Source organism: Cottoperca gobio, chromosome 24 (assembly GCF_900634415.1).
Source record: "Cottoperca gobio chromosome 24, fCotGob3.1, whole genome shotgun sequence".
In the NCBI taxonomy this organism is placed as follows: Eukaryota; Metazoa; Chordata; class Actinopteri; order Perciformes; family Bovichtidae; genus Cottoperca; species Cottoperca gobio.
Window position 1 is genome coordinate 21,424,032 of NC_041378.1, and position 121,896 is coordinate 21,545,927.

A 121,896-nucleotide genomic window follows, 5' to 3' on the forward strand; every position below is an offset into this window, starting at 1 on the left:
GACGATCATGATGGTTCTCAAGGAAACATAAATGTAACATACCATTTCTGTGTCCACTACTCATATATACTTAAATGACTGACATTACCGTATCCTACAGTTCCTGCACTATCAAACAGTTGGTCTGAAATAAGGTCTGACTGGGCTGATAGCCAATCAGAGTTTAGGATAATGGGATGGCCATTCAGAAATCAGACCCCCCAGGCCACTCCCTGGACACGCCCCTGCATTACATGGTCCCTGAGGTTCCTTCAGCTGTTTATAGGACTGTTCCAATCCTTATCATAATCTAATGCTGCTGTCAGGGAAGCTGGATTAATTTTATGAAAGATATTGTAGATCCTCTCAAGAGAAACAAACTAACTCTACAGATGAAATACGATATTTTGACAAAATTGTTAAAGTAAAAAATACATTTGAAAGTATACAATATTAGAGAGCAGTGAGTAAAGTGCATGATGTAATAAATAACATCTTCAAGCAGATCACACTGTGTATGTGACTCGTGGTAAGAATTATGAGGAGAGAAAAGATTTGCAGGTGAGGTGGATGGTGGAGTGAATGATTTCTATTCCGCTGACGCTGTCCCGGCCTATTCACAGGAGGTTGCTGTGCGGCAACTCAATGCACTCTTCGTATGTTTTATGGATTGCCATAACTCTGACATTGATACTGACTATTTTGACAGTGTATTTTGTTTCTCGCTCTGCAGCAGGAACACAGCCATCTTTATTTCAGCTCTGCATGCCTCCACAGCAGTGTGCAGTGTGGGAGGGCACCTGCAGGGCTACAGATGAGATCGCTGATACGGGGTTCCGGTTGTCCCCAACCTTGATACGCCCAGGCACCACCCTATGATCCAGCACAGGCCCCCTGTCCTCTTCACTCACCCATCTCATACATTTTGAGCAAAGGATTATGGGTTCATTTGGTGGGCCGTTTAGCCCTGCAAAGCTGCTGTTGGCCTTTGACTGAAGGGACCTCCACAACGAATGAGCAATGCTGCATGGGGTCTGCATGCTAAAACTAAGCTAAAGATTCAGGGGGCACCCCCCTTCTCCATGACAATCCCTGCCCCGGCGCTTGACGTGGTGTCAAGTCCAGGTGCCGCGGTGGCTCAGATCCTCTCAGCGCTTCAGACAGGCCAGATCCAGGCTCTGACAGGCTCGGTCAGTGGGGAGAGGCTGAGTCCAGACGCTACTCTGACCCCGCTGCCCTCCTGTATGTTGTTTACCTTCAGGTGTTGGCACCTGTTCAAAGAGAGAAAGGAGGGAAAAAACAGGGATGTCTGCTTTCCCAGACAGGAATCATAAATTGACAATGCTGGCGCTCAAAATACCTCAGCCAGACCTTGTGGGCCCTGTGGGACTGCCTAGAACTGACTGGAGCTTGACCATGGCTTAAGCAGGTTCTCCAGGCCAAATGGACCCAAATTCATCTTTTACCTTGACAAGAAAAATGATAGTTTAACCACAAGTTTTGCTGTTGCTTTAAGGGGTAAAACACTCGCTTTTAAACTTTTAAAGTTTGTAATGAATGGCTCTCAGGTCATATGGCATTTGAATTCACTAAACCTTCAATTACTGCAAGAATAAAAAGAAAACAGAAACCTGGCATGTTGGCTACCCCTATGTGAGCTCATGCTGAATAAACTGCCACCTTTTTCCCCTCGCCTCGGTGTGAAAGGGTTATTTTTCATTAGCCTGATTTGATATCATTTCCTGCATTTTTTCCAACAATGTGATGTCCAAATGAGAATTTGAAAATACAATGCAGATTTGAATACATTTGGCCTCCCAAATTGGAGGTTAAAAAGACTGGACGGCAATTACAGCAAATATACTTTCTCACTGCTGGTTTATTGCACACTGCTCTATTCTTGGGGAGCATTAGTGTGTGAGTAATTATGGAGAATTATTCAACAGAAGCATAATTATGCAAAGTCTTTTAAATGACGGACAAATCTGTCGCATTATATTCATTGTTTAGCAAATGCGGTTGATGGTTGTGTTATCTGTCTCTTGCTCTGTAACACCTGTTTTGTATAATTAAAACAAACTTTGACATAGCATTTTGACTATGGAAATTAATATAATCATAAATGCAATTCAACTTACAGAAAATAGCCAGTTAATGGCATTCCAGGTAGTTTATTTTTATATGGACACTCTCTCTTTTAGCTGTATGGGCAGCACATGCCAAAGTAGCCTTGTCTATTTAGAATCCTTACAAAAGAGGGTTTTACTTATATTATATACATATTATATTTAGAATAACATGCCACGTTTTATTTTTAGCTGAAAGACATATTTGATATGCAGTCAAAACACCTCTGAACGTGCTGTATAGATCCTGTGTTTACCTTCATTTTTATTCTCAACTATTTTATGTAGGTATATCTTTTATTTAAAGCTCACACTCATTTAGTTTCATTCTCATATATAGAGCTGTAGCTACCAATGAGCATACACCGAGGGAATGTCCTCAGTATTGTTTATGGGAAAATGGGGATCTGAAGTATGTAAGGACAAACTACATTCCATTTACAAAAAAAATTACACAAGGTAGGAACAATTTACAGGAAATATACAAGATGAATATACAAACTAAATTAATGCTTTATAACACATTATAATGTAGTTGTAAGCAAATAAAAGGACATTTCATTGTTTAAGCAGGTTTAAAACTTATATATCACTACATATGAATACAACTATTTATTTATTTATGATTATGTATTACCAGACCAGCTATGGTTGAGTTATATGAGGATTTACATATACATTAATAAACAATTTAAAACTAAAACATATATCTGCTCATAACTACATTATAGCGTACTATTGCATAGCATAAACATGATGGAAAAAGGAAACGTTTAGACTCTACTGGGTCTTCATCAGGCCAACATGACGAAGAACAAGGTATGTATCGACACCAGACGGTCTCATGCTAATGTCATTGTATCTACAATTCCTGATAGGACTCAATATATAATCAATATAAAATTCATTATCAGTGCCTGGAAAATCACAAGAAACAGATAGTAATCCCTCAGAATATATCCCAAAATGATCAAAATACTCATTTTTAAATCATCTGTCGTATTGATGATACAATCAAAATGAAACAGTTGCAATCTGGCCAATTCCTACATAAAAAAAGTAAATAAGTAAGTAAGATTAAAAGTAATCTGGGCAGCATTATAGTAAACATAATCTTTAGGAGAAAGGGTTTCAAAGAACATGTTTGTTTAAGTGCGTTCGGCCCGTTCTGAACAGACAAGTTCTGAGCCGGCACTGCACTCGTGTGAGTGGAAGCAGACTGAATGTGAGAGGCCCAGGATGAATTACGGCTTGTTCGGCCCCTCGCAGTTTATTGTAAAATACTCTCAACACTTATTCCAACACTTAGCAAGGGGTAGAGGCAGTAGTGGTGGTAGGTTGTATTTCTACTGTTTAATGGGTTCAAACTGTCGTGGAATTCAGCCGATACAAACTAAACTAAAGGGTGGTGAGAAATACATCTATTATACTGAAATAAAGACACTTGGTTAAAGAAGTGAGCTCTTTATTCCTGCAGGAATGGAACAACAAAACAGAGTGTCAAACAGTCTGTCGTGACAGTCCACAATGAAGTTCAACAGTCTGTCCTGAAGTCCAAAGAACAGAGAATACAATTAGACTATATAGTCACCAAGTGGGTGGCTATGTTTACAGACAATCAGCTGTGCAACTACGCACATCCAGCTGATACAAGAGATACAAGAATGTCAAGGGGACATGACCAGAGTGTACTCTGGTCCCAATCGCTGTAAGTAGGACAAACATAAGATGAGCATATGAATAATAAGACAGTATGAGACAAGATCAAAAATTACCATTACAAAAGATAATGCGGACATTTTTTTGTCCTCTCCAAAAAATGGCTTCCCTGCACTTGTGTCAGAATCCTAAATGAAGTCTACCATTGAGAAAACAAAGGTGAAGATCCAATTGGATTGTTCTATTGCTTGAACTGTAATGTAAGAAGAAAAGTGTCATCCTCTTATTGCAAATATATTCCCCCTGGGTTCAACATCAATAACCTATTACATGGATTAAAAGAGCCTCTTCTGTCCCTCACTGTTCACGTCTGGACAGCAAATAGCTTCTGATTTTTATTCATTGGTTTCTATCACAAAGAAATAGTTGGTAAAGTATGTGTCAAAGCAATTTACTCCCTAACATATACTCCCACACAGAACAAGAAAACTCATGCTGTTCGCCTAAGCATTGGACTTTCTGACTCACAATGAAAAAAATCCCATCCTGAAGGAAATCTTAAGCAGATGAATAGAAGCAAGAAAATCCCCCTGGATAAGCTGTTATAGTGTGAAAACCTCTCTCTGGTTCTGAGCTGACAACACACTGCCTTTATTAAACACAGGTTTCATCTGTGACAGATTTAGAAAGGTATTTCAGAGATGCACCGCAGGTTGCGTCTAACACATGCACCTCCATCCATCTGCGCTGCTCTGTTTTGAGTCATGCTCACCAATTGGCTATAAGATTAGCAATGTGGGTCAGTCAATGATCCAAGCTGAAATGTCTCAACTATCGAATGGATTGCCTTACAATCTGTTTCAGACATTCATGGTTTCCAGAAGATTAACCCTACTGACGTTAGTGATCTCATGACTTTTCATCTAGCATCACCAGCAGCATTTTTACTTTAAGATCAAATGTGTTCTATTACAAAATACCTGCAAGACTAATGCAACAATGCTCAGCTGTACTTTGGTTTACTGCTAACTATCAAAAGCAATGACAACATGCCAACGTAAAGGATGAATATGGTAACTATCAGAGCATTATGCTTAAGCATGTTAGCAGAATAATAATGAGCATATAGTTTAAGTGTCTAAGTATAGCTTCACAGAACTGTGATAGTGATACTGAGTAATTAATATTACTCTGGATTAAAGCACAACATGACCTAATCCTTGGTTATAGCTGTTGTTTAACATTATTATACAATTTAAGGTCGGTGGCTGATAGAATAGTTTTAAAACGGTGTTTTGATGCACTTGATTTGAGAGGTCGCTACACGGGGATAACCCCAGTTTACAACGTCACTTGCCCTGAAGGGAGGAAAATAACAATATTCAAGCCCGCAGCCTTTGCCAATAGAAGCGGTTGGCACAAATGTGATGCCAAGTGATTGGCTGATTGCCTGTTACCCCGCTGCAATTTGATTGGCTAATTGCCAGGTACTGTTGTTGTCATATGCTCATTGTTGACAGAAGGTAGTATTTAATTTCACTGTGGTGGTCACGATGAAAGATGTGGATTTTGTTCAACATGGACGTCCACCAGTTGCGGGACTTGTTCTAAATCAAACCACTGCTAAAACATGGTTGCAGATTTAATTGTAGGGATTGTAGCTTGTAAAGAACATGCTTTCCAGTTACTAAAACATTTTCTGAGAGGATTACCAAACATGAAAGCAGTTTGAGGAGATCAAGTAGTGGCCAGTTATCACCTGTGTTGAACTATGAGGGAAATGGAAAATAATATTTTGTCAAATGGTCAAATTGTGTAATTTTCTGGTTTTGCATCTATGCGGAGTAGTTGTTGCCATTGCTACTGCATCTACTGTTTTGTGTATTCTTTAACAACATACGAGCACTGTATCTGAGTGAAGTGAACTCTCCACTACCTCAGCATGCCCTGAGTTGACCTATTACAAGCTGAACAGTGGCTTGGGACTTAGGAATCATTGCTAGATGGAACTATAGACAAAACTACAGTATCCTAACTCAGCTAACCCCGCTGTTTCTCCATTATGTCCAGATGACCTCAGGAGTCAATATCCCTATTTGCTTATTTAGCTTGAGACATGCTTCCCACACCAAAGTTGTTATGACAAAGCAGTGATTTATTTAGCCAATTAAACTTGGGGATAATTAGGTGGTGACAACGAGGGAGCCGGGTGGGGAATGTGTCCAGTATGCAGAGGTTAATGATAATCCTCTTTGAGATAAGTGCCATGTGACCAATGGGAGTTCATACCGGAGTGGCTGATCCAGCAGACATCACTGAGGCCTCTGAAGTGCATAAATTAGGATAATGCAAGCCCCTGGCTGATTTACTGTAACTCCCTCGTGTCACGCTCATTATTGTAATGTCTTCTCCACACACCCTTCCACTTATTTGATCATGTGTATTTCAACCTGATTAGTGCTGTTGTCTTTTCTTTCTGCACAGAATTTAGAATTATGGAACATGAAAACACAATGATTTTCTCTGTGCACTTGTGGATTAATTTAATGAAGAGTGTGGGCTAACAAACACCATAGGGCTTATTCTGCTGATTCCAACATTATTGACAGCAGTGTGTATAATGAAATAATCATTGCCGAATCAGAGAGATTATTGCTATTCTTCTTATCAATTTAAAGGAAATATTGAGCTGTAACATTTCAATTTAAATGGATGTGCTGCCTATTCCTTTAATTTGGGGTAATTCAAATCAGTGAGATAATAGCGACACAATTGGTAAAATGCTAAATCAGCACCAGACATACAGTCATCATATTCAGTAATAAGGTTATAGTTTAAAGTAATCTTTTATAATTAATTTAAAAGCCACTTATAGCATTTGAAATAATAGAGGGTCATTTAATTCATTAGTTTGACACTAATCATGTGTCTCAGTTGTATGTTACCAATGCAGCAGTCAGATGGAAACCTGTTATCTGCATAATAACGCATGTGTTTTTATAAAATAAGATAAAAATCCCTATTTCAGTCGGATGATACACTTTTTATTGACATTATCCACAGATGAAAGTGTTTTCAACTAATACACATTTCAACTTTGAATGAAAATGTGTATGTTTGTTGGATTACACATAAGGAACCTTGTCTACCGGCTGCAACAGGGTCATGCCAGGTCAATGGATTATTTGGCAAATCTGATCAGACTCATACAATGATGTTTACTTTAAAATGTAGGACCCTTCTCTATATTGGACCATAGTGTACTTGTGCAAGATACAGAACCCCAGATTGCTCCCAATAGCCTGGTCGACAGTGTGTGAGTGACAAGCTGATGTGCGCCTTTCATGAACGTGTGTAAATGGGTGAATGTGTTGTAAAGCACTTTGAGTGTTCGAAAGGATTGGCAAAGCACTATATACAGGACTGTCTCAGAAAATTAGAATATTGTGATAAAGTTCTTTATTTTCTGTAATGCAATTAAAAAAACAAAAATGTCATACATTCTGGATTCATTACAAATCAACTGAAATATTGCAAGCCTTTTATTATTTTAATATTGCTGATTATGGCATACAGCTTAAGAAAACTCAAATATCCTATCTCTAAATATTAGAATATCATGAAAAAGCATACTAGTAGGGTGTTCAACGAATCACTTGAATCGTCTAATTAACTCGAAACACCTGCAAGGGTTTCCTGAGCCTTGAAAAACACTCAGCTTGGTTCAGTAAACTAAATCACAAGTATGGGGAAGACTGCTGATCTGACTGCTGTCCAGAGGACCATCATTGACACCCTCCATCAGGAGGGTAAGACACAAAAAGAAATGTCTCAAAGAGCAAGCTGTTCACAGAGTGCAGTTTCAAAGCACATCCACAAAAAGTCTGTTGGAAGGGGGAAATGTGGCAGGAAACGCTGTACAACCAAGAGAGATGACCGCAGCCTTAACAGCATTGTGAAGAAGAGTCGCTTCCAGAATTTGGGGGAGCTTCAAAGACAGTGGACTGAAGCTGGAGTCCAGGTATCAAAAGCCACTGTTCACAGACGTGTCCGGGAAATGGGCTACAATAGCCGTATTCCCATGGTCAAGCCACTTCTGAACTCAAGACAACGGAAGAAGCGTCTGACTTGGGCTATGGAAAAGAAGCACTGGACAGTTGCAGAGTGGTCCAAAGTCCTCTTTTCAGACGAAAGCAAGTTTTGTATTTCATTTGGAAGTCAAGGCGCCAGAGTCTGGAGAAAGGCTGGAGAGGAGCAAAATCCAAGTTGCTTGAAATCCAGTGTGAAGTTCCCACAGTCAGCGATGGTTTGGGGAGCCATGTCAGCTGCTGGTGTTGGTCCACTGTGTTTCATCAAGCCCAGAGTAAATGCAGCTGTGTACCAAGAGATTTTAGAGCACTACATGCTTCCGTCTGCTGAAAAGCTCTATGGAGATGAGGAATTCATTTTCCAGCATGATCTGGCACCTGCCCACAGTGCCAAAACCACCAGTAACTGGTGTACTGACCATGGCATTACTGTCCTCGATTGGCCTGCCAATTCCCCTGACCTGAACCCCATAGAGAATATGTGGGGTATTGTGAAGAAGAAGCTGAAAGACACCAGACCCAACAATGCTAATGAGCTAAAGGTTGAAGCATCCTGGGCATCCATAACACCTCAGCAATGCCACAGGCTGATTGCCTCCATGCCACGCCGCATTGATGCAGTAATCCGTGCAAAAGGATTCCCAACCAAGTACTGAGTGCATTAATGGACATTTTCAAATGTTTGATTTTGTTTTGCTGTTATAAATCTTTTTTTTTACTTGGTCTGAGGAACTATTCAAATTTTTTGAGATAGGATTTTTGAGTTTTCTTAAGCTGTAAGCCATAATCAGCAATATTAAAATAATAAAAGGCTTGCAATATTTCAGTTGATTTGTAATGAATCCAGAATGCATGACATTTTTGTTTTTTTAATTGCATTACAGAAAATAAAGAACTTTATCACAATATTCTAATTTTCTGAGACAGTCCTGTATAAATGCAGTCCATTTAATGATGCATCATATTGGCATGGCAACATGTTTTAATATAATTAAATTAGAATTAAAATATATATACAATTTAATAAAATCTACTGTTTAAATATGTAGCAGTGGCATATTGTTGCTATATTGTGACATATTTTGTCTCTTTTATTTTGGGCAGTATCGGATGCTATTTCCAGTGCTACACTTCATATTTCCGTTATGTTCCATGAATGTTGTTAATATACTAAGAATATATTTATATATAATGTAGTTTCATGTAAAGATTGGTCACTTTTCTACAAACGGGAGATGGTCTGGGTTGTAACAGGAAGTATCACCATGGTTGTATTTTGTAAAACTGTATCTGTTGAGCTCCAGTGAGTTTTACTTCCTCTTTTCACCAGCACCTTCTCCTGGGGAGGCATTTTATTAATGTTATATTGGTAATTCTTGATATGTATGGGATGTTAAGTTGCTCTCAACAAATGTAAAGTCATTGTAATGATTTAGTTACACTTGTGTTCATTTGTATGCATGCATCTGCTTATTAGGGAACAGTTGTGGAGATATGAGTAACAGAGCTGCTGTGTAGCCGCGATGCTAACATGTAGCTTGATTACTGTGTGGAACATGTGGGGACTTTGCTCACAATGTCACACAGGCGTGGGGAGCATTTATGCAGGGGAAACCCTGTAAATGTTTGCCTCTGCGTAATTACAGGTATGTGGATGAAATCATGAAAATTGGAGATACAATGTTTCCATAATAGACTTATGTTAATTACAGTGCCCTGCTGTAGCCACCTTGTGGCAGTGAAACACATGTCATGTCTTAATACCTCTGCAAACATGTAAATGCTTGTTTGTTGTCTATCCAGAAGGTGTGCCTGATCTCTGTTCAGGATCTACTGTACCAGCATCACAGTGACACAGCCAGTGAGTAACTTACTACAGCCACATAAAAAACACACCCTGCCTTTTCTGTTACATTCTGTACAGTCAGCCACAGATGGATTTGAGTCATAGCATAGTGAGTAAGGAAGGAAATTCACTGCAGAGACATAAATGTATCATCCACTGTGAAGGTCTAGACTGGAGTAAAATGCAAAGTCAGACTTCCTTCAGTTTCACACCTTAGGAAAGCTGATGTCATGTATTTAGGTTCTTACTCACATACAGGACATACACAGGGCACAGCAGTCTGCTCATGATGACATGTTGTACAATGCACTGCTGAGTACGGTTCTTTAAAACACACACAAGCAAGTACATGTAGAAACCTCCTCGCATGGAGTACAAATAAGAGCTGGATAATCCACAGGAGGACAGAGCTGTGGCTGTTAGTGTGTCCATTTCTACCTGCTGGGAGAACAGAGGAGGGAAGTCCTGCGAGTATTAAGCTCCCTACATGCAATGCAGCAGGCTTTTAGCAAATGTCCCATTAACAGCTCGAGTCCTTCAGGCAGCTTCCAGAGGTGGACCTGCAAACAAAGGAAGTGCTTTGGGAGGAGCCGCTGCTTATTCTCAGACACGTTGTGAGGGCTTTAAATACTCTACCAGATCCTATCACTATTAACAAAAAGGGGGGGGGGGGGTGCCCTTATTAATTCCAAACACATCTGCAAAATGATCCAACTGTGAGTAAAATTATGATTTGTTCCAGCAGTCTGCAATAAAATAAATGTTGTTATTAGTGTTATTAGTTATTCATTAATGTGTAATCATGGAATGCTTGTTGTTATTTCTAAAATAGATGCAATACATATCAATAGAGTTACATTTAATCTTGGATTCACTTTCTGTTTCCCAGTCATATATTGTCATATAATTAATTTCTTGGTTACTATAACATACTTAAAAGTATAACAAATATTAAGCACGATATAAAACGATATAACTTGAAGTGGAACACTTCCGAGTAAACCAATCATTCGTGTCAGAGCTGTGAGAGTAGAGCACACGTGTATGTGTCCCTGTTTTAGGTGGTAAACTGCAGCTTTAGAGTCCAACTGCAGATCCTGTCAGAGTGAACAGTGATCACATTTGTCACCGGACCAACTATGAGATAAAAAGACTCTCAAACCTTCTGACTGCATCGTCGCTGTACAGCCGGATGTTGGAAATGCCATGGCTCATTGAAGTGAAGGGGTGTATCCTACCGAGCTTCTGGGCTCATTCTCTGGAAACATGAATGTGCTCAGTAATGTCATTTTGATCTACTGATTAGACACTGAAATTTTAGCCTGATAATGATGCTGTAGAGAAGGTCATCGGGGGTCACCAACATCGTCAAGAATTGTGCTCTTGGGACCATTAACACCTTTATCACATTTCAGAGCAATCTGGCCTGTGGATGTTGAGATTGTAGCACATGAACAAAGTGTTGGATGGACACACCTACTGACCAAGTACCAACACCTTCCTTTTTTCATCTAATAATCATTCTACTTTCTTCCTAGGGAAGCATCATATCTCCATAACTTCTGGAGTTGAGCTCTTTTAAAGATAATTTTAAGAACATTTGGGCATTATTAGACGTTTAAAAGTGCATAGAGATATAAAGGAAATTGGGAAATAGAGCTGTAAATGACCGACAATTTGTTGTGGAGACGTAACAATTACAGTCCAGAAACTGAGCCACCAGGGTTCCACCACTGCTCTTTATGGAGATGTTGGTGCCTACCCCTCTTAGAATCCATGGCTTGCAAATAAGGACCCCTGTTTACATTGAAGCACTACCTCAGCAGTTGACTACATATTTGGTATTTGCCAGGAAAACATGAACTCGAATGAAATCCAAAGGGAAAGTAGGAAAGCTACAGCATATATAGCCGAGCATGTGCTCTGATTCTTGCGATGACAAACTGCCTGTAAATATAGAGTTGACAGGAATCTGATGGGATGTCTGAACTGCTTAGTATTGCGAGACATTAACAAGATGAATAATTATATGTGACAGATGAAGGAACGGGATGTGTGCTGTTCTAAACAATTGATTATGAGTTGCGATGAAAGACAAGAGAGAGGATGAAAACTCACATATGTGTATACATTCTGTGGGTGGGACACAAAACGGTGTCGTGCCCACTTTCACAGCACTTTCATGCTTGAGTGCCAGTGACAGGTCGTGAAAGGAAAGAATGCTGAAAGAGATATTTATCAGGATCTGAAAGACGAGAAACAATGAGAACAATAAGGACGGGAAGAGGAGAGAACAACAGGTTTAAGGGGAGTTCTGCCGAAAGTGTTCAAGACACCAGGATTTAATGAAATGAGAGGTTTCCGTGAAGAAGAAAAACACTATTGATATGATCTAACACATAGAATTGAAGCATTATACAGGATAATATTCTAAAATTGAACATGGCTTATTTCCTTTATGGTCAGTGTATTGCTCAGCAGGCCAGTACATTTTATATCAATCAGGTGTGTTGTTACACAAGCTGTCTGAAGGACTTTAATAAAACATTGACCTGTTACAAAGCTATCTTTTATTAAACACATCATGTGAGTGTATTTGTGCTGAAACAACTTGTCAAGTAATATCATAATAATCGACTTAAAATATGAGTGATGCTTAGCAAACTGGACATATTGTATTTTGTGTTTTCTCAATTGGCCTTATGAGGCCTTACTATTAAAGATAATATGTAATTTTGTCATGTGTTTTAATAACACCAAGATGCATTTGATGTAAAGACAATGTTGTCGACAGAAATCTACAGAAAATGCATCTGAGTTGTGTTTTACAAAGTCAAATGTTCTCTCCAGCGGTGGTCAGTTCTGACACGTGCTGCAGTATTAATGCACCACATCGGAGCATCCACTTGTACCTCACTTAGTTGCATATTTGTGAAGGCAACACAATTTCTCTGCCATCAACTGTACAGCAAGGAAACCTTTTTTACCGTATATATGAGGCACAGCGGGCAGCTCTGTTCGGCCAGTGGAAGCCATGTTGGATGGATGTGACCAGCATACATATCATTTAAAAACATGTCTTCACCACAGAGGGAGGAGCAGGAGCAGCACTCTGATCAGCATGCCTGTGCAGGACTTGGATTCAAGCTCCCAAACTCGCTTCACTGTTGCCTGAAGTCATCAGAAAAAAAAGCTGTACATCTAGAAAGTTCACCAAGCTCTGACAAGAAACCGAAGAGGTAATCAACACATTTAAAACCACTGTACCCATTGTATCACATTCTGCATACAAGGTTTGGACTGTGACACACTGCAGCGGAGAGACTAATGGGATTATCATGAATGTCATGTGGTGATGTGGCAGCTACACTGATGACTAGCCCAAGGGTGTGCAAAAAACAATTATTGTGCAAAACCACCAAGGGGAAAGAGGGAGCATTTTAAAAAAGCAATGCTTTTTCTCCCCCCTCATCTTCATAAACCTGCGTGGAGAGAGATGCTTAGGAGCCGATGTGTCACAGGATGTCATCCACGTTTCAGCAGCTTTGACAGGCCGAACATTATCCCTCAAGCCACGGAAATGTCAAGCAGCGTGGACGCCAACTGCTACTGTAAAGTTGATGAGCTGTTAAAATGACTTATTATGATTTCAGATACCTTATCTAGTATGTCAAGGGAACAGGATTTCAATTTAACGGCAAATATAACTTTACAACAGCTCCAACCTATAAAGTGCATTTATCACACTTCTTTTGTTATATGAAGGCAAAGCGCTTGAGATGAGGAATTAGTGCATCTCTTGTTCTTTATAATCCTCTGATGTTGTGATACGTCTGGAAATAAAGTGTCTGCGTCTTGTCCTGGGGGAGGAGTGGCAGTTTCAATTTCACATGTTGATTCCGACATGTAAGAAGATGGGAAGCAAAATAGTTTGGAGATTTAATTATCTGATAGAATTGTATGAAGTTCGGCCTTTCCAATTATTGTAGATTCTTGTGTAGTGCCCTGTCTTGTTCATCCTGACTCTGGTCAAGCTTTGTCTGCCTTTTCTGAGCATGTTTTGGATCATAAACTGATCGGTATCTGTATCTCATCCTGTGTCTTGCATCTACATCCTCTTAGTCACAAATCACACTGTCACTTTTTTATTGCTTCTATCTTTTGATTCCACAAAAGTCTGCTCCCCTCAGGTCCTTCCTTGGAATAAGACAAAACTATGTATGTCTGACTTCAGTCAAACAGACCTACTAACTAACACAAGTTCTGGAAGCTACTGCTCTTGCAAGCTTTTAAAAAAGGCTGAAAGGCTGAAACGAGGCCAGATGTCATTCTGGGGCCCTCAGCTAGTCGCCCCCCACGACTGACACTTATTACCTGTTTGACAAACAGCAATTGTCCAATCATAGCTTAGTAACTTAGTAAAAGGGTGGTGATGGCCTAGTGGTCTAGTGGTATGCCTTCTAAACAAAACACTAGAAGGTCGGGAGCTGCCACCATTGTACCCCTGAGCAAGGTACTTAACCCAGAGTTGCTCCAGGGAGACTGTCCCTGTACATAGTTCAATGTAAGTCGCTCTGGATAAGAGCGTCTGCTAAATTACCTGTAATGTAATGTAACTGCAACTGCAGAAGGCTCTGCTGGTCTGTCTATCTTTGGATTTCTCAACATACTAAAGGATTGTGTGAACTGAGTATTACTCAACAGTCCAGAAGTTTTTGCTTTTGCTTTTCCAAAATTCTAAACATGAGAGCAAAAGTGTATGGAATGGATTAATCAGTGTTTTTGTATTCAAATATTAGCATGGCTTGCTTACTAGCTTAAACTAGGAGAACTCCGGCTGACTACATTTCAGGTAGTGGCCCGTAAAACAGGCAAAAGATGACTTTTTAGTTTAGTTAGTGTGAAAATGTGTTAAAGATGTCTACTCAGTAACTAACCGGTATTATTTTCAGTTTAAGGGTTCATCAATGAATGTTAGCCCTGCTGCCAGCTGGGTAACTCTATTTTAGTTTAGGTTTGCATATCCATACTGGCTTAATCAAAGTGATTTGATGTTTAAGAAACACATTTCATAAAGCATTTACTCATTTTGTAATAACAGCCCCCAGTAGAATATTTGACCTTGTTGCATTGGTGTCTGAAACGGACTCCCATAACAGCCTTTAATAAACTTATCACTTGTGTCTCTTTGAAATGCTTAGTGGCAAAATGGGGGGATTTATGCAAGAAACATGGAAGATTATGGGCTTCACACTATTTCACACTGGATATGTTTGGTAACAGTGAGCTGTAATGGATTGAAAGGTGTGAATCCATATGGATTTACTATAAGGAAGTAATAAAACATGCTGCTGTGCTTTTCATGGGGAATGAGCGACCTAGCTGCAGACCCTAGGAACGCAGACAGATTTCATAAATGCGTGGTTTCAATCCCCATATTCTCTCAAACATATTCAAATTCTCCTGCCTCCTTTTTTTCTACTTCTATGTAGTTCATTTAGGTTTTCAATTTAATTTTTACTAATTATATATGTTAATTTCTTTGTCCCTATTTACCTGTATCTGCTTAATCTCTCTCTTTAATCCTTCATGTGTGTTTGATTGCTTTTTAAACTTTCCACTTGTTTTAGTTTTCCCTTGTCTCTTTCTTCTTTAGAGTTGAATTGTGATTCTCAGAAGACCAAATAGGTTTCTGTCTCTCTCCCACTCAGTGTTCATTTCTTCACTCAGCAATCTGTTGCTATCAGCTGCATTCATATACAGTCTACATGTAAAGCTGTGTGTTCCAGCGATGCTCCAGCATATGTGACTAGACAGTTGTGAATATATTTAGAAAAAAAGGAGTGGCTAAATCTTCTGGGTTTGTATAAAAGACATTCATCATCACCTCTAAAAGAAAAGTCAGGATCTCCAGTTCTTTAAACAATATCTATCAAATCTGAATAATCTTAAACTGTTATGTCAGCCAAGGATATACATTGTGTGCCTTTCAGTTGAGTCTGAATTCTTGTTTTTTAAACAGCATCTCAAACTTTTTGAAACCAAACAGACAAACCTGATCACAAATACATTCAACAACACCATGAAGACTACATTCATAGTGCACTATACTGCATTCATAGTGCACCATACTGTATTCATAGTGCACCATACTGCATTCATAGTGCATTATACTGCATTCATAGTGCACTATACTGCATTCATAGTGCACCATACTGCATTCATAGTGCCCTATACTGCATTAATAGTGCACCATACTGCATTCATAGTGCCCTATACTGCATTCATAGTGCACCATACTGCATTCATAGTGCACCATACTGCATTCATAGTGCACTATACTGCATTCATAGTGCCCTATACTGCATTAATAGTGCACCATACTGCATTAATAGTGCACCATACTGCATTCATAGTGTACTATACTGCATTCATAGTGCCCTATACTGCATTCATAGTGTCATATACTGCATTAATAGTGCACCATACTGCATTCATAGTGCACTATACTGCATTCATAGTGCACCATACTGCATTCATAGTGCACCATACTGCATTCATAGTGCACTATACTGCATTCATAGTGCCCTATACTGCATTAATAGTGCACTATACTGCATTCATAGTGCACTATACTGCATTCATAGTGCACCATACTGCATTCATAGTGCACTATACTGCATTCATAGTGCACCATACTGCATTAATAGTGCACCATACTGCATTCATAGTGCACTATACTGCATTCATAGTGCACCATACTGCATTGATAGTGCACCATACTGCATTCATAGTGCACTATACTGCATTCATAGTGCACTATACTGCATTAATAGTGCACCATACTGCATTCATAGTGCACTATACTGCATTCATAGTGCCCTATACTGCATTAATAGTGCACCATACTGCATTAATAGTGCACCATACTGCATTCATAGTGCACTATACTGCATTCATAGTGCACTATACTGCATTCATAGTGCACCATACTGCATTCATAGTGCACCATACTGCATTCATAGTGCACCATACTGCATTCATAGTGCACTATACTGCATTCATAGTGCACCATACTGCATTCATAGTGCACTATACTGCATTCATAGTGCACTATACTGCATTAATAGTGCACCATACTTCATCCATAGTGCACTATACTGCATTCATAGTGCCCTATACTGCATTAATAGTGCACCATACTGCATTCATAGTGCACTATACTGCATTCATAGTGCACTATACTGCATTCATAGTGCACCATACTGCATTCATAGTGCACCATACTGCATTCATGGTGCACTATACTGCATTCATAGTGCACTATACTGCATTCATAGTGCCCTATACTGCATTAATAGTGCACCATACTGCATTCATAGTGCACTATACTGCATTCATAGTGCACCATACTGCATTCATAGTACACCATGCTGCATCCATAGTGCACTATACTGCATTCATAATGCTTCATGACTACACTCATCTACACTAATGCTTTCTGATACCAGTCAATATTATAGCTGTGATTTATAAGTGTGTTATGTTGCTCTTGACTAGTTATGCAGTATCATAAATTATCATTGTATTTGTTAAGTAAACATATGGATGCATCTGTAGTAATCCATGCTTCATCATAATGCTCCATTGTATTTTCATGTATTCAAAATGCTAAGTGTTTCATAATAATTGAAACACTTATGATGCTATGCTGCATCATAAGTGTTTCAATTATTATGCATGAAAATGAATTACATTACTTAATACCAAGAATAAAACATTATGATGAAGCATGCATAATCTTATATGCATGAATATGAACTTTACTGAACACACAGAATGATAACTTATGATACTGCATGTTACAGAGTTCTATGAGTCTTTGCTACAGCTGATTGTTGCGTACAGGTGAGTCAGGCAGTCATAATATATTACAAACCTTTTATAACGGTCAACATTGTGCATCAGAAAGCATTATGAGTGCAGTCATGAAGCATCATAAACACATTGTAATTCACTGTGTATGCCCTTTAGATGCACTAACGATGTGCTCTTCATACAAAGTGTAACTATAAACTCTCTAATGTGTTTGTATTTGATCTTTTTAGACTGTGTGAACATCTCCCCCCCCCCCCCTTCTTTATTTACATCACAGAACAACAAACAAAAGTCTTGCTTCCGTGGTTCTGACAGCCACGCGAAGCCCAAAGTCACAGAAGTTAACAAGTGGCATATTTCCACATGCTAATTCAGTCGCTCTGGGAAGTGGGCACGCAACAGTGACCTCTCTCTGAGTCAAGGTATGCCACTGGCATATTAATGCCAATGTAAACATAGTCAAGGGCTACATTACAACGCTACAACTGTATCCTCTACATTTTAATGAAGATGATGTACTTTTAGTATTTGATATTTGTTTTTGGGGGAGCGTCTCAAAGGTCACTGTGGTCAATCCAAGTTATAATTGTGAAAGGAGCTTAAGGGCACATCGTACATATCTGCCATACAGAGTGTATGCAGAATGGGCGCTGTATCTGTCATGTCCCGTCAGATTATTTAATGTTATGTCATGTATTTATATTATAGTTTAGTTCATGTTCAGTGTTTAATATCTCTCAGGTCACGTTATGTTAAGTTACAGTCACACTTATCTAGTGGTGTCTTGCACTTCCTGTTTTGTTTTGAAACTTTCCTTTCCCTCTCGTTCCAGGTCACTTAACTTCCTGCCTTTGTGTGATTTCCCGCTTCTGTGATCGTCTGCCTCGCCCCTGATTGTTGTCACCTGTGTCCCCTTACCTCATGTATAAATAGTCCTGTCTCCCCTTGTCTTGTGCCAGTTTGTCTGGTTAAATCTAGTCAAGTGTATGGTTATTGTTAATGGTAAACTTTGTATTGAAAGATATTTTGTTTGTACGTCAGACACTTTGTGGAGTATTTTGGATCCAATATCCGTAACAGTATCAGAAAGTTATCAGCACTCTTAAAAAGTATTTGCTAAAAGTAATAGTAGTTTTTCCCTCTTATACTACTGAAGAACAATAAATGTTATTATAGTATACCAAAAATTGAAAAGTATAATAATAAAAAAACACAATAAAAATAGTTAAGTATTACCAAGTTTGAACTTTCAAGCTTTTATTTGGCAATTTCATTAGAGAATGCATCAGATTGTATAAGCTGATTATATGTTTGTTGTACTAAATCTTGATTTGCAAAGTAAGCAGTATAGTTGTCAGATAAAGGTAGTGTGCTAAACATTTGAAAACATTATTGTTTTTCCATTTTCTATCTCTCTAAAATGTAGTGAAGTAGGCAAATACAAAAATGATGAAGATAGAATGAGATATAACTTGATTCATTTAAGTGAAGGATACCAGTTATCATGCTGTAAATGAGAGAAGTTTTAAGGTTTGGTACCATCGTGTCTGTGCAGAGACCAAAACAAGAACCTGTGCCCCTGACCATATCTGGCAACCTGCGCATTAACTGGAGATAGTGCACAGATGCTGGGCAGATGAATACACTATTTCATCCAGCTAAACCATGTGACTCCCTCAAATCACTAATGTCATGTTTCTGTTTCTGTCTGTGTACGAATCTATGAAACAAGACACACAATGCTATTCAGTGAGATTTAGAGACGTTAGCAGTTCATTGTTTTACTTTGGACAGAGCTGATTCCAGTCTTTATGCTTAGTTAGGCTGACCACGTCCTGACTCCAGCTTTGTACACAACACACAAGCATGAGATTGATATCAATCGTCTCATCTCACTCCCAGACAGCAAGCGAATAAGCATATTTCTAATCATCTCAAACTATTTCTTTAGAGTGAAGATACTATTTGAATGTTAACTAGGTTAAACAGAATGGGTGAAAAATGCAAAAGACCAATCGTGTAAGATAGACCTCTGGTAAACAGACCGAAACAGTGATATGCTCTCCATTCCCCGTTCAGGCAGACCTGTGGGTGAGTGCTGTCCATCTTCTTCTTCAAAGACATGATCCAACCACTATATGTCCCAGCTCCCTCATCTGAACAATAATTATCTGAATCGGAAGATAAAAAGAGGCTGGGGCTAGATGTTGGCCGATCCCTATGAATCTTAGATAATCCCTTTTTGTTTCCCTGAAGGGCAAAAAGGACAGAATCTGGAGTCAAAAGTGCACATGGGGTGTTTTAATGACAGAGACGAGCCGAAAAGTTTGGAGCTAGCCAGTGGCGCCTCATTAATATATACGCACAGGCTGGAGCCGGTGTTAAAGGATGACTACCTGCTCCCATATTCCACCTCAGTCAGTGCTGATGTACTGCAGCTGAAACGAGTGGTGATGAGAAAGTAGTTTAGGAGTGGCGAGTGGCGATTGATGTTATAATGATAGCAAGTTTCTCCCAAGGCTGCTGCCTCGCTGCTGGAAAGCTGTGGGCCTGACTGAGACCTGCTGAGGATTCTACACGTTTTCTCTGACTCGTCAGGGAATGAAGATCTTTTTTCTTTAAGGCTAAACGTATGAGAAACGATTGCAGGGCTGTAATCCATAAGCCTTGTCTCAAGCACAAAACTATGCTATTTTTCACTACACCAAGTAGTCATTTTATGTGGTGTGTTTTACCAGGTATCCAAAGGGTGGAAAGGAATAACATTCGCTGTGTTTTATTTTGTTATTTTTCTATTTGATGGCTAAATGTGATTAAGATTTAGAGGTGGGACGAAATCATAGGGCAGTATGCAAGAACATCTACATATTTACATATATCTCGTATGAGCGTTCCAAGTCGGATTCACCACACTCTACAGTAAACACTTAAAGAAATAATCAATAGTTTATAATGTCCCATCCACAAAAGCAAATTGACAGATAAAATGTTGCTGAAGTTCTGGAGGCAGTGGTGCATTGCATAGCCATTACTTCTCATCCTCATTTAGTAAAATGTCGTGAAAACAATCAATATTTGCTCAGCATACTCATTTACTGAGACACCAGTTCTGTCAAAGGTGAAACAAAGAGCAAACCAATGCATTAACTCAGTGAGGCGGCTTGCTATAGTTTGCCGTGTAACAGGCAACCTGACACCAGGCTCACGCTGCTCACGCTGCTCACCTCACGTTGCTCACTGCATTGGGAGGAAGACCGTCAGAATTTGCTAGAGCTACATTATCAAATTTGACTTCACTGTATGCTCACTACAGTACCTCAGGATAAACTACACCACTGTTCGTGTGCTGTCATTCACAAATCTATGACAATGACACCTTATATATGCTTCCTTTGGGCAATATTATAAGGAACCACTCTATAAACTTTCATTGTTATGCGGATGATACCCAATTATATCTATCAATTAAACCAGACGAAACCAATCAATTGGCTAAACTTCAAGCATGCCTTAAGGACATAAAAACTTGGATGTCTAGCAACTTTTTGATGTTAAACACAGACAAAACTGAAGTTATTATACTTGGCCCTAAACGCCTCCGAAACGCATTTTCTAATCACATAGAAGCTCTGGATGGCATTAACTTGGCCTCCAGCACCACTGTAAGGAATCTTGGCGTCATCTTTGATCAAGATCTGTCGTTTAACGCCCACATAAAACAAATCTCAAGGACTGCCTTCTTTCATCTACGTAACATTGCAAAAATAAGACACATCCTGTCTCAAAATGATGCAGAAAAACTAGTCCATGCATTTGTTACTTCAAGGCTGGATTACTGCAACTCATTGTTATCAGGTTGTCCCAAAAGTCGCTTAAGACTCTTCAGTTGATCCAAAATGCAGCGGCACGTGTATTGACTAGAACAAGGAAACGGGATCATATTACTCCTGTCTTAGCTGCTCTGCACTGGCTCCCGGTAAAATACAGAATAGAATTCAAAATCCTTCTCCTGACTTACAAATCAATTAAAGGTCAGGCTCCAGCATATCTTAAAGATCTCATAGTACCTTATAAACCAACTAGAGCATTACGCTCCCAGACTGCAGGGTTACTTGTGGTTCCTAGAGTCTCTAAGAGTACAATGGGAGCCAGAGCCTTCAGCTATCAAGCTCCTCTCCAGTGGAACCAGCTTCCAGTTTGTGTTCGGGAGGCAGACACACTCTCCATATTTAAGAGTAGGCTAAAGACTTTCCTTTTTGATAAAGCTTATAGTTAGGGCTGGCTCAGGTTTGCCCTGGATCAGCCCCTAGTTATGCTGCTATAGGCTTAGACTGCCGGGGGACACCTCCCTGCTCTCTTCCTTCTCTCCCTCTCTCTTCTTCTCCCTCTCTATCTGTATGCATTTATGTAAATGTATGTTACTAACTCACCATCCGGGGTATCATCCCCGGAGTGTCTGTCTCTCATGTGGCAGGTTGCCACTGATAAAGTTTACATCAGGATCATGAATCGTGACAGCGCCTGCTGACCTGGTCCTGCTGGACACCGGGAAGCCTTATTGACATTTTCCTGGATTCATCCAAACTTTCTATTTCTTTTTTTTCCAACACAACATAATTTCTGTCAAATGTTGTATTTGTACTATGTTGTTTATCCTGTACACACGACATCTATTGCACGTCTGTCCGTCCTGGGAGGGGGATCCCTCCTCAGTTGCTCTCCCTGAGGTTTCTTCCATTTTTTCCCCTTTAATTTTGGGGTTTCTTTTAGGAAGTATTTCCTTGTGCGATGCGAGGGTCTAAGGACAGAGGATGTCGTAACCTGTACAGTCTGTAAAGCACACTGAGACAAATGTATAATTTGTGATATTGGGCTATACAAATAAATTTGATTTGATTTGATTTGATTTGACAACGTTTTTTAGATCCAATGTCAACATTTTTTAATCTTTCTAAAATGTCTGCAAGTGGCAATTTGCTACGTATTACTGTTCCCACAAAGGAAGCTCCATGCTTATGCTACTGTTTGTATACCATCTGGATTTGGAGATCATAATTTGCTACATTTTACCCAATTCAGTTTACTGTTCTGCCCCAGATTAAACAACAAACGACTTCTGTTGATTTGGTGTATCACATGTTTAAATATATTGGATTGTCAGCTAGAAATAATATAGCTAGTAACAGAAATACAATATTGACTATTGAATCTTAGTACCAGCTTGTTTTGTGAGATGACTCAAATGTATAGCACTTATTTACTGAATTTAGTTCAAAGCTCAGAGCTGTTCTTTAGTAAGGGATTTCAAAATGCATTTCCAATGGAAATCAGTTACTTTTACATTGATTGCACATGTATGTTTTAAAGTAAAGCTCAATAACACTGTCACTGCTCCTGCATCTTCCCGAAGAAGGAAATAAAGAATAATGTCCTGCTCAGCACAATATCCAGATGATAAGCACAGAAAAATGCTTTTGAGTTCAAGGTCATATTCTGACTTGTGTGCGCCTCCAAGCAATGTTTGTTAATGTCTCTGAGTCAAGAGAACACAGGGCATGAACTTTACTGCATATTTTTGGATTTTTCCAGGGACATTAATATACTTGCATGCCGTTAGATATGCTAATATGTGTGCGTACAATGAAGTCATTTCAAAATGGCCTTTGCCTGCTGGATGTTGTTACAAAACAGAGATAAGCACTAAAATTAACATTTTCTCAACTGAAAAATGCATCAACGTCAGATGTTGGGTAGCACAGCTGGACACAAAATGTTATATTTCCCATACCTACAACAGCTTCAGCCCATTGTGCGGGCAGCTGATTAAAGAGCAATTGTAAAAAAGGAGGACATCTATTTCTCAGGGGTCTTGAGTGCCAGACAGGCAGCAGGGCTGAAGGCTGTGTCTGGGCGGCAGACAGCCGTTGGACAGACTGCCCGGGGGAGACGCAAGCCAAACATGGCCTAAACTGAATGCTGTCAGCATTGCAGCAGAGGCAGCTGGAGAAACAGTGAAATAAAACACCTTTATGCTGAGCATTCTTCAGATTCAAGGGGCTACCTTCTTCTCTTACAAGCCATGGAAACCCTAACTGACAGTTTCACCTCGTACCCCGAATGCTGAGCTCTCAGTGAGGAAGTTCATTTATAGGAGACACTTGAGTAAGGAGACACTGTTGCTACATTTGGATCAGGGTGATATACAGTATACCTAACAGTCCGATGTGTTCAGTACCTGAGCAGGGCAATATGAGCCCCGTGGAGCCTTGTTAATCCTATATCACTTCATAAAAAGAGATTTATAGCTAAACATGCAGCTGTACAATCCCGTCACTAAACTGTTTTCCAGTTGTGCCATGACAAAATGGAATACTGAATCAATACATAAGACGTAATAAATAACCATAGGACTAAATAGCGAAAAATATATAAATTAACTACAACATGTTAGCAGCAGGAATTGAGGCATAGATGTGTACGCGTGAGTCGAAAGTTTCTCTACTTTAACTCCAGGTGTTTAATAACTGCACCTCATGAATACAGAGACAAGCCAAACAGGAGATGGGTGGAGGCAAATAGACTCCCACTGATCTTGGAACTAACCAGGAACTGAGAATGAGCTGAACATACATTTACATGGAGACACATTTGTCACATAAAGCCAGGCTCAGTCTACAGGAGTTCTATAGTCCTAACCGATTTTGAAATGGCGTTCACAGAAACTTCACAGATAATAATAATAATAATACATTTTATTTATAAGCGCACTTTTCATTTGCGTAAACAAACCTCAAAGTGCTACAGAGTAAAAACGATGAGCAAAATATACATTTAAAAAATAAAATAAAAACATTTGATAGACAAACAAGACAACACTTTAAAATGGTTAAAGTCTAGCAAAATGCTCTGTTAAAAAGATGCGTTTTTAGGCCTGTTTTAAAAGCAACCACAGTCTGTGGCGTCCTCAGATGTTTAGGGAGAGCATTCCACAGTCTGGGAGCGGCAGAGCAGAAGGCGCGATCTCCCATGGTTTTGAGCTTGGTCCTGGGTGGAAGGAGGAGGTTAGCCTTTACAGAACGGAGGTTTCTTGTGGAGGTTTGTGGGGTGAGCAGTTCTCTGAGGTAGGATGGAGCATTTCCGTGAATGCACTGATGGGTGTAAAGGGATATTCTATAATCAATCCTGAGTGAGACCGGGAGCCAGTGCAGTGATTTGAGGATGGGTGTGATGTGTTCGTACTTTCGCACTCTCATCAGGATCCTAGCAGCGCTGTTCTGTTCTGTTGAGATGGTCTCAACCATGCACACACTACAGATTTGAAAACAATGGCGCATCACACACTACAGGATATTATTTACATTATTGTGCCAGAGGACCAGTGCACCGCCTCATGTGATGTAAACAAAATGAAGACTGGCGTGCTGGAACAACTTGCTGTAGTAATGCTTTGCAGAGAGAAAAAACAAAAGCGACTGGAGGAGAAAATGTTTGGGGAGACACGGTCAACACAGGTTGTCTATTCTTCAGTTTGAATCTGTTAACAGCAGTAGAGGAAGAATGGCTCCTTTTGGAGGAGCAAAATGGGTTTCATAAGTCGAGATCATGTCTTGGTCATATATTCGTACTGTCTACATTTAAAACAAATTGAATTAGTGAAAATAAGCCTACAAATACATGCTTTATCGACTTTTAGAATAACTTTTGATACAATCAATAGGGATCCTTTAGCCTATAAACTCTTTGAGTATGGTGTGTGGCAAATTTTACAGAGCTCTAAAAGCCTTTTTACGACAAGCGTGTGTAAGACTGAATGACCATCACACAAACTGGTTCCCAACCCCATCAGGAGTGAAGCATGGTGATGTTTTGTCCCCCACACTGTTTGCAATGATCAATACATTCCGTCTTTAAACTGTGGGCCAACATGTGACAGGGGAAATGATAAGTATTCTTCTGTACGCAGACGACATACCTTTACTATCACCGTCTAAAGACCAAATGCAGTGTGGTGTAATAAATGGAGATTGTTTATTAAAAGAAAGAAAACAGCAGTAATTCACTTAAGAAAACCCTCATCTACCCGCAGTACCATATCAATATCTTGGTTTCTATATTGTTGAGCATATGAATTTCATAAAAGATTCTTGCTGAATCAGCAGTTAGAACTCTGGGAGGAATGATTGGTAAAAGTAACAATTTGAAAGATATGAATTTCTAAACATATATTTTAAATAGTTTAAAACTTGTGTGTGTCCTGTACATGATTATGTTGCTGGGATTAGAGGCCTTAAAAATATCTCAATGTGTGAATTAGTGCGAAACAGATAATATATTTTCTGGGTGTGCTCAAATATGCACAAAAATTGCTTATGGTGGCAAACGTGGGATGGGAATTAAGTGAGTCTTGTTGGAAGATATGTATATCTCAGTTATGGAAGCAGTTACTCAATATGGATAAAAGTAGGTTGACAAGGAAAATATTTATCTGGCATGAACAACATGAACACTATTGTTTCTTGGTCTAAATGTATATATATATATACACATTGTTTTGCTGCTCTAGGTTTACTTAGGCTTTTTTTATATAACGAAAAGCATAATGTTTTTTTATTTAGAGAATCTGTGTTTGACAAGGACAAAAGGCAGTGGGGTGACCTTATATGGTATACAGCACAATTGCAGATTTTTACGATGATTAAAAACTGAATATGGCACGGAGTATTATGTTGTATATAATTTTTCTAAAAAGCAAATCTCTCTCTGTGCTCAGTTGAGATCTGGTATTTGACCTTTGACTGTTGAAACTGATCGGTATGTTAATCTAAGAGAAGAAAAGCAGATCAGTCCAATGTGTTCTCTAAACAATATATAAAATCAGTTTCACTTTGTTTTAAATTGTACTTATTATTGTGACATCAGAATGCTTTGTTTAGTAGAATAAAAATAGATATGTATTTTCTAATTATGGATGATACACAAAGTCTTATGTGGCTGTTCACATGTGAAACAAACATGAGCCAGCTAACCCCTGGAGACAGCTTGGGAGAAGAGAAAAAGCTCTTTACGCAGATAATCTTTTGATATTTAATTTGTTTTTATGTGTTTGTTTTACTTCTTTTCAACATGCTTTGCAAGACCAGTAAATGTATGTTCAAATCAAATACAAATGTATTTATAGAGCCCAATATCACAAATTATACATTTGTCTCAGTGTGCTTTACAGACTGTACAGGATACGACACCCTCTGTCCTTAGACCATCACACCGCACAAGGAAAAACTTCCTAAAGGAAACCCCACAATTAAAGGGGAAAAAATGGAAGAAACCTCAGGGAGAGCAACTGAGGAGGGATCCCCCTCCCAGGACGGACAGACGTGCAATAGATGTCGTGTGTACAGGATTAACTACATAGTACAAATACAACATTTGACAGAAATTATGTTGTATTCTTCCGTATATTAAAAAGATGGATCCAGGAGGATGTCAAAATAAGCTTCCCAGTGCCTCTAAAGTGTTTTGTTATAATAATAATAATAATAATAATAATAATAATAATAATAATGATAATAATAATAATAATAATAATAATTGTAATTATAATTATAATAATAATAATAACCTCTCTGGGAACCATCACCTTATCGTGGTGGAGAGGTTTGTGTGTCCCTATGAACCTGAGAGCTGTGTTGTCTGGAGCCTAGTGCTCCTGGTAGGGTCTCCCAAGGCAAATTGGTCTCAGAGGGGCCAGACTAAGAATGGTTCAAAAACGACTTCATGAAAGAAAGGGAAAGGAAAGGAGAGACCCTGCCTCCCATCCATCCATCCTGTGGGCCACCACTCATGGGAAAAACCGCTGGGGTCGGGTGCGCTGTCACACGGGTGGCAGTGATGGTCAGGGACCTCGACGGACCAGACCCGGGCAGCAGAGGCTGGCTCTGGGGACGTGGAACGTCACCTCTCTGTGGGGGAAGGAGCCGGAACTAGTGCGGGAGGTGGATCGCTACCAGTTGGATCTGGTGGGGCTTACCTCCACGCACAGTCTTGGCTCTGGAACCGTACTTCTGGATAGGGGTTGGACTCTATTCTTCTCCGGAGTTGCCCAAGGTGTGAGGCGTCGGGCCGGGGTGGGGATACTCACTAGCCCCCGGCTGAGCGCCGCTACGTTGGAGTTTATTCCGGTGGACGAGAGGGTCGCCTCCCTACGCCTTCGGGTTATGGGGGGAAAACTCTGACTGTTGTTTGTGCCTATGCCCCAAACCGCAGTTCTGAGTATTCGGCCTTCTTGGAGACCCTGAATGGAACTCTGCAGGGGGCTCCAGTAGGGGTGACTTCAACGCACACGTGGGAAACGATGGAGACACCTGGAGAGGCGTGATTGGGAGGAAGGGCCTCCCTGATCTAAACCCGAACGGTCGTTTGTTGTTGGACTTCTGTGCTAGTCATGGAATGGCCAAAACAAACACCATGTTCGAACATAAGGATGCTCATAAGTGCACGTGGTACCAGAGCACCCTAGGCCAAAGGTCAATGATCGATTTCGTAATCGTATCATCTGATCTGAGGCCGCATGTTTTGGACACTCGGGTGAAGAGAGGGGCGGAGCTGTCGACTGATCACCATCTGGTGGTGAGTTGGATCAAGGGGTGGGGGAAGACTCTGGACAGACCTGGTAAACCCAAACGGGTAGTGCGGGTGAATTGGGAACGTCTGGAGGAAGCCCCTGTCCTGGGGATCTTTAACTCACACCTCCGGCGGAGCTTTTCAGCTATCCCTGTGGAGGTTGGGGGCATTGAACCTGAGTGGGCGATGTTCAAAACCTCTATTGCTGAAGCTGCGGTGATGAGCTGTGGTCTCAAGGTCTTAGGTGCCTCAAGGGGCGGTAACCCTCGAACACCGTGGTGGACCCCGGTGGTCAGGGAAGCCGTCCGACTGAAGAAGGAGTCCTTCCGGGTTATGTTATCCGGGAGGACTCCGGAAACAGTTGCAGGGTATCGAAGGACTAGAAGGGCGGCAGCTTCTGCCGTGTCAGAGGCAAAGCAGCGGGTGTGGGAGAAGTTCGGAGAAGCTATGGAGAAGGACTTTCGGTCGGCACCAAGGTGCTTCTGGAAAACCATCCGGCACCTCAGGAGGGGGAAGCGAGGAACCATCCAAGCTGTGTACAGCAAGGGTGGGACCCTGCTGACTTCAACTGAGAAAGTTATCGGCCGCTGGAAGGAGCACTTTGAGGAACTCCTGAATCCGACTAACACGCCCTCTATGGTTGAGGCAGAGCTGGAAACTGATGGGGGATCATCGTCAATTTCCCTGATGGAAGTCACTGAGGTAGTCAAACAACTCCACAGTGGCAAAGCCGCAGGGGTTGATGAGATCCGTCCAGAAATGCTGAAGGCTTTGGGTGTTGAGGGCTGTCTTGGTTGACACGCCTCGTCAACATTGCGTGGAAGTCTGGGACAGTGCCTAGGGGTTGGCAGACCGGGGTGGTGGTTCCAGTATTTAAAAAGGGGGACCAGAGAGTGTGTGCCAACTACAGGGGTATCACACTTCTCAACCTCCCTGGTAAAGTCTACTCCAAGGTACTGGAAAGGAGGGTTCGGCCGGTAGTCGAACCTCTGATTGAAGAGGAAAAATGCGGATTCCGTCCTGGTCGTGGAACAACAGACCAACTCTTTACTCTTGCAAGGATCCTGGAGGGGGCCTGGGAGTACGCCCATCCGGTCTACATGTGTTTTGTGGATCTGGAGAAGGCATATGACCGGGTCCCCCGGGTGATACTGTGGGAGGTGCTGCGGGAGTATGGGGTGAGGGGGTCACTTTTGAGGGCCATCCAATCCCTGTACGCCCAAAGCGAGAGTTGTGTCCGGATACTCGGCAGTAAGTCGGACTCGTTTCCCGTGAATGTTGGCCTCCGGCAGGGCTGCGATTTATCACCAATCCTGTTCGTGATTTTCATGGATAGGATATCGAGGCGTAGTCGTGGAGGAGAGGGGTTGCAGTTCGGTGACCTGAGGATCTCATCGCTGCTCTTTGCAGATGATGTGGTCCTTATGGCATCATCGGTCTGTGACCTTCAACAGTCACTGGATCGGTTCGCAGCCGAGTGTGCAGCGGTTGGGATGAGGATCAGCACCTCCAAATCTGAGGCCATGGCTCTCAGCAGGAAACCGGTGGATTGCCTACTCCAGGTAGGGAATGAGCCATTACCCCAAGTGAAGGAGTTCAAGTACCTCGGGGTCTTGTTCGCGAGTGAGGGGACAATGGAGCGAGAGATTGGCCGGAGAATCGGAGCAGCGGGGGCGGTATTACAGTCACTTTACCGCACTGTTGTGACGAAAAGAGAGCTGAGCCAGAAGGCAAAGCTCTCGATCTTCCGGTCGATCTTCGTTCCTACCCTCACCTATGGTCATGAAGGCTGGGTCATGACCGAAAGAATGAGATCACGGGTACAAGCGGCCAAAATGGGTTTTCTCAGACGGGTGGCTGGCGTGTCCCTTAGAGATAGGGTGAGAAGCTCAGCCATCCGTGAGAGACTCGGAGTAGAGCCGCTGCTCCTTTACGTTGAAAGGAGCCAGTTGAGGTGGTTCGGGCATCTAGTAAGGATGCCACCTGGGCGCCTCCCTAGGGAGGTGTTCCAGGCACGTCCAGCTGGGAGGAGACCCCGGGGAAGACCCAGGACTCGGTGGAGAGATTATATCTCCTCACTGGCCTGGGAACGCCTCAGGATCCCCCAGTCGGAGCTGGAGGATGTGGCCCGGAGAAGGGAAGATTGGGGTTCCTTACTGGAGCTGCTGCCCCCGCGACCTGATCCCGGATAAGCGGTAGACGATGGATGGATGGATGGATGTGTAACACCTTTCATACAAGAATTGCAGAATATGCAGTGCTTCACAGCAAAAACATAACAATTAGTACAAGATTAGACAGAATAAGAGCATTTACAGTACAATAATCACAGTGTTGATGTAAATGAGTCTGAAGTACCATTATAAAAATAGCAGAATTAAAATAATATAATATAGCAGAATTAAAAGAACAAATGTTCAAAGGGAAAAGTTATGCCATGTGGGATGGGCCAAATGTTTGGAATGACACAGAAATAAAAAATGAATGAATGGATGAATAAGCATGCTAGCTAACGTTAGCCTCAAAGGGCTTCTTGTTTTTCTGGCTGACAAAAACTGAGGAGGCCAGGATTGACCCCTGTCATTAAAAGGTCATTATGAAATATGAAATACCATGATGAAATTAAAATAAACTTTTGTAATAAATGTTATTAACGTTTACAATTAAATGAACTCCAACAAAATCTAATAAAAAATAACAATCATGAAATAACATTTAACATATTATAATGAGTTCTCCAGCAGCCTCAGCATGGTGTCTGTGAAATGCACCGAGCTGTGATGGTATGTCACGCCACAAGCTTTTAATATGCACGACAACCAGGGCGTTTCTCGGAGTTCAGGACATCAGGGGTTAACCCAGACCTCTGTGGGGGATCCGGTGGATCCTACCCTGGGAATTATTTTTCTAAAACAAGCTCTATTGTCATGCTTTTTTATCAATTTGGCACCTTATCAACACTCAAAATAAATGTCTTAATTGAAATGTGTGACACAAAATCTGATGTTTACATTACAGATTACTCATAAATTGTGATGTGAAAAATATGTGAGTTATTTGTTAGTAATAGGTACTGAGTAGAAACAGAACACTTCACTGCTATCATTACATACTTATTGAAAACATGTAAATGTATATGTTAATATTGGTTTATTGGAATTTACACACACACACACACACACACACACACACACACACACACACACACACACACACACACACAGTGAAGCCATTTGAATCACTCCTAAACACACAAACAACACAGTGGAAGAGCCAGTCGCCACACATGAATGATGTGGAGTGAAACTGCCCACATGTTTCCTTTAAGTGTAGACGTCTGGCTCTCTTCATTTGTCAACAATGATTTCAACAATCCACCATCATACTGACAAGAGCAGTGACATCAGAGCAGCACACTGCAGCATTGTGACATTTCACATCAGAAAGTGTGTTTTTGTGAAGCTATTGTTTAAAGTGAACAAAGATCCTGGATCCTGGAATAATTTGAAATTAGACGATAAAAGCAGTGTCTTATGTGAGTGCGGCCGATTAATAACATTAACAGACTTTCATTTGTATAGACATATCAAAGTAGAATTGAAAGGGTTGTCTTCACATGTGGTCGTCTTTAATGTGGATACAATTAGCACAACTGTGTTTTATGAATAACGAGAATGTTGAGTCATTTGAGGCTCCGTTAGTCCTGTTTGTGCTCATTTTTCATTCTGGCTGCGGTTCTTCTGTTAATTACAGCAAATATATATATTTTATTCCTGTATATGTGGCAGAATTTAGTTAACTATAATATGTTCTCTCTGAAGTTGCAATATCACACATCCTGTGACCCAATAACTAAAACACAACACACCAAACTTCTTCTGAACCCACATAAATAAAAACTAGAGCAACATTTTAGACAGAAATGTGCCTAATAAATACTAATTCATACTTCTCTCTTTGAATCTCCTAATTGGATCACAAAGAAGTGTGGTTTTCTGATGTACTTCCTTATCTCCTGATGAACCAATTTTCATAATTGTGACTTAAGGCACATGTGAGTTTAAACACAGGAGACTTTTTGTATTGAATGATTAGCCTTTCTCCAGTGCTTTGCATTTTAAAACTTCACCGGAGTCACAGATAGACTCCAGCAGGAATGTGATTATATCAACAAAATGGTGTCAGGTGCAAATGGCTTTGAGCTGCTCCACAACAATGACAGTTGAGTTTTCAACACTTGAGATTTCCTCTGGGACAGCCTTTCCATATTACCGATCTATAAAAAGAAGCAAATTGCCTGCTTGCACAACCAAACCACCATTTGACAGGGCCTCTGGGCTGCTTCTATTAAAGCTCTGGGTGGTGTTTTCCTCCAGAGCCTGACAGGCAGACTTCAGACTGCCCCCACCCTGCCTCTTGGATGCCTGCATCAGCCTGCAACCAGCCCCAGTCACTGTGGAAGACTTGTTTGCTGCTAACTGACACAGCCTGAGAGGTTCATGGGAACAAGATAGGATACAAGATACTTATGTGTACATAAGTATTTGGAACTTCTTTACACATCTCAGCAGTCTGTGGGACTCTGCCTGAGACGTGTAACCGGAGCCTGGAGGGAGGAAACACTGGTAGAAGAGTTAAGTGCTGCCTGCTGATGAGAACACTGGATGAATGTCCAACAGATTTCTCTGGAAAGGAAAACACAGTGTAAATGTTTGTCTATGTGTACTTTTACTGTATATCCTTGTACTCCACTTACCGTATTGCAATTATTTTGCATTAAAATGCCTTTAAAACTTTTCGACCATCATGAGACACTAAAACGTTCCACACAATCCTATTTTCAAGAACTTTCATGCTTATTATTCTGAAAATGACCTATCCCTACATCATCGAAATGCTGTTCAAAAGCTTTTTCCAGACCAAGAATATCATTTTGCTGGACAGAATAATTTCCATTATTATTATTATTTTTGTTTTTTGTTTTATTTATTTAAAATATTGGGTCTAAAATGTGTTTTTTAACGATAAATTCTTCAGTGTCCAACAGCAGAACGTAAACTCCTCGGGTCTTGTTCAGAGACAACACCAAGGACATGCCATCAGTGTCCTCCAGGGTGACTGTGTGTTACTTTATATGATATTTGCTAAAGCATGCAATGCATTGTATACCTTTTATTCTGTAGTATTTGTTTTAAACTAAATATATTTATAGAAATGAAGAGAGGGGTTTTAAAGCAAAAAGCATTATTGAACATAAACTGAATAAATACCAAAGCATACAATAATACGGTAGGTGTTGTCTTATTTTCCAAACTGGTCTTCAATGTCTTCCAAGCCTTCAGACATATCTCATCTCAACTGAAATCTGAGTGCCAGCAGAGACCGACACATTATTGTTTGATGCCTTTTTTCTGTTTCTATTGTGCAGTAAAATTATTCTACCTCTTAAACTATTTTCTACATTATAATTTTATTTATTGTATACTTTTTTTAAATTACGGCTGTGATTTTCTTTTCCTTTAGTTTTTATCTTTCTTTTTTTTTACCATCTTGGAATAATAAGATTATATTTTGGGAAAGTTGCAATGAATTAAAGATGCCATTAAAACTGTTGCTGTTCAGCAGGCAAACTATTGTATTGTATTTGTTTTGTTTTTCTTTATGATTAAATGCTTATTATAATGGATTTATATCTCAGGAGTAGCAGTGTCACATCTTATATAAGGTGACACATTTGAACTGGTCCTGTAGTGGCCACGAGTGAAGTCATGTCCATTGTCAAAGATGTTTACACTACGGGGAGTCCTGAAACACTGCGTCCATTCGTGTCCGTCCACAGTTTGCAGCAGAACTTTGCTTCAGCGCTTCTTGTTGCGACAGCTGCGTCTTCTTACAGCCACTCCCTCGTCATTGTTGCCTGGTATGACAGAGCTCCTATTGAACCTAAATTAGCTTGAAAAGGCTCCCCTGCCGCAGAGCTGCGTGCTGACACGCAAAGTTTCACAACTCTAACCGCCTTCGTGTGACCTTTGACATGTCGCACACTTACACTTTCTCTGTTGGCCAATCAATTTGGCAGCAACAAGGCAAGAAGATAGCAGCTTCATTACTGTCAGTGCTGAATATAATACCTCTAATGCTTAGTGTCACTTCCTTCTGAGGATAACAGCAAAGCTTTAATTAGAGGATGCCATGGCAACAGTGAGCATGTTTAGGTTAGGTTCAATGATTTAAAACAGACAGCCTCTAATGTAGTTGGATATCTCACATTAGCTAAGCAGTCATTGTTAAGATAGTCAGGGAGGTAAGAGAAGGACACAGTGACAAATAGTAAAGATATACAGGTGCTAAGACGTCTGCTGGGCTTCATCTTGTCCTTCACTTTTAAGAAAAGAATTCCAAGGTGGAAGTGCAGCCTGTGCATTTCAGAGCAGAAGCAAAGAACAAATACTGAAATAAATATAAATATATAGAGATATTGTTGATTGAAATCCTAAACAGCTGCGTAGAATGTTTGTACTGCTGTATACAGTTTGAAGGATAATCCTACTTCCTAACAGTGCCGTCTGGCCTTGGCCATCTTTCATACAGGTAATAAGTTCACACTTTTAAACATTATCAAAGACTAGGATATCAACAGGTTATTGGTTTTGTGCAAATATCGCAGCGCAGACCTTTTCATGAAGGTGGTTGAAGGAGAGGGAGGCTGTGTTCGCACGGCCAAACGAGTCCGCCACCATTGGAAAAGTGAAATAATCCTATTTTGCATGAAAACTGGACTATTAGTGGAATATTCATTGTCATTAGCGCTGTAAACAGCTTACTTGGAATATGTATTAATTTCGGGATAAGGGCTAAAAACTGAATATTTTGTGCTTGTTAAAGTAGTAGTCAACTTCCCTGTCAAGAGTTCATAATTCCAAAATGATTATGAATGATTATTGTAAATGTTATCTGCCTACATGATGGTTCTAAATGCCCTTTTTGATAATTGTAGTGGAGGAATACTAAACACATTTATTTAATATACAGACTGTAAAGAAATGTTTTAACTGTGGAATGTGTACTCCTCCTCAGTTCGGTAAAATCCTACATATTTCCAGAAACATTGCTGAGGATATGGGAGACCAAGGCAACTACAGTCCTGTTACAATGTTATCGTATCGAAATGATCCAAAGGCCCAAGCTGCAATAAACTGGAATGATGATGTTTGCTGGACTTCCAACTGTCCTAAACTTTAGGAATACATTCCAAAGAGGAGTACATCTTCCCATGTCGGTCACAGAGGAGGTAAAGTCAGCTGAGAGGGAGGAACACACAAACAAATGTTCAGATATTATTGATTAAAAAACCTAAAAGAATGTACCCTCCCAAATCCTGTCGTAGTGATGGTGTCATACAGACAGTTTATGATAAAAGTAACATTAATTCAGATTAATTCAACAATAATTAGTTATACACTTTCATGCAGGACTCGGCTGTATATCAAGGGCAAAAAGGATTAGCTGCAATTTGCATAATAAACAGGCCCAACAAACAAACAAAAACAGAAACGCAGAGGTAAATAAACCTTGAAGTGAGTCCTTGTCTGCTTCTGTCCATTTCTATGTACACCGTTTATTAATCAATATTTGTGGCCGTAATTACAGCTGTTTTGCTTGTTGGGAGGTAATGGAGATTAATTAGTGACCTGCAACAAATGCTGTATGTATAAAAGGATAATGAGCTCTGCTTTATGCTTTAATTTTTAAGTGATATTTCAAGTCATCCACGAAACTGGAGAATTAACTTTAAACTTTTTAATTGTGTTTTTTTGTTGATCTTTGTTTGTTATTCGAGACCCCCCGCTGCTCCATCTTCAGGGGGAAAGTCTCTCAAGCAGCAGAGCAATAATGTTTCAGGTCCGGTCATCTCAGTGGGACTCTCCCTTACTTAAGGTGACCTTCCACAGATTAAAAACACCATTTAGTGTCTGGTCACCAACATTTTGGCTCAAACTTTAAAGACTCTATCACAAATTAGAATCCGGGGAGCTGACAGGGAAGGCTTTTACACCGTGTCTGGAACTCTCTAACTACTTAATAATAAATAGATTTGTGCTTTATTTTGGTAATATTGTCATTCTGATTCTCCATAATGTGCAACCTCTGCCATGATTGTCTGCTATGCACATCTTCTTCCCTATATAATGCTTTTTTGGTGAGTCTGAATCAATAATCTGATCCACATTTGTGATTATGAGCTATACAAATAAGAATTACCACACACACACACACACACACACACACACACACACACACACACACACACATGTATACATTCTGTGCACTTAATTTACTGGATACATTTCAGATTAAGTTCAACATAAAAACATTTATAAAGTACAAGACAAAATAAACAGTCGTTATATTTTGGCTCGTGGCTTGTTACAGAAAAGCTGTCTTCTTCTTGGGGGCCCGGATTATGTTTGGATGTCTCTTCAACTTAAAGAGACATTTTGCTCTCTAAACTTCTCACATAGTTTCATTAAAGTAATTTTTAAAAAATGGTCAATATTATATTTCACAAAAAATGCAAAAAATGAGAGACGAGTCCACACAATGAATACAAACTTGTGAGGCAACATGTGTTAACATCTTTTCTTCAGAAAATAATATGTTTTAGTTGATTTCCATATGTCAGTTGAATGTGCCTTTGTTAGTTTGGAGTGGTGTTACATTACAGTTATATATATATAGGTATAAGGTATAGTCTTTCAAATAAAATAAACTCTGAAAAACTAAAAGCTTTGTCCATGGTGAGGCCCTCTGTGACAGGCCGGCTCCCCGCCTCCTTCTGGACACCAACACAGTTTGGTCACTCCACATAGTTATCTGCCAGGATGAAAGTTAGTCTAAAATCTGTATTTAAAATAATGCAAAACTCAAATTCACCATTCATGAACCAGAAAGCAGTGAGCTTTGAGACATAGTTTTCATACATCAGTAAATACTAAAATAGATAACAACAGACGAAGAGAAGCAGAACATGTTCCTTTCTGCTTGAGATAGGTGGAACATGTGTGTGAGAAAGTGGTTCTTGAGTTGAAACAGACTTGTTGAACCGTCACAATGAACAGATGAGCCTAACAGAGTCTCAAAGGTGACGTGACAGGGGAACTAAACACACTTGGTGTGTGAGTGTGTGTTTGTGGGTCAAACTGTACCAGAGCATCCCTCACCCTTTTCCTGAAGAAAACCATAAATATCTGAAGCAAGTTGTGACATTCCCTCCGCTGCGCGCCGCATTCCCCCAAAACATGCACCTACCTCCACGCGCCTATTGGCCGCCATGATTCATGACGTTTCCTTCTCGGCGCCACGATTGGAGAATCCCTCAGCCTGTCTGACTGACTGACATCACCGGAGCCACAGTCTCCTCCCAGCGGCAGCAGACGCTATTTGAGAGGGGACCAGCGGATTGTTGTACATAGAGCCGGTTTAGTGTCGTCAATGGGAAGCACAAGAGACGCTGGCAAAGAGAGTTACGGTCTAGATTGAAACCCGCGGCTGCACCATGCTCTCCAGGTCTATCCCGTGTCTGTGGATTACATTTTGCCTTCATTTATGCTGTTATGTAGACAGCGGAAAAGCACAGAATGGGAAGGAAGGTAAGTTCTTAAAGTTTGGATTCTCTTCCATCACATCGCATTTGGAAGATACAGCATGAATAGAAAGGTGTCCACATTTAGCAGACAGCCGCATTGTGTTTCTTTAAAAACATTTTTAAAAATATATATTTTCTCTTTAAATCCCACGCTATATTTAAATTACTCAAAAACGGGCTGTTTTTATACCCGGTGCAGTGAGATGAGGCCGGTGTGCGGGGATGACAGCGCGGTCTGCTCCCGGACTGTTTGCGAGCGACCTCTCGGTGATTTACGCACGGAAATTAAACGCCGTAAAACACGGATTAGACGCAGGAGCTATTGTTTATATTTTACTCCAGTGCCAGTACGTTATCGGCATAACTAGCCTGCTTGTTATAGATTAACAATCTATCACAACAAACTAGGCAATATCAGCGGATCGATCGTCCCAGCAGGCTCGCCTCCCTGGAAGTGAGTGAGCTGTCTTTCTGGACGCAGTTTCGGAGGATTATTTCCTCCAAAGTGGCCTCGGCTCTAACAGTACAGTCTTGTGTTTTACAGGAAAATTCGGCAGATTGACGAGGAGCCGTAATTTGCCTCAGACGCTCAAATTGATCAGAGTCAAGGCAATAAAAACCCCAAACAAGAGGATTTAAATATGCCCTAAATGACTGTAAATCGGCACTTTTAATTGATAGGAGTATGAATAAATTAATGTTATTTATGTAATTATGTTATGCGTAAAAACAGAACAGGGCAGGTATGGATTTTCTCACCGCCAAAACTAAAGTGTATTAACCGAGCGCCGTGTGGATGTTATAGCTGATATGAATTGTAAATATTCGTCGTTTATATGCGGGATTTCGCGGACCTCCATACACATAATCTCTTGTAAAATATACCCAGAGCATATTGTGTTTACGGCGATGCGTCCTGGCTGCTGCCCCTCTCGTGATGGAGCTGACTGCTGATATTAAAACAACTTCATTTTTATGAAATCCGCCGTGTAGTGCCGCTTTGCGTTCTCGCATGCTTCCGAAACATAAAATAGGCTGATTGGACAAATCTCCTCCACAGATTAAAACTACAAACAAGCCACATGCTATATGCTTTTACTATAGTTTTAGGGCCGTTTTGAGCTGAACATATTCTTGAGATAAAGCACATGTACTCCATTGGAATGAAAGCAGCAGCCGCTGCTTTGACCTCAACGCAACAACTTCCTCTCCAACAATGAGTTTTAATAGACGGAAGCGTAAAATAAATCCACATTTATTTGAACATAAGCGCTTCAATCTTACGCGTTATGATTTCCAACACACTAATATGCGCCTCTGTTTTTAGACTCTTTATTTCTTCTTCATGCACATTGTCAGTGTCTTCATTTGCCTCTCGGAAAGTTCCCCCGCAGACCCGCGGATCTGTCTACTGCAGTGTGTATATTCATATTGAATGTTTTAGCTTTAGTTGCTGCTGCTAGAAATGAGGTCACGGGTATATGCGCTATAGATATTGATGTGTGGCCTGTCAGTAATACCTCTCCCGGTGAGATTTAACCACCTGCCTCTCGGTTTCCTGTCACTAGTGATTCTGCTGGACTCCAAGGCACAGCAGACAGAACTGGAAGTGGATCTCCTATCCTCCCAATGGGGTAAGTTTGTAGAATTTTTCCATCACATGGATGTATTCCTTATCTGTATACTTTCCAGCTTTCTCTGATGTCCCACATCTGTGATAGGAATAATAATATTCAGAGGAGGCATGGAACATATATCAGGATCAGTAGCCGATATTTGCCTGCTCACAGAAGTCTATATAAGATAAAGAATGCAAGAGGCTGTTTCTGCTACTAAACTCTACAGGGTTTTGACATGCAGAGCACAAAGGCCTAAAGCAATCCACGTCCAACTTGCTAGTCTGATTAAAAGCAGGCTGTGAGAAACGTTTTTAATAAATAATGTGAGCAGAAGCAGATAAACTGAGCATAATCATTCTTTAAAGATGTGTTTGTGCGATAAAAATGCAACTGCTAATCTCCCTTCATTCACCGGTTTATTGTGTACAGTAAAGTCTGAAATATATTTCATACACCTTTGTCGTATTTATTACACAGTTATCACCTCCAGTTTGATTGCCAATCATTCAAAGTCTATGCCAGGTTGATGGCTTTCACATCTAAATTCATGGTGATGTTCTCTAACGGGTGAATTCATCTACAAATGTATCTGTTCTTGTTTCAGTGGGAAGAGATCAGCGGCTTGGATGAGAACTACACACCCATTCGCACATACCAGGTTTGCCAAGTCATGGAGCCCAATCAGAATAACTGGCTTCGGACTAATTGGATAGAGAAGGGCAATGCCCAGAGAATTTTTGTGGAACTGAAGTTCACCTTGAGGGATTGTAACAGCCTACCCGGTGTGGTGGGCACTTGCAAGGAGACATTCAACTTGTATTACCAGGAAACAGATTCGGAGGTGGGCAGGAGCTTGCGGGAGAACCAGTACGTGAAAATTGACACGATCGCGGCAGATGAAAGCTTCACCCAGGGTGACCTGGGTGAGAGGAAGATGAAGCTGAATACAGAAGTGCGCATAATTGGCCCCCTGTCCAGGCGGGGCTTCTACCTGGCCTTCCAGGATGTAGGGGCGTGTATCGCCCTGGTCTCTGTCAAAGTTTATTACAAGAAGTGTTGGTCTATCATCGAGAATCTGGCCACGTTCCCAGACACCGTGACGGGATCAGAGTTCTCCTCGCTGGTGGAAGTCGAGGGCATGTGTGTAAACGACGCCGAGGAAGGAGGCCGACAACTCTCCCAAGATGCACTGCAGCGCTGAAGGAGAATGGCTCGTTCCCATTGGGAAATGTATATGCAAAGCTGGATTTCATCAGAAAGGAGACGCATGTGAACGTGAGTACCTTTTTTTGTCTTGAAACACATCAGTCACTAGCATTCGCAAAGTTGCTTGTTTTTAAATGAACTTTTAGAAATCAGTCTTAATTTCACACAACAAAAGATGCGCCAAGAAAAAATACAAAATAAATAAACTGGGGAGTATTTGTGATTTGATTATGCATTGCAGGTAAATGACAATTGAAGCATCATTGGTTGAATTGTTGTGTTGGCAAATGTGATTAAAGCAGCCGATTTGACGGCAGTAAAAAAAAACAGACAAAGTATTAAGGCCAAATACCCTCCATGTCATAATTAAAGTCTGAGTTAATTGATTATGATGCTTTTTATAGCCATGTTGACACTTGGATTATATTATAATAATAACTTGAGTTTAGTTCCTCGGCTCAAATACTTCTGCCTTTCTTACTGGCAACAAGCCAAGACAATCACTCGCATAATACACAGGTCCAGAGGAAGTCCAGCTACTTTTTCAATATATTTCTAATCCGGCCAAATGACCCTGACAGAGAGGGAAAACAAATAGCCGTCATACTGTGGCATTTAGGCCTCAGGATATTTATGAAGGAGCCTAACAGGAAGGTCAAATACAGCATCGCTGTGGCTCAGTTTTGCCTTGTTGTGGTGCCGGATCGTGCCGCTATAATTAACAATAAAATGCGTTCTGCCACACTGAATGCTCAGAGGATTATTTTCAGTGGGCACCTGACTTGAAAGATAAAAATCACTATGGATTAGATGGGGGTGATTTAGGTCACACAACGTAAGTGGCCTGCCTTGTCAGCCAAGCTTCTTTTTTTGGGCAACCTCAATCTCAAGCAGCTTATAAGGAGCAGCAGCCAGTAATAATTGAATGGAATGTGTCTAAGAACAAATTAGTGTCCCTGGCAGACAAGCTTTTATGCCATGCTGTCATCCATTAGGGACCCCACTGAGGGAGGTGTGTTAATGAAATGTATTAGGCCATGTAATTTAGAGCAACACCACCCGCCTCAAGTTGTGCTATGTCTCTAATGTTAGCAGGCTATCGCTGATTCAACCCCACAGAGCTCCCTTTTATTGTCCTTGTTGTTTTAATATGCATAGATCCAGTTGTGCCCTTTGGTGGAAAGAAAGCCCACAATTTATTTCCACAGGGAGAGTGATGCGGCATAACATCCAATAGCTCTGGCTTGTCAAAGTCATTTTAGCTACTTTTCCTTATCATGTCTTGGTGGAAAGCCATCAGAACAGACGACTGTTGCAACTCTCTATTAATTAATCTGTTCATGTGTCAACTAACACAAACACCTAGATATAGACAGCAGTACGATCAATCTACCCTCAGGTTGTTTAATGTGTATGTATCAAATTCCAGTCTTGACACTGCAACTTTATGAGCTTTATCTCCACTGAGGCATGAGAAGCCTTTGTATAAGGGGTAGTTAATCTAAATAAAATGAGAATCACGGTGCACCATCAGCACTTTTTCCAGCAGCTCCACTGACATTAAATTGTCCATTCAGTAGTTTCCCCGAGCACAATCTAAAAGCTATTCAAAGTATTTCTATCAGCTGAACAGCAGAGTCCAAGTGGCTGTGACCGTTAAAAATGTGAAGTACTGGCATTTGGACCTCGGACTAGCTTGTCTTGGTGGTGTAAAAGTACATCTTTGTAATAGTGCCTCAGGGTGATGCTGCACCTTTAGTATAAAGGGTGCAGTATGCTTCAAACACACTAGTTTGTACAGTAAGTGGGGTCTGAACATAGCTACAGGATAAAGTGTTTGGACCTGTTTTGAATGTGCAAACTGGAGGACACGGTGAAAAGCCTGCTGTCATAGAGAGTGGGGTGATTCATTTTACAAATGGGGATAACAGTGCAGCATTCTTGGTATTGCACTCGTTTGTACACATAAAACTCTTCTCTCCTGTTAACTGTTGAAACATATTTTCTGTAGATTGTCCTAATGGAATTAATGGAAGGTGCAGGGGCCGAGGGGTTTGAGATGCCGTTGAATGATAGGACTCACACTTCTTCTGAAACATGCTGATGCCTTAAGACAGTTTTGATGTCTGCAGTGTGCTATGATTACAACATGGCCGTCGAGAAAAATATTCAGCCGGAGGGCGGGTGCAGGTGGAGTGAACAAGTTGAGCTGTCAGTCATGTCATTTGAGGTGCCTTCTCTGTGGATGCAAAGGCCTCCTCTGAAACGTGTTGTGATCCTCTCATTCATCACCGTCAGCTAAGAGGGACCCCTTGTCTTTCACCCTTATGCCCCCCTCCCTCTGTCTCTCTTTAACTCTTTGTGTGGCAATCTTTGGCTGTAAATGTCACTCTTCTTCTCCGCCTGCTGCGTTCACTGGTTTCAGTGTAATGGGTGATGAAAAAGGCTAGTTGAAGTGTCCCCGCAGCCTGCGCGGGCTTCATTTTGCGAAGAAGTGTGTGTTGTGAAAATAGCACCCATTCATCCGCTGGTCTTGTTTAGCGCTGGCTACTGGTTGCAATGGAGCCACAAAGTCGTTTAAACAGAGAGAGGGCCCTTGTGGGAGGACATTGGCGTCTTTGTTTTCGCTCAGTCCTGGGAATGTATGTTGTCCGATTTTGACACATCACATCATTGTGGTCCTAAGTAACGAGTGGCTGAGAAATGATTAACTGTTGACCCTCAACCAGAAAAGGGAGAGGCCACTATGTGGTGGAAAACAGATAGAACTGGCTCTATGTCACAGCTATCTCTGCATGCTAACAAGAGAATTAATGAGAGGATACGGCATCCTGTAGACGCTGGAACCATCCATCTTGACTGTCAGGGAGTTGGACAGAAGTTAGTTGGAGACTGATTGATGATTTAGCCCCCGAGGGAATAGGGCTGAGCAGTTGGGGTCTTACCACGACAGCTAACATGTATGGAAGCCACCAGGCGGCCCGTGCATCCAGGCCCAATTTCAAGCCTGGAGAAAAAGCTGCATTTAGCATTTCAAATGAACCCAGGAAGAGACAGGAGGTCCTCATACATCTTGATGGTCCCCTGATTGATAAGGTGTGAATTTAATACACCAAATGGCTGTCTTTTACAACTGCTCCAGAGCTTAATTATGCAAATGACAGGTGTGCGCTGAATCCACAAGAGACCCAAATGGACCTAAATCACTCAAGATTGAAATAAATTGGTGATGGATGGGAGCTGATCCCTTCACTGCCAGTGAATAGTAGCATTCTTCCTCAGCCCAGGGCTTTTCCTCCTTGCTGTCTTGGCGTGGCAGCTAGCAGTCAGACACACAGATGTGCTATTCTCTCCTTAGGATGTTACTGCCAATACAGTTGGCAGTGTCCACAAAATTGATCAAATAGGGGAGGACTTTGAAACATGAAATGAGAAGTGTTTTTCGATTATTAATTTTATGTCATATATTAAGTAAAATACCAAAATGATCTGGTTCCTTTCTCTGAAAGGTGAGGATTTGCTGCTTGTCTCTGCTTCATCATTAATGGAATATGTTTTTCTTTTATTATTTTCTGACATTTTACAGACTAAACATTAAGTATTTTTTTAACATCATGTTTATTATTGATTATTCTATATACTATTTTCTTGATAAATAAATTAATTGTTTAGTTTAGCAAATAAAAACCAAGACAAAAAGGAAAGAATATTGACATTTGAAAAAATGGTAAGGGTGGATTTCTGCCGATTTTGGCTGAGAAAATATCCTAGATCATATAAATCATTGTTTTAAGCTCTTACTACGTTTATATCTGAGTTTTTGTAGGATGCGTCATTCACTTTCTTGCTGCACCAACTGTCCTAAAAGTAGCTTGAACTGTCTTTACCTTCGTACTGATTTCCTGCATCGCCCCAAAAATAGGGTTTCTGTGCTCTATATGCTGTATGTAGTGGACAAAACAAAGAAATAGGGATTTCATAGCAAGTTTCTGCTGCATAGACTTGTTCAGATTGGAAAAAGGGTATTATGAAAAGGGTGTTACATTTTATCTGAAGTTGCTCCTCCTGAACAGATGTAGACTTCATGACCAAAAGACATAACTGTATCCCTGTGCACTTACTTTTCTCTGATCTAATTCCTCCTCATTAGTAGAAACTAAACCATTATTTACAGGTTCATTGCATAGTTACTATGTAGCCACACTTGTGTCTGAGTAGACTAAAGTAATCTAAAAATAACATCACTAGTTTGCATGACATCGTACCCTACATGTTCTAGATCACTTCGTATCATAAAATACAAATCTTATCAACAATTTGAATTATTTTAGTATTTGTTTTATTAACACAGGACAAACAGCTGTAACTCATATGAATGGAAAGAGGAGAGGACTTTCCATGCCTGAGTCTGTACAGATAATAATCTACTGAAGAAAAAGAGTTAACATCAGGAGCACTTTTCTTCCATGATTTCTAATCCGATGTATTGATGTTGATCCTGATATTTCTAGATTGTGTGTGTGTGTGTGTGTGTGTGCGTGTGCGTGTGCGTGTGTGCATTATTTCAGTGAAGTTGTTTCTCTGAAAAAGGTTCTGATTTTAGACTCAAATTGCGCCAACCGCCATTTAAGGCTTTTGCAAGTAATTATAAAAAAAAACAGCGGAGTGATGACTAATCAGTATCCAGGTCTTGGAATCTGACCTGCTGGTCCACATTTGAGGCCCTACACTGCATCACATGAATAGACAGAACCAAGTAAACAGTCCTCATTCTCACACAAACAAAGGCACATGGTCAGCTACACCGGCAAGAGATTTTGTTAACCCCCAAATAAGGGAGACCCCTGCGACTTTGTGTCAGATAGCGTTATTTCCAAGGTGACACAGGGGTCCGTATTTGGCCAACCATAAGGTCAGTGAATATTAACTTCATTTACACATGGCTGCAGACCAGGCCGGTGGCACAATGGAAGCCTGCCTGTTGTGTTCAGTAACACGAGCGCCCTGGCTGACAGGACACTGTCAAGATGGAAGATGGATGATCGCAGCAGTTGACCCCTGATCGTCAGAAGAGTCACCTCTCTGGCCCCCTCTCCCTGCATGACAAAAGAGCCCTCCCCGCAGTGCAGCGGCCCTCATCTCCACTTGCGCTAACAGGTTTAGACATCTCCATCGATCCTTGCATCCATACCTCTTGCATTTCTAAGCTTTTACCCTTTTTAGCTATCTAAACCGTGGCACCAATGTCTTTTTTTGTAATTGCTTGCCTGCTGACTGCTTGAGAGGGATGTGATCAGACAGGCGGACTCCATGTCAGAAGACAATGTCTTTGGTGTTCTGTGTTGTGTCCCTGTGGCAAGAGGGTGAAAGTGATATGTGACTGGGCCCGGGGTCTGGCCACCTTAATAGGCAGCGGGGAGTGCACTGTAGTCAGTGGAGCTGCTCCTTTGGGAGGCTTCAGACCCCTGGCTCTGTACTTCAATCTTTCTGAAAGAGGGAATCAATAACTTATTACATAACTTCAAACATTTTCCCACCTACATCCAGAGCAGAAGAAACAGAACTTAAAATGTGCCAAAGAGGGCTCTGTTGCAGGAAATTCTGTTTCTGCCAGATATTTTTGTTTTTGTGTTCCAATGCAGACAGCTTGGCAACACAGGAGGAATCCATATAACAATCAGAAAATAGCAACAATAGCCCATCACAAGTTCCCAAAGCATAATGAAAATGACTCATTCTTTTTCTACCTGTCTAAGATATTTGTGTAGTGTGATACTACTAGGGGTAAATCTTTTTTTGTTTCTTTCCTTTGGATGAACTGACCCTTTATGAGCAGTCCAGCCAAGCCCATGTCTTTGTGTGTCAGGGCAGGCCACTGGGACGTAGCCCCAGCAGTGACGAGTGGCTAGTTTCACATTGTTCCAGTCCTTTCTGTCACAGCTCTGGGACCAAAGGGGGGTGTGGTGGTGGATTGGGATGGGCGGGGGCTGGGTCAGTAGGGTTGGTAGACACAATTCAGAGATAATGCTCAGTTGCTGACTGGGGACATTTTCATTGCCGATTTTGCTTGGGCTGCAGGGGGCTTTGGATCGGTCAGACCTTTGGACCCTGTGCTTTCATCCCCTGAATGCAGAATCCTCCTCTCATCTGCGGTGTCTTATAGCACTGCTCCCTTTTTGAGCTGACCACCTCATCCATGAAAAGGTAGCCACATGGCCGGCCTGAAGGGCCCTCTCCTGTTTCCATGTGAGTTAAATGAACTAAACAAAAGATGATTAGGAAGGGGCATTTTCCATGTCACTGGGAATCCATTTCAAAAAGCTCACTCCACATGATAGCTTAAAGAAGCAGAGACCTTTTGGGAGGACTGAGGACTCGAGGTATGGCTCCTGCTCAGGCCGAAGGAGAGGCTGTAAATTCACCAATGTAATGGGTTAAATCTTAAAATGCCCTTGATTTTTCACCTCCAAATCCATGCAGTAAATCAACAGGAGCTGAAAGAGAAAACAGGTGTTCAAGTTTGTTTTTTGCAATTTGAATTGCTGTCAGCAGCGACTCTAATGCAGCTGGAGCAGTTGTCTTTTGTGAGATCATGTTACTTCCTCCTTTACGTTTCACTCAAACCCTTTGTGTGATGGTCTTAGATTTATCCTCAAAATAAAAGTGTAAATAAGCTGGACATTACTCTGTCAACAAATCATATGAAAAGACCAAAAAACTTTAGCCTGTCTCTCAAAACGTTCCGATGTTGCTACATCTGTGACCCTAGTGGTTAATACTAGTGTAAAGAAAAGTGAGAAATATAATATAATAGTTACATTTCTTAAAATCTCAATAATTTCCAAAACTAGCTTGCCCCTGTAGTGTTCAGCAAACATTACTCAACAGGAGAAAATAATAAATTTTTTGGGGACTATTTTCAGCTGCGGATTAATACACATTTGTTGTTGGTGTATGAGGGATTCACTCAAAACAAATGATGGAAGGGTATGGCTTTGCTCTTGAATGGGATATTTTGACAAATATACATTATCACCAGCCTTATTGTCTATTCGGTCGGTTCAGCCCAATTACAATAAACACATTTACCTATTATTATTATTATTATTATTATTATTATTATTATTATTATTATTATTATTATTATTATTATTATTATTATTATTATTTATTCCCATGAAGATAGTTGTTGTTTTTTAAATCTTGAAATGTCTGTGTCTGAGATTTCTGCCTCCAGACCAATGAAATGGAGGTGAATGAATATAATTTGTAGTGTTCAAAGCATAAAAAAGGGATAATAAAATTCAGGATAATCCACACTAAATGCTAAGCAGTTTTATAGGGTCTATTTCCCTTCCCCTGTATTGAGGTGAAGGTCGAAATCAGAAACAGACAAGTCAAGGACTTCAAATGCAACAAAGGTAGGTGAGATAATATGTGTCTCTGTATACTTGTGTGAACTGACTCTTTGAAAGTGATGATGGTCAGTGAGGAGGATCTGAGATCAACATGAATCAATTGTATACATTACTATAATAATAGTTTAATGCAAGTATTGCTCTTCTTGATCATTTGCAATTAAACAAACACTTGAACGCTTTGTCCCACTTTTAGGTTAAACTTTGTTGGGTGACTGTCGCAGTACTTAGTACCCAGCAGGAGCATTAGTTTAAATGTTAGTCTAATTTAATCAGTGTCTGGCTTTGATCTTTGCTGTGAACAACCGAGCAGGCACTTGCTTCAGTTTTTCCTGCTCAGAGGGCAAAGCTGCATGCCCTCCAACACAGTGTAAGGGAATGCTAATCTTCTCTTTGTTTCTCATGGAAAGCTACTTATCTCCCGCTAAGCACAGGTACCTCGGATGAATGGGTTGGTTGTCTGAATTGTGTGGAGTGTAGCAGCAGCAGCCAGACAGAGCCATTCCAAGTATGCGTGTGGTGAAGGGAGGATCCAGCTCAATATGACATCAGATTATTTAAATGTTTTTATTCTGATTTTGGCCTGACGTTGCCATGTCCTAGGTTCCCTTCTTCTTCCAAAGCCCTCAGGAAGCGATGGTGTTCGAAATGCAGTTGTTTGGAAGGGAATGACATTGAAACTCTATCACCATCCTGTGTTTCAGAACATCCTCATTTCTTTTCCTCGTGTGATCTGCCACTGTTTCCCGGAGCTGGATAGGCGCCTCGCCTCTCATAGGTGGGAGATTATCATGTCTACCGACATAATCCCAGCTGCTGAGCAGGAAAAAAGACTTAAATCAGTGTAACAGGCTCAGAGGAAAAAGAAAGATTTGACAAACACCTGCTGCTTGCTTTGTTGCCCTGGTGATCAGACTAAAAAGAGTGTTTGAATGTGAAAAATTAAAAAGTATAAAACCACAAGAATTCTAAAGGATAATATTTGAATACTCTAAATCCAGTTTAGATGATGCAAAGCTATAAACAAAATGGAAGCAGGCACTGCAGTAAGATTAATAAATAACTCATGTCTTCCTTCAAGGTGCACTTGATTTCTCCAAAAACCTTTGCAACTACAAAAGTCCACACATCTCCCGCAAGAGGAGATCAATTGAGCTGTCTTTTGGCTTTTCAAGTAGAAGAAATACACTCAGCTGGGCTTTTTCCCAGGTCTGCCTGCCTGTGCTGCTCTGAAATTACTCACAAGATATACTGCCTCTTACATTGTAGGGGAAAACACCACAGGCTTTAGTCCATAAAAGAAAAGCAGCCATAGTTCAGCATGCATAAAATGCCAGTAAACAGAGCCTGATGAATGTCCACACCAAGTCCTACTATTTATTGAGGCAAAGAAAATAAGTCACATCTAATCAGAGCAACACACATCGGCCCAAGGCTACATTAATGCTTAAGGAATAAGCTCTGTGTGAGCTATTGACATCCTTCTCCATCTAAATGCACGGTCTTGGTCCTGATCATATGCCCTGAAAGTAAAACCGAAGAACATGAAGCAGTCTTTGGGTTTTTAAATAACCTTTTCATGGTTGTCTGAACATCCAGCTAGACACAGGGCATTTTGAAATAGCTGACAGAGAATGTTTATGACAGTATTAACAATGGCTTGCAGTGTATTAGAAATGATCAGACTCGTTTTAGGGAGAACATTCCTTTGTTTTTCACGGGTAGCAGTGGGTATCAGGAACATTTCTTGTGGCACCAAAAAACGAAATCTGCCATTTAATTTCTTTTAAGATTATTCTGTCTTATTTACTTAAACATAGTTTCTCATTTAAAATCAAGTTTTACCACTTTTTTAAACATTTAACAAAGGAGCAAAACATTGTATCTCCCTGGCCCTATTAACCCCCTGCACCCCCACTCTCTCCTTTTCTATGCTAGAAAACACAACCTGGCCACAGATTTATTGTTTATTTATGAATATACATCATATACTCACAAGACTCATACATTGAAGGGCTTGAAACTAGATTTTATCATAGAACCAATTTCAAGAAGGAAGACTGCATACAGGCCAGTTTAGCATTGGATGTCAGAATCCTGCAGACACTAGGAGGAAACACACTCTAATAAACCACAGGTGACAGGCTCCCCATCGTACCAGGCCTGTGTTTAAAGTTGATATTTAGAAAGACATTTCCCTATCAGAGCAGCAGCGGGCATGGCAAGCGCTTTACGGGAAGCAATGGTGCTCCTTTGAAATAAGAAAATAAACTGTTTCCTTTATCACGCTTGACCCATTCCACCTGGCATTCATCAGTGGCAGGGCCTGCATGTTGGTCCTGTCGGCTGCTCTCCTCCCTCTGCCTCTTTTATCACTCTAATAGGGTGCTATCTCCAGGCTGCTCTCTCCGGGTCTCCGCAGCCCTTCCATACGCATTCTTTCCACATCCATCCCACACAGGCGGATTTAACACATAATCAGGCCGGACGGGAGGGCAGCTGGAGAAGGGGGAGGCCCAGCCCTGACAGGACTCATCATGCTAGGACTTTGGAGACAGAAAGGCCCTCACTAGTCATTCTCACTCTGGCTCTGTTAGTTTGCAAAAAACGGAGGGAATCTCCCACATTCCCACACTGCAACTCACTTAGAGCCCCGTCTGCAGTATTATTGAGACAGATAGGGGGAGAAACTCAATATCCCAGCTGCCCTATTTGGAGTGTTTGTGGACATCCACATTCAGCCCAAAATATATGACCACATGGATCATACACGCCATCATACGCCCCTGTGAACACATCCACCTATGCAGACACTCAAAGTACAAACCGCACCAGACCAAGAGTAATTGGTCACAATCTGACGCCGCAGTCTTGGTCTGGGCCGGTCAGATTCAATACTTTACAATGTTGTACTCTTGTCGGCAACAACGCATTTCGGTTATGCATTGTACTTTACCAGCCACAGCAAATACATGGACAACTAGAAAACTACACAGAAAGCAAAAAGGGCACATTTGAAATCCAAACTGTCAGCAAAGGCACAAGATTAACTGAGGGGGAAAAACACCAAGTGCCATAGTGTCACCCCCCAGACAAGGGAATAATTATTTTCTATTTTGGCCAGGAAGGGATATGTCAGGCTGTCACATAAGGAGTCATTGCCGCTCTCCCCCCTGCCTCTGTCCCTCACCCCGAGTGTCATGACACTGCCAAAGCGTGAGAGAAATTGGATGTAATTCAAGAATGTTAAGAAGCGCAGCTCGGAGGGAAAATAAATAAACCGAGATCTTAGAAAATACAGAAATCCGTTTTCCCCCTTTTGTGTGTGTGTGCGTGTCTGAATAAGATAAGGAGACTTTGTTTTATTCTTTGGCCTGTGTGTGCTGTGATTGAGACACTATAGTCATAGGAGCGTTTGATTATCTCTATCCCACTACTCCGAGGAGCTCTCCTTTGTCGGGCTCTTCTTCCTCTCTCTCTATAAAATTGCTGACTGCAGCTTGTCCCCCCACACATCACTGAATGAAAGTGCTTGACCACTGGAAAGGAAATTACAGATGCTGGCTCTGTAGCGTGCCGAAGAACTGGCTGGAATGTAAGACTTGTATTTTTTCTCTCTCTGCCTAACCTCAACCCGCTTCTCTAAGGACTCACTAATTTTCTCAGTGTCGTAAATAAGCCGGCTGTTGTGTGCCGCTGAGCTTTTTTAACGGGCCAAGTCAACAAGTACAAACCATTAGTCTGCCTTTATCTGTGCCAGAAGAGGACCAGACTTACATAAATGGGCCCTTTTTTAAAGGGGTGACTCTTATACACTTCATCCTTACACATGTAATTACACGTTGGAGCGTAAGTCCTCCAGTCAAAGTCAGTGGAAGCAGTAAGAGTCTGGGTTTTGTACAATGTTTTAACTTGTTGGTGTGTCAATGTTTGCCAGTAAGGTGTCAGTCATTTTGTCAGTTTAGAAAGCTACAGGATGAAATGACTTGGTGTAATTGCTTTTTTGAAGCTCAGAAGGAAAGATATGCTAAGAGACAGTCGACAAAGAACCTCTCACTCACTATCATCTCATCTCGGTGTCACAGACTTAGGGCGTCTCTTCAGCATCTGGTGCCAGGAAACGGAAAGTCACCAGCAGCGAGTCAGTGTGCTCTGTGCTGCTGGACTGGAATGCTGGGCTGGGACGGCTGTGTTTGTACTTGTCACTCAATGCACTGCCAGTGGTGGGGAGAGCTGCAGAAGCACTTAGTTGCCTGTGTCATGCAGGCATTCGATTTTTGAGGCCTCATTTGCCGGCTTGTTGCTTCTGTAAACATTTCCGGGTGCCAAACACAGTCCGACACACTGATAAACACATGATCTTTTGCTGAAAAAGATTTTAAAATGAACTGTGTTTTGCTTGTGAGCTTGAGTTAAAGGGCAAGTCCAGTTTATTGAAATGGGGCTCTTATTTTTGAAGTTTTTCATTTTATCAGTTGTGGTAACTGAACTCAGCAAAGTCATTTCTTAGATCGGGGAACATGGCAACCGAAAAGTCTTGTGGGGGAAGAACCACGTGCAGTCAGAACCAGAGAGGTTGTAGCTCACAGTTACATACTCACAAGTACTGATACTGACTATTTTAAGCAGATTTGTCAAATTAAACAGTTTTCTGTGTCTTTCCTTTTTTTTCTTGCCTCTACTTTGAAATAGTTGAAGATTACATTTAGGTTTAGTTAACATGTGGGCCTACCTGCGCAGGGACTGCAGACTTACTAGCATGTAACACCATCTTTAAAAAAGGCATCTTTTATTGATTACAAGACGAAGACATTTTCTGCAGACTTTCTCAAGAGGTTGTTCTGAAACATTGAATGGACACAAACTTGAGGAAATGAGAACAACATTGTCATAAACATAAACATCATAATGTCTTTTTAACAAAAGCCTTTTCCAGTTGGAGTGTAGTAAACACTATCGAGGGCTATGCTAAGCAGGTGATGATTGATCTGTGTTTGTATTATACAGACATGTTTACAGCTTTTACATTTGGGGGAACTGGCACTGGCACACGGTGTGGGCTGGCACCCCGAGTTTGGGTACTGGAATTGGTATTAAGGGAGATAAGGCATAAGTCTAACCCACAGAAATACTGTGAACAAAAGAGATAAGTGGTAAGAAATTGGAGTTATCCAATAAAGTTGAGTCTACTTTCGAAAGCCCTCCCCTCCCCAACCTTGTGCTCATCTTAATCTGGGCAGTGGATGCTCGTCTCTGCCGGAGTGGTGGTCGCGATGGGACATCCATGCCTCCGCACACCGGCCACCCAGCAGATGATCTCTCAGAAACCCAAAGGCAAACAGACACGCTGGCTTATCAGAATGTTTAAACAACCCGGCATAGTGGGAGAAGGTAGGGTCTTAAATGGGATCCAGCCATTCTTTAACCTGCTGGAGAAGGCCCTTCAGGGTCATTATCAACATCCAGGGGGGTGTTTACACTCCGCATCAGATACTGCAACTAGACATGGTTTCCTTTGCTGTTTATCAAATGCTCATCAGAAGTGAACAGTAAAAAGCAGGTAAACATGATGAGTCCGCACTTGTATACTCTGTTTATATGTTTTGCCTGGTCAGCATTCAAGACCCGCCACTCGCAGCCTCCTCGTGCTCTGTTTTCAATTACCGGCTCTGAAAGGTAAAGAAAGATTGGAGATAAAATCATCTCTTGGAAAAAAAAGTTCTTGTTTCACGAGGCTGTGGCAGTGCGATAAATGGAGAATGACAGGGCTTTCATGTAGCTGAAATGGGGATACCCTGAGCTCCGGCCTCCTTCTTCATGCCGCTCTGGAAGTGGTAAAACAAGAAAACTCAGATTCCTCTATCCTTCTTATTCCGGACCTGTCACAGGATGTGGTGGCCAATATATTTTCCTGGAAAAAATAACTATAGAAATAGCAGAACCCAGATCTGTAAAGGGGGAGTATGACAATCTTTGCTCATTTCCCCCAGTGGCTCATGAAAAATGCATTTTTGTATAATTTGATCGTTTGTATGCAGAGCGACTCACAGAAGTATAGATTTCTTGCTGATTGTTTAAGAAATCATGTGGCCTGGATTGCAACTTTTCACCAGGCTTAGCTCTGTTCTGCACACAGACGGTCACTGTGGATTAGTCGACACAGAGGCCAAAATAGCCAGACCCAAAAAAGACATTTTATTATTTGCTGGTATTTAAATATTGCATGCATGTGATTCACAGTAAGGATGCTATGCATCACTATGTTGTTGCTATTTACATTATGTCTTTGTCATCACTTGCTGTCATGGGAGTTATTTCTAAATGGGGGGTGGGTGAATAATTTGGGTGTAAGAGTGTAATTGTTAAAAGACCATTTCACCACACATGATGAGTCAGTCAGTCTATCAGGTTGTTTACTGTCTTGGTCAAAGGTAAAATGTTGAAATGAACCATGTGCCTGTGCTCGACATTAACGCTTATCTCTCTGCGCTACTGAAGAATGTTTCCTCTCAGAGATAAGACTTGTTATAAACAAGTCGGACCTCCTCACTGCCCTGAGGATTCATCAGAATAAAAATAGCCTTGTTATTTACTTCTTGAAGTGAGTGTCGTAGTTTATCCCGGGCAAATGTCTCAACCTGAGATTTGCGATGCTTTTTCATGGCTCAGTCTGCTTGATGACGGGGGCAGGTTCAGTCAAATACTGGCTGATCCAGGATGTGAACGCAATACATTGTCCTGTCATGCCCTCTTCATCATCAGAATTCAAGTGACGACTTCTGCAGACTGTGTTTGCACAGGACTGGAGAATTTAGTGATTTGTAATGTCTGCTGAGCTCATCAGTGATTATAATGCTGTGTGAACCTGGCTTTGCTGGAGTTTACTAAATAAAAGTATCTATTGAGTTTCTTTTTACATGAATTTACTTTATTTTATACCAGCATTGCCATATTTACCCATTACTGAGCATTTAGTTACTGCTTAGTACATACTGTATCTTGCCCACACTTCTTTGATAACCAAATGTAAGGGATCCTTATCAAAAACTAATACATAATGGCACATGTTGTTTTCAGATTTCTTTTAACTTCAAACGATGTTGGCATCAGTTTAAAAATCGTTACTTTGTATCACCAGAAGTACATTGAGCTGTCTACAGCACCAGAGGACCCTGGTTTATTAAAACAACATTTCCCTCTGGGGTCACAAGACAAATGTTGCTCGATGATTAATGTGACATGAGAGAAGAAATGTTCTGCTTCACAAGTTAGTATCTTCTTTGAACTTTGCTTTTTTGGTATAAAGTCGTATAATTTGTCCTCTGAGCAGTTTTGAAGGGACAATGACTTTAGTTGAACTGTTCACAACTCTTAGACATAGTCTGTGAGAAGTGGACACTTAAAGGGTCGAGAAACAAAAAGGTCCAGAAACACAGCTCTACTCAGTTTTTCAAACATTTTATATGGAAAATTGTTAAATTGAGCACTCGACCTGTTTTTTAAAATAGCCACCTTCATTATGCTGAGATTGAAGGGTACCATACTATACTGTAATACTGTCTCTGCAAACAGGGTTTATACGTTTCTTTTTGTCTTCCTCTCTGTGCCTTGGCCTCATCCTTTTTTTCTTTCCTTCTGCAGCGTGCGGTCGTGGTTTCTACAAGTCTTCCTCCCAGGACCTTCAGTGCTCTCGTTGTCCAGTGCACAGCTTCAACGACCGCGAGGGCTCCTGGCGCTGCGACTGCGAGGACGGCTACTACCGAGCACCCTCTGACCCTCCGTCTGTGGCCTGCACAAGTAAGTCTGCCATGCCGTTGCTAGGTAAACACAGCGCAGATCACTTGATGGGATCTGAATTTAAACAGCCACACATGGCAGGGAAAAACACACTCCAGACCTGCTCAGCCAGTCTGCAGTGGTCTCATGAAAGCCCCAGATGTGTTCCATGGCAGTCCTATGCCTCCCAGTATGTCATTATAATTATGTTTGCAGGCTTGCATGTCTGTTTTCTGTCTTAGCTGGTTGCTAATGATGAGAGGAGCAATTTGCCATTTCCCGTCTGAAAGATTGCAATTACAGTCAGCAGCAGCAGCGCAGGCAGCACCCTGCGTCTTCATTTGTCCTGGCCAGTGTAACAGTTAGGTGACAGCCATTGATGGCTTATTTACACAGGCTGGGGGATTCAGTCTGAAGGGTGGGGTTGATTTGCTCCAAATCCATTCCCAAACAAGTTTATTTCAAGGTGCTCCTGGATGTTTTTTTCTGCTGCCTTCAGCTGCTGTGCACGGGGAGTGACACCGCAGCAGGGAAATGGTACCGCTCTGCTTTATCTGTGAAGGTAAACAGCACCCCTAAACATGATCTCTGCACCTTATCTGTGTGCCTTCATTCTGCTGATAATGTATCACAAGACTCCTGATAGGCCCACAGGCTTCTGGCTGCTAAATACGCACCCTCGTCCTTCTCTTTTTAACATAGCTATTAAGAAAGAATGCAGATAAATTAACATTTAAAATGCGTTAATTTTGTACCATGTTCTGTTGATTAAAAACAACAAAAAGAGATACGCATATGCGGGGAAATCAGCATGCCTGTTTCACATCCTGAGCAGGGCCACTTTCTCCCTGAACACTCAAAGTAGGCCAAGTCAGAATGTGTGTGTGTGTCTGCGTGCGCGCACGTGTGTGTGTGTGCGTGCGTGTGTGTGTGACAGAGACAGGGAAAGACTGCCGCTGAGGTATTATGCAAATAGTAGAATGTTAAATCGGAGAATCAAAGAGAGGATTATACCGATTGGAGTTTGGATTTAATGTTGTAAATATTATATAAAAAATGATTCTTTGTCATAAACAGCTTGTTGAGCAGCATCTCTGTCTCTGCCTGTTCCAAAACTCTTTCCATGTATTGCAACACATCGTCAATGCACAGGTGTGTTTGTTACAAGCTGCGGAAGTCTGCACCTTTTCTCAGATTCTTATGTTATGTAAAATAATGTTTATGCTGGGTGTAGGTTAATTATATAACCATGAAAAACAGTGGGTAAGTTAGAGGATTGCAAAATTAAATTATAACTTGAACTTGTTAACAAGTCGGACATTTCCTTTCTGCCTTTAGCTGCAGCAGGCTGGATTTACTCTTTCATTTAAAGTGTTCCTGTAAAAAGCAATACCATGTTGTTCCTCCTACAAATGAAAGACATTGAGTTTATCAGAAATACAACACACCCTTGATCACTTCAGTACACTAAAGCGTAAGCTAAAGCCTTAGTGGTTTATGGTGGCCATTGTTACCGGTGGAGGTACTGATTCCCCACACCAGGAAGAAGAATGACAACCAGCTACCAACAACATAAAAATAAGTTAAATATATAAAATAAAAATATAAATAAAGTGCATTCACAACAAAATAAAAAAGCCTTTTCAACAATAAATATATGCCTCCACGATAATAAGGAAATGGGTATGAAGGTGGTTTTGATAAAAATAAAAGAATCATCAAAATAAAGCCTGCAGGCATTACCGTTACACAATCTCTTGCACGAATAACACTCAAATCTGCCCTGATGCAGGTAACCTAGTGGAAAGGTGTTCTTTAATATGCTTTAATACTCCAGCTAGGCTTCATCATGCTCAAAATCAACCTCAATCAGAAAAGTTGAGAAAGCAAAGAAGTCTCAAAGGGCCTAAAGAGCTTCTGAGTTTCTGACTGAGAATATCTGCAGAAATAAGCTTTGCATTAAGTGGAGAGAAAGATCAAAAAGCCTGGATGGGCACTTCTCTACCTCTCTTTAGCCCTAAAGAAACGGTGTCTTCACACTGGGATTGGCCGAGATAGGAAATGCCCCAAGCTGCTCTCAATTCTTAATTAGGAGCCAACAGGTGAACTGAATGACCTGCAATCCACTCAGGGCACTGTGGCAGCTAAAATGATTTGTGAAAAGGGAAATGACAACAGGTACCAACGAATGAGGGACTGCTACATAGCTAATGTTAGCAAATTGTAGGCCAATTCTGTATTCCGGTGTCACTGACACTACTTAGCATGTCACACATTATCATTTCAATGGTTTTATCTCAAAAGTAAAATAAGAAGTCTGTAGAGGGAGATGAAGATGCTTTATCACATAACTGTCACTTATGGCTGCAGTGGAGAAAAAGTTACATAATAGTATGTTTATTTATATGAAGAGGCAATGTAGCTATTCTTTCGTCTAATTGTTCAAAACAGGTAAGAATGCCCAATGGCAGAATTTGTAGAAATTGAAAATGACAAGTTTCTCATGAATGAAAACAGTAAGCTCAATTTGAACATGTTAAAGTTCTTTACAGAGCTCAGATTTGGCTGTTGAACTCTATTCCCATCACCGTCTGACACAAACAAGGACATAACTCAGGCTAAGCTAATTTGAGACCGGCGAATGACCACAAACCACCAATCTCTCCGTGTAGCACAGAGGCAACCATACTGATCTGCTCTAAAAGACAGGTCCATTACTCACTGCTCCAACCATCCTAATCGGATGTTAACGCTTCACTCCAACATCTCCTGCTGATCAAGGGCAGGACTCGCATGCCGTGGTAAGAAGAACAGGACTAGGTCCCCACTTCTTCCCAGTGTCCTCTGGCTGTTCCCTTCTGGGTAATCACCTTGGCCAAGAAGCGTAGTAATTACTGAAGTTGCCTAATGCAGAGTTTCCATTATTCATTTTCATTAACTTCGGGTCTACACTTGATGACCCCATACCATTCTATGTAAATATGTATTTTTTAACTTGTATGAATAGCTTCCCCGTCTTCCTCATGCACCCAGCACAAATTTTGCACGGCTTTCTGTACGTGCATTTCCTCATTCATCACCGGATTAAGTCACTGTGACCAATAGTCACTGTGATTTCCTTTTTTCAAGCCTTATCCAGACCAGGAGTGAATAATAATTGAAAATGAATTTGCGCTGCCTGAACAAATAGCTTGATTGACAGATTTTTTTAAAATAGGGGTTTCTAAAGCTACCATATCGTAGGCCTTAGCAAAACAGTGAGATGGATCTCTGGCAAATAGAGATTAAGAATGTGTCTATGAGGATTTGAGAGGAAATGAGATGAAGATGTAATGTCGGGACACGCAAATCCAAATCCACGCTGAATAAAGATGAGGGAAGAAGTTCCAAAAACATACAGATACATAGTTTCCCATGTGGTATGTGTTAAGAGGGGGCGGAAGGAAGAAATGCTTTTGTTTTTTGAATGTTTGTCCTCACCATTCATATGCAAAGTTGTAAGAAAATGAGACATATGGGGACGGCCACAGGGAGCCATTTTCTCCAGAGGCAAGACGAAGCAGGAGTTGTTGACAGGTTGGGGAGTAGTCATCAATCATGCGACAGCTGTGAGCAGTGCTGGTGCAAGCTAGGGGCTGAAAAGGGCAGTTGTGAGAAGTCTCCTCCTCTCAGCCCCCGCCGTGCCCCTTAAAAATGTGCCACCTCAACAAGTTGACGTCCGTCAGAGGGTTCATCCTGCCTGGAGTTGCTAGGGGACTGAAAGGGCTGCAGAATGTCGGGGCTAGTGTTGCTACCAGATATCAGAACCAGTGTTAAACTCAGTCCTCAACGCAAATTCAAGTTTAATCCACAATGTCTTCATATCTACTTCCATAGCTCTGCATTTTTTCTTTTAAATGGATTCTTACTGACATGTTTAGGCGTATTCACTTTATCTGACCTCATTAATCCATCCATCCATTATCTCTATGCATTTTTATTTATTGAGTACAATGTTAGTATAATCAATAGAAATGCCAAAACTATACAAAAAAAGACCCAGATTGAAATAAACCAAAACGATTCTTTAAGAACTCTGCAGGGAGCGCTCACAACATATCAGCAATGCCTTGCTGTTATTTACTTGAATGTAACAATTGGAAATGATACTGATGAAAACATAGAGCCTCTCTGTCCCCATCATGCTCATGTAAATTCAATCTAGATTGCTGCAAATATGGATTGCATCCACTTTACCCCCCCCCCCCCCCCCCCCACACACACACACACACATATATATATATATATATATACGGACATCTAAGAGTTTATATAAAGGCATCACACTCACAGTTTGACCAATCACAATGGACCTTGACTGCTTTACAGACATACCAAGCGACTCCCCCCAGGGAGTCCCACAATGCTTCAAATCAAATGCTTCTTGGCATAAAAATTTAATTTGTGTATTTTCACTTTTTGCATATCAGTGTTTCGGAATGAGTAAAATCTCCAAAGACTTACCTATCCAGCTTAGGTGCACAACAATGATGTTTGCTGTTTTAACACCAGCCATCAGCATCTCTACAGAGGCTGAAATGGAATTTTAGCTTGCGGCACACATTTTTTGCTCGTAGCAAATCCATTATTGAATTCAGTGTGGCACTAAAGTAGTATTGAAATTGTGTTTATTAGCACAGCAGCCGGAGGCCCTTCAGCTACAAAAAATCTTCTTCGAGCTCTTCTCCTCTTCTGCATGGCTTCCCTCATTCTGCAGCCACATCATTAGAGGCTAGGTCACGGGGTCACAACACACATTTGTAGAGTGAGGATTACCTCATGGGCGATTTGAATACCACTCACCCCTGCTGCCCCTCTCCCCACAGCTCCCCAATTAGAGCAGAGCCAGCTAATAGGCTGTGGAGGGTTAAGGCAGCCCGGAGCACCTCTCAAGGCCGATAAGCGCCGGATTCTTCTCTCCTAAGCTTGGATTTACTCAGGTCTCACAACTCCGCACAGAGTGGGGATGGGCTTTGAAACATAACCTAAAACGATCTGCTACTAAACTATGCATTCTATTTCTTAATGTATGAGATGTACTGGCTACTTCTGTGTTTTCTAAACACTGTTTCACATTGTTGTTTTTGTTTATTCCACAAAATCACAGGCTTTAAAATATTTTCCATTTTAACATGCAAATGTTGTAGCTGGAAATATAAACTGTGCATACACATATTCTATATTTAAGCACAAAAACAATAATACCAACACACAAACACACTCGCCCATGCTTGGTAACAGTGGCAGCATTGGAAGGAAGCTAGCAAATGATTGAGACATTTCAGGCTGTGGGGGCTCGGGCAGGCTAATCCGTGAAATGAAACTTGACTGGGAGGAGGGGTGAGAGGAGAGAACACGACAAGATAAGACAGAGTGGGGCAGGGAGAGACAGAAAAAAATAGTAAAAAAGAAGAGGGAGAGCGACAAGCCCCTGAGCTATAAGGATGAGCAGACAGACAGACAGTGGAGGGCTTAGGCTGCAGAGCAAATCTGTGCTATAGGTGAAGTGGGGGCAGAGTTTCATATTCCTGAGTCTAGACAGAACATATATGGAGAAACAAAGTGACGTAGAGGCCGTAGAAGAAGAAAGAGAAGAGGGGTTCAGTGCGATTAAAGAACTGGATAGTTTAATGTGTCATGTCACCACGTCTGACGGGAATAGTGTATATACCTGTTGGAAGGGGTCACACTGCAGCCTTCTCCCGCTGCCTTCAACTCTCTCCAACAACTCTGGCTTTGTGGTCTTGCCGCGACAAATTGTACACTTTCACGTGGCGTATGTAGCGTTGCGCATGCAAAACATCAACCATTGGCTGTTTATTTCAGCTGGCATTCTCCTGCCCTTCCACTATCTCCGCCATCTAGTTTGCAAGGGCACATCGCTGAAGCCTTGGCTAAGACAATTGTGATTGGCTTAAAGAAATGCAAACAAGAACGTTTTTTCCTCCTGTACCAGAAATGATAATGGTCGCAGCCATGGTCGTTTCCAGCGCTGACATAGCGCTGTGGAGATAGTTCTGGCTATGTGAGACAACACAACTTGTGGAAGCTAGCCCTTTCTCCCCACCTGAAGGGAAGTTTCAGATGTTAGATAATCCGACAAGCCTTCCGTTACGAATACTAGGACCTTTAGTGGAAGAAAATAAATGCTTGCAGGGTAGTGTGCACGTAAAAAACATACAAAAGGTCATACAGATCCAGGGTCAGTCTCATCTAATTTAATCTAATAATCATGAATATGGATGTCTCCGTTAAACCCTTGGTTCTAATGTGTGGAACAGGGAAAAACAAGTGCTGTATTAATGAGCCCACATATTATGGTAGCAGTTTTTGCTCTATGCATATGCATGACCTATTTTGTTAGTTGATGTGACAAATGTAATGAGTTGAGAGGTCCCTCTCTAAGATTCCCTCAAATAATATACCCTGTGAAAACAGAACGGTTCAACTCTCCCTCAGAACAGAAGGAAGATGTTCTTAAAATATTCATAAACAAAGAATACAAGTCATATAATCTTTACTACATCAGGGGGAGTTTATTTATATCAACATCTGGGCCATAAAAACCAACAGCCTGGAATTTGAAAGATGAAAGCAGCAATTTATTATTCATTGTTTTACGAGATGAGCTAATCTCTTTGCCATTACGTGAACATTTACAGGCAAATGGTCTGTGGTCCTGTGCACTTTTGATGCCATGGAGCTAGTTGTTATTATGTGTCAAGTGAAACTGTATATGGCAGTTACAGCGCGGTGATAATCCAGGTTTAAATATTGTTCATAAATTCTGTGGGTAAGTCTTTTTTTGGAGGGACATAAATTTTAAGTGTCCTGCTGTCTACATGATATACCTCTCTAACCCAGTAAAGCCACCATTTCCAGCTGGGATAGTTGTATATTTTTGGAGAGCAGGAAGACTTAGAGAGGCACTGTGTGGCCTCTGATTCCCCATGTCACCATGTCTCAATCATTTTAATAGCAGCTGCAGATTTGATGCTGTTAACAATCGGTATGTAAACAAATCCCTTCGTTCATTCGGATAAATCAGCAGCTATGTTTGTATGCATGAGTACACTGTAAAAAAGTTCACAATGAAAATATGAGGAACGAGGCTGCATCCCGGAGCTTTATGGTTCAGTTTAATTGTTTTTGTTTTACGAGCAGCAAGTTTCACTCTCACTGCTCCGACCAATCTCATCTTGCTAGTAAAGCTTTTTTCATTTGGAAGTAAAGCAGCTTCAAGTTGGATCACGAATATGTCACGCTGCCTAGAAATACAGGTTTTGATGCGTTAGCAGCAAAATTAAGTCAGGATCAGTGCTAATGCAGAATTTGAAATCCACAATTGAAGTGTTTTGACACATGAAATACAATGACCAATAACAACAGAACAAAAAGGCTATTTTAGAATTTTAGGCCAAATTCAATACATATTGGGATGCTAATAAGCTAACGCTTGTATTTAACAACTTACTTTTATGAGTTAAGCAAACAATCAGTTGGACATTATTATCAACTTTCTTTTTGCTTTTTGTTACAAGACAAGACATTTTGAAATGTTTCTGTTTGTGATAACGAGACAATTTATGTGGGCCTGACTTTAAACTGAAAAACTCTGTAGGCTGTAAAATCTCATTATCAATTTAATTAAGAGATTTTACAGTGTAATGGATGGTGAAGGAGCGAAACAGAGGTGTGTGTGTGTGTGTGTGTGTGTGTGTGTGTGTGTGTGTGTGTGTGTGTGTGTGTGTGTGTGTGTGTGTGTGTGTGTGTGTGTGTGTGCGTGCGTGCGCGCGTGTGTGTGTGTGTGTGGGGTGATATAAAAACGATGTTGCAAGGGTCCCCCTTTAAAACTCTGGGCTCCACTCCTTGATTTCACAGGCTTCTAACACTGACCTTGGTTCCTGCCAAAGCTGACTCTTTTCAGTGAACCTGTACTTTTTTTTCTTTTCTGAATCTGAGTGTTATTAAAATTGAGCGTCCGTGTTTGGCTCTAGGGCTGGAGCTGGCATGTCCTGTAGTGTGTTTTTTCTCTCTCAGAGAACAGTGGAAGCACATATTCAGTCAGTGCACACTCTTGGCTGTCACTTTCTTTGGCTCACAGTTATTTAATTCTGGCTTCCTCTGTGTCCACCTCTGACAGGACCTCCCTCCGCGCCTCAGAACCTGGTCTACAACATCAACCAGACCACCGTTAGCCTGGAGTGGAGCCCGCCTGCTGACACAGGCGGCCGCAACGACGTCTCCTACAGGGTTATATGCCGGCGTTGCAGCTGGGAACCTGAGGAGTGTGTTCCATGTGGTCCGAATGTGGGATACTCTCCTGCACAGTCAGGATTAGTGGACACTTATGTGACCATCATGGACCTGCTCGCCCACGCCAACTACACTTTTGAAGTGGAAGCTGTCAACGGGGTGTCAGAACTGAGCCGCACGCAGAGACTGTTTGCGGCGGTTAGCATCGCTACTGGTCAAGCAGGTAAGGACTCTTGGGTCAAATTCATTGATCTTCTTTTTCTCACTCACAGAAAGAAAATTAACCAAATTTCCCAAAATGCTGAACTACTTCTTGTGAGGCTGAATCTGGAAACGTTAGTCTCACACCAGTCCATGCACACTTCCCCCTTTGCTCCAGCTCACAGTGCATTAGGAGATTGACCATTTCATTTTGAAAACCTCTCATATGCAAACTACAGTAATGATTCCCTATTAGGGTTAATAACCATATTCTGATATAATCCATAATACTTATATCCATTATGCATATTATAGATAGAATAATTTAATGTGTGTATCAGTACTACAGTGGCCAACATTATTAGCTTAGCAATGAAGCAGACTCCCAGTGGTACGTAGAGAGCCAGTGCTGTATTTGCAGCTCAGTCTTGATGGAATTCACCGTAATTAAAATGCTGTATTTTGCGGTGACAAACTCTAAAGCCTTTTTTTATTGATTATTTCTATGGATCCACTTAACAACATTCCTCTTTCATGCTTGAGCATCCATGAAACACAGTTGGCCCAAAAGAGTGTTCTGACTATGGTGATTAAAAGAAGGCTGCACAGAGAGCTTTAGCTGGATATATAACCTATCTGCCTTGTGACGGCCAATCATGTCCTACATCATCATCATATCGCTTTAGTCATTCACATTCATGTCACCATCTTATGGTGAAGTAAAGCTGCTCAGCTGCCACTTTTCTCTTCAAAACATACATCCCTAGAGGCTGTGGTTTGATACATAAAACAATGTATTACACAGTAAATATCTCCGTTTACAAGATGGATGTATCTGTGAGAGAGACAGGAAGAAAGAGGCATTTAGTTGAATGGATGTGTGTGGGCTGTAGCGTTGGGGATGATGTATTTCACAGCGCTCTGCTCGTGACAGAGACACGCGCTGGAATGTGCTGAGAGGTTGTCTGGCCAAGGACACGAGGATGGCGGAAAGTGGACAACCTGCAGGAAAAAGCCAGAAAAAAACAATTAACACATGCTCTTTTAGAGTCACTCATAATTATACGTGGCATGTTGACAACAGACAATTACTCCGTTAACCCGGTGGAATGTTTAGCCATTAGATATTGTGAAAGAGAGTGGTGTGCTTAGCCAAGATGGTCTCATGTTTATTATTTTGAGCATGTGGCACAATTTAAACTTTAATCAGGGTAATTGGCCAGCATGGGTCAAGTCGTTGTTTTTTGTTGTTGATCAATTCCATTACATTTTAAATCTTGATTTTCCCCAAGTATTTAATGGTGGACTAGTCTCACTAGTTAGACCTGATACAACACTAAATACTCTTTTTGAAAACCAGACTAATCATATTCCTTCTGAGTTAGCAGCTCCTCAAGGCAAGGCGGCCCAATCTGTCTGTTCAATGGTAGGACAGCTCTGGGACAGAATAATACCTTAAAATGAAGGCTAGAAATACAGAAGATAACATTAAAGAGAATAAAGCAGTGACTGAGATCTGAGGTGCTGGAACTACTATCCGATCTCTGCAAGTTTGGGCTGAAGTCCAAGTCAATAATCAGCAAAAGGTTGCTATTGATGGCCAAGTGACGGTCCCTCTTGTTTCCCTTCTTGAGCAGACATAAGCTTCACACTGCAGGGCTCATTGTCCTACTCACTGGACCCACGCTGTGTCCAGTGCTCTTTGGGCTGTTAGGGAATGCTTGAGCGCTTTGTAATTGGAACGTTGGAGCTTCCTAAAACAATCAGTCCTTCCTGAACGAGCATGTATGACCACTCATTAGAGAATGGCTGCATTATTAAAAATGTTATAGCAAATCATTCAGAATTGATTAACCTTTGCGTGGCAAGAAGCTGGAGCCCCATAGTACCGAAAGATCCTTAAAAGAGAGAAGCCCTTTCCTCCATCCTCCCCATCTCCATCTCCTGCATAATAATCAGCATGCACATAGGCTCATAGGGACTGGGGTGAACATGCAGTGTGTGAATGCAGATGGTGATCCATCTGATGAGGAATTCACACCTCCCCTAATTACAACAAAGGAAAAGTCTGCAGCGAGGCTGGAGCTACACAAGGTGCTGAGTGCTTATTGTTCCCAGAAACTTAATTACCTCTCAGCTCTGTCTTAAATGAGTTTAAGTAGAGGCTGCAAGTTCATAAGCCTGATTTCTCCTGCTCAGTTCTTGCAGCGGTTGAATAGAAATTCATCATGTTGAGGATTTTTGCCATCTTCGCCACCGATGTATGCTGGAAGTTAAGAGTGTGTTTCAATCAGCACTCCATTGTGAGTAGACGGCGCCACAGAGCCGCCCTCAGAGGCCCTCCGTGCCTCAGCTTTCCTCAAGCGCACTTGTAAACAAGGCCTTTTGTTCTTCCAGCACATTTGTGAGTGGGCACTGCTCATAGAATAACCATTAATATTTATTCAAGCGGATGTTCACATCTCTGTGCCAGAAAAATCACTGTAGAGAAGGGCACAGAAATAAGATATGAAATTGGTTATGGGACAGGCGACGGGACCCGCGTGTGTGCGTTTGTGTGTGTGTGTGTGTACATCTTCAGCTTGAGACCAGTGAAATGGGGTTTAGGTACGATCAGCAAGAGGTATACACAATATAATGAGTGAAAGGAAGAGCCTGTGGAAATTGATTTTAATGTTCGCTGCTTGTATTAGCCAGCAGCACAAAGCCTGTTATACTGCGATAGCAACTTTTATAATAGTTGAGCAGTGCTCTAAAGTATCCACAGGCTCCATGGGTGAGTCAGAGCAGAACACAGTGGGTGTGGCTTAGCCAATGCATTATTTAGACTATGGTGAGTTTGTCTATAAATGCCTCAGAACATTGCGGTCATCCTTTCAAAACACTTCATAAGATAAAGACATCATTTCAAAATGTAGACCTGTCTTTGTGCAGACATGGAATACATAACATTGCTTACTACATCTATCTGTTGCCTCTTTGTCATTCCGATGGAGGAGAGAAGGGCACAATGTTTGGTACATACTACACAAGGATGTGTCACAATCTGGTTTTAAAATGTATTTTCCATTGAAGCCTAAAAAAGAGCAACTTATGTTTTAGCTTGAACATGCCTCTCTCATACAAATCATGCATACACCACTACAGCAACCAACCAGCCCACCCCCGTGGTACCTTGCTTATCATGAGGTTGTGACATTTCTGTAAAAGTTACTGGGACGCGGGCGACCTGGTCTCTGACCTGGAAGAGTGGGCGACCCATGTAGGCTAAGTCCTTACAGCAGCAGTAGCTGTCATTCCAAAACATAGATGATAACACACACTTGATAAGGTAGTCATAATATTGAATTTTAAATATTTATTTCACATTTTTTACATTAGAGGAATTTCAAAATCAGCAAACAGAGTTATGTTATCTTTTGCGTTTATTTCGAGCCATTCTTTGCTACATTTGTTGTGCAACACTGTGTGAATGTAAGATGATATACATAGTCTCCCTCAAGTTCAAACCTAATTGAACATTGAAAGAGAAAGGTTATTCCCTTCAGTCCAATCTCTCGGTGCAAAACGGAGAAAAGCATCAAGGCACACAAGAATGTAAGCTAAGCATTTCACGTTGATCTGAAAAGCCTCTGTGCCCTTGCATTGCGTGAGAAGCACATATTCCTGTTCTGTTTGACTGTTTCAGTCACTGTCCTCCAGCAGCTTACTGTCTGGAGTTCAGAACGGAACATAGCGGAGTTTCTTGCATAATTATTTACCTTTACAAGAGAGCAATGATTTAGAATTAGAATAATAAATGTCCATGGGTGCAAATTGATACCCCAGCTCCTCAGTGGTAATCTATATGGCCACTTTATTGACACTTTATCATCACTAAATGGATATTGTTCAGTGCATTTGTGAAAGTAACACTTGGGGAACAATAAGGCCATTGATTTATCCCTTTTTGTGTTCTAATCTGCCACGGTGACCTTAAACAGAAGGATTGATTGATTCTGAGCAGTCCCCACTGACCAGTGCCAGCCAGTGTAATTTTCTAGTTAAGCGGATCCTCCTTTGTAGCATTTGTCCCCGGTTTTACGTTACCTGGGAGCCCATTCTTTTCAACCCCCCCACCCCACCCCACCCACGCCGCTCCACATGCTCACAGTAATTTGATGAGAGCTGGGCAAAGCAGTAAGATTCAACAGCTGCAATAAAACTGTGGTGGTCTCAGAGCAGCAGCTCGGAGCACTTAACCTGTAGCTTTTCTGTAAATGCCTTCTGATTTGTCTGTCACCCAATCCGTCAGCAATGAATAATTTTCATGGAAGGTGCACTTTAATTACTTTCCCATTTAAATGGCATTATCGTGGCCTATCTAGGTAATTAATCTCACCAAGTATCCTGTTTCAGCCTTTTATTGCTGGCAGACGAGCTCCCTAAATCCCCCCGAATCTGCTGTGCTTGAATGAGCCCTCCCTCACAGAAGCTGGCGTTGCCTCTTTCCCCTTCACTTGGTCCCTATTGCAGCCATTGGACAGTCCTTTCTCTGTGTTCAGGCAGCCTGTCAGAGCAACGGGCTGTTTCACTGCCTTGGAAAGCACACACGCAGACACATCCATGCAGGGCTGTAGTCAAGAATAGACCTCACAACTAGAATGAGGTTAGAGGGCTGATGGCTGCAGATTGCTGAGACTTTCTGTTGATATTCAGCATGAATTTTCCTTCTTGTCAATAAATTGTATGAAAACTAAGTATTGTGTGTGTATCAAAGCCTGATATAGTTTCCTATTCTGTGCTAAAGAGCTCCATTGTTGTCCAAAACATATTAAAAACACACAAATTGCACTGGTTGATATGCTCCTTCATTACCATGAACACACATACACACACACTCACACACACACACACACACACACACACTGTAGTTTATTTTGACTAAATCCCACACACACCGTCCTGCTGCTGTAAATACAGAGCACCAAGTGTTGTTTGATCCGCTGAAGCTCGTACATAGAGCCACAGGCAGGTTAAAGAAGTCAGGAAGAGAGACCAGATGACTTCAATGGGAATGTTGAAATAAGAAACATATAGAATAATGACAATCTTAATAATTGAATTAGACTTATGTCACAAGCCTTAACATAATTAATCATCTCACATTGTTATGCTGATTATTGAGGAAAAGATCAATAAACAGCATAAATAAGAACTCTAACCCTAACCCTATTTCCGATGTAGTATACATAGAACCACATTTACATTTGCCGTCTTTATTGTCTTTGCCAGATATACTCCTCTTTAGCGTAAGATAAAGCAAATACAAATAAAAACTATCAAAAACAAGAGCTGTGATATTATATTTCACTTCTAGACCTTCTTAGGGAGGGAGCAGCAGATATGTGAATGTCTGCAGCAGCCTGCAACATGCGTTTAAATAATACAGAGAATCATGAAAGAAAGGGTGCCAGCATCCAGTTGGAAAGGAAAACCAAGACATCAGCAAAAAGTGTCTTAGGATTGAAGACATGCAGTTCAGACACTCACACGTGGGGGAATATCGGTGTTTCTTTGTTCCGTTACAGCTGAATAGCAGGAGGTTCCACTGGTAACAACACATTCACTCAAATATCATTTTAAAGGAGAGAATTAGATCAATCCATGCAACACTATGTTTAATGTTACTCATGGTGTACCTCAATGGATATCATTATAATAGTAGTGTTTCTTTATTATTATACTGCCACTATAGTAACTCTTTATTCATTCTCTGTTTCTCTTTGACTCTTCGTTATCTTCTGTGGATTATTTTTGTTAATTTCCACAAAAATGGATTGTGTTTGAATGCAGTGCCACTAATTTGGTACATTTGCAGAGCGCATTATTATTTCATTCTGAAAGCTGGCAAAGTGGCAACGTTGCAACATTCTGATGTTTTGGCCTCAGTTGGGAATATATGGAACTTTAAATGGGAGCGCTGTTTCACATTACGCTTCATCCTATAGCTTGTGTTTCCCTGGAGCAGACACAGACTCGGCTTTAATTATTCAGACCTCTGCGAGGCAGCAGAAAGAGGTTGAGGCAATGTTTTTATTTGATTTGCAGTCAATCTGCTGTTTACCTTTCACATAGCAACTTAGCTTTTCCTCACCTTTCTGGAATCACTTATTTTTTCTCACAGACATCAGTTGCTCTCATTTAGTCAAAATAATCCATGCAGATAGTTTTGGTTTTAATTGGTCCGTTTTTGACGTATATATTTATACAATTTCTGTTCCACTAATACAATACAATGGAATTTTATTTTTGGCTGCTGTTGAATTTTTAAGATGTTATTTTTGTAATAGCTGTGAGCAGCGCAAACTACAGTACATTCCATCCTGTATTCTAAAGGGTGGAGGTAGAAGTGTATATATCTGTGTGAAATATCCCTTTAATGTATTTCCGCAAGCTTTGCTTTTTGACTAAGCGTCAGCTTAGATAATGCTCATATATTTAATTACCACCAAGTGACATTTCTGAAGAAGAGCTTGATGCTTGAAACGTTGACTTCTGTCCAGCCGTGTGTGTGTGTGTGTGTGTGTGTGTGTGTGTGTGTGTGTGTGTGTGTGTGTGTGTGTTTGTAAAAACAAAAAAGCATCAGCTGACCTTGATAAATGAGGAACACACACATACAGTACATGTGTGAACTGGATTGTAATTCCCATGTATAAGTAGCAGTACATGACTGGAAGGTGAGACGTCTCCACGCCACCACCACAGGGTGACAGATCAGCAGAGTATTCGCTCAGTGAAATTACAGACCTGAGGGGTAGTTGATGAGAAATGTCACTGTCGACAAAAATGGAACTCTAATATATTCCATCTCAGGTTTGTTAGACACTTATTAATGTCTCTCAGTGAGTGCCACTAATTAAGGCAGTCAGTCTGGTGCGGGAGATGAAGCGTGGGACAAATACCAGTGTGACCTAAGAGCAAAAGAGCTGCACTGAGAATATAAGCAACATATTTAGCAGCACTATGAAGCACCAAGAGTACGCAGTCTTCTCAAGCTGAGCAACAAAGTCAATATTGTAGCAGAGAAATGCATCTGATTATTCATCATCTTTCTTTTAATATTGATGATTTAATCAGCGAAAAAAAAAAAAAAAAGCTTGGAAGCAAGTTGGTGTTTTTTTCTGTTACACATTCTAAATCAGAATGATACATGCGTGTAAAAGGAAATACAAAAACAACTGGGGATGGGCTATAATTATTGATATTCCTTTTACAAATGAAAAGTTTTATAGGCAATAAAACTCATCTTGGTTTGATTTCATGGTGGCTAATGTTAGCTTTATTAGCAAACAAAACCAGAAAGTCAACATCCTTATTTTCCTCCCTGAAATGTTCTGACTGAAAGTGAACTTCAGCGTCCATATTTAAAGTTGCCCTGTGTGTTTTCAAGCGTTGACCGGTCAGTGAAGGCAGCTGGCTCTGGCTCTGGAATGCAGCAGCTCTCCATTTACTGCCCACGGGTGACTGTAAGGCCTCAGTAAACACCAAAATACTTTCTTTCCTTCTCTGTTTATCTACCCACTCGCTTGCACTCGCTCTTCGTTCTATACATTCAATCAAACACACACACACACACACACACACACACACACACACACACACACACATACCACACACACCCTGTCAGCATGCACCTGTGACTTCCAGAGCCTCTCTTTATATGGAACACATGCTCGGGAATGTCACGGCCCTGGTTGCAAATGGCTCTGGCACTTTGCAATAGAGCCATTCGAGTGTTTCATTTCCTGCCGAAGGAGTTAAAAAGACTTCCAAGGGTAATAAAAGGCAAGCAGGGCTGCATGCCGGAGGTGCCCAATAGCAGTGAATTCCCCCTACTGAACAAAACACACACAAAGACACACATAAACACACACACAAAAGCAATCCCCGGTCAATAGCTAAACTTTGATGGCTGTCTCTTGTAGGCGATGGTGTTTGGCCTGCTCGTGCAGAGGGATTGTTCGCAGCCCAGAGAGTGTTAGCATGTTAGCTGAAGAGAGAGCATTGTATCCATCACACACAGGAAAACAGAAGCAGCTGCCCAAGCCTGCATCTATCAAAGCAAAAAATGTAAATAGTGAAACTATTTACATTTAAAGCTGCACTGATCAATACATCCATAAAGCCGCAGTACACTACCCTGCCCAGCACTAACAAGCACACAGACAAAGTTAGCAGTTAGCTGGTGAAGAATGTGGAACATCTGGCTGCTAAAAAGCCATAGGCTATACATTCATCAGGAGTAACACAACTAATAAATATGTAACTTACTAATTAACTAATGATGCTCCATGTCCAGTAAGTCTGTAAATAGGCAAAGTTTGCTAACATTTTAGCCGTAACAGCTCTATAAAGTGATACTATTTCAAATATTTCGTTTTTAGCTTGTACTGTTGCTCCCAACTGTGTGAATAAACAATGTATCCAGCTTTAAGAGCTCTAGAGGCGTCTTATCTTGATTTAGAATAGCCAGCTAAGATCAGTGAGAGCTGTGGTACAGACATCTGCCCTCAGATTTTGATGCAGGTTTGTTGTGTGATTTGCTATTGAAGTTGTTAAAGATTAAGATTAATGTAATCATTTAAATTGTGTTGGCTTTTAAAGAATCATATATCACAGAGAACATGTGAGAATAAAGAATAAGGCAGAGGTAGGTTACATCCTTGATTCTGTTTGGCTACTCCTGCGCCGAGCACAGTGGCCTACATGTGATTAATCATGTGATCTCTTAAAAGCGGCTCTTAAACATGACTCCTTTAAGTGCTCTAAGTAGGAGTAAGTTGCTTGATTAATGTGTCCTGCTCTTCATATTTTGTTTGCTTTATGTACCCTGATGATATATTTGCGTGGTTACCTTTGTTTATTCATTTCTAGCACTTTGACTAAACATGACCTGGATTATGTTCCACTAGAAAGCTTCCTCTTTCAAAGTGTTTGTTTTTCCTTCCTTCCCGAGGTCTACGACATGCTTTATAGTGGCAGAGATCTGCGTTGCCTAACACAGTTGTGCATTGCGCTTGCAGGGTGTGCGGGGATTTTTTGGGGTCTGTGAGCATTACTCACTTGTGCTTTGTGAGATGAAAGAATCGAGGGAGATTGACAGCTCGGCTTTTTTCAGTCTTTCATTGTCTCATCAGCATACTGTCTCCTGCAGTGAGGAAAACTAATTATGTCTTCAACCCCCTGCTTCACCCTCCTCCCCTTTTATTCAGATCATCACACTTGGAAATCATAATGAGTTTGTGGCAGACCACTTTGGCTTTATAGAAAGGAAGAGAAAAAAAAAAATCAGAAAGTCCATTTGCTTCCACTCAAACAGGCCGCTGGCAATTACTGACAACCTTTTGACCCTGAAAAGCTGTTGCCTGAAATTCTTTTAGGGCCTGACCAAGACTTAGTTTAGGCCTGCACACCTGCTAGCATCCTCAGCTGTACTTCTACTGCTTTAAATCAGCGCTTACTGAAACCTTTTTGTTATCAAAGCAGAGGGAGCGTATGACAGCCATCTGGTCGGCTGCTTTTAATTATTTGGTATAAAACAACAGTAAAAAGATTATGGCAGCCAAAGATCGAAAAGGTTGTTGGTATTGGCTGTGGAGCAGATGGGCTTCACATCTGGGCTAGAGGAAGTTAGTGAGGGCGTGAGGGATGCTGTGACAAGGTAACACGGCCAAGAGCTTTTGCAAAGTCTCCCAGTCCCTTTGTATCAGATGATCTCCTTCACCCGTCCCTCCTCTCTGCTCGTGCTGCTGCATCCGTGGACAGCTGGGACAAAGAGTTAGTGGAAGTGTTCGTGTCTGACTGAAGCACTGCGAGTCCTGCTGGGACACAATGATTGCCCATTTAACCTTGTGATTTCAGAGATTTTTTGGCAAAATGCAAGAGAACAACACATTTAGCTGGAAATAGACTAGTTACCTTTAGAGAATTAGTTAACAGGCAAGTGATTGTGAATATACAGGACACATTATATCAGTGGATACTGTTCTCTGTAATGTTATGAGTTTTCTTCTGAGCTAGTTTCCTTAACATACCTTTGTCTACTGTTACCTTACTCAATGACTACATTTCCCAGAAAGCTTCATTACCATCTCACACAATACCATTAAATACATTGTGATCTATTGAGGCTAATGTGATGAATTTGTCATTTAAGAAAATTAGTTAGTACATAATAGGGTCCTTGATTTTTGACACCACGTTTGGTCTTGAAGTTTTACTTTAGATCCCTGAAACATTTGTATTTCCAGAGTATTTTGTTATTGGCAGAGTCTCCTTTGGCCAATTGTCTTTGAGTAATAATCAAATAAACCATAATGCCACAGCCTTAATCCAAATGAGTCTATTAGGGTTTGAGCCCCTTCTATAATTTGCATCATATAAACAAGCTGCAGGTGCTCTCTTCAACAAGGAATTTATAAATAAATCTAAAATTTAAAAAATGCACCAGTTACACCCCAAAATGTGGACATGTATACCATAATACCCCTAATTCATTAATTCATTCATTCTTGCTGTTATGCTGGGTGTGTGTTATTTTCACTGATTCTCTGCCATTTCACTTTCTGGATGTAATCTGCCACGACTGCATGTCGTGAGGTATTGAGACTAAGAGGAGCTATTCTTCTGTGTGCTGAAATGTATTATTCGAAGAAAGATTACATCTAAATGAAAGTTGGAAGAGCTTGTATCCTTAGAGACCGAGCTAATTAAATTTGTAAATTCCTCCCAAATCATCTCCCGATCACACTAGTGACTCGCTGTTGAATGCTGCCAAAAAGTATGTCACAATGTGTGAGGACCCATATACTTTGGCTGTAGACGTCTCGATGAGAGATAAAGTGAAAGGCCTGCAGGAGACCCCTGTGTTCTCAGCAGGTTTGGAGTTTTGTAAAAACATTCCTCTAGTGCTCAGGAAGTCAGATAATCACTTATTAATGTCTTAACGTTATTTGATTTAGTCTACAATACAAAATGAAATTACATCTAGCTTGCAAGACTCAGTGACTTAATGCTTTGACTCGATGTTGTTCAGCTGTATGGCTAATCTGACACTTTACAGATAACATCCTCGGCTTTCTGGCTGAAATTAAATGGCAGTTGATAACACAAGATGAATTCAGTGTGGAAGTCCAAAGTGTGCAGCATCTGACAGCCACTGGAGATGAGTGCATACTGTAAACTCAACGTCCCCCACACACTGAAATCATATGCATGGTGTGCAGCGGGAGGGGAAGACTTCTCCCCCGGACTGCCAACACGCTCATTGTTATTGTCTCACCTCGAGATAAGTGAAGGTAGCTTGCTTTAAATTGTTTGAACATGTCCGGCATTTGCATTAGAATAAGTCACCGCTCTCCAATTAACTGGTGACAAAGTGGATTGGAGATACGCTAAGTAAACATACTGGACGTCTGACACAAAGAGGCAAAAGCCACTGTCTGTCATTGTTCCCGGGGTAATTAGGATGGGATGTGGGAGAACCTCAGCACCATGAAAAGCAAACTCTTGCCACGGGCCCTCCCACTAAGTCTAAGCCTTGTCTCCCTCGCCGCCTATCACACTGAAATCACCAATTACAGTAGTGGCAAATCCTTGGACCAATACACAAAGGGTGACAATGATGTGACACCTTGCCGGTCTTAATCAGGATGTCGGGCTTCATCTCTCAATTTGTGAGCCCTCTGTCACTCGCTTTGGTACGCACCTTTAAGCTGCTTTGGACCAATTTCACATGGTGCTGTTATCCTATTTGGACTTTGTTAGGAGAGAAACCGTCTGTGTATAGTCAGCCATTAACTAGTAAGTATCATGCTTTGACATTGTTGTGTCTTATCCTTTCAAAACTCTCTTTTCAAAAAACTTTTTTCCCCACAAATTCAACTTTTGTCCAATGACAGTAAAAAAGTTGTTAGAATGACATTATTTTTGGGAAAAGTAAAGTTTTGTTGGTTAGTGAGGCTCAGGGTTTCATTGTTCTAAAAGAACAAGCAACAAGAACACTCACCCTGGTTTATTCTATATAAAGTGTGTGTATATTGTATACACAGGTCTGTGTGTGTGTATGGTAGGATTGGAAACATGATGGCGGTTTGTAAGCTCCTACCAATACAATGATGACTGTGACGCTGCTGATGACCTATGTTTTTGGCCAGTAGTCAGTTAAACATTTTCTTTAGCACTTTCCAGATTTAAATCAAGAAGTTTTTATTCATGTCATTCATAGTCTTGTTTGTCAACGTGGTCACTTTGTCACAAAGCTTCTAGACGCATGGAAGAACTTTGCAGTGCCACTTTCTGGTGTGACCAGGCTTTGACATCGGGCCTCGGCATTGAAATGATTGCCACTCTAATAACTTTTAGTTTTACTTACTTTGTTTTCTACAAAACTATTTCAAAAGCAAAAGTTCTCAAATGTTAAATGCATCCAGACAAGAACTTTGCCTAAAGGAAGTAGTCTAACTACATTGGCAATGTTATGTTTTAAATTAGGAATGACCTAGTCAAAGAATAAGTATGATCATGAATCTGACCAGGCATTCACATTTCACTACTTGACTGCAATGCTCTTTGCTGCTGTACGGACATATTTAAGTCTTTACCAAAAAAGTACTGAGGTTAGATTCACGGCCCTGATTAACACCAATATGGATTCAATTCTTTCACGGGCTTGTTACTGCCAGCTGAGGCAGATTGACACCTCCACAGAGCGCTGAGTGAAATCCTAAACCTTCTTCCATCACATCAGCAGGGGACTGCACTGACTGGCTGATATATGGCTTCTACTACAAGGCCAGGCTCAGCCTGACATGCTGACAAACCATCATACTGTATGAGTGTGTACGTGTGTGTTTGTGCACCACACTGCTGGTGGTCCTCTTCTAGTAGAGAATCTGCATCACAAACAGCCCACCCCCTGCTGCTGCTTTCTGAGCCTGAATCCACACAGCTCTGGGAGGCTGCAGCGCAGAGCAGACAGCTATATAGATATGAATGGTCCCACCAACTATTCTTGTGTTGATAATGAAGGATTAGGGCAATTCAGACAGATTTACAAAGGATAGGCTGGGGCAGCTTTTTTTAATTGTCCCTGTGACTAATGGCAGTTGCGTTAAGCCAGGCATTTTATGAGACAACATATTGTGTTCAAAGCATTGACTACTGATCATTTCCACGTGGAGGCTGATCATTCATTTGACCATAGCGTGTTATTTGCTGCCGTTTTTTATTCCTTTTTAAATTTCTTCTCTGTAAAGAACCACTACCTGTTTCTTTTTCCATCTTGAAGAAAAAAGAAATATGATTTGCCAGCTAAAGAAAAAAAAACCCCACAGTTAAGTACAGATTGAGCTTTTTCTTTGTGTCTGGCCAATCTGCAAACTTTAATCAGTCTGCTGACTTCAATGAAGTACAGTACTTCTTTCTTCCCCAGTAGGGAGAAGAAAGCTCATCTGCTCAGCTCACACTTTTATGTGACTGTTCTCTGCTTCTGTCGTATAAAGCAGCTCTCCATAAGCTCACCACAAAGCCATGAAACAGCCAAAATGAGAAAACATTATACAGCTAATAGAGCTGTTACAAAACCTACCTCTCTGGATTGCTTAATGCCACGAGGTGCCACCTTCAGCGCGCTGGGTGTATTATGTTGCTCAGCTCATAGTAGTGTTTTGAAGTCCTTCTCAATATCACCATTATTTTCTCCCCAGCTTCCCTGATGATCTCTGACATCTCATTAGAGTGGCTGTTATTCGTATTACCCGCACTAGGCAAAATGATCACGGTGGATATTGTGAAGTAAATTTCTGTAACCACGCAAAGAAGAAAAGAGTCATTATCAAGTCTAATATATAGTTGGCAGCAAAACAGAGACACTTTGCTGGATGGAGAAAGTAGAAGCTATGAGATTGTTTCCCAGGACACATTTTCAAGGCTAATTATCTCACAATAATGACATCATTGTAATGATAGTGAGCCAGGGCTCAGACGGTTGAAGAATGAAGCTTTGTTCACACCACACTCACACATATTGCCATGGATTGCACAGGTTTTTCACAGACAGCTAATCATTTCACAGAAAATAACTAAAACATTGAAAGAAGCTGCAGGTGTTATCTAAATAAACATTTCTGCTAAGAGTTATGAATTCAAACATAAGCTTTAAAGGAAAATACTCCGATACTCTATATATTTTATATCGTCCAATTCATCACTGAATATATGCTATGATGAAATCTTGTGATTTATATGTTGGATATTTCCCTCAAACTGCTGTGAGTAAGTGATTTCCTACATTTCCCAGACTTTTGACAGCCCACTGAGGGAGGGGGGGTCAAAGCTTGTCAAAACATATTTTAGATCACTGAAACAATTCTGTCTTTTACTATGTACATTTACAATAAGAGCAATAAAGAATGAATTGATTAGATTAAAACAATCATACAAAGATGAAGATAATGGAAATAATCATCAGCTACAGTTTTAATTTAGACGTGATGTGGCACTGGGGTGTGGTGAGGGCGCCGGCTGGACAGAATCAGGTAATCAGTCACATAATATAAGTGTGGTGATGACCTGGTTCTGTTCTCTAGCAGTAGGCTGGGTCCAAGGACAGACGTGGACCCACACACACAGCTGGAACAGATCGAGAGAGAGAGAGAGAGAGAGAGAGAGACGTTGCTGACGTTTTTTGGTCACCATACATCCTTCTCCTTCCGTCATTGTATCTGGGTGAGAGCAGGTTGTCTCACAAATATATATAGAGATAAGAAAGTGTCCTTATTAACCCCCCTAATCAGCACAATGTAAACTAAAACCAATATGGTCTTAAAATAGCGACATCTCCCAGCAAGCCCTCCTTTTCTCTGTCCTGGGTCCACATCGTCCACATCGTTTTGTAACTCCTGAAGTCTGGCATCTTCATCATCCTCATGTGCACACTTATTCTGTGGCAGCCCTCTTATTTATCTAGCAGGTGTTACAGCATTACTGGCCGTCTCTCCACGCAGTGAATCTGACTCTGTGCCCGACGATTACAGCCAGTCACCCTGGAAGCCAGTGTTGACTGGAGGGGGGCGTGGGGGTGCCGAGTTCAGCCGGGCAACCTGAGAGCTGGCTTTGTCTCTACAAGCAGCCGATCACTCAGCACAGTTTCGGTTGAAAACTGTTGGGATTAGAGGGCAGGCTGTGTTGTCGTGAGTCTGGGAATAATTAGCTCTTGTTAGAGTCTGATGCTTTTTAGCACCGCAAAGAACTTTTATGTGACACTTGATAATAAATCAAAATTATACATTTTATCTAAACAGATTGTTACAAGCAGGGAGTTGTAGTAAACCTATTCTGAACTTGTTTCAAAAGCATGAGATATTTGTTTTAATCACACGATATCCATAAATCCTACAAGACAGAGTCAATGCTTATGTCTGTGCTTAGCGGTCATTAATCATAATCAGTTAGCTGCTGCCATAAGTGAAAAGAACACGAAGAAGAAAAGATGTGGCTCAGGAGGTCAGTCACTGAAAGGATCGGCACGTTCTACGCAGTGATACACGTGAGCTATCGTCACTGGGATGTATTCCTCCAGGAGAAATGTGCTCGCTGTGTGTTTTTGTCGAGTGTGAGGCGACACACCCTGTTGTAAGTGTAAGCGCTGCCGTCTGGTTCTCTTCACGTCCTGTCATTTGCTTTTTTGTCTGCTCATAAAGAAGACATCAAGTAAGCACATAGCAGACAGATGAGTGATAGAAAAGCTCACTGCTGATGACAGACACAAAAAAAGCCAATCCTCAAAACTACAGTCAGCCAGTAAGTAGGCTTTTGTGCAATCTTTTTATTTTTTCCTCCCACATCCTGCCTGGCTGGAGGCCTGTCTGGAGTGTCTGGCCAGGGGGTTACTCATCACGAGAGCCGCTGCCAGCATCAGGTTGTCCCCTTGATTACAAGGCTGCTGCTGAACTGCGGCTGGGCGTTCCAGTCTTATCCCTTATCACCAGGTGCATTTACTCTGGCTATGCACCGCTTGATGTTCTGCAGATGCACTTGTTTGACTCAAACTGTGTGCATAGTCAAATGAGTCCCTTACTTCCCGGTCATCATCACCCTCTGCTTTCTGTTTTATCAGGCAGAATTATGAGGTGCGAGCTTTGAAGCAGGCATTTATTAGATCAGTGTGGGATTTGTAAAAAGAATAATATGCGTGTGTGCGTGAATGGGACCAAAGCATTAACACCTTTGAAATAGAGACATCGGAGTCACAGCTTCACTGAGATGTTCCCTTGAGATAAATAATACATTTGACCAATTGTTTTTCTGTTGATCAATTAATGGATTGATTTACTGATTGTTTCAGCTGTCCACATATTGAATCTCCATTATATTTTGACTTTACAAGGCTTGTTCATCATTCTACAGCACTATATATGTTGGTATATTTGGAAATGATTGCCAATAGAATTAAAAAATAATGGTTTATAGGTTTGAGCACAGCTTGACTGCTCAGTGTGAGTCAGCACTGAGGGTCAGCGGGGTTTAGGTGGTGAACAGGTTTCTGGTTGTTGTTGTCTTCACCTAGTTTATGTTCCCCTTTGAGATGAAGGTGATCCCCCTGGAATGAGATTTGTTTGCACTCTTTCAGATTTGTCCCACTTTCTAAGCGGTGGATTTCTTCTGTGTTTTTGCAAAATGAAATATCAAAACACCACCTGAAATAACCAAACTTGTGGAGTGTGTGGCTGTGTCACTTCATCTGGCATTGTGCTGTACAGAATTAAGGTGCTCAGCAACCTGACTACAGTGCCAGGGGAGTACATTCTGCACCTTACCAACTGTCCACCGCAGTATGAGCGGGGTCATTTTCACTGCTTGTCAGACTTGTCTCTGGCTCTGATCTGATTTAACTGCATGGTGTCTGGGAGAGCTGCAGGCCTGGCCTAAATCTGTTGGCAATCAGCGGTGTGTTGGACTAGACTGCTCTGTGCAAAATTGCAGACGTGGCTGGAGGGGCCGTGGATATGATTTCCCTGGGATGGAGCCTGTCCAAGTCTGTGATTAAAGAGCATATGAGCACTGATTAATATGATCATCTTTCCAATGACAGATGTATGTCTATAATACATGGATGTGTATGATGCCAGCCCTTAGCGATCATATGTCCCCACATTCTTTAAATTGGCTGCAGTGGGTTCAATTTGAAATTTTAATATTTCTTAAGCTTCATGCCAAAAATGAGAGTTATTCACCGATAATAAGGGAATACAAGCAACGTTAGGAGCAGCTGCCTATGTGTGAAGCCACAGATAAGTGTGACTATAGGGGTTAAAACCTCACAATAATAGCTGTGCCTCAGGATTCTGACCCGATGTGCTCCATCAGTGCATTTTGTGAATTATCTCACTTATCAATCCCTGCAGAGCTCAGAAGTCCAATCAGGGTTTCAGATTGGAGCGCGGGGCCCTCAGGCTGTGCTTTGACATTTAAGGGAAGCAAAGAGGTGGAAGGCCGTTTGGCTGCTTAGCAGCTCCTGTAAATATCCACAGTCCCCGCGCCGGGCTCTCGCCGTAATCGGCTCTGTGCCTTTTCACTCCACAGTCTTTGTTTTATTAAGATAAATGATAAAGCCACTGTGTATGCAAACACGTATCTCTGCTTAGCCTGGTCATGTATTTGAAAAGACATGCCTTGCAGCTGCTTGTAGCAGAAAGGTCAGCGAGGCAGCGGATAAGCAAAGCCAAGCGTGTACATTATAACAAATACCAGTGCTTTCATTTTTCATCTGGCCTGCGCCTGTTTGTTGCACAGTGTATTCTCTCTGACAGTGCATGTGCTGAAGCACACTTAGATAGCATCATTATAACACAGCACACCATGAAAAGGAATATTGACAAGCATGAAGTATGTTTATGATTTCATCAGACCGTCTAGTCAATGAATTGTACAGATCTCAGGACATTTAGCAATTAGGAATGTATCAGGCTGCGTATCATGCAAACAGGCAGTTCTCTGGGATTACTCTGATTAAGTGGGTTCGGATGGAAAATGGTCTGTGAACAAAACCAAGGTTTATTTACAAAGTGGCAGAGCTGTTTTTGACCCTGTCATTTATTTGCAGCGACCTCCGTGAAACAAGCCTGCATCTCACCACGCCACTTACATCCTGCACCCGCATGCTGGTCTGCTGTGCATTGTCACTATAATTATGATTGCCAGAATAAGTCAACAAATGTTCTTATTTGGCAGCCTGGGACGTTTTTTTTTACAAACAACTGGGCCTGTGTTTCTTCTTTGAACAGTTTTGAGATTTTAAATGAAGAGGCTCAGTTTTATGTCTGTGGTAAAGACTCGGCTTTGGCACAATCGAGCTGCAGCACACATTTAGTTTATGCTCCGTGTCATTGTCCTTTGACTCATGTTGCTGTTCACCAGCTGATCATTACAACTTTCTAAAACATGACCTGGTTTCTGTGAGACAGAGCAGGAAATTACTGTTCATACCAGGCATTATTAAAATACGTCTTATTAGCTCGCAGATATATAATGTTTGTCTGTGTCAATGTAGGTTCATAAGTAACAAAGAATTGCTGTGTAAAAATGTCAAAGATATGTTTATGGTCATTTAGACACAGTGCTTTATTTAAAAACTGTAAAACGTCCCGCTCAGTCCTTGCTTACAATCTTTAAAACATTCCAAAATATGTCTGTGTTATCTGTTCATGTAGTAAAGGAAGCTCTAATTATGAATTTCATCTATGTTGTCTTCTTTCCTGCATTTAGACCTTGAGTCTAGTGAAAATGCCTTAAAGCTGGTCTGGTTCTGGGAAAGTCTGGGCACCTTATATCTCGTCAGAGTGTTTGTGGCCAGTGTGAACAGGGTCATCATTTCTCCATCACTGGTATATGATTATGTAAATGTTGGCTATGATACAATAAAAAAGTCAAGATGACTCTATTCTTTCCCGACATGAGGGGAAATAAATATGGCGAATGCAGACCCCGTTCTAGCTGTAGAAATCAGGGAGTGTGCTAAGAGTGGCTGATGATAGGCTGCCAGCCCTGCTCCCTAATTTGGACATTGACATAGGAAAGCTGAGTGATTCTTCAATAAGTGGGGTCCCTGCTGGCTTAACAATTATGTAACAAAGCTGACCAATGATTTCTGCATCTGCTACAATACTGAATGGCATTTTGATATTATAGGAGAGCGTGTGGCATGGAACACCACTGCTGGTTAAAATGAACTCCCTGTCACGAAGCATTGGAGGGGCAATCATGCACAGTGCGCCTTGTGTGTGCATGTCAGTGTAGCATGAATGCAATTTCCCCCACTGACCTTCCACTGTGATTCTGATTCCTTGCTTCACAGTAGCGCACAGGGCTATACTTAAGCTGTTAGGTGTGGGTGATGCACTCAGCAAATCACACACCCAAAACATTTACTTGCTTGAGCACAGGAAGAATTCAAGGAGGGATTCTATTAGCTGAAGAAGAAACGCTCATTGACATCTAATGCTTTATTGTGTAAAGACTTTAAAGTCTTTATTGCCACATCCTTTATGGCGAAACACATACCACCATCATTTGATTACATTGCATTACACTCAAGACAAAAAAGCTTTGAAGCAAAGAGAACGGGATGTGAAACCTCTCTGTTGATCCAGAGAATCGACTTGAATACATATATATGATAGTGGGGTCCTTGAACTGGGAAATAATGAGGGGAAATGTGATGGCTGTGTTGAGCAGTCAGTGGTGAAAGCATCAGAAATGTATTAATAATCATCCCATCACCTCTGGAGCTGTCAGCCCTATAGAACATGAAAGCCCCAGCCTAGGTCTCCTTCAAATCAGGCCTAGCTAATTGCTTTCAAAAGCAGCCGCCTTTGACCCCCTGCATGGTCACTAAAGGTGTCCCTGCCTCGACCGGCATTGTTATGCAGCAAGCACTTCGTCCTCTGCCAGACTCTTTAAAACTCTATTTTCAAACACGCAAATACCCTTGAACACACTTGGTTCAAGGGTATGGCATGCATCTCCACCTAAAGTGTTAGTGATGAATAGGAATCATCTGTCAATCAAAATGTTCCAGAGATGATACTGTGAGCGTTTGAAGGGAGGACACGCTGCAGCTTTAGCTTTGTCTGGAAAAACTCCACATGCTCTTTCTAATTGAGAGCTTGTGAAAGAATTAGATTGATCAGATTGTGTAATATACTGTAGATACATACAAGGGTGCAGGTTTGCTTTAAAAAAACGAGGAGACACTAAGAAGTTATGGGTTAATTATACTTTTCTCTCTGGAAACAGCTGCCTGCTGCTAATGGAAAGAGGTTGATGAGAGTTTGTGCGCCTGAAAACCAAAATAAAAAGCTAAAAAAGGCTAATAGTCCTGTGATAATTTGTCACTATGTGCAACACCTTTAGCGTCGCGTCGTTTCACGTGTCAAGTATGATTATGTCTTTGGCCTTTTGAGGCCTTGAAATGATTTGCAACACAAGTTAAAGCCATGATCATCTGACAAAGTGACATTCTGACACTTCCCGTCACATTCATCAGAGCCCAGGTCTATTATTGTCCTTCATCCGTTACAATGTGACTCTCTGAGTGTGCACACGGTTACTAAAGGGAGTTCTGGTTGAATGGCCTTCAGAGCTAAGACGAAAGCTAATTTCAGGTGGAGAGTAACTAGGGGCAGATAACACCCACCCTCACACACACACACACACACACACACACACACACACACACACACACACACACACACACACACACACACTTCCTACAGGGTTCACACAGGCAAGTATACGCCCACACACAAACATACACAGGCATTCCTGCTGTAAAGACAAGCTGGGGTCACATGAAATTTGATGAAATAATCTTCCTGTCTTCAAATGTAAATTGCATCCTCCATGCAGAGAAGGACTTTGATCCCCACCAGGAGAGCATAACATGGAGAGGAGAGGAGCGGGAGCTAGTTTGACAAAAGTCAGTTCACTAGTCTTCTGTGGCTCTGGAGGAGCTTTATTGAGTCTTTTCAAGTCTGAGAAAATACCTGATGATGTCATCGGGATCATCTTGGCTCAGACTACAATTTACAGCAGTCTGGGTTACACAGTGTTTGCCAGGTATTTCAGTCAAACAAAACAATGCTTTCATTATGGTAAATGTAGAGCCCAGTAGTTGTGCGTTGCCTCATGCTCGGGACTGAAAGTCAAAATATCTCAAATATCGCAGGACATTTAAAAAAACACTTATCTGCCCCCTGACCGTGTAGTTTGAGAGACGACCAATTTTATTCATGTGAAATGTAGGAACCAGTATTTTTTGGAGCTTGTCTCATGCTGAGACCTAAATGTCAGCGTATCTCAGCCTTTGCTCCTTCAATGTGACAGTTCATTTTTTAATCTGTCTCTTGTGAGTCTGCCAACTTTATGGAAGTGTAATATTAATCCTAATTCCTTTAAGAGAACTATTTGTATCCATAACAATCACAGTTTGTTTTGGGGTGTCATGCAGAGACTACTCCTTAAAGGCCCATTTTTCCCAAGATGCCAACATTGCTCTCTGCTCTGTTATGTCTTAATGTTGTGACAGCATCAAGTAGAAGTCATTTTGATTATGTCATACCTCGTTAGTGTCAACCCAGCCAAACCAAACTGTCGCTAGGCTTTTGTTTCACAGGCTTCTGGAGATGATGTGTTAAAAAGGCTTCAGTTTAACAACCGCCTCCCCTGAACTGTCAATATCCAGCTCTGCAGCGATGAAAGAGTTAGCAAACCTTTACATATGTTAAAGGTATCAAACGCTCTCAATGTGTGAAATACTTGATATGATGGAGAGAAGAACCAGCTGGCAAAGCAGTGCTTTAAATACGTTAACTTAAATACTTGAAATAAAACTCTACAGCCTTAAGGTGATGAAAGGACTTTTATTAATGCAGGACTTGTGTTTTAATCCAGCACATAGTGTCAGTTGTTGCACAAAACAGTATAGTCAGTTTCCTTTGTCAAACACATTTTATTTCCACTGTTTTAATTATAATGGATGCTGTGCTTTACGTTTGTTTATGTGTCCGTATTGGGCCCAAAGGATTCTTCTTTTTACTATTATTATCTCAAGGAGACATTGTAATCTCCTGTTCAAATTAAAAACCTGTTTAAAACCTTTAAAAATACTATTAAATGCCAGCAATCTTGTGCGTCTCAACCATGATGGTGCCGTTGGCGTTAAGATACACGATCACATCTTGAAAACAGCAGTAATTAATATATGAGCTTATAGCATTGGTACGGTCCATGAGGCGAGCACACAGGCAAAGAATGACGCTTATGTAATGAACTACCTCCGCTCTGCTTTCTCGCCTCGGAGTTGAAATCAGACGGCTGACTGAAAGAAGAGGATATTAAAACGCACTGTCTAATGTATTCACAAGATATTCAGATGCAAGGCACGGTGGCGACTGGCTTCTGGATCAGTTAGCTTTACAGGAGAAGGTGTTCGAGGTCACTAACACATTTTGTAATATTGCAAAATGAATGCACAAATGCCTTCCCAAACAGTCTTTAAGACGGGGATAACAATTCTAACATTTTCCGCCGTGCTAAGCCCCACAGGTATGTCAGAAGTGTGAGAGTGGCTGACTGGCTCTGGTCTCCTTCACATCAAGTCAGTCGTGTCATGGCTGTCACACAGTACCGCCTGAGTGATCCAGTGGGACAGAGAGATCCAGAGGAGCAGCTTTTTCTCAGAATGAATGCTCAAATCTGGTTTTCATTTACAGCCCCGAGAAATTAAATGCGTTCCATTCTGAAAATGACCTTCCTGGAATGATCACCTTTTAGCTCGTGGAACGCCACGTCTTCTAATACTGCTCCCTGATCTCATGATCTCTGTGGAAACACAGCTCTCTGTCACCCGTGGCGGGGTGTGGGAGCGAAGGATTGGGCGGGGCTGAGCTGAGTCATTGCTACTCCAGCCGCGGGCCAAAGGGGAGTAAATGGGGCAGATCTGCTGCCTGGGACTGCGTCACAGTCTGGAGGGAGAAGAAGCTGTGTGGAAAGAAGCTCCTCATGCTGCACGCTGGCTCTGCGGCTCTGGCAATATCCGTGCTGCCGTTTGAAAACCCTGTGTCTCTGACAATTCTGTTTCTTTTATAAATGAAAATGTATTTCCTCTGTCAGCAAGAGGCATACAAGGTAACTGAAACTCACGAACACATGTAGGACATTTCAAACTTTATTTGAGGACGCGAAAGGCCAAAGTTGGAGGCAGAAAATATCAACACTAAGTACGACTTGGCAACAGAAACCTGTCTTCATTTTTCTCAATGGCAATCTGGCATTTTCGGAGTGTGTCGAGTTGCATCATGGGAAGGGTAGGATACAGCATGTTCATGGCTTCACCCAGGAACTTGAATTCAGGATATCTAAAAAGACACATTTGGTCCAAGGGTTGGTAGTTTGAGTCTCCTGCTCACCCTGAACCTCTAAACACTCCTGAGTTGCATTATGGGAAGTGCAGAATCCAGTGATTTTGAATCTTGCCCCATACTACAGACTACAAGTCTGGTATTCTAGTATTGTTCTCTTGTGAGTCGCTATTGGACTTCAATACAAATTGCTGGAGTGTACCTTTTAACTTCATAGTATTTTTTTGTTGTAAGACCATTTGTGTCCATGACAAGTAATCCTCTGTTTTAGATTAAGACATATATGACATTTCAAACACTTTTGTAATAGTTAAAGGCCAAAGCTTGAGGCAGAATAGACCAAAGATGTGTGTATTTCTTGGCAACAGGAAACGTCTACAGTATGTGTTGTCTACAGATTAAAGCGCAGCGTTGGGTTTGGATCGTATCATCATCAGTGTTTGTTTGAATCGATGTGTTTGTTTTTATATGTACTTCTTAAAAACAACATCTATGGTCTTTATTATTGATTGATTTTCAAAAGAGAAGTAGAAAAAAAAGACAGACAACAAAAGGTAAACACATTATGGTCCTGAAAGAAATGTTTCTTTGATGCTGCATGTTGTACAATATGTAGCTGTAAGCTTCTGAATCGCTATTCAATCAGTAATCTGATTCCTGTTTCATATTTTAAACATATAATTGTAAATATATAATTTTCTTTCAAACATAGTAAGTTACTATGAATTAATGTTGCAATGAATTTAGTCACAAAGTAAGAAGTTTAAAAGATAAAAACACCCAGGTCAGTTAGTGTTCAAGTCCAAGAGTTCCTGCAGCAGTGTTTCTGTTTGCACAAGACGAGTAGACAAAGATATCTGCAGGGGATGAGAGCAAATGTCAGATTAAAGCAGTAAACACAGACAAGAAGCATCATTTAGTGCCCATAAACCAAACCGATTCAGGATCGGGAGGAGAAAGGTCCATATTTGAAGGACGCTGCCTGGACGGGGGAAGAGAACAAAGCCAAATTGGATGAAGTTGAGCTGCACTAACTGCTTGTTGTGACTCGGGAGAGAAAACTCAATCGTCCCTTTGACCGGCCAACTGCGCTGAGAAAGGATACATTGCTCCAGTGTTTTGGGTGGATTATGAGTGAACATGTCACAACAGAAGGTTTTTGACAAGGTCTTGGATGTCTGCTGTCGTGCACATTACTGTCAGGAATGCCGATGAGGCCTAATGAGGTTTTAATCCAGCCGGAGTCATTAGTGGCAGGTCATTTTAAAACAATCTAAGGTCAGGCTGCATTAAGGACACAGAGGTCCGCTCGCACCGGGTCACTGAGCATGGCACAGACACTTCAGCAGCTTCTGCTGGTCAAAGGAGAGAGGTTTTGTCTCCTGTTGGTTGTTCAGCACCAACACGTCTCTTGAGTCTTGAGAGTTGAGATTTTTGAACATACCACACGTCAGTAAAGAAACCAAAGCTTGTTCTGTTTCAACATTTGTAAATTGCTCAAATCAGATGATCAACTAAATTCACATCATCACACTGTCATTTAATAAGTCACATCTTTGGTGTAAATTCGTCATTCACAGGCCTTCCTTTCATTTGAAACATTTCCCTGATCCATGAAAGCTCCAGGAAACAGAAAGTGGAGCTTCTGAGGAGTGGATTTTACTTGTGTCTTCACGTCGTCCCCAGGACACCTTTTCAAACTTGCTAAGACGTGTTAATTGATATGTTTGGACCCAAGAGCAGCATGAGTCATCAACATTCACAGTATGTTTACAGAAAGGATGTTTGGGCTGTTGAGAGTGCAGATATACATGTTTCTTTTATATCCTCATCTCCTTGAGATGAGCTTTAGTAACCCAAAAAGCTTTCCCTCTTTCGTTCTCTCTCGGTTCTTTAAGGAAAGTGCAGCAAAAAGGAAAGTGATTATAACCCAGATGGGTGAAGGTTCTACCAAAAGGCACAGCTGCAGAACTTGTGGAAGTAGTGAGTGTTGAATCTCCAATTTCTGAGGTCAGAGAAGTGAGAAGTTTAAAAATGTAATAGGAATATTTGAATCGGTTTATAATAAAAATCGACTTGTTTCAAGAACTTTCTAAGAAGGAGTGTGTGTATGATGAAAGAAGAACAAATGAGGCGGTGTCTGTCCTAAAATCATGATTTTGGTACCAGAAGTGTTCTGTTTTCTCAAGTTGCTAATCAGACTGTTAACAATGAGCAGAAGAAGAGAAAAGGAAGTCTTGGCCCAGATATCCACTGGCTGCACAGGATCTCAGAAATATTGGCTCTTTCCTGCAGAGGGTTATAGTAATACGACTGACATCTGATGGGTTCTGAGATCGCTGAGTTTCGCAGTAGCGTTAATGATAGAGCTCTCTGCTCACACATTACATGGCACCGATGTAGCTTAAGTTCCCACTACACAAGGCTGTTACCATCATTTACCTTTGGGCTTTGACATCAAAAAAATAGAACGGTGTGTGCACTGTTTATCAAATCTAAATGTGGCAGCAGTTAATCCAGACAACCAGACTCTTAAAATGAGTCATGCAAAGAGCCAGAGACAATTGGCGTGTATGAGACTGATGTCAGGAGGTTACAGGTACACCCCTCTCCCTCTGAGAGAACTGAGAGAAATGTTAGAATGAATTAAAGTGAATTGTCATTCATAATCTAGATGTTGCATTTTTCCACTGGCTGGGGTAATGCTATCTTCTGCTTATCATTTTTCTCATGAGGTGTAATCGTTTGGAAGCGTCCCTATGAATATTAGACAAGTGCGTACAGACAAGGTTTGCCCTCCGCTTATTGACATGTTCTTGTCTAAACAGCTCCTTCCCAGGTCAGCGAGGTCATCAAGGAGAAGGTGCAGCAGCGCAGCATCCAGCTGTCCTGGCAGGAGCCCCAGCAACCCAATGGCGTCATCACAGAATATGAAATCAAATACTACGAAAAGGTGAGTTTGGCAGTTTGTGTCCTTGTCTTTTTATGAAACCCTCTCCCCTCAATCTCTCACTTCACATTCACGTTTGCAGACTCTTCATTTTGTATTCTATCTGCATGCTGCTTTGAGTGGAATTCACAAGATTCTGGAAGTACTTTCTTTGTCTCATAATTGCAATAATGAATGAGATGCTCATAAGATTTTAATCAGGCTGTAGTCCTTCACAGCCGCCCCCACGCACATGTTAGCACACACACAATCTGTGGCTGATGCACTGCCAGAATTAGTAATCTGCTACTCTTATCTCCTTTCTCTTTCCAAATAGATTATACCGCTGCATCCCTGTGTTTTAAGTCTGAACACATCAGCTTTTTACAGCAAGGTTTAATGGAGCGAATTTAAGCCAGCAAATGAAAGGCATGGTAGCAGAGCTCTGATGCCAGTCCTGTGGCCACAGCCTCTCGCGAACACTGAATCAGTCTCCTATGTCACGTACTGTGGCTGTGGTCTGCCCAGCCTTAAAAGTGGAAAATTGGAAACAACAACAACTACAGCCCTAACAGACCCTGACATTCCATTTGAGCTATCCGAGCAAAACATTTACAGATCAACACCAAAGTACACATTGCGCACAGCCTGTGCATCCAAATAGATTTCTTAATAAAGAAGATATTTTCATGTGAGTTCATGTGGCAGGCTGTCTAATGATAAGATGTTAAAATCATACACTGTATGAAGTATAGACGTAGTCTCCGTGACGTCACCCATAGGTTTCTGCCGCTATCTTGGCACTGAAGCCCGTCTGAGTCCCAGCTCATACACAAATGGGTGTGGTCGATGGAGATGACGCAGCAGAGCAGACAGCTAGCGGCTTGCAACCTGAGCGGCGTTCACCTGTCACTCAAAGCGGCCTCACCCTTAATATAATTAAAATGGCTGAGTTGTATAACATGTACAGTTGTCATGAAAAGGGAAAAAGCTATTGAGACCAAAACGAAATAATGAATGAACTATAATGAAATCATTAAAACAGGTAAGCATGTGGGAAGTGTTGAGGACAACAGCAAACTGATGAGAAGAAAGGGAGAATTATAATTATACAAACAGGGAAAACTATAAAGGCAAGTCCCTAATGACTGCCGGATTTAAATACAGGTCTGTTTTTCTTATTAACTTATTTATAAGTTGTACACTATTTTAGAACTTATTATACTGAATATTAAAAAGACTAATACATTGTTGAATCACGTTTATTCCCTTTACAAAGTGAAGGTAATTACATCCTCTGAAGTATATCTGCGGTATTTTGGAAGGAAAGACTTTAAGATAACACTTCAGTGAGACTCACTTATAAACCAGACTTTCACGCAGCAGTTGGAATTTTTTCTTATTTCTTATAAAACATGATTTATTACTTGTTTAGGATCAGAAGGACCGGGTCTACTCCACGGTGAGGTCCAAGTCCACATCCGCCACAGTGAACAACCTGAAGCCCAGCACAGCCTACGTGTTCCAGATCAGGGCCTTCACAGAGGCAGGATACGGCACCTACGGCCCCAGACTGGAGATCACCACCAAGGAAGAGGCCACAGGTAGGATCTATATACAGTATGTACTTTATGTTTATATATATATACATATATATTTATATAGATATATATATATATGTATATATATATATATATATATATATATATATATATATATATATATACATATATATATACATATATATATATATATATATATATATATATATATATATATATATATATATATATATATATATATACATATATATATATATATATATATATATATATATATATATATATATATATATATATCTATATACATATATATATATATATATATATATATATACATATATATATATATAGGCCTATGTATATGTAAATGTAAATCTTTCCTGTAAATATATAATTTTCTTTCTTTTTTATGTTTTCCTTTATTGCTGCTTTTATTTACTTTTCTATATATTGCATATTTTACTGTTTTGTTCTTTTTGACACATTTTCAGTGTGTGTAGTGTTTAAACAGTGAACATATGTAGCAAGTGAAAGTAGTAGCTTGGTTTTGCATTAAGGGACGAATGCTGTATCATTGCCACAGCTCTACTGCTTTTCATTCGATAAAGTTTCACCTCTTCATTGCCACTTTCCTTGCAAGTTTGCACCTGTCTGATTTTTTTATGAAAACCCCTCAGAGAACATTAGTATGTCTGCAAATGCACCAATGCCAAGCATCTAACAGAGGGAGAGTTTAACCATGACAGTATATCATCACATCATTTCAGAGCACAGGCTTTCAACTTCAAAATGTATGCACAACCTGTTAATGTTTCCAGCTACTGTAGTAATAACCTTGGGAAATTATGCTTTCAAGCTAAGCAATGACAAATTGCTTTGACTTTATGCTGACAACACGTCATGGGAGAAATCACTGAACACAAGGACAAGCTACTGTAGCGTCATGAGGATAAACTCATTTAAGTCTAATAAGTTGCATTAACTTTGCCCTGAGAGAGGCGCAGTGTGTTACAGAGTGTAGGTGAGAGCTGCTGCTGTGAGCTGCTTGTGTTAGCATTATAAGATGTTAACATGGATACACAGGAAGTTATGTGACACTTTCTGTCCACAGATTAAACATCTCAGACTTCCTTAAATGAAGCCAAAACAGCTGTTAATGACCAATTATACGTTGGTATAGCCTTCCAAGTAGGATTCCTAAAAAAAAAAGAATGTTGGCAACCTTGTGCAAAACCTAAGACACAACTGAGAACAGAAATATTCTTGTGATCCATTTTATAAGTCTGATCTAAATAGTTTTCTCTCCTGAGTCATAACACAAAGGTAACAAAGGTTTTGTGATGAAAATCTTGCTAAGTTTCCTTAAAACAAATTCCTCTGTGAAACAGATTGAAAAAAACTAAATGTTGGCAGGATCATTTTGAAAAACATATTTTGCAGGTTATTGCTTTTGTTTTGTCACAATTGGCCACAAGAGGCTGAAGTGCACAGCTTCCCCTTGTTCTAAATAGGACTAAAAGTATTCATATTTTCTTCCAGGTGATATTTAGTTTCTCCATGTACTCTAAACACAGCAAGTTATGCAACAATAACACACAATATATGAAGGTTTTTAATCCTATTTAGAACAAGATAAAGATTATCCTGGAAAAACATGTTGTTCACCTCTTCTTAAGTCATAACCACAGGAGATACAACAATGTAGATCAGATTTATTTTCTCTCACTTGCCTCTCAGGGCTTCTGTACATTAAAGTAATATCAACATTTACAGGAATATGGTTATTAGCTTTGTTTTCCCAGAATGAGATGAGAAGATTGATATTAATCAGGTCTTTGCAGTCCGGCCGTGGTTAGCCCTCCACTAATTTGTGAAAACCTCCATCCAGTCACTGTTTTCCTCATTTCTCTTTAGTTTTGAACCCCAACATCCAACTTGCCCATCCAAAGACCCCCACCTCACATCCAACATCTCTGCATAAAAGCACACATTAATTACTCATGCCACATGCAGAGTGTGTCCTGCAACAAGGTTAGATGGTTGCAGTCCAGTCAAAGTGTCCTTGACCAGCACAATGGACCACTAGCCTCAAGAGGGAAACATGCAAATGTGTAACATGACAGTTAAGTGCTTTTAATTCCTCCAAAAACAGACAATTGTGGAGATATTGACGCTTGATTGAGGAACAGCTGATCGAATGGCGGCACATATTCAAGCCCCCCGCCTCCTCAGAGAGGCCACAACGAAGAAAACAAATCTCTTTCCAAGTATTTATACAGTGCAGATCCACTTGATTTAAAATGCATGAATTTCCCCCCTCATACACCACTCACATTGACTTTATGTGATGCTACAGCAAGCCATTCTTCAGCGCAATCGGCAGTTTGTCAACGCAAACAGTCTCTGAACAGAGAGCTCTGAATGGGAAACAATCCAACCTGAATGTGTCTTTGTTTGAGATGAAGGGCATTGCCGTCGCCGTCTGGGACTATTAAGCCCACTTTCTGAAACAGTAGAGCCGTGTGTATAAGGACGGCTCAAAAATAGAAGCGTCCCTCCTCCACTCTCTCAGAGGAAAGAAGAGGAGGGGGGGTTTCATTCTCCACGCCTCTCAGTGGGCTCAATTATGTCCTGCAGATTGTAGTCTGAAGTTAAACATTTCTGTCTTTCTGCATGTCTGTCCATGTGTTTGTGTGTGTGTCCGTCTCGTCAGCTGCGATTGTCTCCAGCGAGCAGAACCCCGTCATCATCATAGCGGTGGTGGCCGTGGCGGGGACCATCATCCTGGTGTTCATGGTGTTCGGCTTCATCATTGGGAGAAGGTACGCTCTCGCGGGCCCCATTGACTCTCCGCTCCTGTGAGTCTGCGCTTGTCAATTAGCCTTTCTGTCACTCACAGGCCTCCACGCTTGTGGAGTCGTCACATGCACACACACGTGCACCCATCATCTTGTGGCATGCTGTGCTAATGGGTTGTGATGCATTTTTTTCCCCCCAGCCCCAACAAAACTTTTAAGCTATTTTTTGCAGAGCCATTATGAGACAAGTACTCCAGAGCGAGAGAGCTTTGGCTCTGCATTCCTGTGTGAGTGTGTGAGATCCGGAGGGCAGGATGAAGTATGGCACATAATTGTTTTCCACCACAAAGCACCCAGCCCACTGTCATTCTCATCATCCCCTCACATACTGTGTTTTCATTTGCATGAACGGCATTTTATCAGAACTAGTTTTCAATGGTGCGTTCATCAGAATTAGTCAAACATGACCGCTCTTGACTAACTTAGGTCTGAGTGATAAGTTAAGTCAAGCTTATGACTTTCACTTTCCAGTGAGCAGTATGTCCGATGTCAGTTGAAGATAGAAAGATCCATAAATCTGAGTAGAACTCATTTAAAAATAAGTTGTTTATAACTTCACAAATGGCCTGACAGTCTTTAGTTTAGTTTCTTCAGTACAAACAGAAACTGCTAGCAGCTAATGCAGACCTTGCAAAACACAAAGCCCACCACTTAGCTCTTAATGTACATTTTTCAGTTTTAGAATGCTGTGCTTGGAGTTGTAGTTGACTTTTCTCCTTAAGTGTTAATGTAAACAGGCTTGTGCCTTTGAATTTTTTGAATTATGACTCCCACTTTGCTAATCCATGAGAACAAGGAAACACATAGCAGTGGATGTAGTGACTAGGCCTGTAAATAAAGGCAGTGTTCTGAGTTCTAGTGTACAGAACGAACAGTGGAGACACACTACACACACTTCATCTACAGTAAGTGCATGTCCATCACTCGTGCCTTATTTTACCTGCCCACGTCATCCCCCTTTCTGTTGTGCTCAAAGACCAACTCTGTGCAGCAAAACACCTGCTTGAGAGAACCTTCAACACATTAATATTACAAACTGATATACCAAGACATGTTGAACAGTCCTTTACAGTGCATGTACTATTTGATATGTAACATGATTAGATACTCAAGCTCCTTTTCCAGGATGTAAGCTGTTGAGTTCACAGCTCCTGCTGCTCAGCTGAGTTTCTCAGGAGATTTGTCATGCACGGCATTAAAATTCTTGTAATTTAGGGCATTTATTTCCTCTGCACAATCAGTTGATTCTGCCACTCTCTTCTTCTCCCCCCGTGCAGGCACTGCGGGTATAGCAAAGCTGATCAGGAGGGAGACGAGGAGCTCTACTTCCAGTGTGAGTGTGTGCATTCATTAGCCTAAACACACACATAAAGTATACATGTCTATGTACACAGACACACACAACATCATCTCAATCACTGCAATCTGAACAGGAAGGGTGCCATAAACCCCTTAGCACCCACAGGCATGAGTGTTTGATCCCATTTCATTTGATTTGAGTCAATGCCGGCAATAATCAGGCTAACATCTGCTGCTGATTGGCTGGCCTCAGTCTGTGGAGATGAAGAAGTTAGGAAATTACAAATGCATGAATGTGACAGCTGTCAGGGAGGGAGTAGAGGTTGACCGGTGAGGAAGTAGTGTTCTTTAAAAAGAATAAAAAGCCATACCTCAGATGGTTTTAGTTAGCAACAGAGTTTGTGGTGTACACACAGTTTGCGCTGTCCAAGGGACTGCTTGTAGGCGCCTGCTATCAGTAGGAGGGTTTTTTTTTTTTAACACTGATACACCTCCCCTAATGATGCCCCTGGAGATACAGCTGCAGACAGCTTCCCCAAGTGGAGCAGTAATGATCCACGCTGTAGGCAAAGTGCTGATTTGGAAACAAAGGGTCAGGGGTGTCACTAAGTGTACGGCTAAAGCGGAGGCAGTGCCGGTGAGCCCAGGTTGGCTACTGCTAAGTATCTGACAGATCCACCTCAGCAGCTCACAGGTCCCACCTACTGAAGAAAACGAAAACAAACTGTGAGAAAACAAAAAGGAGGCGAGTGTCGGGCTTAGTAGAGCAGTCCGCCGTGCAATATCAAATGACCAGAGGCTGCCAGGGAGACAGAAGCCACATTCTACATGTAGACCCAATTTGTCTGCCATGTAGCAGCGAGGACGTTGTGATAAGACATCTCCTATCAGATCCACTGACATCTCGGATGGACCAAGCAATTATGGGAGCAAGTGGAGGGAAATCTCAGCTGCCGGCGTCCCCTCGCTGGAGCACAATGCATTTGTTGTATTTACGCGGTTGCATTGACCACATTGCCTTTCCTCCATACAGAGAATAAGTGTCTCTTATGAGATTGTAACACTATTGTGTTGTTTTGGTCCAGCGTTTATCCAGTGTTGCTCGAGTAGCTCATTAAATTTTAAAGTTGACAGGTTATATTGTTATCAGTGGAATTTAAAGTGCATAGTGTAATCGCCCCCATGAGTGGTGTCTTCCCTTAATAGTGCATAATAGCATCATTTGCTGTTAATTTGTGCAAAATGTTAACCCCCCACCCCAAACGCTGGCCTCACTTCACCCTTATTTGTTTTCCTTATTTTTTTACAAACTGCTTCCGCTCTCACTCCACGGATATTCATGAACTCTTCTCATATCATGGTTACTGTTTTATATTTTTCAAAGAATATTACACCTTTTTATTTTTAAATCAAAATGTATTTTCTGAAAAACCCTAAGTAGTGTCTGCAAATGTATTTTTATTTTATTTTTACTCTGGATGAAAATAAATGTAAGAATTTGAGCCTCATGAGCTCTAATCACTACTCAATTCTTAATGTTGACATGTATTCATAGCGTCTATCTGGAAGTATCTGGAATGAATTCAACTCTTATTTCCAGAATGTCATATGAAGTGGTGCATTTACATTTTTTTTATTTGAAGTATATACTGTATATTTTCAGGATAAAGTCAGATAGAAGATTCAACTTTATCCAAGTTGATCACATTCATTTGTTCACTGTTGGAGCTAAAAGTACACACAAAGTCAAACAATCAGTTTGCTAATATTGGTTGGGTTTTATTTAGAGCCCAAAATGAATAATTTGAGTTTGAACATTAGTGCTAGGACAAGTAATCAAACCTGAACACAACTGATCACACTTATGTCATATCAAGCTGTCAGTCACATGATGCAAGAAAGACATGTTGAGCCTCTGGAACCATGGGACGCTTGAATCTTCTATATAATAGAATCTTCTAAACAGATGGTTCTCAAGATGAAGTATTTCAAGGATATAAAGTGTCATTTAGGATTTAGAGGTGGTTAAACAATTATGTTGTTATTACAGCCTTTCTTTGCTTCCATAGAATGTCAACTTGCTGTTGCATTATCAGAATTTAGGGAAACAGATTATTCATCCGTGAGGTAGTCTCAACTGCTTGGAGGTGAAAGGTAACCGACAGCCTCATAAGATCCACGCACCACCACGCACGGGTTACTCAAATCTTTGCTTTGCATTTGAGATGGATTTTCCTGTGTGAAAACCCTTTTGACACCGGCCGCTGACTGTTCAGCAATTCCTTCTGAATCACTGGTCTTATTAAACGTTTGCCTGTCAAGTGCCCGCTGGTGCGTAGCGTGCATATTTAATCATAACAGTAATCCTCTTACCTTTCTACAGTTAAATTTCCAGGCACCAAAACCTACATTGACCCTGAAACCTACGAGGACCCGAACAGGGCTGTCCATCAATTTGCCAAGGAGCTGGACGCCTCCTGCATTAAAATTGAGCGGGTTATTGGAGCAGGTAAGCCCATCTCGATTCATTCAACGCTTGCTGTTTAGTCATTCCGTGCTCTCATACATCACACTGACAGCCACATATTTACACGTTGACACAGCTTTATACATCCTATATTGATAGTGTAATTGCAAAGAGGGGGAAAAGTTCATTGCAATTAATGTGTGGGTTGCATCTGGTAGAAGCAGAGATTTGAAACTGCTGCCACATGGGTTTTACAGAGGCGGTCAATGACAATATCGATGCATCTCTATACACTCTTTACGCACTCCCCTGAGCATAACTAGACTCACACCATTCCACCACTGCACAGCTGCTTTATCTCAAAATACATTAATACATTTGTCATAGTGAAGCGCTTGCTTTTCTTTTTTTCACCCACCCACCCACTCCTCACTCATGAATTGTTTCATCCCACACAGGAGAGTTCGGGGAGGTGTGCAGCGGCCGGCTCAAGCTGCCTGGAAAGCGGGACGTGTCGGTCGCCATCAAGACATTAAAAGTAGGCTACACAGAGAAGCAGAGGCGGGACTTCCTGTGCGAGGCCAGCATTATGGGACAGTTCGACCATCCTAATGTCGTTCATCTAGAAGGAGTTGTGACGAGAGGTAAGAACTCTTGAAAATATAAACTCAATGTTGACTAGACGTTTTAAGAATGCCGTGCGTTCACTTTCATCAAGGTATATTTAGCTTTGGAAGGTGAAAGTGCCGTAGTTTGAGCGACATTATATCTGATTAAATCAGCCACAATCCTTGTTTAACATTTTCTCATTTAGACACCGTAATAAAAGGAGCAGATGGAAAGCCAATGAAACACGCAGCTAAAAATAACTTGGATGCAGTTTCGGCATAGTTGTTTATTGTGAAGCATTTTGCAAGCAAAGAAATTCAGGTATCAACTAATCATCTTCGTCGTTGTCCATCTTTTGTTCTCTAGGAAAGCCGGTGATGATTGTCATCGAGTACATGGAGAACGGCTCATTAGATGGTTTCCTCAGGGTGAGTATCACCTTAGAAGCGCAGAAGACTCAAAGCAGCATCTTTTGTAACTTGTCTTCACATCTTGTGAAAGAGCTGCTGCAGTGTGGTGACCTACATTTGCCTCATGGTCAGTGAAGATGACTGACCTGCCTGTGTTTCTCTGTGCCGTGCAGAAACACGATGGTCAGTTCACAGTCATCCAGTTGGTGGGGATGCTGCGGGGCATAGCGGCAGGAATGAGATACCTCTCCGATATGGGATACATCCATCGAGATCTGGCTGCTCGAAACATCCTTGTCAACAGCAATCTTGTATGTAAAGTGTCTGACTTCGGCCTGTCAAGGGTGATAGATGACGATCCCGAGGCTGTCTACACAACAACTGTGAGTCAATTAAAGTGCTCGCTCTCTCTACGCAGAGCCCTGTCTGAATCCTCTAATCAAGTCAAAGCCAGTGTATGAAAATAGAGCAGAAGTGCTGGTGCGCGCCCAAGTATTCTGCACCATTTGAAATATGTAAAACAAGATTTTTCCATACAACTTTCTGACAATACACTCTTAATAAAGTAAATACCTTATAATTAATACTTTATTTAGGGTTAATTAATCCTGTACTAATGCTTTATAGATCTGTTAAAAACCATTAATAAGAGCAACTTTTGCGTTGGGAAATCTCTTTGCTTGGCTTTCATGTTACAAATACAACATTTAAGTCATCCAATTCACAAAATATAAAAAGTAAAGATATTTATAAAAAAATGGAAGAAATGGAAAAAAATAATGGAAAAAACAAAAACAAGACAAGAAAAGAAAAGAAGAAAAATAATCAGGAAATATTAGGGGAATAGTATAATATTTTGTGATGAAACAATGCATGAATGGATTAGTAATTGATTTGTCAATGGCCAGAGAATGAATCACCAACTGTTTTCTTAATTAATTAATTGTAAGCTATTGTTCAGGCAAAAATGTGTTGGCATATGCAGGTCCTGGCTTCTCATGTGAGGATTTGTTTCTTTTTATATAATTGTAAAGTTAGTCATTTGAGTCGAACAAAATAATCAGACATGTCTCCTTTTACTAAAGTGTAATGTTAACATGTCAAGTCAACATTTGAATGCACTTCTAATGAAAATAAATGTAAAACATTGTAATGGTCACAAGTTTCTTACATTCTAATAATCAATTAGGAGTGCTTATGTGAAGTCATGTCAGTAGTTTTAATAGGAAATAAGCTGCTAATAACTAAACTTTGTTGTTCTGATTAATAAGCAATAATACATGTTGAAGTAACCTTTGACAAAGTCATTGACTCATATAAACCCACAAAGGATGCCTCATTAGGAAGTATTGGCACAATTGTTTCTTGAGTTTGCGGGACAATTGTTGTGTGTGTGTGTTTTCACCCTGTGTGTAATTGTAAAACTCTCTCTAATTGATGTTTTAGGGGAAGATGCAGGATATAATGAATTTGATCTTTACTCCAGCCACTGACCTGCGTTTTACTGAACAGGGTGGCAAAATACCCGTCCGATGGACCGCGCCAGAAGCTATACAGTATCGCAAATTCACCTCTGCAAGTGACGTGTGGAGTTATGGCATTGTCATGTGGGAGGTCATGTCCTACGGGGAACGGCCGTACTGGGATATGTCCAATCAAGATGTAAGTTACTACCTGACATAAAGTCATTAAGTTACTAAAACTATATGTTTGTCGTTCTGTTGATGGACCACCTCAACCTCAATGTAGACACAAAGATATGCTCTGGTTTTAAAGGGCAATATAACAAGATGAGTTTACTTCCCAAACAAAATAGTTAAAAGACAAGTATTCTGAAGATGTGGCCTTGAGCTCGGGGAACTTGGGCATTCATATTCGTTTCTGATATTTTCTTTCATGAGTCTCATGTCTTGCTCACAAATAACAAGCTAGTATGAAAGAGTGTTTGCACAGTGGAGGTTATGCATTACTCCGATCTGGGAGAACAACTATTTTACTAACTATCATCTGAAAGGGGGCAGGAATATTCCCCAGATGCATTCCTCGTTATCTCCAATGAAGTTATCCCACTAAAACATAGTGAATCCCAGACACAAATCCCATTTTGCGGTTCTTCTTTGAGGCTTTCTTTCAGGACCCTCCTGAGATCAGCTCGGCAGGGACGGTAACCTTGGGCTTAATTAGTTCAGGAAGTCTTGTTATAATCGTGCAGTCTGAATCCATTTGAAGGAGAAACATTCCTGAAATGGGACACACATAAAAATGAAGTGCTCAGAACATGGATGCTGGTATTAATATAAATAACAGGAGTGGAAAACACTTGTCATGCAGAATGCTTTTGACTCAAATATCTTTAAAAGTTTATAATTACTTATGGAAATGTGAACCAGGGTGAGTAGCAGTGTTGAACCAATTACACAGCCAGCAACTCATGCATAATTTGCAGTTTGCATTGCACTCATTACTTTGTTTAGGACATCCTAAATCCTTGTTCTTTACATCTTTGGCATAAACATTTAAAATGGGCAGCTGATGATGTCATAGTGATGCCATCAAGGTTATCTGAGGTTTGACATAGAATTAGTTGAAATGTCTCTTTTTGTACATGAAACATAGCAAGATTTGTGTTGGATACAACAACATCATGCTGTAGATGTATCCCAAAGCAATGCAATACTATGTGTAACTTCAGTAGGAGTCAAACAGTAGTCAAGCATCACAACGTTAAAACAATATATATTCCAGCATTGCACCTCTTAACAACTGAGTAAAAACACACAAAGTCTGAGATTCTTCTCCCACCTGACTGCTGATGTTGTGAAATTCAGTGCACAGAGCTGGAAGGGAATTTGGAGATTTCTAGATCCCAAACTTCTTTTCACTAATGTCACAATTTGCTGTAATGATTGAATCAACCGCAGCTCTCTGAGTGCTGTTGCCAGCTTTCCCGGCAACTCCCACTGAGCGAGTCCAACTGTGCCAGACCCCTTAAAGCTGTTCCTTTTTGTCGTACACTTGCCACATTTTGATTGATGGTAGATGGCGAGTTAGTCCGGGCATTAAGATTCCTATATGGCGCCTGATGTTTGGCACCCACAGCATCAGGCGTCAACATTATTAAGATTCTCCGGCACTCCAAAGCAGAAGCATGCTGATTGAACAATCAGATGTTAGAAATGCTAAACAAGATGGCCGGGCAGTATAGTGGCGTATGTGGGGTTTTCTACTTGACAGACATCAATGTCGGAAATTTTCGCACTTTGTCAAGATGTCAGCAAACATCCTCAGGGGATGCAGGAAGAACGATATTTGCATTTTTCCCAACAGTCTCCAACGGTTCAATTTTGACACCCTTTCCCTTCCATGACTCACTTGTCTGAGCGGTCCTGACAGAAATAGCAGATGAATATATGCAGAGACGTATACAGCTCCTTATCCACACAATAAAGGGAGGAGAGCTCGGGGCTCAAATCAAAGTGCCCGCTGCACCTACTGTTCTCACGGCATTGACTCTTAATGAACTCTGTGCTAAACTGCATGCATGATGCAGAGTGACAATACATTAGGCTTAAGGCTCCATGGAAAGATCAGTTCTATTATTTATCAGAGCTGTACAAATATAGCCTTTTGAACAATGTTGGAGATTAAACTCTCAATGTAGTCTGTACTGTGGCATATGATGTACCAAATATCTACAGTGTAACCTTGACCTTGTAGTCCGTTAAAGGATATCAGTAAAATGTTATAATCATTTCTAAAACGTGCAGTCAGCCAGTAGAGACTGACAAGGACAGGGTTACTATGATCCCATCTCCTAAAGAGTTGGTTAAAAGCCTATCAGCAGCGTTTAGCACTTACTGAAGGCTGGAAATTGTTTTACGACTGAGCCCAGACAGAGAAAAGCTAAAATAATCAAGCCGAGGCAATAAAAACATGCATAACCTTTTCAGGATCAGTAAGTGACAAAAGGTCTGTACGTGCCTGAGCTGAATAAATCACACAACCTTTTAGCATGACCATCAAATGAAAGTTAATTTATTTATTACATGCTGGATCTCACATTGTTGTGGTCATCATCAGCTATGACTTATTATTAAAACATTTTGTAACAAAAGTTTAAACTATATTCTTGTGTATACTTGAAAGTTAAGATGAATGCAAACGTTAAGTCCAGCTGTCAGTATTGTCCTTCAGAACTGCTTGTCAAATGGGATTGGGTTTAGAGTGATGCTGATTCTAAAGTGTTCTATTGACTCTGTTTTGCATTCTCTAGGTCATAAAGGCGATAGAGGAGGGCTACCGTCTTCCAGCCCCAATGGACTGTCCCCCAGGCCTGCATCAGCTGATGCTGGACTGCTGGCAGAAGGACAGAGCTGAACGTCCCAAATTCGATCAGATAGTTGGCATCCTTGATAAGATGATCCGCAACCCTAACACGTTAAAAACCCCAGTGGGAACATGTACGAGGTAAGGAAATAAAACCCCAAATGAATCATTTTAAAATGTGGCTTCATACAATAAAGAATTAGAGCTTTTATTTTAGTGCATTAGTGAATGATCCAAAGTGTCCAGCGGATGACTTAGCCTCTGTAGTTCACAGATGAAAGATAAATCCCCGGGGATCGATACCCCAAAGCAGCTTCCATGGCTTTATGGTCAATAGCAGGCCTTTTAAATCAATCTCGGTAATGAGTTCCTGCTACTTTAAAGTGCAGTGGGAACTCCAGACCTCACTCTGATGTTTGTCAGATGGATTCTATTTGCAGTCAGAAGAGACTTTCTCGAGGTGAGATGGAGAGGTTACAGATGGTTAATGAAATGTTAAAAAGCACTTTATTATAGGGAGACTATATGTGTTGAAAGTATTCAGATTGAAAATATTGACAAAAATGTTTTTTAGAAGCAGAAAGCTGACATGCTGCATCTGTTTGTGAATATCTTATTGATTGAAGCCTCCAATCAGCGACTTTTTTCCTCTTCTCGCAATTTACTGCACCGCTGGATGCCTTTGGTCGTCGCTTTGTCTCGTCTCCTGCTTGATTGTGTTTTCAACGGAACGTTTCCTTTTCACATACGACATAAACATCATTCTGTGCTCATCCCGCAGACCAATTAGTCCACTGTTAGATCAGAGCACACCAGACTTCACTGCTTTCCGCTCAGTGGGAGAGTGGCTGGAAGCCATCAAGATGGAACGATACAGAGACAACTTCACATCAGCGGGTTACAGTTCCCTGGAATCTGTGGCCAGGATGTCAATCGAGTAAGTAGATATGAAGCCCTCAAGTGGCCGAGCATCAGTAGAGAACATTAATAGCAGCCACACTAGACTCTGATCTTTGGTTCATCCAATGAGGTTTTCTGTAACTTAACGTACATTGTAAAGATAACCAGGCCTTTACTCCTTCCCTGCTTTATTACTACAGTTATACTGTATATACTATACATATTTAAGTAAGACGCCTAACTGTTCATTGATTTGCTCCTGTTTTAATTAGCTGCTAATGCAAACACTTCTTCCATCTTTATCTGTTGTCTTGATACATTCAGTGTACATTTCCATAGCACTAATTCCATCAGTTCAACAACAGATGTACCTTATAAAGACGGACTCAGAGACATAGAGCTGTGTGTGTCTTTCAATCTTTTTTAGTTTGCAGTGTTTTCACTGAGTGTTAAATCTACTCTAAATGAAACTCAACAGTTACACAGATGCTTCACATTACGAGCCTTCTAGGGGCTCACAGGGTGCAGTTCTTCTCTACTGGTTAGCATTTAATGTGATCTGCACAAATAATTGCGTTTTGTTTATTGGAGCTTAACCCCAATACAGCAAAATAGAAATGCTTGGAATTGATAACCGATCAATTATCCTTATGTGTGATGTCTCACAAACATTCTCATGTAGCGAGTCCTCATCGTATGCCTCATCAACGTGTGTGAACTCTTTGCTGTTTATTGCATTATTACTACTTGAGAGCAGCTGAATATGAGCAGGACCCCAGACTGTGGCTTTCCCTTGAGTTGTTACTCAACTTCCAATGACCATCAGATGTCAACATTCGTCTCCACATCCCATAAAATGCTCAAGGGGTTTAAATGAACTTTACAAACATACTTCCAAGGAGAAAATGAAACTTCAGCTCATACTTATCATCCTTGAAATCGAAGTTAAAATGTGTTATTGAGATTCATAAACAAGTTATGGTTAGCTGCCTTTTTCTTTTTTTTCCTTTTTTTTTAACCCTTCACTCACAATAAAGAAAAAAGCAGAGGCTGTAAATTGCTCTTGCTTTGTTCCTCACTGCGGTCCGGTGCATTGATTGATGTATTGTCCTGTGTTCCAGGGACGTGATGAGCTTGGGGATCACGCTGGTTGGCCATCAGAAAAAGATCATGAGCAGCATACAGACTATGAGAGCCCAGATGCTGCATCTCCACGGCACGGGTGTCCAAGTGTGACGAACTGGCTGCATCATGCAGGGTGAAAACAAAAACAGAACTTATCTGGAGCAGTGCCTGGGACGTAACCGGGATAATCGTCAAAGTAAACGAACAGCTGTTATGTCTGACTCTTCCGGCTGTGTCGGGAGTGAAATCATTCCTTTGTTCCTCAGTGAAGGGTTGTGGTCCGCCTCTTCAAAGGGCACTAAAGGGAGGAAACGGACAGAAAACAGCAACAAAAAAGAAACTACCTGAACGAGATGACTTCCTTTTACTTTACTTTTTTCACTTTTGAAGCGCTTATGAACCCAACCACATATCAAATGGCGCATTGGAAAGGAGTTTGACGCTTCTGTTTCTTTAACTTAAGAATGATTTAAGTGCACATGATGGCTATGGATTTCCTTTAAAAGAACAAAAAAACTACTTGTCTACTTGCGGTGGTTTCATTTATTTTATGTTTTTATTTGTTCATTTTCTTTCTGTTCGCCAGAGTGACATGTTGTGGCCATGCAGCAGTTTGCTCTCTTCTATTTGGATTTGACAACAGGGTAAACTCTCTTTTATCCAAATGCAGAGGGAACTTTTTAGGTGCAAATCCAAAGGTGTATTTTGTGCTGACACGTGCTGGACTGTTTGCAGAGACTCGTGTTTCCTTCATGTGCTGTGCAAGTGAAAATGGTATCTTCATATGTTTGTTTGTAGCCTACAGCTGTGGGTTTTTGACATGGTTTCAACCTTTTAATTTCGTTTATTATGGAATTTTCTGAAGAGTGCAACACTGAGGATTCTTCGAATCAAAAGACTTTTATATCAGAGTAGCACTATCTTTTGTCTTAGTGTTCACTACAGGAAACCCAAAACAGTTACTTGGTTATTAAGTAGAATGTTGCAGCACTGTTGAAATATTTTATTGAAATTTAAGCCACTGCAAATAGTTTTGCCATCATTTTGCCTAAAATGTTGCACACAGTGTTTGTTTTGGTGCATTGTTGAGCTGCAAGTACAATTTTTAAGGGTGGCTCCAAGAACGTTGTAGACGTAATACTGCCTTAAAATGTGTTAGATTAAGTATTGCCACTATTTTAGGCACTTCAATGGCAATGCTTTCTGCATTCATTTAAAGGGTGAACATTCGCCCTATATTTTAGTTGTTCTTGTAGTGTGATGTCTTTTTATCTGGAACTTGAAGTGGTGCACGGGCACGTTTTAATTACATGTGTGAAACAGTCAGCGAAGAAGAGAAGGACTAAACAGAGCAATAATTACCAGGTAGAAATGGTCCTTACTTGAGATTTTTAAGGTGCTAGGTTGTATCGCAAGTGTGTGCTGTGCTGAGACAAACCCTTTGGAAAGATTCAGTCACCAACGGAAAGGAGAGGAATGCACCTCTTTAACCTAAAGACGGTTTGAAAAGTGCTCCGAAAACATCCGTGCCAAGTCATCAAATGAAATAATCATGTTGTATTTTGCCACTATGATATGCTAAACGTGTGATGGACATCTCACGTGGCATGGAAATGTGGAATTGTGTGGCTGCAGAGGTGAAAGAGGCACTATTCAAAACACGAGATGCCAATTAGCCATGCTGACATCATCTTCGGACACCAACGCACTGTCCAGGAATCAAAGAGCCCCTTCAGGGTTTGGGTCTGAAAATTAGGACCAAACGATGGAGCTGGAGACGCAGATTGTGCTGTTAAATCCCCCCGTCCCAGCTCTGCAGGCAGCCATGCAGCTCCCTTATTTATTCATGTGTCTCCAGCGCTCATCCCTCACAGGCGTAGATGTGATGGAACATGCATTAAAGTGTCTCTTAAGATTGCTCCTCTTTTCTTCCATACGGCTTTGTATGGAGAACAGAGAGGGGGCTTTACAGAAGATGTGCTAAAAGCCAATCAACCTATTCGATGCCATCTGTCTCCACTTCAAATGCAAAAATGGAGAAAGTTAGCATGTTGAGTATGTTTTAGTGCAGAATTTGTTGATAGGAAAAAGCAGTTATTCAACTGCCATGTAAAGAGGAGTGGTGTTTGTAGACCATTACAACCATCATCTTCTACTGCTACTGTAAGCATAGACAAATCATAACCACATCACGAATCATCAACCTTGTTGTCACTGACAAACAGTAAAACTCCTACTAGCTTTCTTTATTATCTCCATTGTCTCTTAAACTGCATACACATTGATAGCATCTGAAAACACATGGTTTCTCTCCGCTGTGGCCCCGTATCCAGACTCATCTGGTGTGGAGCCTTTAGAAAAGCGTCTCCAGGGCAGAGGAATGTGAAAGGCAAGGGAAAGAAGGAAGACGTAAGCCTACCTAGACACGATTGAGTAAACTCTGTTCCCTATCAAAGGGTAGCTATAATCTTAAAAGTGATGTGGACAGCAGACATGCCTGGCTGCAAAGACACGTTCATGTACGTTTGTCTGCACATACTGGCTTTTTAGGCCGGATGCAGACGGTCCCTCCAGAGCTCACAGACCTCTGGAATCCAGAAAGCATCATTTGTGCATCAGCCTCTCTGTTATCACGCAACACAGGTGTTCTCATTAATCTTGTTTATTTTGCCTGACAATTTTGCCATCATGGAAAAATTGATTTAGGATGTAACTAAGGATTATTTTCATTATCAATTACTCTGCCAATCATTCTCCCACTTAATCCACACATTCACATTCAAGTCGGAACCTGTGCATTGTTGCCTAACAATTCATTTAAAGGGTTAGTGAGTGAAACATTTTCAGTTGATTTGTTCATCAACTAATTATTTTAGCTTTAGATTTCATTGGCTCAGTTGCATATTGATTAGTTGCAATGAAAACACTATTTTATACGTTTTAATTGTCTGACAGCAGAAAAGTAAATGATGAGTACTGTGGAGTTTGGCTTTATTAAAACGTGATAACTGATGACAGTTGGGCCTCAGCGGACTAACCAGGCTCTGTCTGTGCCACTGTGGGCTGGGACATGCAGGTGTGTTGTTCACCGATAGAAAGAAAACAACATGTGTTCCTGCTGTCGAGCTGCCGAGATCTTAATGAAAATGACCTGAACAAATCTAGGATGCACGTTCAGAAGGATCCAGTTTAGTGTGGATGTCTGCTTTGATCCATGTGGGACTCACCTTTGTGAGAGGACACCAGGAATTAGCCCTGCCCAGCTCTGAGCCCATGTGTCACACACCCTCCCTTTATCCATACAGCAGAGCTCAGCAATTGGGCCTTGGCCAGACCTTTGAATTGAATACCAGCATAAAGTCATTCAGTCAGCACAAAACTCCTTAGTTCACAGGCAGCACTCTCTCTCACCCCCACTCCCTGCTCTGATTTTAAAACCGGGCCCGGGAGGCCCCTCAGTCTCCCCAGGGTAGAATCTGTCCCCTTGTTCCTGTGCTGGGGAAACAGCAGTTTGAGCCAAATTGAGATTAAGGCCAGGATACAATCGATTCAACATCCACATCACCTGTAACCTTCACGTCACGTCTGTTTCAGCTTGTTCCATCCACAGTTGAAACTTCAGGTTTTGCTCAACTCTGGACAAGAAAAGTTTTGTTGCGGCTCTATTTCAGCAGAAATACAAAAATAATACAACATCTAAAAAGGCAAAACACAGAAACCTGCAGGATGTACAGCGGGTGGGCTGGAATCAGGAATAACAGATTATTTTTCAAATCTAGTGGTTCAGTAGTTGGAAATTAGTTTCACCGCTTTTGCGAGGTGGTGGATAATTCCAAAGAGTGCAGCACTGTTGATTGTGTCAGAGAGAGTCAAGATGTGAGGGAATCTTTGTATATGTTCTAATTGTAAAACTTGTACATTTTATTTATATTGTTTTTTACACATATTACTCAGTAGAGAGCTCTGAATACATTGAAAATGCACTATATTTTTCTATCTGATGAATTATTGTCACCCACAAGATTTCAGTTGTAGATAATTTTTCATTTAGGACCAAAGACAGTTGATAGGATTTCCATCTTAACTTTGACTTTTGATTTTGCGTTTTAGTTTGTTGTACAGTAATACAAATTGTCCGTTTATTATTTATTTTTCTGTGATGAAAGTATTGAGAATATTCACTGGTCAAAAGTATTTTCCCCAACAGCAGAACTGTAAGATCATTTAATTAGACACGTTCTTGTTACTTAGACAATTCTTTTTGCTTTGTAACCTTTGTAATAGACTGTACATATATTTTTGGAAATATAATACAATCTCTATAGAAGTTTTTGGTGTCCTTTTTCATTTTATCAGCTATGTTTTGGATGAATTGAGTTCAGATGTCCATGTGAGTTTTGGTCATATTTAGGTAACTATATTGTTTATTTGTAGTCAATGATTTGTCCATAAAAAGGACATGTTAGTCTTAAGGTAAACACTTGACATATTAGTCTTTCTTTAGTCTTGAATACATGTTGACAAAAACGTTGTGAAAATGTTAGTCAAGCTTTAGTACATGAGCATTTTAATCAGACTTCAAATCCACCTGACTGTTTTCATTCTGAATAATTAGACGTATGATTTAAGTAAGTGTACCATTTTTAGGCTTCCCTTATAAAGTATTTATATTTACAATGTAACCCATTACTTTATAAATCTGTTCTAAGCCAATAATAGTAACACATGTGGGGTTGTCACAGCCCTGTTGTGGATAACAAGAGTGTTTTCTGGACTTTTCAGTTCAAGCTCAAAATGTATCTACAACTGTTTTTGTCTCTGAGCCCAAATCTTCAAAACTGCCACCTATTCTTAATTTGCTGAGTCATGACCAATGCTTTTTTAGAGTGAACTGCATACATCAACTCATTAACTCATTTGAAAAACACAACTCATATGTTGTCAGACCAATTGAAAGAGAAAACATGACAATTAACTATGACATCATGATGGAGATTTGTCATTTGAATACTACAATATATCACATCACCTGCTTCATAAGTATAGACTGTATACGCTATTATTACTTGTCCATACAGTTAAGTCTACTTTTGTATTTGCAAGATATATTTAGATATTGTGGCTGGCAAGAGCTTCCAATTCTGAAGAACCCAGAGGTCAAAGGTGATATTTAGCTTAAAATCAACATAACGACTCAAGAATGAACATCAGGTGAAACATTGTTCATGGAGAACACAACACCACTAGGAATATTGTGGAGCACAACGTGAAATACAATCATAAAATGTTGGAACAAAAATATAATGTAACTTATGTTCATCAGTCTGTTGCCACAGTGCATGATGGGAGGCTTTGCTACACACCTACCTCATATAAGTGCATTCATCCGAGCGCTGATCACGGTTATGACTCTCCAACGTGAACAAATCCACCCTGATGGAAGAGAGATAACCAGATGATCAGCCTGATAAAGGAAGCCATGTTTGAAGAGCAGGTTGTGATCGATCCCTTTACTGGTGTTTGTCATTATGTGGCAACAACACAGTATTATGTTGATAGTTAACTAATTCACTTGTTCATAGCACTTTTCACAGAGGAACGTTCACAACCTGGCAACCCAAAGGGTGTTCCTATTAATGCTTTATAAATGATCTATTAACCATTAAGTCTTGATCCCCAGCCTGATAATTATATTATTCTATTATTACAGTCAGTAGTTAGAACTTATTAAACCTTTTTAAAAGATGCCTTATTAGAAAGTGGTACCAATTTATGGATAGGGAATACTCTCAGGAATATATTTTCTAAATTCAGAAAAACACCGCTGAACTAACACCATTGAAGTCCTCAGAACAACCAAACCTAAAGACAATGAAAACCACAACGTGGGAGATTGTTTGGAAACATTAAAAAGCAGATGTCGACTGTGGTTTTCACCACAAACTGTATTTTGTGTATTTATCTGTTTTTGTTATTTTGAAAAATAGTATTAATCCTTACTATATCAAACTATGTACAATGCATTTGGTGAACCTTTCAAATTCTGTTTCAGAGTTACAATGCAATGAACGTTCCTGCTGCTGGTTCTACATTACGCCCCTGATTGACAGTTGGCAGCCGTAATGTGCCAAAACGCCTGGCAATGTGCCAACACAGGCAGCTGAGAGCAAGACTGCGAGCTATCAGACATGTACACAAAGCAGCATTTAAAATCTTCAATTCATGTACTTAACAAATGTTTTATGAGGAAGAAAATGTATTCAACACATTTGTTAGACCTCGAAGAGTCACACAAAGCATACAGAAGGGATTGTTAAGATAGTGGTTACAGGTCCGTGACAGAACGTGCTCTACATTCTCCTGCCTGAAAGTCCGACACACTACAAACCTACACCACGTCGAGCTCCACTCCCTTCTGTCTGCCTTACTACATGAAGGCCACACTATTTCCTGCATTAGCACTGAACATTGACACTGCACTTAAATGGTGAGGTGCACAATCATCCGCGATGGACACAATTACCAGCGATACTGGGCTGGCTAACGGGAAGATGACACAGGCATGTATGGATCATGGATCAACATGAATTATGTCTCCTATTTATGTGTCAACAAAAATATAAACATTTCAGTTACAGTTTTTGTTTCATGAAGTGTATTTCCTCTTGTCTATGTCACAGAAAGAAAAGTTCACACATCTGTTTCTATTCTATTGTTATGAACACCAATCATGATGCAATGTGTTCTATATTATTTATCTTGTGTGTGTGTGTGTGTGTGTGTGTGTGTGTGTGTGTGTGTGTGTGTGTGTGTGTGTGTGTGTGTGTGTGTGTGTGTGTGTGTGTGTGCGTGCTTGTAAGACCATGTGGAAATGCTTGCAAGCCTGTTTGCACATGCATACATGATAAGACAGGCAGAACTGTCCAAACAGTCCTGTTTTGTACTTTAATCTCCCAAAAGATCCGGCTATTTGAAGGAGCTTGAATGGATCTCTCCTGATCATATCTTTCAGCAGTTTTAATATTTGTTTTAGTAAGTCCAGTAGTTGCTCAACATGCTGTCTCCAATTCTGCTCAATTCTGTCTGAGTTTGGTTTTCACATGAATTTGGATTCCTTCCACGTATTTCTCTGTGGCTACTCCTCACTTCCCATGAACTTAACCTGCACAGTCTGACCCTGTTTAAAGGGTTAGATCATCTGCAAACAAAGTCCATTTAAAAAACTAAAAAGTAGTTAAAAGTACTTTTATTCTGTGACCAAATATGACTCACTTAAGAAGCACTGTGCCTTCTGTTTAATTGTTACTGTCAAGAACACCTCAGGATTAGAGAAATGACATTTAAAATGATGCACAGCAACATCTCTTTCCAGGCACACGTTCCCTGAGCGTTGGATCATCAACAGAACGGACTTTAAACAGTTTTCAAAGGGGATTATTTATTTCGTAAAAAGCACTTGAATAAAAACCTTTCTTAGAACTAAGCATCTAGCACACAGAAAAATACAAGTATTGTTCAATTCAATGACACTGAGCAGTCTCCATTTGATGATGAAGATCATGTGATACAGTGAAAAGTTCCAGAAAGACACCACTGCAGAAGAAGGCGTCACAACAAGAGCAGACAATTACTGTAAAGCAGCTCCAGTAAGTCTTCAAATGATAGAACATGTTGAAAACGTGATGGAAATATTGCATTTATGTGTATTTGATGTATTAATGTTAGAAACAGATCTGAAGTCCTCATCTGTCACCAGTGACAGGGAGTTTCTGGCTTTCTATTAACGTAAAAACCTTTTAGCTCTATTTGAACTGTAAACACTCGGATTGTCTTATGCGCTTATTGCACAAACTCATAACAACAGCTGGATGGGAACACACCTGATGTTCACCTGAGGGAGAAGTCACATCATAATGCATTCCATGAGAAGGCTTACTAAATTGTGTTGGGTGTTCTAAGAGAACTTGTTCAAACACATAATCAGAGACAAAAGCCTATTATTCCTGCGTTACATGTTATCTCAGAGGTTTGAACACCTGCACATCTTGGCATTGTGTTGTGAGAAAGTCGTGCGTAACTATGTTGATCATAAATATTGTACCAATATTCTGAGCGAGTACAATACAAAGAGGATTCTGTATTGTGTTCATCTCTCCAGCTCTTCTTTTCACAGCGTCTGCTCTGAACTGTTCTACTTGGAAGTGTTGGCCCTTCCCTTATTGCTTCAGGTTAAACATGTCATAACATGCAACTCACCTGCATTAAGAGAAATGCTCACTATAAGTGTCACTGCGTGTGTATCAAGTACTGGCAACCCACTGGCATACAATAACAGCAACATCTTCTATTTGTAGAAATTAATCCATTATCCTAATTGATTGACTAATCCTTTTATAATGACATGCTTATGTAAGATTAAGATCACAGCATGTTTAATATCCATTCTTTAGGATGTCATCCTTACATGTGGTAGTATAGTATTGTATGTCCTGATAACCAAAGATGCACCGTCCCGCCATTCTTCAGTAGGAGATTTCAGAAATTTTCCCATACGCATTTTAATAACTCACAGATACATTTTTAAGCACTTGATCAAGCCTGACCGATACATCAGCTGATATATTAACTGATATTAAGCCAGCTGCGTTGGATTTCACCACCGCAACTAGAGACGTATCATTACGTGATCAGGCCGCATCATGCTTTCATTTTATTCCCAACAGTAACTGAGCATTACTGAACATAAAGGTATTCAGTGTGCTTGCTGTATATACGATGTGTTATTCACGATGACAGAGAGCAGGACTCACACTGAGCAGTCGACATGTCTTCCTTCATGTGTTTCTCAAAAGGAAAACTGATCTTTGGTCATCGGTGTCAAACTCCGACGCTCCATGTATCCCTCGAGCATCAGACTTCAGACTTGCAGGGCTGCCTCTAGTGGCCCGAGTAATTATGACAGGACTAAAAGGAGGAAGTCAGGTGACCAAACATAAAGAGCAACAAAGTACATAAAGGGAAAAAGGTTTGGGTGGATGGAAGCAAACAGGACTTTCACCTCGTGTGAAGACAATTTATTGTGTGTGAAACTGATTTATTTAAACTTAATTTAGGTCACATACGTAATACTGACTTACGTAGTTATGTAACAAGCATACTTATTTTAACACCAACCACGATACCACGACGGTAACTTAACATATGTTACATGATAAAAGAAGTCTCTCCGACTACCCTGCACGTTGAAAAACCCCATAATACAGAAGTATACATTAAGCTTTGGTTTATTGCAGATACATATTACAACTGTTTACAATACGATCATTTGCTTATCACCACCCTGTGACATATACACATATTGGATCACAGTTCTCCCAAACACTGAGGTACTGCCACAGAAAGAGTGGAACCTGGCAGACTGCCAGAGGAAGATAACAGGGAAAGAAATCATTTGTATTTGGCGATTTTGCAATAATCCTGAGCCCTGCTTCACCATTATTACAGTATCTGACATTTTGCATCTAATATAGAAGTCAGACGGGGATATGGAGATGAATGGTTTTAAAATGTGTAAATTGATTATGAGGAACGTTCAGGCCTGACTAATGGTTTACCTGTTGGACTCCACAGGGAAAACAGATTATGACCGATTTAGTAAACACAGGCTTTGCTTTTCACAGTTCAGGTCTGTCCGTTAGGGAAATATAATGTGGTATTTACAGATGCAACAAAGACTTTCCACGCCTAATCTGTTGCTTTCGTCTTGAAGACAAATAGATGTGATTTCTGCCAAAGGTTTAGCCATTGACTTGCCTGTAGGAAGATAATTCTCATTATTTTTGAAAGTTTCGAATTCCAAAGTGTGGTAATCAGACCAGGTTGTAATCAATCATTTATGTTTTTTGCATGTTTTAACTGATGGAAACATAGCGCCCTCGTTTCTGGACAATAACGCGCACGTACATTGAAGACGGATTGCAAGGCCGTGTGTGAACCTAACAGATGCACACCGTACGACAACACACTTATAGTCCAAGTTGCACCGCCACATTTCAAATGAGTGCAGAGGTGGTGGTGAGAACAAGTAAAAACAAAAGAGTAATGAACAAGGTGAGCATTACGCCCAGCCAAAACACCACCATACACACCAGTAGTTGAATTTAATGAAGTACTACACGTACTGCAGTTATGTACTTACAATTTTGAAATCCATGCACTTTACTCGAGTACTTTTATTTCCTCAATTCAGAAAACACCCTCATAATGTATGATAATCTCACCTGTTCCAATACAAGTACAGAGCTAAAACAACAACACGTGCGTCACTATCATAGCACATTTTAACTTCACTGTATTTACTACAATCTGAAATGCCACAGTCCATCAACTCACCATCGCATCTGTTCAAATCCACTGTGTGCAGTATTGAAGGTGATGAGGGGCTTTTTGATTCGGCAAACAGCAGAATTGTGCCTTGATTTTCCCTTTGTTGTGTGTAGTCCTGAATAAAAAGCTACTCAGGCTCTGTGTCACATGTCAACAAAATAATCAGAAAAACAAACATCGTCTTGCAGCTTAATCTCTCTCGTTTCATCATTAGGAGGGTAAACATCATATTTTCAGCACAAAGTACTCGCATTCCTCTGAAGTCGCTCTTAATAGGCAAATCAGGATAAACAATTGTGACAGAAGTCATTCAGAACCCTGAGTGGCAGTCAGGAGCACATCTGAACGCCACCTTTTCATTTTAAGAAAGAAGTATAAGTAATAAGCAGTGGTGTTACAACGTCAGACACAATCTTCTGACAGGAGATCACCTTTCTGTTCTTGCTCATAGTTTCTATGAATTCCTTCAATCAATATCACAATTCAAGATGAAGTCATGCTTTTGCATTTGTATATTCTCTGAAAACCTTAACTGTAAAAGGCGTAATGACGGTAATCATAGTATTTGGCACATAGTCGTGTGCTCCATCAAAGCTCGACCAGAGGAGATTTAAATGTCTGTCTTATCAATTTAATTATCATCAGGAGATGGAAGTAAATAATAAATAAGATAATACAACATGCAGCCAGAAAATGGAGTTAAATAGAATTTCCAATTCCTTCCAATTAGGTGCTCAATACAATGGAGGTGAATAATGGGGCAGCATTATAAATAGTTTTTGATGCATTTTGATTTATAATTACAGTGCTTATCTGCATATGAGTATTTTGTGTGTGTAAAGTTAATTGTATTGTAGTTGTTTGTTATATTAATATAATTTCCTTTGTTTGTGTCCTTATTACAGACCACAGCCTGGATGAATTAACATAACTGTGAAAGAGTGTTTCCATGTTCTTTAATCGGGATGAATATCCAAATGTTGAGGTAACTCTGAGCAGCTGAGCCCCTGGAGACCCCATCCCCTTCTAATCCCGACTGTCCACAGGGAAGTCCATTCACCTCCATTGTGTTGGGGTGGAGGAAGAGTGATATCAGGGACTGATATATCTCAACCCTGAGACCGTTCTTTTAGAATCTTGAACAAGCCGAGAAAATATCCTGAACTATCAGTGAAGGGAGGCCAGGCAGTAATACCAGCAAGACCCTCCTGTTATTATTCAGGGTGTATTTTACATCATCCGTTCCTAAAGCACTAAAAGACAAAACTATCGGTCAACAAAGCAGCGCTGCTGGATAGTCCAATATTACAAATTCTAACCCCGTTAGAAAACAAGAATGCCAAATCAGAGAATTATTTAAAAGCCTTGATTACATTAAATCACCTTTTATTAGGTCCACTGAGAATCTTTGCCTTTCACAATATCTGCATGTGGTATAATGGTATGGCTATGGTTGAGGAAGGTTAACAGGGTTATGCTTGATAAAGATGGGAATTAATTGCAGGACTGTAACAGGATGCAAACTCCTGTTTCATGCATGAACGCCACATCCTTACTCCCCACCTCACCACATGAAGGAATCATTAATGTGGCTGTAACTCACAGGGATACTGAACTGAAATTATTGCTCGTGCTTTAGCTCGATGCCATCTTGATTAAGTTGCCACCGGCTCCCACAACTCATTAAAAACAAAATCAAAATGCTTAATTTCATGAGGATTATATCAAAACGACCTAAGCATACACACCTGGACCTAATACATTCTCAAAACGTTCTTGAAATAATTAAATGATGTCTCACTAAAATGAGAATGCAAGGTCAGTTCTTGTTCGAGATCAAATATCACATCATTCAAGACATAGCAGACTAGGAAGGTAATGAAACGGGTGTTAAATAGTTCATATCTATCCGTCTATCCATCTATCTTAAATAGACCAACATAACTTCTCTTAGGGGGAAACTTGCCCAAAGTAGATATATATTCACAAAGACTAGCATGGATAAGTACGCCACGAGTTGATTGCAATCATTGGTTCCTGGTAAATCAAAGGATAATGTGTTTCTAATGCAAATCTGACCACTTTACCTTGAAGAACAATACGTTCACCATTCTGCTTTTCCTACTGAAACTGAATTTCATCTTGACTAAGTGTTGCAGCTACAGTTCGATTCATCAGTCCCAGGAAGCTTTGGGCAGAGTGAGAGTGGCCGGGCTGCCTTGGATTCATTGGGCGAGCCTGTGGCACCTTCCTGCAGTAAGTATTTAAGGAGAAAGTAAAATACGGCTCCCCCCGCTATGTACCGCAATCCCTAAGGAAGATGATCAGTTTCACAGGCTGGCAAATGCCTCTGTGGGAAAGGCAGATGGATTTGTCAGATACAATGGTTTCTTCAAAGACACAGTGGAGCAGAATGAGTGATGGGGCTGCTGTCATTAGCTTACTGCTCGCTGAGAGTCGCTCAGCTCTCATTCAAATTCAGGAGAGGCTCATTAAAAAGAAAACACCACATTAACTAATGCACTACATGTAAATCTTATTACAGCATATAGATGTAATGATAATGATGACCAGAGCCACTAAATAAATAAGTGATATGTTTTCATTCTGTTATGCTTTAGTTACATGCACAGCATCCTGTTTGTGTTTGGATGTTTTAATATACTGAGACGGGTTCTTTTATGTTCTTTTTGAAGTTATTATTGACATGTCTCAGAATAATAGTGTAAAATAGATGATTTAAGATACAATAAAATAAGATTAACGTCCCATCTCAGTGTAGTTGACGTGTCATGGCAGCAATTGGAGCAGATTAAGATTAGAATTGTTTTTATTACAAAGAGTTACGGGACATTTATACAGAATACCATAATAACTGCAAAGTGTATTTAAACACAAATAAAGTAAGTACATAAGGAATATGCAACACATAATTATATTCAACAAATGCACTCTGTTAATGAATAATGTGTCTCGTGGCCAAGACTGAATCACCAACCAGGACATGTGGGCAACTGCCCCAGAACCATTAGAACCCCAGGACAATGGTGTCATCTGGTGAAAATGTGTTTTGGAATGTGCAGCAAAAGCACAATATCAACAAACATGGTTATATTTGATTAACCTATCCTGACCTCTGACCTCCCTGAGTCAGACTCTAGTTGTATGACCTTCGTTACTTCAGTTTGATGTTGATATGTGGCTCATTTAATCAAATTGCCACCCAGCAAATCTGGGGCCTGGTGCCATCTCATGATATGAATACTGTGCACATTGTACAGAGTGGGAGACGTGCAGGGTTAGAAGGGGCCTGACACTAACATCACATCATCTTTAACGTGCCACTCACTGGATCCTTTCATAGGCAACCAAACAGAGCAGCGTCTGCACTTTTTAAATCTGGGTTGAGTGATTAAAATGATTGCAGTCATGATAAACGGTAGCTTGGCTGTTTAGAAGAAGACCAATCAGTGGTCTGCAGTGTTTTAACTCCACCTTCTAGTATCAGCTCAGCTCGGTTTGTACCAAAGAAAGTAAGGTAGGTGGTATCCATCACTTTTACCGATGGAAAACCAAAACAGAGCAAGTGGAGTTGAGGAGAGCTGTGTTGTACCATGCAGTGGAAATTCAGCATTATTGTACTTGTACTGTAGCAGCAAAAAGAATATGAAAGATTTGATTTGTCTGATTCCTATTTGAAATGATATATTATTTATTATCAATAGGTTGGAATAAATAGCCATCTTCAGCGACTGCTGCCATCTCTGCCACAGTAGCTGGCAGAAGAGCTCTGTTGATGGTCGGACTGAGTGGATTTTGTAATACCACGGAGTGATTTTTCCGAAAAGTTCAACAGATTCACTTGGGTAGCAATAATGCAGTGACATTTGGAAAAGTTGAATAGTTTATGTACAATTTTCACTCTAATTACAAGTGCTGTGTTTTTGGATTCAAACTTAAAGTGGACTGAAGGAGTTTTGTAAACAGCCTCTTCCTCCGCAGCAGTTAGGTCTCTCTGGAACAGACAGAAAGTCACATTTTCAAGTTCAGAGAATTAACATCTAAAAATGTTAACAATTCTGACCTAGTGCAGTAATGTATTGGTATTGATAAACAATCCTAAGAACCTCTTAACATCTTAAACCCTCCCTTTTTGTGTGGCTGACATTGAAGAGCAGCTTCACAAAGGAGTGGGTTCGGGTCGGACACTGCATCCTGACTGTCAGAGGGATCCTCAGCTTTAATGTGTGGCAGACATGTTGAAAGGGTCAGTCAAGCTGGAAGAAACAAACTACATTTACTTTCAATTCTGTTACAAGTCCGACATTTTTGTTTTTGTGTACATTTATATGTATTTAATACAATTTGTACTTGTACTTAAGTATTTTTCTTCTCAAGTATTGTGCTTTGTTACATTTTAAGTCACAACCCTTTGTAAAAACAAAAGAAAAAGTCCTGATAAACTGTGAGAATGAACAAAAGAAAGGAGATAAATGAGCAGCAGCAGCAGAGAAGAAGTTGCTGATGTGTCTGCGGCTGCAGGACGGCAGAGCTGGGAAAATGTTCTAGTTATTTGTATTTCTGCTTGTCTATGAGATTCCCCCGATCTGAAACACAATTCACACACAATAATAAAGCATTCTGTACATAACATGTACGCATATAGATAATGTCCAGATCAATCATATTACACATTATACAACCACATGACTGTTCCACACTTCATGTGATGACACCTGAGCTGCTTCTGTTTGCTGCTGAAAACCCAGAGATGCGGCTGAAAGCTCTTAAATGTTCGTAAGTAGTCCTTGATTTAAGATATTACGCCACACATACTGCTCTGAAGGTCAACAATGAACTTCCATGCTCAAGGCTCAAGGCACTTGGAAGGCCTGATCCCCTGCTTTGACCTGAATGTGATTAAATATTTAATGCAGGAGTCAAAAGTCCAGGATGATTCATGCAACACTGACTTCAAATGTTATCTGGATGTATGTCTTGTGTATTTCCCCTTTTCTTACATTTTTTTAGTTTTTGTTGCATAGCAATTTGAATAAGTGGTTCATCAAGAGTTCATTGCTTTTGTACTGTATGTGTGTGTGATCGTACTGCATGTGAGATTCTCCCTGAAGGCAACACTGTATACAGCATCTTGATAGCAGAGCCGTAAGTGAACAAACCCGTCCAATCAACACTGATCAGTAGC

The 121,896-nt window shown here is 40.8% G+C and overlaps 1 protein-coding gene across 1 annotated transcript; it reads left to right on the forward strand.

Moving 5' to 3' along the window:
- Positions 1–37,687: 37,687 nt before the first annotated feature.
- On the forward strand, positions 37,688–110,634 carry epha7 (eph receptor A7). Its single transcript, XM_029462666.1, is given in 19 exon segments — positions 37,688–37,846; positions 39,411–39,451; positions 39,453–39,476; positions 40,066–40,623; positions 40,625–40,736; positions 55,727–55,882; positions 64,044–64,379; positions 90,648–90,772; positions 92,184–92,352; positions 95,024–95,168; positions 96,446–96,501; positions 98,851–98,976; positions 99,393–99,578; positions 99,910–99,971; positions 100,127–100,336; positions 101,466–101,615; positions 104,227–104,420; positions 105,061–105,216; positions 106,301–110,634. Coding segments are annotated over 19 exon segments (3,015 nt in total). The 5' UTR covers positions 37,688–37,752; the 3' UTR covers positions 106,416–110,634.
- The last annotated feature ends 11,262 nt before the right edge of the window (positions 110,635–121,896 follow it).